General features: G+C 43.4%; 4 protein-coding genes across 5 annotated transcripts; 3 read left to right on the top strand and 1 right to left on the bottom strand.

Annotated features, from left to right (window-relative positions):
* Positions 1 to 1,091: 1,091 nt before the first annotated feature.
* Positions 1,092 to 20,500, top strand: LOC139461248 (uncharacterized). 2 transcript variants are annotated; one of them, XM_071242887.1, is made up of 17 exons: positions 1,092 to 1,165; positions 2,189 to 2,308; positions 5,445 to 5,648; positions 6,320 to 6,556; positions 7,736 to 7,899; positions 8,335 to 8,457; positions 10,408 to 10,522; positions 11,688 to 11,848; positions 12,317 to 12,418; positions 14,610 to 14,690; positions 15,870 to 15,993; positions 16,765 to 16,874; positions 17,310 to 17,486; positions 18,742 to 18,829; positions 19,741 to 19,824; positions 20,186 to 20,203; positions 20,254 to 20,500. In XM_071242887.1, the coding sequence occupies exons 2-15, from the start codon at positions 2,215 to 2,217 to the stop codon at positions 19,821 to 19,823; spliced, it is 1,863 nt and encodes a 620-aa protein (XP_071098988.1). In that variant the 5' UTR covers positions 1,092 to 1,165; positions 2,189 to 2,214; the 3' UTR covers position 19,824; positions 20,186 to 20,203; positions 20,254 to 20,500. The 2 variants fall into 2 exon arrangements, with proteins under 2 accessions (XP_071098988.1, XP_071098987.1); XM_071242886.1 differs by having other exon boundaries at positions 20,186 to 20,500.
* A 1,529-nt stretch (positions 20,501 to 22,029) lies between these two features.
* Positions 22,030 to 50,776, bottom strand: LOC139461246 (uncharacterized). The gene is made up of 15 exons (XM_071242884.1): positions 50,672 to 50,776; positions 47,109 to 47,318; positions 45,971 to 46,210; positions 44,900 to 45,063; positions 43,087 to 43,209; positions 42,021 to 42,129; positions 40,604 to 40,770; positions 34,880 to 34,981; positions 33,392 to 33,472; positions 29,651 to 29,774; positions 27,414 to 27,523; positions 26,753 to 26,929; positions 25,455 to 25,542; positions 23,508 to 23,591; positions 22,030 to 22,817 (listed from the first exon to the last, which is right to left on the bottom strand). The coding sequence occupies exons 1-14, from the start codon at positions 50,769 to 50,771 to the stop codon at positions 23,509 to 23,511; spliced, it is 1,878 nt and encodes a 625-aa protein (XP_071098985.1). The 5' UTR covers positions 50,772 to 50,776; the 3' UTR covers positions 22,030 to 22,817; position 23,508.
* Positions 50,777 to 60,289: 9,513 nt separating this feature from the next.
* On the top strand, positions 60,290 to 93,078 carry LOC139461247 (uncharacterized). Its single transcript, XM_071242885.1, has 15 exons — positions 60,290 to 60,401; positions 62,079 to 62,209; positions 63,032 to 63,238; positions 65,033 to 65,281; positions 67,548 to 67,708; positions 72,244 to 72,366; positions 73,492 to 73,603; positions 78,008 to 78,168; positions 79,510 to 79,614; positions 83,653 to 83,727; positions 84,571 to 84,694; positions 85,541 to 85,650; positions 87,783 to 87,968; positions 90,014 to 90,107; positions 90,613 to 93,078. Exons 1-15 carry the CDS (start codon positions 60,373 to 60,375, stop codon positions 90,756 to 90,758), a joined length of 2,013 nt encoding a protein of 670 aa, XP_071098986.1. The 5' UTR covers positions 60,290 to 60,372; the 3' UTR covers positions 90,759 to 93,078.
* A 4,011-nt stretch (positions 93,079 to 97,089) lies between these two features.
* LOC139460832 (uncharacterized) lies at positions 97,090 to 120,845 on the top strand. Its single transcript, XM_071242306.1, has 15 exons — positions 97,090 to 97,104; positions 98,640 to 98,749; positions 104,153 to 104,356; positions 105,653 to 105,904; positions 108,267 to 108,430; positions 109,293 to 109,415; positions 112,986 to 113,094; positions 113,297 to 113,451; positions 114,848 to 114,952; positions 115,778 to 115,852; positions 116,340 to 116,463; positions 118,038 to 118,147; positions 118,829 to 118,993; positions 119,486 to 119,582; positions 120,293 to 120,845. The coding sequence occupies exons 2-15, from the start codon at positions 98,647 to 98,649 to the stop codon at positions 120,382 to 120,384; spliced, it is 1,878 nt and encodes a 625-aa protein (XP_071098407.1). The 5' UTR covers positions 97,090 to 97,104; positions 98,640 to 98,646; the 3' UTR covers positions 120,385 to 120,845.
* The last annotated feature ends 2,014 nt before the right edge of the window (positions 120,846 to 122,859 follow it).

Consider the following 122,859-nt stretch of genomic DNA (forward strand, 5'->3'; position numbering starts at 1 on the left):
CTACAGTCTGTCCTGTACAGAACATTTCTACTCCAGGCCTACTACAGTCTGTACCGTACAGAGTATTTCTACTCCAGGTCTACTACAGTATGTACCGTACAGAGTATTTCTACTCCAGGCCTACTACAGTCTGTACTGTACAGAGTATTTCTACTCAAGGCCTACTACAGTATGTACTGTACAGAGTATTTTTACTCCAGGTCTACTACAGTATGTACCGTATAGAGTATTTCTACTCCAGGTCTACTACAGTATGTACTGTACAGAGTATTTCTACTCCAGGCCTACTACAGTATGTACTTTACAGAGTATTTCTACTCCAGGCCTACTACAGTATGTACGGTACAGAGTATTTCTACTCAAGGCCTACTACAGTATGTACTGTACAGAGTATTTTTACTCCAGGTCTACTACAGTTTGTACCGTACAGAGTATTTCTACTCCAGGCCTGCTACAGTCTGTACTGTACAGAGTATTTCTACTCCAGGCCTGCTACAGTCTGTACTGTACAGAGTATTTCAAATCCAGGCCTACTACAGTCTGAACTGTGCAGAATATTTCTACTCCAGGTCTACTACAGTCTGTCCTGTACAGAATATTTCTACTCCAGGTCTACTACATTCTGTACCGTACAGAGTATTTCTACTCCAGGTCTACTACAGTCTGTACTGTTCAGAGTATTTCTACTCCAGGTCTACTACAGTCTGTACTGCACAGAGTATTTCTACTCCAGGCTTACTACAGTCTGTACTGCACAGAGTATTTCTACTCCAGGCTTACTACAGTCTGTATTGTACTGAGTATTTCTACTCCAGGCCTACTACATTCTGAACTGTACAGAATATTTCTACTCCAGGCCTACTACATTCTGAACTGTACAGAGTATTTCTACTCCAGGCCTACTACAGTCTGAACTGTACAGAATATTTCTACTCCAGGCCTACTTAAGTCTGAACTGCACAGAAGGTGTGAGAGGTCTGTGACTAGGTCAGATACACGACGTTGTTGTACCGTGTAGGTGTTATCACCGACCTTAGATAGGAGCTGTATCTACCACCGCGCCACGGTGCAGAAGGTCGGCACATCATCAGTATCAGCCACTACGACTTTGACCCCTCCTCCAGACGCCCAGCCATTGATGTTCAGGGAGAGGACATCGTCTCAGGTTAGTGAATTAGCAATAACTTAATGCTCAGAAACGTTGAAGGCGTATTTTAAATCAAGATCGTTTATGTGCTGTCGTTTTTACCAATTTAAACTTAACGTACATATATATTATATGAATGTTGGGTCTGTATCACGTCTGTATCACGTGTGCATTACAGAGAATATCGACATGGCCAGGTGCATTAACGATAAGAACATGGAATTGTGGTATTATTTCTGCGTCAGTTTGGTTTTCATTGAGGTTATAGTGGTAGAGAGATGTAACATGTTCTAACCATAATGCCGGTCTCAATAAAGCTACCGTAAGTTGAATGCGGTAAGATGATCAAATTATGAAATAAAACCCCTCGATTTTGAATCGGATCCGAGGTAAAACAACACTGAAGGTGAATCATAGTGTGGTCATATTCAGGTTGTGTGAACCACAACGTTTCTGTCTTTTTTTGTAATGCATGTAACATGTTTTGCCGAAATGAATGAAACATATTTTATTGACATTTTGTATTAGAATAAAAACGATAATATCCTTTACGTAATCATAACCAGTCTCAGTTAAAAGCAGAGACAACTGTAAGGTACCGACTTTATCGGCATGTGTTCATGAATCACTATCTAATAGGGATAATACAAGGTGTTCGCGAAACGGTGAGTGTGTTCTGCCCAAAACACATGCGAAGGCAAGGCAAGTGTTCACCTAAACAAACACGGGAACATACTGATTCGGTCACATTTGGCACTGTCCTCCACGTCTACCATAAACATTTTGAAAGCTTTTTTGAGGCCTTGAATGGTGTAACCTTGATTAAACAGCGTTGGAGCAACAGATGTATGTCGGTCCTTAAAATCTGCGCCGTAAGAGCTTGCTCGATAGCACCGCAAACGTTGTGAGATGTGAATCATAGATTTGTCCTGAAATGCATGTATGGTTTACTGACAAAATGTAACATCTACTGACAACATGTAACATCTACTGACAACATGTAACATGCGTGGTCTACTGTGACAACTTGTTCTCCCCCAGGCCGTTCACCAGCAGCTGTAGCAAGGATGAGGAATCTCATTCTCTTCCCGCTTCTTCTCCATCTCACTACGGCAGTTATTGACAACACCGTCTGCTCAACACCAGGAACCCAGGCAAACAGTAAGTCTCCACGCACCTGTGAGTAGCTGTAGCAGTAAGTCTCCAGACACCTGGCAGTAGCTGTAACAGTAAGTCTCCAGACACCTGGCAGTAGCTGTAACAGTAAGTCTCCAGACACCTGGCAGTAGCTGTAACAGTAAGTCTCCATGCACCTGGCAGTAGCTGTAACAGTAAGTCTCAACGCACCTGGCAGTAGCTGTAACAGTAAGCCTCCATGCACCTGGCAGTAGCTGTAACAGTAAGTCTCCATGCACCTGGAAGTAGCTGTAACAGTAAGTATCCATGCACCTCTCTGTAGCTGTAACAGTAAGTCTCCAGGCACCTGTCAGTTGCTGTAACAGTAAGTCTGCACGCACCTGTCAGTATCTGTAACAATAAGTCTCCATGCACCTGTCAGCAGCTGTAACATTAAGTATCCATGCACTTGTCAGTATCAGTTACAGTAAGTCTGCACGCAACTGGCAGTAGCTATAACAGCAAGTCTCCACACACCTGTGAGTAGCTGTAACAGTAGGTCTCTACGTACCTGTCTGTAGCTGTAACAGTAAGTCTCCATGCATCTGGCAGTAGCTGTAACAGAAATTCTCCATGCACCTGGCAGTAGCTGTAACAGTAAGTCTGCCCGCACCTGTCAGTAGCTGTAACAGTAAGTCTCCATGAATCTGGCAGTAGCTGTAACAGCAAGTCTCCATGCATCTGGCAGTATCTGTAACAGTAAGTCTCCACGCACCTGGCAGCAGCTGTAACAGTAAGTCTGCCCGTACCTGTCAGTAGCTGTAACAGTAAGCCTCCATGCACCTGGCAGTAGCTGTAACAGCAAGTCTCCATGCATCTGGCAGTATTTGTAACAGTAAGTCTCGACGCACCTGTCAGTAGCTGTAACAGTAAGCCTCCATGCACCTGGCAGTAGCTGTAACAGTAAGTCTCCATGCACCTGGCAGTAGCTGTAACAGTAAGTCTCCATGCACCTGGCAATATCTGTAACAGTAAGCCTCCACACACCGGCCAGTAGCTGTAACAGTAAGTCTCAACGCACTAGTCTATTTCAATGACATTAAGCTTCCATGCACCTGGCAGTAGCTGTAACAGTAAGTCTCAACGCACCTGTCAGAAGCTGTAACAGTAAGTCTCCACGCACCTGTCAGTAGCTGTAACAGTAAGTCTCCATGCATCTGTCAGTAGCTGTAACAGTAAGTCTCCAGGGACCTGGCAGTAGCTGTAACAGTAAGTCTCCATGCACCTGGCAGTAGCTGTAACAGTAAGTCTCCATGCATCTGGCAGTATCTGTAACAGTAAGCCTCCACGCACCGGCCAGTAGCTGTAACAGTAAGTCTCAACGCACTAGTCTATTTCAATGACAGTAAGCCTCCATGCACCTGGCAGTAGCTGTAATAGTAAGTCTCCACGCACCTGGCAGTAGCTGTAACACTAAGTCACCACGCACCGGCCAGTAGCTGTAACAGTAAGTCTCAACGCACTAATCTATTTCAATGACAGTAAGCTTCCATGCACCTGGCAGTAGCTGTAACAGTAAGTCTCAACGCACTAGTCTATTTCAATGACAGTAAGCTTCCATGCACCTGGCAGCAGCTGTAACAGTAAGTCTCAACGCACTAGTCTATTTCAATGACAGTAAGCTTCCATGCACCTGGCAGTAGCTGTAACAGTAAGTCTCAACGCACTAGTCTATTTCAATGACAGTAAGCTTCCATGCACCTGGCAGTAGCTGTAACAGTAAGTCTCAACGCACTAGTCTATTTCAACGACAGTAAGCTTCCATGCACCTGGCAGTAGCTGTAACAGTAAGTCTCAACGCACTGGTCTATTTCAATGACAGTAAGCTTCCATGCACCTGGCAGTAGCTGTAACAGTAAGTCTCAACGCACTAGTCTATTTCAATGACAGTAAGCTTCCATGCATCTGGCAGTAGCTGTAACAGTAAGTCTCAACGCGCTAGTCTATTTCAATGACAGTAAGCTTCCATGCACCTGGCAGTAGCTGTAACAGTAAGTCTCAACGCACTGGTCTATTTCAATGACAGTAAGCTTCCATGCACCTGGCAGTAGCTGTAACAGTAAGTCTCAACGCACTGGTCTATTTCAATGACAGTAAGCTTCCATGCACTGATCAGTGGTTGTAACAGTAAGACATTTACGAAACCTTTGTTGTAAAAGCAATTGATAGTAATATTTCAGTGGCAATGCAATTTAAAATGTTTTACTATATTTCGTTCGCTACTCAAGCAGCCATTTGTACAGAGCATCGATACGTGCATTTGGCGCGTTGACGTTCGACCAACCCTGTAACCCAATGTCACTATGTGTTGATGTTATCCTGTCCATTGTCACACGTGCTTCCAGTGTTACTTCATCTACTCGTATGATAACAGGATCATAGATGTGGTTAGGGCTAGGGTTAGGGCTAGGGTTAGCGTTAGAGTTAGCGTTAGGGTTAGGGTTAGGATTAGGGTTAGGGTTAGGGTTAGGGTTAGGGTAAGAGCTAGGGTTCGGGCTAGGGCTAGGGTTAGGGCTAGGGTTAGGGCTAGGGTTAGGGCTAGGGCTAGGGTTAGGGCTAGGGCTAGGGACAGGGCTAGGATTAGGGTTAGGGCTAAGGAAAGGGCTAGGGCTAAGGAAAGGGCTAGGGTCAGGGCTAGGACAAAGGAAAGGGCTAGGGTCAGGGCTAGGGATAGGGCTAGGGCTAAGGAAAGGGCTAGGGTCAGGGCTAGGGCTAGGGCTAGGGCTAAGGAAAGGGCTAAGGTCAGGGCTAGGACTAAGGTAAGGGCTAGGGTCAGGGCTAGGACTAAGGAAAGGGCTAGGATCAGGGCTAGGACTAGGACAAAGGCTAGGGCTAGGGTCAGGGCTAGGGCTAGGGCTAGGGCTAGGGTCAGGGCCAGGGCTAGGGTCAGGGCTAGGGCTAGGGCTAGGGCTAGGGCTAGGGTCAGCGCTAGGGCTAGGGCCAGGACTAGGGCTAGGGCCAGGACTAGGGCTAGGGCTAGGATCAGGGCTAGGACTAGGACAAAGGCAAGGGCTAGGGTCAGGGTTAGGGCTAGGGCTAGGGTCAGGGCTAGGGCTAGGGCTAGGGCTAGGGCTAGGGCTAGGGCTATTGAACGGTTGTATCCCACTGCAGTTTTGTTTAGATATTCCCCGGCCAACTGTTCCCTCGACGTTCGAAGTACACGTAGAGTGCATCATCGTCAACAAGAACAGGTCCACTGAGGTGCATGAGTACTTCGCAGAGTCCGCCAAATACGCAGCGGTCCACCAGACCTTATTAGGAGGCCATTTTTACGGCTACTTCGACTACTCAGACAACGAGTTCCTGGGCATAGACCCAGATGCAAGTAAGTAACATTGCAGTGGATGAGGGTGTGAGTGATTTAGGTCCGACTCTACATTGTTTTGGGGTTATATAGCAGCATGGGGTGTCTTTTTGCTGGAAGTGATGTTCCGTCAGGTCGTTGACATGGGTCAAACCTAGGAGCAGGGACATGGTGGTAACAGAACACTCGGGAATAGAACACACACCAGCCTTCTCCTGGCACGGACAGGAGGGGGTGGGGTGGGAAGTGCAACTTTGTATAACGATTGAGATTCAATCTTTATGAGTGAGTGACATTTTACGCCGCTTTTAGCAATAGTCCTGCAATATCAGTAATGTTAGTAAGAGTGAATGTAGAAGTAGGAGAAAGAGCGAGAGTGAGTGTAATAGTGAGAGTGTGATATGTGTGATCATCAGAATGAGTGTGAGCGTAAGTGTGATAATGAGAGTGACTGTGAGTGTGATATTGTTGATGACCGTGAGCGTGAGAGTGAGAGTTAGTGTGAAAGTGTTAATGAGTGTGAGTGTTAGTGTGATTTTGTTTATGAGTGCGAGTGTTAGTGTGACAGTGAGAATGTGTCAATTAAGTTAAAGTGTTAAATAGTGCATGACTGAAACTAGATGGGAAATGTTTCGTTGAAGAACCAACAAACAAACAAAATAAGTGTGACATGTGACGACCTATTGTTCCAGAAACGTGTCAGGTGTCAGACCTGAGCACATCAGGTCAGAGGTTCCTGTTCGGTGTCAACGTCACCGGGGGCGGCGACAGGATCTACTCCGCCGCAGGCGCCCTCCACTTCGGCAGCGGCAGCGTGGAGGTGTACACTGGGAGGGACACGGTCCGGGGCATCAACGTGCAGACATGGTACTCATGTCAATACTGGGCTGGCATGGATGCCACCATGAACGTTACGTGGTACTTCTCAGGTTGGTGCTTTATTGGAAGGATTCGTAAGGAGGGGACCCGTGAAGATCCGGGGTAGAATAGGTCTTCAGTAACCCATGCTTGCCGTAAAAGGCGACTGTGCTTGTCGTAAGAGGCGACTAACGGGATCGGGTGGTCAGGCTCGCTGACTTGGTTGATGCAATTGCGTAGATCGATGCTCATGATATTAATCACTGGATTGTCTGGTCGAGACTCGATTATTTACTGACCGTCGTCATATAGCTGGAATATTGCTGAGTGCGGCGTTAAACAACAAACCAACCAACCAACCAACCAACGTAAGGAGGGCGCATCGAGGGCAAGCTCTGTCGATAGCATTGATACCAAGTTGGACTACTGGGCTTCCATAGATCTCTCAAAACTCTTTATTATTGGTCGGTTTCCACAACGCACCTTACCGGAAGAGGTATAATATTATGGGTATCCAGTCGAAGATTCGTAACATGAGATCAGTCCACAATTTGAACTATCGCTTTTGCAACCTTCTCAGCCGATTCTTCCACTTCCAGGAATGTATAAGGACGGAGAGGCGAAGGCTTTCTGTTGTAATACGGCAATATTCATCCCCATTGGATGTATTAACCATATATGATTATAGTATATTGCTGGGCAAAACAAAGTATACACTTGAAAATTGAATTCGACCATCATCGAAACGTTACCAGGCTGAAAACAGTCGCCGAATCACTGCAAACTTAACGTCCAAAACACAGCCATGATACCCGTATCAAATACATCACCATCAAATAACCATACCTGGTTTGGTTCATTCGTGTGAACCCCCCGAAGTCGGATATGTCGAATCCCCGATTGTGTAGAACTCACTGTCCGGTCCCGACAAACACTTAATATATGCATATTTGAACCTAAATAAGTAAATATGTCTAATTCTTTATCACTTATAATGGTGTAAATACGATAGGGCGTGAAGTATCAAAGTCGGGAAGCCGTTCATTAGAAATGTCGCACACGGATGAGTCGAACTAGTTCCCAGGACTTCGCGACATAGGTGTTTGACTGCATATATTCATATTGTGAAGCTTTTTTCTGGTTTCGCCTGTCGTGATTTTGCTGGAATGTTGCTAAAAGAGGCGTAAACCTATACTCACTCACCCACTGCAGTAAGTAAGGTTGTATGGAGTCTGGCCTTGTTCTTGCAGACCCTAACGAGTGGGACATGGCCCTCAATATCCCCAGCACCCCGGTCAGGGCGTGGGTCAAGGGGACGCGGGGGAACTCCGCAGACGGACCAGCGCACCCCTTTGAACACATCTACGACCTCATACACTTCAAGAACTACATCGACAAATCCGACGCTTTTGAAGTGAGTTTCTGAGTTTTGTGATTTTGAATGCATTACAATAACAACTCATGCCAGTATTATTGTCCATACGTATTACGAGAATGAAGAAGAATGCCTTTCTCCTTGACAATTCATAATCTGAGAAGCTAACTTTTGTATCTGAAGAAAATGCGCCTTTGGTTAACATTGTATGTCTCGTAAGGTAATACATTAGATCGAGTTGACAGACTGGGTGGACAGATTGAGCGGGCGCCATCGCCGCCCCATAGTGTCGAACGTTGCTCATGACGTAAATCACGGGCTTGCCTCTGGAGGCTCAATTATTTACAGGCCGTCGACATGGAGCTGGAGTATTGCTAACTCGACGTAAAACAAAAAACAATTGACACATTCAATGCAAAATCATTATAATCACGTCACCTGACAAGAAGTATTTTTTTATGCCCATTTCTACAGACACCGAGTTTAGTGTCATGTCCGGGCCGGAAGTTGACAAAGCCGTTTCCCGCCATCTCCACAGCATTTTCCTTCACTGCGGAAATCCTCGACACTGTACGGGCCGACGTCCGATTCATGCGGGTCTGTACACAGTATAATAGAAGTCTGGAAAAGTAACCCACACCAAATACTTCCTTTGATATCAACAAATACACAGGAAGGCTTTTCAAGGAAAGAAGTTGAATCCCAATGAAATATATGACCTGATGTTATGTGACCTGACGAAAAATGTGACCTTACGTAATTTGTGACCTGTTGAAATATTACCTGACGTAATATGAGATCATGCGTAATATGTTACCTGACGTAATATGTGACCTGACGTAATATGTGACCTGACGTAATATGTGACCTGACGTAATATGTGGCCTGACGTAATATTTGACCTGACGTGATATGTGACCGGACGTAATATGTGACCTGACGTAATATGTGGCCTGACGTAATATGTGACCTGACGTGATATGTGACCGGACGTAATATGTGACCTGACGTGATATGTTACGTGACGTAATATTTGACCTGACGTGATATATGACCTGACGTAATATGTGACCTGACGTAATATGTGACCGGACGTAATATGTGACCGGACGTAATATGTGACCTGACGTGATATGTGACTTGACGTAATATGAGACCTGACGTAATGTGTGACCTGACGTGATATGTTACCTGACGTGATATGTTACGTGACGTAATATGTTACCTGACGTAATATGTGACCTGACGTAATATGTGGCCTGACGTAATATGTGACCTGATGTAATATGTGACCTGACGTAATATGTGACCTGACGTGATATGTGACCTGACGTAATATATGACCTGACGTAATATGTTACCTGACGTGATATGTGACCTGACGTAATATGTGACCTGACGTGATATGTGACCTGACGTGATATGTGACCTGACGTAATATGTGACCTGACGTGATATGTTACCTGACGTGATATGTGACCTGACATGATATGTGACCTGATGTAATATGTGACCTGACGTGATATGTGACCTGACGTGATATGTGACCTGACGTAATATGTTACCTGACGTGATATGTGACCTGACGTGATATGTGACCTGACGTAATATGTGACCTGACGTAATATGTTACCTGACGTGATATGTTACGTGACGTAATATGTGACCTGACGTAATATGTTACCTGACGCGATATGTGACCTGACGTAATATGTGACCTGACGTAATATGTTACGTGACGTGATATGTTACGTAACGTAATATGTGACCTGACGTAATATGTTACCTGACGTGATATGTGACCTGACGTAATATGTGACCTGACGTGATATGTGACCTGACGTGATATGTTACGTGACGTGATATGTTACCTGACGTGATATGTTACCTGACGTAATATGTTACCTGACGCGTACGTGATGACGCATTGTACCCCAATCGCTGTATGTGGAAGGAGAGTGTTAAATCCCAGTTTCATTAAAAACAGATCTTAGTCCTCGCTATCCCTGAACAAAGATCTGAGGACATCCCATCACGGGTCACATCAGAACGACTTATCATCCAACCATTCAGAACGTCGCTTACCAGATCATGAAAGTGACAGGCGAAATGTGTTTTTCAATCTCTAAATATTTAGCAAAGGGTATTTCGAACGACAGTTACGGTTTTTATAATTATATCCATACAATCTAGGTCATCTATAAGCCATTCCAGAATGTTCTTTTTATCAGTTTTAAAATTTCATTGATCATCAAAGTTCGCGAAAGGTCGTTCTGATATGACCCGCAATGGAATGTCCTCAGATCTTTGAAAGCGATGATGATGATGATGATGATGTTGATGATGTTGGTGATGATGATGATGATGATGTGGTTGGTGATGATGATGATGATGATTATGATGATGATGGTGATGATGTTGGTGATGGTGATGATGATGATGATGATGATGATGATGATGATGATGATGATGATGATGATGATGATGATGTTGATGATGATGATGATGATGATGATGATGATGATGATGATGATGATGATGCCCCAGGAGTGGTATGACGACCAGATGAAGCTGGTGAAGTATGTGTACACTCCCTCCGTGTCCAGCAGCAACGGTCAGTTCGGATATCAGCCTCTAACAGAAATTCACGACTTCAATACCGGTACGTTCAACCGCTTCCCTACAATGTGTGTGAGTAAATGAATCTGTGTAGCCATATTCCGGTAATGTTACGGCGGGGTATCATCTGAGTCCTCGAAGTTACATGCGACGGTTCTTACCACTGCTCCTTGACGTGTTAACAGGGTTGGGATATCGCTTCTTTGAGCAGCAGTTTATTCATAATACTTATCACGACGTGTTAGCTTCATGTGGGACGAAGTGATGCTTGTCAACCTCTTCGATGAACCCCACCTGCAGTGGAATAGTGCTGACAAACCCAGACATATTATCAGCAGGTCCATTACCATAGGCTTATTAAAATCGTAACATCTTATTATTCGTGTTGCTTTTAACAGCCTATATTCTCCAAACAAAGATCTTTTTGTCAAATGGTAACTGGGGCGGTTGCGTAGCCTAGTGGTCAAACCATGGGCCTCGGTTCGATTCGCCGAAATATGCCTGGAATATTAGTTAAAGCGACGTAAAACAGGCTAGGCAGAACGTATCCCTTCTGCCTGACCACGCCCCTTGTGTTCCGTTAGGCATGATGTGACCCCTTCTGTCTGACCACGCCCCTTGTGTTCCGTTAGGCATGACGTATCCCCTTCTGTCTGACCACGCCCCTTGTGTTCTGCTAGGCATGGCGTATCCCCTTCTGTCTGACCACGCCCCTTGTGTTCTGCTAGGCATGGCGTATTCCCTTCTGTCTGACCACGCCCCTTGTGTTCTGCTAAGCATGACGTATCTCTTTCTGTCTGACCACACCCCTTGTGTTCTGCTAGGCATGACGTATCTTCTTCTGTCTGACCACACCCCTTGTGTTCTGCTAAGCATGACGTATCTCCTTCTGTCTGACAACATCCCTTGTTTTCTGCTAAGCATGACGTATCTCCTTCTGTCTGACCACACCCCTTGTGTTCTGCTAAGCATGACGTATCTCCTTCTTTCTGACCACACCCCTTGTGTTCTGCTAAGCATGGCGTATCTCCTTCTGTCTGACCACGCTCCTGGTGTTCTGCTAAGCATGACGTATCTCCTTCTGTCTGACCACACCCCTTGTGTTCTGCTAAGCATGACGTATCTCCGTCTCTCTGACCACGCCCCTTGTGTTCTGCTAAGCATGACGTATCTCAGTCTGTCTGACCACGCCCCTTGTGTTCTGTTAGGCATGGCGTATATAACTGACAACCAGCGAGGAAACTGTACGTGGCAGCTGATCGAGCAAAACAACTTTGACGACGTCGACACCGACCCCTTCAACGTGCGCATCAAGACGGCCAAGCAGTTCTTTCATATGGACGCATCGGGTGTAACATACGAGGGTGTTGTAAGTATTGTTTTGTAGTAGCTTGTTGGCTGTTTAACACCAGCTTTGTGACGGCGATCGAGTCTGGACCATACAAACCAGTGATTGACATCATGATAGTCGATCTTCGCAACTGGGATATGGTGACATGCAACAACCAAGTCAGCGAGCCAGGCCACCCTATTCCGTTAGTCGCCTCCTTCGACAAGCATTGGTTACTGAACACCAATTCTAAACCGGGTTTGCACGGCTGATAAATAGTTGGTCTTCGCACTGGATTAGATGAGGTGATGTCGGGTTAAACGTCGTTGTCAAGATCACTGCACTCATATGGCAAAGTACTAATCCCGCCAATGTCGGTTTTATTTCGTTATCCCGTTGACATACCATATTAGAGTTTAACATTGTTACCCAAACTCAAACCCATAATACTGGCCCTGACCTGACCAGTCCTTGTTTCATGTCCTTAAGATGTGCATTTCATTGTAGAAACTCTCCCGGGGCATCAGAACAGACACATATGTCGGTCGTCGAACTGATTTCCCTGCTGCAAACCCCCTGAACTCGACGTTCGAGTGGCATTTCCTCACGGTAGGTGTATAATGTTGGAGCCCCTGGAACAGCATGTTGTTTATACCACAGCGTCAAAGATTTACTGAATTGGAAACCAGTCATCATTGTGGGGAAACACAGGAACATAAACCCTTATCGATGTTACTCTCGCATTCGAAAACCCGGAACAGCCATAGAGAACAGATGTGCTGAGGGAGTTGGATCACAAGGTCACTCTAGCAGTTAGAACATGATTAGCCTCGAGGTCAAGATTGTACTGCCTTCAAACATGGGGTGCGTTGCAAAGCGCGAATCGCTTACAAGTCGCTTCGTTTTCAAACCAAAATGGCGGCTGACCTTGACAGCGGAACAAGAAATTCTTGACTGGATCAACGAGGAAATGAACAAAGGCAGCTAACACCCAATCACCCTCAGTCTGCTCTACTTCTTCAAAGTAGTCATAAATATATCAGCTCGTCATCGAGCCTCTAGATCTTCTATTACGTTCTTCATTACGTCAAGGCAACCAAGCGGTAGTTGCGCGCTATTTTGGGAGAATGCGTAAGCGCTTCGAACTGTAGCAGACCCCGGGATGAGCGATTAATTCGCTTACTCTAAGCGATTCGTGGCTTGCAACGCGCCCCCGGTTTTCATTACTCGCGTGGACTAAAAGTGAATTTCATCCTTGGCGTGCCCCGCCGTGACATATGTTTACTTTGTCAAAAGGGTAGGGGACAGTGTGAATCATCAAGACATGTCTTCTGATCTATATGGTATTGGCAAATGGAAATGATCCGATCATATCTGCTGGGGCGAAGGCGATAAGATCTAATGGGTTCTAATGATTGGTGTGATGAGATGGTGGCGCACTAGTTCGTTGAAAAGGTCAGGGGTCAAATTCCAAATTTAAAGTTTGTAGCCAACGTCATTGATATCGGACAAAACCACCTCTGTTGTCCAGACATACACGAATTCTTCGAGTCCTGCGTACGCGTCTGTCAGTGATAGTACTAAACTGTGGCTCTGCCATGGGCAACGTGGAGCGCAGTTTCGCCAAACATTGTGATAAAGCTCCGTACCATTACAGACCCACCCCTAAAACGATCATGCTGTACGACGTAAACGCCCATAAAGTGCTCATACGGCGTCACCAAACTCGTCTCTTTGAGAGTGTACCGCGAATCATCAGAAGAACTGGCATTGAAACGTCGATTATCCCAGTGCTGATGTTCCCTACTCAACTGACGCCTCTGATTCAAATGACGTGCAGTAAGTTGTGGTCTGTCACGTGGACGTCGAGCACGCAAATGTCATCTATGCAGATGATTTCGCACCGTCTTGGCATGTACTCTTACACCAGCTGCCTGCTGCTGCACCCTTATCTGAGTGGCAGTCTGCAACCGATGTCTTAATGCCACCCTTCTGACTAATCCGTCCTGGGCTGAAGTTGTTTGTCTTGGGCTTCCAGCGCATGATCAATGTTGTTGCTTCCTAATGATAAAATGTGCTTGTCTTGGAACGTTTGGTTCCAATAAAACAACATCTGCATGCTCACAACCGAGTCTGAGTGATAATGGTAAATCTGGCATACCACCCCTTGCACGTGCTGTCCAAGGTCACGTGCTTTATGATTGTCACAATGTTATGTTTGGGAGCTTGATTTCTTCGGAAATGTTCTTGCAACATAAATCACTTACTTTCATTGCCAGACATTGGTGTCTTTTCCTGTATTTTCACCTCAAAACAAAATACCCCCGATTTCTTTTACGATGTATACGATAAAAACGGCAAAATTAATAACTCCCTTTGTAATTTGTAAACTGCCGGGCCAAAGGAAGCATACACTTGAAAATTATAAGTGACCAAAATATTTAAAACGTTCTCAAAACGTAACGCGGCTGGAAACAGTCGCCGAAAAACTGCAAACTTGGATACGCCAAAACACAACCATGAAACCCGTAACAAATTCTTTGCCATCGAATACCAATTTCTTGTCTATTTAATTTGAAGCCACCATTAAAACTGGTGAAAACTCTTGCCCAGCAGTTTATATTTAAACTGGCCTCTTTCAATCAGTGTGGGTGAACGGCATTTCTACAAGAAACATTACTTGAACTTTTTATGAATGTGCCAGTCCGATTTTAAGATCTGGTTGAATTGAAGGATATATTTCTTCCTGTATATGTTTACCCGAGTAGACGCCACGTCTTGTATTGTGTCTACGTTGTAGAGTGACTACCAGACCATGCAGCAGAAGACCGCGATGTATACTGGCGGCGTGCCAGTGCAGCTCCGCTTATCCATGCCTTCGGTAGGTCAACCTACGTACCTACCTGTGCAGTCAATCTACGTATCTAAGTGCAGTAAATATGTGCAGTCAGTCTACGTATCGAAGTGCAGTAAATATATGTGCAGTCAATCTACGTATCTAAGTGCAGTAAATATATGTGCAGCCAATCTACGTATCGAAGTGCAGTAAATATATGTGCAGTCAATCTACGTATCTAAGTGCAGTAAATATATGTGCAGTCAATCTACGTATCTAAGTGCAGTAAATATATCTGCAGTCAATCTACGTATCTAAGTGCAGTAAATATATGTGCAGTCAATCTACGTATCTAAGTGCAGTAAATATATGTGCAGTCAATCTACGTATCTAAGTGCAGTAAATACATGTGCAGTCAATCTACGTATCTAAGTGCAGTAAATATATCTGCAGTCAATCTACGTATCTAAGGGCAGTAAATATATGTGCAGTCAATCTACGTATCTAAGTGCAGTAAATATATGTGCAGTCAATCTACGTATCTAAGTGCAGTAAATATATGTGCAGTCAATCTACGTATCTAAGTGCAGTAAATATATGTGCAGTCAATCTACGTATCTAAGTGCAGTAAATATATGTGCAGTCAATCTACGTATCTAAGTGCAGTAAATATATGTGCAGTCAATCTACGTATCTAAGTGCAGTAAATATATGTGCAGTCAATCTACGTATCTAAGTGCAGTAAATATATGTGCAGTCAATCTACGTATCTAAGTGCAGTAAATGTATGTGCAGTCAATCTACGTATCTAAGTGCAGAAAATATATGTAGGTCAATCTACGTACCTACGTGCAGAAAATATATGTAGGTCAATCTACGTACCTACGTATAGTAAACATATGTAGAGTCAATCTACGTATCTAAGTGCAGAAAATATATGTAGGTCAATCTACCTAATTGCTATAAATAAATGTACAGTCAATCTACGTATCTATATGTAGAGTCAATCTTCGTATCTATATGCGCAGACAATCAACGTATCTATAAGTACAGACAATCTACGAATCTATAAGTTTAGACAATGTGCGTATCCATAAGTTCAGACAATATGCGTATCTATACATCTATAAGAACAGATAATCAACGCATCTATAAGTTCAGACAATCTACGTGTCTGTATGCAATATATTGTATATAGATATACTTATTCATGCTTTGTTCCAGTACGACATCGACTACACGTACAACATCTACAACTACGTCCAATCGAAGGCCAACCTCCTCAACTGGGACATCAGTGCTTGTTACGGTAACCTGGATAGGAGGAAGTTCGACTTCACTGTCCCAGGTGAGGTGCTTCCTGTATGTGTACGCATGCGCACTGACGTCCTTGATGTGCGGGGCACATCTTAGTGCCGAAATTCGCTGTGTAGTATTGTGTCATTTGAACAGGTTTTCAGCAACCAGTGCTTGTCGTAATGGCGACTAACTTGGTTCAAATGTGCAGATCGATGCTCATGTTGTCAATAACTAGATTGTCTGGTCCAGATTCGATTGCTAGTATGTACAGACGGCCGTTTGTGCTGTACGTGAAACAGGAGAGTTATACTCATCATAAGGACTTTTATTTTGTATCTGTCGGTTCACAAAGTGTTGGTATAAAATACCATGTAGACGGTCGAAATGTTTTGTTTTTTAAAAACAACTAAAATATTTTCACCGTTACTAATGAAAAATGTTTTAACATTGCTGGTTGCCGAAAGACAATTGATTGTTTTGTTGACGTTAGAATAAATATTGTATACGTCTTATTCACCATTTCTGACGAACAGCGGTGATAAAATATAGTCAAAGTGCAAGTGCCCGTGACGTTATTAATTATTGCTAGGTATTTCAGTTCGACAGTAGTAGCGCAGCGATATCGCTTTGTGAAACGGGCCCACATTTGCACCGACTATGATCCTTGCTCTTTCAGCAGCATGGTCACTTTGCTTCACAGGGGAAACGCTCCGACCAGTTGATGTCATGGGCACTCCTTCCATGAATTACGCCGGGAATTGCTGTAGACTGCAGCCGTTGATTTATCCACTCACTCGTAACTGACTCACTTCCGTTCCAGGAACTTATGCCAACCATATTGACGACAACCGAGAACTATTCCGCTATTCCATCTTGCTGTCCCTGATGTCCTATCTCGCCGTATCCCCTCTCAGAATTGCACATCTCAAGGTCAGTATAACACACATGGGAGGCGTGGTTTAATGGTAGTTTTCAGAGTTTTCAGAGTTCAAATGACCTTTTCTTACAGGACACCGGCGTCTGACCAGACATAGATTGTCGGGCAAAGAAGCACATACCTGTGTTTGATAGTTACTAAAACAAGAAATAGTTTTTCGATGATGACGTAAGAGGCTCCTTCATGGATCGGGTAGTAAGGCTAGGTGATGACTGATAGTTCCTAAATAGGTTTGTGATCAAATTGGAATTTGTGTTTAGATTCACATATCATGATACCACGGATAGTCAGGAGTAGTAAAGTCCATATCTTGTGTTCCCCGCAACAATATTGCTGGATTATTGCTCAAGGTTGCGCCAAACCCACCTCCCTAACTCCTCCACGGATAAGTAATGCGTAAGACATGAAATAAACTCTCGTTATTCCAGCTTGTGTTTCAAACTGATGTGCACATTCGGTTTGAGCTGCTAGACACCGCGCCAATGATCGGCAACGTCAAAACCAACGTGACGGAGACTCCCCTGAAGCTGGCTGCTAACCTTCTCGTTGACGCCGTCAACACCAACAAGTTCGTCATCCCTCTCGACTACGACAAGCTGTCGGATGTGAGTATATTTCAAGACTGTCGTGGGGATTGCGGGCTAGACTTTGGGTCAGATCCCCAGTAATCTAAACTGCCATTGCAAAATATGATATACACCCATGCCTGATGGCTGCTCAGATGCGTCCCTTAGCACGCCAGAAACCTATGATTGTCGGTTCGAATCCCGATTCGCCCCGATTATGTTTCTAGGTTTGTCAGCACCATACCCGTGCTCGTGGGTTTCACCATAATGGTAAATGTCCTGCATCACTTTGGGCTTTCCTCCCACATTAAGCTGACACGCCGTGATATAACTGGAATACTGTTAAAAGCGGCGTTAAACCCAACTCACTCACTCACTAAGGTGAATGTTCAAGTGTATACATATATACAGTATATATATTCGGCTATTCGTGTAACTTGAGACTCTGGATATCCTTGTGGTTCTCAACTAACTAACACTACCGTGAACATCCGGGTTAGAAGAGGTTTTCAACAACTCATGCTTGACGTTAGAGGCGTCTAAAGAGCTCGCTGACTTGGTTGATACATGTCATCGTATCCCAATTACCTATATCGATGCTCATGATGTCCATCACTGGATTGTCAGGTCCAGATTCGATTATTTATAGCTCGCCGTCATAAAGCTGGTATACTGTTTGGTGCGGCGTTAAACAACAACAAAAGATATAGCTATTTACAATGCCCTCTGTTGCAAGTTCGATTCCCCACATTAGTACAATGTGTGAAGCCCTTTTTATCTGGCCATCACAGTGATGTGGCTGGAATCGTGCGTAGAACAAAACACACTCGCTCACTGTGCTGTGTTGGGGTTCAAACCGGATTTCTGATTGGCTGGAGAATACCTTCACCACTGTGCCAGACCTTTCAGCTGACGATTCACAAGGCAATGGTTTGATATACAGACATAGAGTCTCGGAACATTTTTACTCGCTGCTTTTAATCATGAGCAGAACGTCAACTCACTATGACGTCCACGTCGGCTTTTTGCGGGAATATTTTAAACAGGGTTAGCAAAGTTACAGAGTTGCATCCCTTTGCCATTCCAGGATCCTCTGGTCGAGGTTCGAATTATTATTATCCTTGTTTTGTCAGCAGCATCCCCATTTTTGAAGTAAACAGGTACGACCCGGATCTTAGTCTGTCTTCCCCAACCAAGCTGACACGACCTGATACAAAGGAAGCACTCTTCATATAGCCCATACCTAGTGATATAATACCCCGTTATTAACTGGGCGTGACCCTGTTCCTTGCAGGTCTCTAGTGTTGTGGCCACGCCCCATTCCATCCGAGAGTTCACCTATGAGGACGAGTTGGCTCCTCCCGTCGAGGGATATACCCCGGGTACGTACATGCTTCACCCCCTGCTGTGTAATCTGTGCTGCGCCATTGAGTGAACGTGGTAACTCACAGAGTAACTGTCCACACCATAAGCTCCTTACATGTAAAGGGAGATCATCAATTTGTCCAATGAATGAGCTGAAACAAGGTACCTGTTGTATGAGAAAGATACACAATAATACTATATGCGTGTACCAGGTAAATTTGATCCAGAGCATCCCGAAGTTTTGCAGCATACCTACCTATTGATGCAAGTACCTATACTTTCATAAAGCGCACATGTGTGACCCAGAAGATAAAACAAATTGTAATTTGCTTGTGGAATCAGGAATGAGAATATGGCACATTTCAGTTTAAATATTGATATCATATTATATAGAAAACAAACAAATCGTGAAAACAAAACTCGTGATTTGATTTACAACAATGATTTCCTGTGTGTGCATGCTACACTGTATCTGATTGTATGTGTCCGGTATGGGCAGGTTACACCATGTGTGATTGCATGTGTCCGGTATGGACAGGTTATACTGTATCTGATTGTATGTACCCGGTATGTGCAGGTTACACTGAATCTGATTGTATATGTCCGGTGTGCGCAGGTTACACTGTATCTGTTGTATATGTCCGGTATGGACAGGTTACATTGAATCTGATTGTATGTGTCCGGTATGGGCAGGTTACACCATATCTGATTGCATCTGTCCGGTATGTGCAGGTTACACTGAATCTGATTGTATATGTCCGGTATGCGCAGGTTACACTGTATCTGGTTGTATAAGTCCGGTATGCGCAGGTTACACTCTATCTGATTGTATGTGTCCGGTATGGACAGGTTACACTGGTAACTGATTGTATGTGTCCGGTATGGACAGGTTGCTCTGTATCTGATTGTATGTGTTCTACATATGCAGGTGCGATGGGCGGCCTGGCTATCGGAATGATAATACTTGGAGGAGGCGGAGGGGCGGGGCTATCCTATCTCTTCTTCAAGTGAGGTGAGAGCAACATGCTTTAGTGACAGTCCCTTTCAACAATTCCAAGTTGTGGCACGGATGCTCATCCATCGGTGGCGCCGCAATTCGTTGTGCAGAGTTGCGTCCCTTAAGCCAGCTAGAAACCTTGGCTTGCTCGAATCCCAGATTTGGTTTGTCAGCACCACAGTTGTTACCGTGTGTGACGTTCGTCACTATGCACCCACATCAAGCTGACATGCCGTGATATAACTGCCACAACTAATATGTGGAGTCTAATTCCGGTGTCAGTCGCCATGATATCCCTGTAAGCGACGTTAAACAATACTCACTCATGCTCGGGTCTTTTTAGTATTCAGTAATGATTTGGTTTCATTTATTTCAGAATATGGAGAAGTAAACGCGCTTCACAGACATGTCAGATTCTCTTCAGGTATTTCATCTTTCAAGCACCAACGTTTTCCACATTCCAAAGGTGCTAAAGTTTTCTACCATCTCACCCTAACACACAAGGTGCCCATATTTGAATGGGAGGACGGCAGGGTAGACCTTTCGAGAAGCTCGCGTTCATTGCGTGAATGTCTCCAATTAAGAAATGCAATAATATGTCAGTACATCGCTTCACGGTTCAAATTCTACCCTACTCAATACTCAGTATATGTATGTTAATATTGTAAAAGAATAAACATATTTTATTGGAGTTTTCTTCGTTTTTCTTCCCATACGGAAATAGTTTGGTGTCGGATGAAAATATTATTTCAGTTTTCAGACTCGCAAAGTCGAGTTTGTTAGATGGTAAGCTCGGAGGCTCAGCATCGCTATCTTTGTCAAGCTTTCTAACTCTTGCTTTGCCAAATGAAAACTCAATAGTTCATAATTGCTCTTGTGTTGCAGCTGATTTATGTAAAGGGAAAACTGAAATGGCAGATGATATATGAACCGGTACTGACAAGATGTCGACATTAGCCAATCAGAAGGCAACTCTCACGTGCTTTACGGGACTAATTGCAATTGGCGACTACGCTTCGAAACATATTTTGACAAATTCTCGATTAAAAATTTGTAACCTGAACAAAAGAACATTCTGGATTGGCTAATGGATGGTCTAAATTTTATGGATTCAGTCGTTAAGCCCGTAACTATCATTCGGAATACACCGTGTTAAACTTTTCGAGGCTGCATTATTGGAAATCAAATTCCGACTGCCCCTTTATGATCTGGTAAGCGACGCCCTGATTGGTTGGATGAAAGGTCGTTCTGACGTGACCCCTAATGGGATGTCCTCAGATCTTTGTTTAGCGGTAGCCAGAACCAAGATCTGATTTTAATGAGATTGACAGATTAAACCTAGAAACAATCGGGGGGAACCGGGATTCGAACGTACAAACATAGGTTTCCGGGGTGCCAAAGGGACGCAACTCTGCACGGCGAATCGTGGCTCCTAAGATGACTGGGTCACGCGTGCTACCAGATATCAAGAGAGGAGAGCGCCCCCTATAATCAGTTGATGCGCGGGTGTGGCACTGCCATCAGCAATATGATTACTCAGCCTACACCAGTGCACAACCGCGGAGTTTCCGTGTAGGAATAGAGGTCAAACGATGCGTGTCCCCAAACATAGTATTACCTTTTAATTTTCAAACCCAGTGGGATTTCCAGTTGCAATTGGTCTCCAGGTACGGATGCAGGAACAGACTCTCCATCAAGAGCAGTGCTGGCGAAACATCTCATTGAAATTAGATTCAAATCCGATTGAAATCGAATATATAACGTTTTGTGTTTGTTTGTTGCTTAACGCCGCACTCAGCAATATTCCAATTATAATTATGACGGTCGTCTGTAAATAATCGTGTCTGGACCAGACAATACAGTGATTGCTATCTTGAGCATCGACCCACGTATTTGAGATACGATGACTTGCATCCAACAAGTCAGAGAACCTGACCACCGATCCCGTTATCCGCATCTTACGACAAGCATAGTTGCTTTTTACTGCAAGCATGGGTTGCTGAGGACCTCTTCTACCCTGGATCTTCCCGGGTAGTTTCGGGGATTTAGTTGATTGTGTGTCATCGCAACGCAATTGCTTGGATCGATGCTCATGATGTAAATCATGGGATTGTCTGGTCCAGACACGATTGTTTATTTGTAAGCCGTCGTCCTATGGGTGGAATATTGAGTGTTGTGTTAAACAAACAAACATTAATACGAATAGATCTGAAAAGAGTGATATGCCAAACTTGCTTTTATTCAGACTTGCTGGAAAAGGACATTTGAGCCTGCTAAGACCTGATAACATGCAATGGTCTCAATGATGATGTTGTTCTCACACTGTACCAAATGATCCCTTGGGCTCCAGATTCACACGATTTTATTTCTAATACAATGAATAATATATAGACGTTACAGATACACACGAAGCGAAGGTAATGATATCTTTAACATGTAATGTCATTCTTAACATAATCGATGTTTCGACTTAATTACACTCAATGAAATGGTTTCCAAAACCAAGTATGAAAACAATGTTTGATTTAATCGCCAATTTGTCAAGTGACAGCCATGTTGTTCCACAGAAACGCCTACACATATGAAAACCCATGTTCACATACATTGTGGACGTAGCATATAGTTTGCTCTGCAAATAGTGCTATCTACGTGACCTCATTTGTATATTTATCGGATCGTGATACCAAGTTGATAATATGCCTTGCTCGCTTGATAACACTATCCATTATATGATAAACAGAAAGATCTCTGAACTTTGATGTACAGAATAGACACCGTAGGTTGCTATAGCTCCGGGAGTAGATACAGTGCAAGAGCTTGAGAGAGTGATGATGTGAACATGTGAAAATTGTTTATTATCCTCTGAAATCACACAGAAAGTTACGAGTACCCTGTTGATCAACTTTCGACACAGAAGGGAAAATGACATATGAGCGGTCCAACAGCTGGACATATGGAAGCGGTGCAGGGCCAACACAGGGATGGACACACTTGACTCCTTCCCCTACCTGTAAACAGACAATGGATGTCACATGAGTGAGTGAGTGAGTGAGTGAGTGAGTGTAGCCCGATCTGAACATTACTTCAGTTACATCACGTCAGCGTCACGTTACGTGTCAGCTTCATCTGGGAGGAACGTCTGGCGGGGGTCACACGTATAACACCTCCGGGTAAACAACAGTTGGGTGTGGTATTGTTTGTTTGATTGTGTGTTGATTTACGCCGCACTCAGCAATATTCCAGCTATATGACGGCGGTCTGTAAATAATCGAGTCTGGACCAGACAATCAAGTGATTGACATCATGAGCATCGATCTACGCCTTTGGTATACGATGACATGCATCAACCAAGTCAGCGAGTCTGACCACCGTTTAATCGCCTCTTACGACAAGCACAGTCGCCTCTCGCGGCAAGCATGGGTTGCTGAAGACCTTTTCTACCCCGGATCTTTACGGGTCTGGGTGTGTATATTGATAAACCAAAGAAGCTGGATCGGGGAGGGTAGCCTAGTGGTTAGAGCGTTCGCTAGTCACGCTGAGGACCACGGTTCGATTCCCCACAGGGGCACACTACGTGAAGCCCATTACAGGTGTTCCCAGCCGTGATATTGCTAGAATATTGCTAAAAGCAGTGTAAAGCCACACTCACTCACTCATGCGCTTTGGGCAAGTACGCCATGATTTCTGCTGAAGATTACCTTATTTGAAGAAAAAGTAGGACCCGGCTCCACCACAAAGCACCCCAAGTAGAACCATGGCAAACCCCAGTCCGCCCATAGCACCTGAGAACAAAAAGTCAGACGCGTATTGAAGTGAGGATTTGTTTGTTGTTTTTTGTTGCTTAACGCCTCAAACAGCAATGATATGACGGCGGTCCGTAAATAATCGAGTCTGGACCAGACACTCCAGTGATTAACGTCAACAGCACCGATCTGCGCCAAGTCAGCGAGACTGACGACCCGATCCCATTAGTCGCCTCTTACGACAAGCATGGGCCGCTGAAGTCAGTTCTATCCCGGATCTTCACGGTGATGGAGAAGTACCGAGCGAATTACTGTGGGTTGGAGTGATATAAGCTAACAAATGAATAAAATAAGAATGTTTTTTGGGATGGTGAAGTATTTGATACGGGTACCATAGCTGAACCTTAAGTTTGCATTGTTTCGTTGCCTGGTAACGTTTTGATAACGTTTGTAATCTTTTGGTCAAATCTTTTTTCAAGTGTACTTTCTTTTCCCCGTCAGTTTAAAACTTGGCTCAACTGTGACCAGAAACCCAAGATGGGGGTTATAACACAGACATATACAGACTGCAAGAATTGCATAACGGAAAATGATGTTTGCTCTTTATAACGAATGTACAAATTCGGCAATGACTGTAAGTAAAGTGTCCGGTATACACTGATGAAAACAAATAACGGAACGGAGAGTGAAATTGTGTTCGTTATTTCGAATGAATGTGAAACGTTGACGGTGAATATCGTTATCGTTTGTGTTTTTGGGGATTATATTGTTCGCAACAGATAACTGACCAAAAAGTTGCTTGGCATTTACGGGAACCGTTTTAACCAATGTGAGAAAGTGGTAACGTATCGATCGACAACATACAGTATGTGTGTTCCGATGTTCATATCACGTGACATGGAAAAGTAAATGTGATAAATCACGCTTACTGTTACTTTCTATTACTTGTTATTACTTATCATTACTTGTGATTACTTGTTATTACTTGCTATTACTTGCCATTACTTATTATTTGTTATTACTTGTCATTACTTGTTATTACTTGTTATTACTTATCATTACTTGTTATTACTTGTAATTACTTGTTATTACTTGCTATGACTTGTTATTACTTGTCGTTACTTGTTATTACTTGTTCTTACTTGCTAAGACTTGTTATTACTTGTTATTACTTGTTATTACTTATCATTACTTGTTATTACTTGTAATTACTTGTAATTACTTGTTATTACTTGCTATGACTTGTTATTACTTTTCATTACTTGTTATTACTTATTAATACTTGCTATGACTTGTTATTACTTGTCATTACTTGTTATTACTTATCATTACTTGTTATTACTTGTAATTACTTGTAATTACTTGTTATTACTTGCTATGACTTGTTATTACTTTTCATTACTTGTTATTACTTATTATTACTTGCTATGACTTGTTATTACTTGTTATTACTTGTTATTACTTGTAATTACTTGTTATTTCTTGCTATGACTTGTTATTACTTGTCATTACTTGTTATTACTTGTTCTTACTTGCTATGACTTGTTATTACTTGTTATTACTTGTTATTACTTATCATTACTTGTTATTACTTGTAATTACTTGTAATTACTTGTTATGACTTGTTATTACTTGTTATTACTTGTTATTACTTGTTATTACTTGTTATTACTTGCTATTACATGCTATTACTTGCTATTACTTCATATTACTTGCTTTTACTTGCTATCACTTGGTGTTACTTGTTATTACTGCCGCAAAGCGTGATGTTCCTCTACATGTTTACGTCAAAGTACAGTTTTACTGCATTAGATCGATTCCTAGTCTTCACATTTACAGTTCCGTCTATCAGCACAACAAACACTTGTCACGTGTGTACCCCAGGCGTGGGGGGTCCCCTACCGTCACTGTAGCCTCCGCCCTGGGGGTACAACTCATCCTCATACGTGTACTCGCGGATGGAGTTGGGGGTCACCACGATGTTGATTGGCTGAAATAAAGTAAATAGTCCTTCATCACTGAATTATTTGTTTATTTAACGGGGCACTCAGTAATATTACAATAAGATGACGGCGGTCTGTGAATAACGAGTCTGGACCAGACAATCCAGTGATTAACATCAAGAGCATCGATCCACGCAATTGGGATACGGTGACATGATCGAACAAGTCAGTAGGCCTGACCACCCGATCCCGTTAGTCGCCTCTTACGAGCACAGTCGCTTCTTACAGCAAGCATGGGTTGCTGAAGACCTGCTGAAGTTCACGCGTCCTAATGAACGATAACCTGCACTTACTGCATTTTAATTTCATTTTTTAAAATTTGAATGACGTTTATAGTGGCTACTTCCAACATATGATATATAACAAACGCTCAATCAAAACTATTTTATAGACTGGTAATTACAATTTGTGACTCCACACAGAGGCGTGTCATTCTTTGTTCACAGTGGCGGCGGCGGGGTGGCCTTGTGGTTAAAGCATTTACTCTTTATACAAAAGGTCCGTGTTCGATTCCCACATGGCTATCAATTGTGAAGACGTTTCCTAACGTTCCCCGCTTTGATTTTGAGTACTTCATGTTCCCTTAAACAAGCGAGCACCGGACCCCGGTGGTATGGTGTGAGGGTCGTGTGTGTGCACGTTCAACTCAGCTATCGAGTACCTTAGATGTCCCTGGTTGAGTGGAGTTTGGGTCGCGTCTTCCCCTCGAGGAGCGAGTACCTCACCTGTCCGCAACTGACTGAATTGTGGTTCAAGTGCTCCTCTCAACTAACGAGTACCTTACATGTCCCTGGTTGAGTGAATTGTGGTGCGAGTGTTCCTCTCAACTGCTGAATACTTTACATGTCCCTGGTTGAGTGAATTGTGGTTCGAGTGTTCCTCTCAACTAACGAGTACCTCACCTGTCCCTGGTTGAGTGAATTGTGGTTCGAGTGTTCCTCTCAACTAACGAGTACCTCACCTGTCCCTGGTTGAGTGAATTGTGGTTCGAGTGTTCCTCTCAACTAACGAGTACCTCACCTGTCCCTGGTTGAGTGAATTGTGGTTCGAGTGTTCCTCTCAACTAACGAGTACCTCACCTGTCCCTGGTTGAGTGAATTGTGGTTCAAGTGTTCCTCTCAACTAACGAGTACCTCACCTGTCCCTGGTTGAGTGAATTGTGGTTCAAGTGTTCCTCTCAACTAACGAGTACCTCACCTGTCCCTGGTTGAGTGGTGTGAAGGGGATGACAAACTGTCTGTTGTTGATGGCGTTCATGAAGGAAGCGACGGCAACGTCCAGAGACACCTCCTTCGACTCATTGTGGATGTTTCCCAACATCGGCGCGGTGTCCAGGAAATCGAACCGGATGTGGACGTCATCCTCGAACACAAGCTGCGGGAGAGGGAATAACTTTTAGTATCATACCTCCATGTCAGAGTGATGAGATCTGATTGGTCAAAGTGATCTTGATAAAATTATGAGTATCCCGCCTTGGAAGGGAATAAATTTCTCATGAAGGCGAGGCATGGCAGATGGTCTTCTAGACGGTATGGGGAAATGTGAATGTAACTAATTTATCCATAAACAATAATTGCCACATTAAAAGCGGCGCAAAACCATACTCACTCACTCACAGCCCTTACCTCTGTGAAGCGACCACTCAATATCAGAATCGTGTATATAGGGAGTAGCTCAGTGATACGGTTACCGGATCTTGTATCCAGGCACGTGCACGGACGGCAACCGGTAGATGATGACGCAATACACGACCATGACATACATTTACACTATTTCATAACTATTGGGTGCTATGTTTGATTGTGTCGGTGCTAATGATCATACTGTCCGGCTGATTAAGGGTACGACTTGTCTTTACCCTGAGCTGCGAGACTCTAAGTGGTGACGCTCCCGTGATGACGACTATTTCCTCCAGGACTGTATAGCTGAAGGTTGTTCTGTCGCGGTCAATAGTTCCAGCATAGGTACCTGTAAACAATGAACGGCGTTACACTCTGGTACACACAACATACAGAACACAATACACACACACACACAAACACACACGCACGCACGCACGCACGCACACGCACACACACACACTACACACACACAATTTATAGGTTAGCTTCAGGAGTACCTGCAAAATTTCTAACCTGAATTAATGACAAAGCATTCCTATATGAGACAAAGCATTCCTATATGAGACAAAGCATTCCTATATGAGACAAAGCATTCCTATATGAGACAAAGCATTCCTATATGAGACAAAGCATTCCTATATGAGACAAAGCATTCCTACATGAGTCAAAGCATTCCTACATGAGACAAAGCATTCCTATATGAGACAAAGCATTCCTACATGAGACAAAGCATTTCTACATGAGACAAAGCATTCCTACATCAGACAAGCATTTCTACATGAGACAAAGCATTCCTACATGAGACAAAGCATTCCTACATGTCACAAAGCATTCCTACATGAGACAAAGCATTCCTACATGAGACAAAGCATTTCTACTTGCGACAAAGCATTCCTACCTGAGATAAATCATTCCCACCCGAGATAAAATATTCCTACTTGAGACAAAGAATTCAGTTCAAAGGCTCAATTCAACTCTAAAATCCATCTAAAATGATACACTGAAAACTATCGATATTTATCTCAATAGTTGTTTGCAATATATATAGTTATCGCAATAGTTTCTTTCAATGTCAATAGTTATCCCAATAGTGATTTCCAGACCAATAGTCATCCCTATAAACGTGTGTCATAGAATGGTAAACCTTTTATTGAGAAAATGTCCTACAACGTGAAAAACTATTTCTGTTTGCTCCGTCATTATATTGGTTACACGCTGTGTCGTGGAAGCCGAACGGAGAGCCGGCAATACGGTCACTTTGATGTGTAATTACGTATTGTCATGTCGGTCATCACCATGGAGTGGCCAGTCAGGGTCTAGCTAGAATGCGATGTTTGATACCAGTTGGGTTTCTCAAATGGGTTTCTCACCCACAGGTACATGTGAGAAAAGGTATAATCTTCCTACTTGAGGTAAAATATCCCTACCTCAGAATAGTATTCCTACTGGAGATATAGAGGTTATCACGCATGCGTTTTCAGGATGGTAAATATCCTGTATTAGGAATAAACATTGTGTGTAGCGATCCTTGGCGAGCTAAATACATAGCGTTTATTCCTAATACATATTTACCATCGCCACACACGCAATCCCTTTAACATAAATGTCATTCTTTAATTCTGTCCTCCCAAACTCTCTTCACATCTCTCACAAACATAACCTAAAAGATGCAAGTTTTCCTGGAATGTGCGCATTAATATATATTACGTCAGAAGTTAAGTGACATGCCCGTCGGACAGTGAATATAGTTCCATCAATAAAGTTCCATCCGAAACCTGTTTCGTATACAGAAGTGTAACTACATACAGACAAAACAACTTTGCTTACACAAATTGTTTCTGGCAATCCTTCGGTCTGCCCGCTAGACTAACTTACCTTTATCAAAGGGAAGTTACTCTTACCCTAGTCTATGAGGCATCACGTTTGTTAAGAGCCTGTCTGTCCTGTCAAATGTCACGAAATGCAGTCAGATGTACACACAGCGACAAAAAGAAACAAGGTACAATTCGTACGTATTACGGCCAAATCCAACTGTTTTAATTTGGGACCGCAAAGGTCTTCAAACAAAGATATGGAAACTGATCCTGCTACAGGCTAGGCTGGTGTCCTCGCTAAACTATTTCGCAATTTATATCCCCAAAGTTGCCCAAACTTGTACAATTCCTTAGCTACGTCACAGTTAGACACTGATATTCAGTATATCAGACTAATCTTTAGATAATGATAGCAGTTATCCAAATATTTTCTTCAGATTCCCGATGGTTAATTCTGACTCGATCGCCGAGTGACATGGGCGAAGCCTTGTTTGTTTGCAAACACTGAAAAAAGTCCCCACTTGACCTCTGATATTTGCATCTCTGTCCGAATGTGACCCCAACGGATATCGTGTTTATCCGTTGGCTTTACCTTGCGGAGACACCTACCCAATATATGATAAAAAGTATTCCTAATACTTAAGATAAGGTTTTCCTGCCTGGGACTGTGAAGTCAAACCTCCTCCTGTTTAAGTTCACGTAGCAGGCGCTGATGTCCCAGTTGAGGAGGTCGGGGCGGTTTTGGGTGTAGTCGTAGATGTTGTAGTCGTAGTGGAGATTTAACTGTAACAAGGAGCCATCAATCATGATGTGAGACATAGGAAATGAATGAGTGAGTGAGTGAGTGAGATGGGTTTTACGCCGCTCTTAGTTTAAGCCCCTATTCCTAGACGCGCTTTTAGTAATGTTTAAGCCTCTATTCCTAGACGCGCTTTTAGTAATGTTTAAGCCTCTATTCCAGAAATAGACTCCTCACTTGGCGCCCATGTGGGATATCGAACCCGGTCCTTTGGCGTTTGGAGGGAGCGCTTTAGCCACTAAGCTACCCTACCACCACTTTATACACGAGGAATGTGCTGGGACCTTCGCAAACCGAGATGGGAAATCAACAAGACGTTGTCAACGTTATGGCCTGTAAAGGGGTTTTCACATTCTCCCGCGCTGAGGAATCGAACCACGGACCTTCTGATAAAATATTGAACGCCCTCTCCTCTTGACCCAAGAGGTTGCCCTGTCAGCAAGCTGACAAGGTAAGTATGACGTCTGTTGGATGACTTTACGCCCTTCATCTCCTCCTTGGTTTAGTGGTAGAGCGTCCGCCCGGTGTGTGGAAGGTCCGGGGTTCGATCCCCGGCCTCGTCGTACCAAAAGACGTTAAAAAGATGGTACTTGTTGTTATCCTGCCAGGCGCTTAGCATTTAACAAGGACTGATCGGCTAAATCCTAATTTAAACTGCGGCATGGTATCTCAGTGGCATCAGGCCGGATTGGCACACACACACACACACACGCACACACACACACGCACACACACACACACACACACACGTACATGCACGTCGCTGTATAAGTGCAATAATCTTGGATGATTGTACGTTCATCAAATTGTACAATCTGATCAAGTCTTTGATAAGCACTTTATAATTTGGAAGAACATTTACTGTTATGGGTAACAGCTTCTTTACAGCATAAGTGCCATGTATTCAGGTACAATCCGATATTTTGTGTGTGTTCTGTGTGTGTATTAGTCCGCACTATTGCCTGTTTTATAGTTTGTAACATAGTTTGATATAGTTTGATGCTCCATTTAGACACTGTATACTGACTCCGAGGCGACCAGTCTGTGTTTAATTCCCTTAATGCCGGGCACCAGGCAGGGTAACAAGAAGTACCATCTATTAACGCCTATTGATATGACGCGCGGCTGGAGATCGAACCGCCGAAGTTCCGCTCTACGGGCAGACGTTCTATCCACTTGACCACGGAGATGATCTCCGGGAAGACGCTCTATCTGCTTGATCAAAGACGTGGTCTCAGGGCAGAAGCTCTATATCCACTTGACCACGTACGTGGTCTCAGGGCAGATGCTCTATATCCACTTGACCACGTACGTGGTCTCAGGGCAAACGCTCTATATCCACTTGACCACGTACGTGGTCTCAGGGCAGACGCTATATCCAATTGACCACGGAGGTGGTCTCAGGGCAGACGCTATATCCAATTGACCACGGAGGTGGTCTCAGGGCAGATACTGTATCCACCAGATCACGTACGTGGTCTCAGGGCAGATGCTGTATCCATCAGATCACGTACATGGTCCCCGGGCAGATACTGTATCCACCAGATCACGTACGTGGTCCCCGGGCAGATACTTTATCGACCAGATCACGTACGTGGTCTCAGGGCAGATACTGTATCCACCAGATAACGTACTTGGTCTCCGGACAGATACTGTATCCACCAGATCACGTACTTGGTCCCCGGGCAGATACTGTATCCACCAGATCACGTACTTGGTCCCCGGGCAGATACTGTATCCACCAGATCACGTACTTGGTCCCCGGGCAGATACTGTATCCACCAGATCACGTACGTGGTCCCCGGGCAGATACTGTATCCACCAGATCACGTACTTGGTCTCCGGGCAGATACTGTATCCACCAGATCACGTACGTGGTCTCCGGGCAGATACTGTATCCACCAGATCACGTACGTGGTCCCCGGGCAGATACTGTATCCACCAGATAACGTACGTGGTCTCAGGGCAGCTACTGTATCCACCAGATCACGTACGTGGTCTCAGGGCAGATACTGTATCCACCAGATCACGTACTTGGTCCCCGGACAGATACTGTATCCACCAGATAACGTACTTGGTCCCCGGGCAGATACTGTATCCACCAGATCACGTACGTGGTCCCCGGGAAGATGCTGTATCCACCAGATCACGTACGTGGTCTCCGGGCAGATACTGTATCCACCAGATCACGTACGTGGTCCCCGGGCAGACGCTGTATCCACCAGATCACGTACTTGGTCCCCGGGCAGATACTGTATCCACCAGATCACGTACTTGGTCTCAGGGCAGATACTGTATCCACCAGATCACGTACTTGGTCTCAGGGCAGATACTGTATCCACCAGATCACGTACTTGGTCTCAGGGCAGATACTGTATCCACCAGATAACGTACTTGGTCTCAGGGCAGATACTGTATCCACCAGAACACGTACTTGGTCCCCGGGCAGATACTGTATCCACCAGATCACGTACTTGGTCCCCGGGCAGACGCTGTATCCACCAGATCACGTACTTGGTCCCCGGGCAGATACTGTATCCACCAGATCACGTACTTGGTCTCCGGGCAGATACTGTATCCACCAGATCACGTACTTGGTCCCCGGGCAGACACTGTATCCACCAGATCACGTACTTGGTCCCCGGGCAAATACTGTATCCACCAGATAACGTACTTGGTCTCCGGGCAGATACTGTATCCACCAGATCACGTACGTGGTCCCCGGGCAGATACTGTATCCACCAGATAACGTACTTGGTCTCCGGGCAGATACTGTATCCACCAGATCACGTACTTGGTCTCAGTTCAGATACTGTATCCACCAGATCACGTACGTGGTCCCCGGGCAGATACTGTATCCACCAGATCACGTACTTGGTCCCCGGGCAGACGCTGTATCGACCAGATCACGTACTTGGTGCCCGGGCAGACGTTGTATCGACCAGATCACGGAAGCGCACTCCGTAGCTGAGCGAAGGCGTGGGGGGATTTGCTGATATGGTCCATAACTCCAGTGTTCACACACACACAATATGTATATGTAGTATACTTCAAACTGCAGAATTTAAACCCATTCACGAACTCGCATCAATAAAATCTTAGGTACACCTTTGTTTACATATATACTTGACATAAACTGCGGGGTAAAAGGAAGTGTACGCTTGAAAATTAGAAATGACGAAAACATTACAAACGTTACTGGGCTGAAAACAGTCGCTGAAACACTGCAAACTTAACGTCCAAAACACAACTATGGTACCGGACCAAACACATCACCATCGGGTAACCAGGTTTTTTTGTTTCATTATTAGCCGCCATGATCGGGGGTTCTATAATTTCTTTTGCCGAAAAGTTCATAATTATTAACACTCAAAAAAAACTCACGCGGGCATGAATATATTCCTGGTCAAGTCACATCTCGAATTGCGACCCGTATTAGTACCAGGATCCGCTAATTGTAGTTCCCTATTTCGTATTCTCAGTGGTGCCCTGGGTCTATCAGCACCGTGCGCGTGGGAGTCACCAATATTTAAAAGCGGGTAATATTCAATTCAATCCAGCAGATCATGAGATGAACATTTTGAAATGGGAGATAACTCACAACAGCCATCGATACTGTCATCCGCAGCGGAACCCCGCCTTGAAACACGGCTTGCTTGTCCTCCACTGAAGAGTAGTTATCCTGTAAGCAGTAAACACAGTCAACACCTATGGTGAGGTGAGGTGAAATTGGGTTTAACGTCGCGTCCAAGATTATTGCACTTATATAGCGACGTGCATGTACGTGTGTGTGTTTGTGTGGCTGCTTGTACTAGTCCGGACTGATGCCGATTTATAGTGCTAGCACACTGAGATAACATGCCGCAGTGTAACATGAATACCCCACTCAGACACAGTACACTGACTCCGAGCCGACCAGTCCTTGTTTTAGCCCCTTCATGCCGAGCGCCAGACAGGGTAACAACAAGTACCATCTTTTAACGTCTTTTGGTATAACGCGGTCGGGGATCGCACCCCGGACCTTCCGCTCTCCGGGCGGACGCTCTACCACTAGACCACGGAGGCGGTCTCAACACTTATGGGACGGACCAGGTGGGGAGGTCGGGTATTTTTTCTTCACTGTAAGGGACTGAGATTGTTGTCTTCTTAAGAAATAGCTATATTTTGTTTGGGCAACTTTGGAAAGAATGTTAAAAGTGTTCTCACTGTTCACTAAAACATAATAACTGTATATATGTAGGTGATTATAATTTAACAAAAACAAACAAAAACACCCCAGCGAACTAACATCAGCACATAAAAATAGAAGACAACAGTGGCATTCTTCAGCGCCGTTTTACAACTCAAGCCTCGCACATTCTATTATCAGCCAATCAGGAAACAGTAACCCGTTAGTGGGCGTGACATTATATTCTTTCAGGTCTTGGAAACATAAACGCAAGAACATAGCTTCGTTAGCCAATAAAATACTTGCCGTTTATTTATATATAGAGGATATTTCATCGGTCTCGTTAAATTCTCCCCACCTCACATACAGGGACGGTTCACCAGCCATTGTATTTGCGACTTAAGAAAAAAGTTTCTTAAAAAATATTAATAAAAGTATCAAAAAATATTTACAGTCAAGAAAATTGAAAAAAAATAATATTCTTGAAAACTAGGAGACCGCTGTTGAAAGCGAAAGAATACACACTGGTCAATGACAAAAATTGCGCTTTGCAATACGAACATTGACGAGTTAGATGAGACATTTACAGTTTATAACGAAACATATTCGAGAGAATAACGAACGGCAAGGAGTGATATTTACTCCAAAAAGGACCATCTGTCATTATTTGGCCATGTCAGTGTGGAACTAACGTACAAAGGACGTCAACAGTTTGTGTACAGGCCTTTCACTTACGATAAAGGGAGACAATTTAAGGGGAGGTAACTCTTGCATGACAATAATTCCGTCAAAGTATTATGTTCACTGCAGTGAAATATCACTTTTCTTAACTTCAGAAAACTCAGTCTTTCACACTGAAGTAAAAAATAAAACGTATGAGTTGCAGCTACAACATACGCCAAGTACCACGTGATGACATACCGTCCTGAAGAACCACTGCCACGTGCTGTTGACTGGGTTTTCGTATGGATAATCGGTCCTCCGTCCCACCCATGTGTCTGCATCGATATTACGTGCGTTTTTCTACAACAGATACATGTTTGTGAACGACACATTGATTACGCTGACGTAGATGTAAGTTACACTGGTACAGTAACATCACCGAGACACTCCGGTGCCTGCATGTGTCACCATATACAGTCCTCATTTCACTTACAAAGTTGGGGGGCCGTGGCCAAATCGTCTTAGGCGCCGCAATTGGCTGTGCAGAGTTGCGTCCCTTGGGCACGCCAGACACCTTGGGCTATGGGTTCGAAACCCACACTCCTAAATCACTGAATAAATTATTCATCTAACTGAGTACACCAGTTACGTTTTTTTCTTGACTTGGGCAGTTACGCACCTACTCTTGCTGTAAATGGGGATACAGGGGGGATACCTCCGATTGTCAGACAGTGGATACGTACAGCTAGAGCTAGTGCTGTTGTCACACCCTAATGGATTAACTAAACACGTCTTTACGTGGGCGGAAACGTTTCCCGCTAATGATATAATTTAGAACTCACATTTTTCGGCAAAACTGGCAGAATCAAACATGCAGTACATATACTAAAGGCCGAAAGAAACGCAAAACATTGAAACATAAAGAGAAGTATGTGCGTTGAGAAGAGATGTTTCCAATATGTACGACTTAATGGCAAAACTAACAATCCGTCCAGTGTAACCACAGAGTGTGTTTATTATTATCACGATATTTACGTGACTCCTAAACTAAACACGCTAATCCTGCACAAGACAAATGGTGCATCTCGAGTCATGAATCTGTGACGTCGCATGTGGGCGTCCATGAGCGTCGGTTCACACAACATACCAGAATGTTCGCTTGTCTATCGAACGAATCTAATATATCTTGAATATGAGTAATTCTTCATATATTAACAAACATGCATGGTATTAACGTTTCTTTTGGGGGTGAGTATATTAAGCATCGCTGATTGAAATGCGAAAACTATTTCTATGCAAATACAAGATGGAAAATAATTTTCATGGTGTTGCAAGCAAACTTCGCACGTACAGGATTTTTAAAGGTTGTGTTTTTTTCGATCTCATTAAAATCAGATCTTAGTTCTCGCTACCGCAAAACGTTGACCGACCAATGGAATGACCAATCAGAAGGCAGCTTTCTCGTGCGTTACGACACTGTTTTCAAATTGGCATCAACCCTTCAAACATATTTTGACAAATTCTCGATTAAAAAATTGAAACCTGAACAAAAGAACATTCTGGAATCGCTAAGAGATGGTCTAGATTTTATGCATTCAGTCGTCAAACCCGTAACTATCGTTCGGAACACCCCATGTTAAAGTGACTCCTGTGAAATCTGTCAGGAACTGTGTGCCCGGAGTAACTCTTCTTACTGTGCAAAATTTAGTTGCGGTATTGGACCTTCAAGGATCGAAACAGACAGATATGTTAACTTAAATGTTGAAGACAGAGTGTGTTCGAACTGTCATGACCATTTTGGAGATGAAGAACACGTTTTATTTCAATGAACATTATATACATGTACACCATTTACGAGTGTAACAGCTAAAATGTCTATCTTTCCAAACATGAGAAACTTTTTAAGCATGAGTATATTTCAGTTCAATACTTCAACGCTGAAAGCATTTGGGTAAAACATACTTATATCTATATGTAAATTAGTTTTGTATCGTGTTCTTCTTGTGACTCATTCACTCACTACAACACCTTTAGATGTGGTCCACCCACTCACCGACCACCCCTTCATGTGACCCAATCACACACTCACTACACCTTTAGATGTGACCCACCCACTCACCCACCACACCTTCATGTGACCAAATCATACACTCACTACACCTTTAGATGTGGTCCACCCACTCACCAAACACACCTTTATGTGACCCACCCACTCACCCACCACCCCTTCATGTGACCCAATCACACACTCACAACACCTTCATGTGACCCACCCACTCACCCACCACGCCTTCATGTGACCCAATCACACACTCACTACAACACCTTTAGATGTGGTCCACCCATTCACCGACCACCCCTTCATGTGACCAAATCACACACTCACTACACCTTTAGATGTGGTCCACCCACTCACCAAACACACCTTTATGTGACCCACCCACTCACCCACCACCCCTTCATGTGACCCAATCACACACTCACAACACCTTCATGTGACCCACCCACTCACCCACCACGCCTTCATGTGACCCAATCACACACTCACTACACCTTTAGATGTGGTCCACCCATTCACCCACCACGCCTTCATGTGACCCAATCACACACTCACAACACCTTTAGATGTGGTCCACCCACTCACCCACCACGCCTTCATGTGACCCACCCACTCACCCACCACGCCTTCATATGACCCACCCACTCACCCACCATGCCTTCATGTGACCCAATCACACACTCACAACACCTTTAGATGTGGTCCACCCACTCACCCACCACCCCTTCATGTGACCCAATCACACACTGACAACACCTTTAGATGTGGTCCACCCACTCACCCACCATCCCTTCATGTGACCTAATCGCACACTCACAACACCTTTAGATGTGGTCCACTCACTCACCCAACACACCTTCATGTGACCCAATCACACACTCACAACACCTTTAGATGTGGTCCACCCACTCACCCAACACACCTTCATGTGACCAAATCACACACTCACTACACCTTTAGATGTGGTCCACCCACTCACCCACCACCCCTTCATGTGGCCCAATCACACACTCACCACGCCCTCCGGGGCAAGGGAGTCAAAGGAGTTAAAAGTCAGGTTTCCACCTTGTCAGCTTGGCGTGGACAGTTGCTTTCCAAATGTTTACATGTTTTAAATCAATTTGATTTGATGTAGAAATTAAGACCCATTTTATTGCATAAAAGATATTGATTATAGATTAGATCGTCTAGACTTGGCGCCGCCATTGTGTTTGAAGAAAATCAAGTGAAACGAGAGGTGGAATAAGTTTAAGCGATAGGAGGAACAAAGAAGGAACACAACTCGTAGCTGGCACTGGTAGCGCGACGATCAACCTACGAAATATCAGCCGTGCTGGAAACTGGACTTTTACATTCAGTTAACCCCCTTGCCTCGGGAAGAAGGGGACTCACTCGCTCACCACACCTTCATAAGTGACCCACTTACTCGTCACATCTTCATATTTGACTCATTAACTCACCACACCCTCAGATCTAACTGACTGACTCACTCATTCCACCAACATGCGATCCACTCACTCATTCACCACATTTTCAGATGTACCCAAACCATTCAATCACCAAATCTTCACATGTGAACAACTCACTCACTCGTATACCTTCAGACGTGACCGACTCAATCACCCAACACACCTTCAGGTCACTTACTCAACAAACCTTCAGGTGTGAATCCTTCAGTACCATACTACCATTTCATACGTGACCCATTCACAAGACATTCAGCCGTGACCCACTACTTCACTCACCACGCCTTCACACGTGACCCACTACTTCACTCACCACGCCTTCATATGTGACCCACTACTTCACTCACCACGCCTTCATATGTGACCAACTTACAAGACATTCAGCCGTGACCCACTACTTCACTCACCACGCCTTCTCACGTGACTCACTACTTCACTGACCACGCCTTCACACGTGACCCACTACTCCACTCACAACGCCTTTCTATGTGACCCACTTACAAGACATTCAGCCGTGACCAACTACTTCACTCACCACGCCTTCATATGTGACCCACTCACAAGACATTCAGCCGTGACCCACTACTTCACTCACCATGCCTTCATATGTGACCCACTCACAAGACATTCAGCCGCGACTCACTACTTCACTCACCATGCCTTCATATGTGACCCACTCACAAGACATTCAGCCGCGACTCACTACTTCACTCACCATGCCTTCATATGTGACCCACTCACAAGACATTCAGCCGCGACTCACTACTTCACTCACCACGCCTTCATATGTGACCCACTCACAAGACATTTAGCCGTGACCCACTACTTCACTCGCCATGCCTTCATATGTGACCCACTACTTCACTCACGACGCCTTCATATGTGACCCACTTACAAGACATTTAGCCGTGACCCACTACTTCACTCACCACGCCTTCACACGTGACCCACTACTTCACTCACCACGCCTTCATATGTGACCCACTCACAAGACATTTAGCCGTGACCCACTACTTCACTCGCCACGCCTTCATATGTGACCCACTCACAAGACATTCAGCCGTGACCCACTACTTCACTCACCATGCCTTCACATGTGGCCCACTACTTCACTCACCACACCTTCATATGTGACTCACTACTTCACTCGCCATGCCTTCACATGTGGCCCACTACTTCGCTCACCACGCCTTCATATGTGACCCACTCACAAGACATTCAGTCGTGACCCACTACTTCACTCACCATGCCCTAATATGAGACCCACTCACAAGACATTCAGCCGTCACCAAATACTTCACTCGCCACGCCTTCATATGTGACCTACTCACAAGACATTGAGCCGTGACCCACTACTTCACTCGCCACGACTTCATATGTGACCCACTCACAAGACATTCAGCCGAGACTCACTACTTCACTCACCACGCCTTCATATGTGACCCACTACTTCACTCACCATGCCTTCATATGTGACCCACTCACAAGACATTCAGCCGCGACTCACTACTTCACTCACCACGCCTTCATATGTGACACACTACTTCATTCACCACGCCTTCATATGTGACCCATTACTTCACTCACCATGCCTTCATATGTGACCCACTCACAAGACATTCAGCCGCGACTCACTACTTCACTCACCACGCCTTCATATGTGACACACTACTTCACTCACCACGCCTTCATATGTGACCCACTACTTCACTCACCATGCCTTCATATGTGACCCACTCACAAGACATTCAGCCGCGACTCACTACTTCACTCACCACGCCTTCATATGTGACACACTACTTCACTCACCACGCCTTCATATGTGACCCACTACTTCACTCACCATGCCTTCATATGTGACTCACTACTTCACTCACCACGCCTTCATATGTGACCCACTACTTCACTCACCATGCCTTCATATGTGACCCACTACTTCACTCACCACGCCTTCATATGTGACCCACTCACAAGACATTCAGCCGCGACTCACTACTTCACTCACCACGCCTTCATATGTGACACACTACTTCACTCACCACGCCTTCATATGTGACTCACTACTTCACTCACCATGCCTTCATATGTGACCCACTACTTCACTCACCATGCCTTCATATGTGACCCACTCACAAGACATTCAGCCGCGACTCACTACTTCACTCACCACGCCTTCATATGTGACACACTACTTCACTCACCACGCCTTCATATGTGACTCACTACTTCACTCACCACGCCTTCATATGTGACTCACTACTTCACTCACCACGCCTTCATATGTGACCCACTACTTCACTCACCACGCCTTCATATGTGACCCACTCACAAGACATTCAGCCGCGACTCACTACTTCACTCACCACGCCTTCATATGTGACCCACTACTTCACTCACCACGCCTTCATATGTGACCCACTCACAAGACATTCAGCCGCGACTCACTACTTCACTCACCACGCCTTCATACGTCACCGAGGGGGATGTGAAGTCCATATTGAAGAACTCATATCCCGTCCTCTGCCTGACGTCGTACGGTCCAGCCCTTTTGTCATCAAACCTCGACTGCTCTATCAACATCCACGTGCAGTTGCCCTGTTCGTTGTCCGTCACGTACGCCATGCCTTGTAACAATACATACTGCATCAGGATATAAATCAGGTACGCCATGCCTTGTAACAATACATACTGCATCAGGATATAAATCAGGTACGCCATGCCTTGTAACAATACATGCTGCATCAGGATATAAATCAGGTACGCCATGCCTTGTAACAATACATACTGCATCAGGATCTAAATCACGTATGCCATGCCTTGTAACAATACAAACTGCATCAGGATATAAAACAGGTACGCCATGCCTTGTAACAATACCCAAACCATCAGGATATAAATCACGTACGCCATGCCTTGTAACAATACAAACTGCATCAGGATATAAATCACGTACGCCATGCATTGTAACAATACATACTGCATCAGGATATAAATCACGTACGCCATGCCTTGTAACAATACATACTGCATCAGGATATAAATCACGTACGCCATGCCTTGTAACAATACAAACTGCATCAGGATATAAATCAGGTACGCCATGCCTTGTAACAATACCAAAACCATCAGGATATAAATCGCGTACGCCATGCCTTGTAACAATACATGCTGCATCAGGATATAAATCGCGTACGCCATGCCTTGTAACAATACATACTGCATCAGGATATAAATCACGTACGCCATGCATTGTAACAATACCCAAACCATCAGGATATAAATCACGTACGCTATGCCTTGTAACAATACAAACTGCATCAGGATATAAATCACGTGCGCCATGCCTTGTAACAATACATACTGCATTAGGATATTAATCACGTACGCCATGCATTGTAGCAATACAAACTGCATCAGGATATAAATCACGTACGCCATGCCTTGTAACAATACATACTACATCAGGATATAAATCACGTACGCCATGCCTTGTAACAATACATACTGCATCAGGATATAAACACGTACGCCATGCCTTGTAACAATACATACTGCATCAGGATATAAATCACGTACGCCATGCCTTATAACAATACATACTGCATCAGGATATAAATCACGTACGCCATGCCTTCTAACAATACACAAACAATCTGGATATAAATTATGTACGTCATGCCTTTGTTACAATATATACAGTATCAGGATATAAATCATGTTCGCCATGCCTTGTAACAATACACAAACCATCAGTATATATATCATGAACTCAATACCTCGTTGTAATACATATATCATCAGGTTATAAATTACTTGTAATTAAATGATGTGCGCAATGATTATTCAAGCAAAATAAAATCTTTCTAAACTGTACCAGTATTGAAATCGTGTATTTCCGTCAAAGGTCGGGTTCCGAACGAACTTGTTCCTGTTGCCGGCGTGTAGACGTACTTGGTGAGCTTGTAGGAGCTGTCGTACCACTCCTGAAGCACAACGACGCAGTGTACAATGACGTGCAATCTGTATATATGACGTGTATGACTTATCTAAATGACTTACAATATGTATCTGGCATACAGTGTGTTCATCACATCTGATGGATTACCTCCTTCAGCACAACCATATACAAAGTGTATATATCTCCACTACCACATACAAAGTGTATATATCTCCACAACCACATACAAAGTGTACATATCTCCAGAACCACATACAAAGTGTATATATATCCACAACCATATACAAAGTGTATATATCTCCACAACCACATATAAAGTGTATATATCTCCACTACCACATACAAAGTGTATATATCTCCACAACCACATACAAAGTGTATATATATCCACAACCACATACAAAGTGTATATATCTCCACAACCATACACAAAGTGTACATATCTCCACAACCACATACAAAGTGTACATATCTCCACTACCACATAAAAAGTGTACATATCTCCACTACCACATACAAAGTGTAAAAAAAACTCCACAACCACATACGAAGTGTAAATATCTTCACTACCACATACAAAGTGTATATAACTCCACTACAACATACAAAGTGTATATATCTCCACAACCACATACAAAGTGTATATAACTCCACAACCACATACGAAGTGTAAATATCTTCACTACCACATACAAAGTGTATATAACTCCACTACAACATACACAGTGTATATATCTCCACAACCACTTACAAAGTGTATATATCTCCACAACCACTCACAAAGTGTTTATCTGTTCACAACCAAATACGAAGTGTATGTATGTAAACGGTATATATATATATATATATATATATATATATATATATATATATATATATATATATATATATATATATATATATATACTGTAACCCTTAATATTTTAAAGAAAAACACCAATTGTGGTAGGCAAAAGAAAGAAAGACAGACAGTATACCTCACCTTCATAAAGGTGACGACTTTATCGACGCTGTCCACGATCTCGACAGTCATTTGGAACGCGGGGGCTATCGTCGGGAACGGCTTTGTGTCGACCCTTCCCGGACACGACACATCCGCCGGCGTCTAAACATTGAACACATCGACCTCGACTTAGTGACGTAGAATAGTATATCAAGGGCCCATCAGGATTCTAACCCCAGATCGTCAGATTCTGCCAACCCAGGGATGCAAGTCAGGGCGGTACATCAGATATCAAAAGCATCCATTTAGTGCGTTAGAATTATTAATAAAAACAGCTTTTTAAATAAATTTTTAAAATGTGTGCGACTTTGAAAGTCCGTTTTAATGCCAGGGATAATTTATGTCACTTTTGAACTCGATTAATAGAACGTAAACGGATTGGGCGACGTGATAGCCCGTGGAACGTCACTGAACAGACAGAAACTGACCCATGTCTGACACGTCATGAGTAACACAGTCACTACTTAATGTTTAATCCAAACACACTATCTACGCTGCTGGAAATTACAGAGGTACATATATTACACACAAAATAACAGGGTTAAGAATGAAACAAACAAGACATGGTTATTCTATGGCTATGTATTTGATATTAAATCATAGTTCTGCTTTGGACTTTAAGTTATCAGTGTTTAGACGACTGTTTTCAGCCTAGTAACTTTTCGAGAACATTTGTAATTTTTTGGTCAAATCCAATTTTATACTTTATGTTGCCGTGCAGTTTATGTATTGTATCAATTGACACTGCGACTTTGTATATGCACTCCATAAAGTTTCCATGGAACAAGCGTGAAAGCACTGAGTGTCATTGTGTCGTTAACTATGAGGGTATTTAAATTACATCATCTTTCTGTATATAAATGACAAAACTATCATCAGACCATCAAGACCGCCGAAGAGCGCAAGGTCGGGGTTCGATCCCCAGCCGCGTCATACCAAAAGATGTCAAAGATGGTATTTGTTGTTACCCTGCCTGGCGCTCGGCATTAAGGGGATAAAAGAAGGACTGGTCTACCGTGTCTGAGTGGGGTATTCATGTTAAACTGCGGCACTATATATCGGCGTCAGTCCGGACTATATAAGTGCAATAATCTTGTACGCGATTTCACCTCACATCACCTCAGACCAGCAAACTCGGTCTAATCGTTGACCGTTAATAGGTAGCATAATGTGTAGAATCGCTTAATGAATGCACTCCCCCTGAATGGAATAAATGCATTTGTGAAATGACATAAAATCTCGCTGTAAATGTCTAATAACCTAGTACACCTGTGAGAATTAAATCTGCTCGGCCAGTGCAGTTTATGTTAACTCCTAACAAGCAGAAGTATCACCTACTTTGGATCCCTAAACACGAACTGGTGTCCCTGTGAACGTCAGGTGAAATGACGTTTAACGTCGCGTTATTTCGCTTCACATAGTGACGTGCATCTACGCGTGTGTCTGGCTGCTTATACTAGCCGGTATTACGTACCAGCTCATAACATGGATACCCCACTCAGACATAATTTAGAATACGCCTAGTCTCTTTTTTTATCACATTAACGCCGAGCACCAGGCAGGGTAACAACATGTACCATATTTTAACGTGTTTTAGTGTGACGCGGTCAGTGATCTAACCACCGACTCGATCCACTACACCACGGAGGTGGTTCCCCTTGAAGATTTGGTTACAGGGAAAAGGATACCTCGCGATTATAAGAACCCAACATTAATAAATTAAATATTATGTAAATGCATTTACAATATTGATCGATCAGATTCTAACACCTGACAACTCCGCCACACCTACCTCAAATGCATATGATGTGTATATGTAGTTCTTGAAGTGTATGAAGTCGTAGATGTGTTCAAAGCTGTGGGCGGGACCTCCTGCCTGGGTCCCCACTTTCCCGACCACGTGAGCCCGGACTGGGACGTCAGGGAGGTTTAGGGCCATGTCCCAGGAGTCGGGATCTGGTTGGAGGGTAGAACATGTACACATTCAAGGGTTAACATGACTCCGTCTACCAAACTTACAGCTGGAGGGTTAAAGGGATGGTCGGCATACTCAACACATATTCGTCTGTAGGTCGTCAACTTCCACAAAGACCACACTGACGTGAATCAGATGCAGGCCAAAGGCAATCTGCCCATGTCTATTCCCGGTGGCTTATTATTCTTATCGACTAACGGGATCGGGTGGTCAGGCTCGCTCACTCGGTTGACGCATGTCATCGTTTCGGAATTGCGTATATCGATGCTTATAACGTCATTCACAGTTCTGTTTGGTGTGGCCGTCATGTAGTTGGAAAGTTTCTGACCGCATTGTTAAACAATAAATTCTAGAGTCGAAGATGTTGTCTGTTTGAGAAACCTAATGATGCTGTTGTTTTGCGGGATCTGTCTGCTACATCTCGGTTCGTCTCGAGACAAAGACTTTAATAACTCGAAGTATTGAAACAAACTGGCCGATTGTATTTGTGTCGACCCCACTCCATACAGACTGGTCACCTCTGCCTAAAATCACTTTAACCCTGATCGCAGTGCCGCCTCACAGAACTCGCGACCCGTGAAGATCCGGGGTAGAATAGATCTTCAGCAACCCATGCTTGCCGTGTAAAGGCGAGTATGCTTGTCGTGAGAGGCGACTAACGGGATCGGGTGGTCAGGTTCGCTGACTTGGTTTATGCATGTCATCGAATCCCAATAGCGTGGATTAATGCTTATGATGTCAATCACTGGATTGTCTGGCCCAGACTCGATTAGTCATATAGCTGCGATATTGCTGAGTGAGGCCTTAAACAACAAACAAACAAACAAAAAACAAATCACAGATCTGTCACGTAACGCAATGGATACCAATGACTTCATGGCTACTTACCTGAGAAGTACCACGTGACATTTATGGTGGCGTCCATGTTCTGCCAATACTGACACGAGTGCCATGTCTGGACGTTGATGCCTCGGACAGTGTCCGGCCCGATGTAGAGCTCCTGCACTCCATTCCCAGAGAAATGGAGGGCCCCCGCCGCCGTGTAGATGTGGCCGCCCTGACCGTTCTGCTGGAACCCGAACAGGAAGCGCTGACTGGCCCTCGATATGTCCGTCACGTAGCATGTCTCTGTACATCAACAAACAGCTGGCAATGAGTGAGTGAATATTGTTTTATGATGTAACCAGTAATCTTTTAACGTGTTTTGATGTGACGCGGTCAGTGATACAGCTACCGGCCTTCCGCCCTACGGAAGGACGCTCTGTCCACTACGCCACGGAGGCGGTTCCCTTTGAAGATTTGGTTACAGGGCAAGGGATACGCCCACGACTAAAATGAATGAGTGAGTATGGTTGTACGCTGCTTTTAGCAATATTCCAGCAATATCACGGCGGGGACACCAGAAATGGACTTCACACATTGTACCCACACACGATTATAAGCACCAAATATTAATGCACTATGAATGCCACCCTCGGGGCAGACGCTTTATCCATTTGAACACGGAGGGCATCTGAACTAAAATACACATAGCTGTGTCTATCCCCGGTACGTCTGGCCCATCTACACGCCGTCACTGTATTACTGCTTAGCAAAACGTTAAACAACAAACAAACTGAAAAGTATCAAAAGTGAAAAACATACCAGTGGTAATGTGGGGTGAAATGGGGTTTAACATCGCGTCCAAGATTATTGCACTTATATAGCGACGTGCATGTACGTGTGTGTGTGTGGCTGCTTGCACTTGTCCAGACTGATGCCGAATTTATAGTGGTTGTCCACTGAGATACCATGCCGAAGTTTAACATGAATATCCCACTCAGACATAGTATACTGACTCCGAGCCGACCAGTCCTTGATTTAGCCCCTTAATGCCGAGCGCCAGCAGGGTAACAACAAGTATCCTCTTTTGACATATTTTGGTATGACGCGGCCGGGGATCGAACCCCGACCTTCCGCTCCCTGGACAATGGAGGCGGTCACTTCTTTTAGGCATCTGTTGACATTAGAAAATATCATATCTCACTCGTATCGGGATATATCGTGAGGAACTCGTTGTTGTTGTAGTCGAAGTAGCCGTAGAAAGTCTTTCCCTGCTGCGTCTGTTGGATGACGCCCATGTTCCTGTTGTAGTCAAAGAACTCGTGCACTTCCACGGAGATGTTCTTGTCCACGATGATACACTCGATGTGGACCTCGAAAGTCGGCGGAAGCTGGTCAGGTATCCGCTGAGGGGCTAGACCGGTGGGAGAAGATATAAAGACAGGGAAATATATTTTACACTGAGGACCTAGACCGGTGGGTGATGATATAAAGACAGGGAAATATATTTTACACTGAGGACCTAGGCTAGTGGTTGAAAACAGGGAAATATATTTTACACTGAGGACCTAGACCGGTGGGTGAAGATATAAAGACAGGGAAATATATTTTACACTGAGGACCTAGGCTAGTGCGTGAAAACAGGGAAATATATTTTACACTGAGGACCTAGGCTAGTGAGTGAGTGAATATGGTTTTACGCCGCTTTTAGCAATATTCCAGCAATATCACGGCGGGGGACACCAGAAATGGGCTTCACACATGGTACCCATGTCGGGAATCGAACCCGTGTCTTCGGCGTAACGAGAGAACGCTTTAACCAGTAGGCTACCCGACCACCCCCCTAGGCTAGTGGTTGAAAACAGGGAAATATAGTTTACACTGAGGGCCTAGACTAATGCGTGAAAACAGGGAGATATATTTTATACTGAGGGCCTAGACTAGTGCGTGAAAACAGGGAAATATATTTTATACTGAGGGCCTAGACTAATGCGTGAAAACAGGGAAATATATTTTGCACTGAGGGCCTAGACTAATGCGTGAAAACAGGGAAATATATTTTGCACTGAGGGCCTAGACTAATGCGTGAAAACAGGGAAATATAGTTTGCACTGAGGGCCTAGACTAGTGCGTGAAAACAGGGAGATATATTTTATACTGAGGGCCACGACTAGTCCGTGAAAACAGGGAGATATAATTTACAACGAGGGCCTAGACTAGAGAGTGAAAACAGGGAGATATATTTTACACTGAGGGCCTAGACTAGTGGGTGAAAACAGGGAAATATAGTTTGCACTGAGGGCCTCGACTAGTGCATGAAAACAGGGAGTTATATTTTATACTGAGGGCCTAGACTAGTGCGTGAAAACAGGGAGATATAATTTACAATGAGGGCCTAGACTAGAGAGTGAAAACAGGGAGATATATTTTACACTGAGGGCCTAGACTAGTGGGTGAAAACAGGGAAATATAGTTTACACTGAGGGCCTAGACTAGAGAGTTAAAACAGGGAAATATAGTTTACACTGAGGGCTACGACTAGTGGGTGAAAACAGGGAAATATATTTTACACTGAGGGCCTAGACTAGAGGGTGAAAACAGGGAAATATATTTTCTACTGAGGGCCTAGAATAGAGGATGAAAACAGGGAAATATATTTTCACTGAGGGCCTAGACTATAGGGTGAAAACAGTGAAATATATTTTACACTGACGGCCAAGACTAGTGGGTGAAAACAGGGAAATACATTTTATACTGAGGGCCTAGACTAGTGGGTGAAAACAGGGAAATATATTTTGCACTGAGGGCCTAGACCAGTGCGTGAAAACTGGGAAATATATTTTATGCTTAGGGCCTAGACTAGTGCGTGAATACAGGGAAATATATTTACACTGAGGGCCTAGACTAGAGAGTGAAAACAGGGAAATATAGTTTACACTGAGGGCCTAGACTAGTGCGTGAAAAAAGGGAAATATATTTTACACTGAGGGCCTAGACTAGTGCGTGAAAACAGGGAGATATATTTTATGCTTAAGGCCTAGACTAGTGCGTGAATACAGGGATATATATTTACACTGAGGGCCTAGACTAGAGAGTGAAAACAGGGAAATATAGTTTACACTGAGGGCCTAGACTAGTGCGTGAAAACAGTGAAATAAAGTTTACAATGAGGGCCACGACTAGTGGGTGAAAACAGGGAGATATATTTTACCCTGAGGGCCACGACTAGTGGGTGAAAACAGGGAAATATATTTGACACTGAGGGCCTAGACTAGAGGGTGAAAACAGGGAAATATATTTTCACTGAGGGCCTAGACTATAGGGTGAAAACAGGGAAATATATTTTACACTGAGGGCCTAGACTTGAGGATGAAAACAGTAAACTATATTTTACACTGACGGCCAAGACTAGTGGGTGAAGACAGGGAAATATAGTTTACAGTGAGGGCCTAGACTAGTGGGTGAAAACAGGGAAATATATTTTACACTGATGGCCTAGACTAGTGCGTGAAAACAGGGAAATATATTTTGCACTGAGGGCCTAGACTAGTGCTTGAAAACAGGGAAATATGTTTTATGCTTAGGGCCCAGACTAGTGCGTGAAAACAGGGATATATATTTACACAGAGGGCGTAGACTAGAGGGTGAAAACAGGGAAATATAGTTTACACTGAGGGCCTAGACCAGTGCGTGAAAAAAGGGAAATATATTTTATACTGAGGGCCTTCACTATTGGGTGAAAACATAAAAACATAGTTTACACTGAGGGCCACGACTAGTGGGTGAAAACAGGGAAATATATTTTACACTGAGGACCTAGACTAGGTGGTGAATAAAAGGAAAATATATATTTCACTGAGAGCCTTGGCCATTCCTTCAAATTTAGATGTGATCTGTAGGGAATTAGATCTTGGGATTGAACAACAACCGGACGGTACCGGTTCTCTGTGGCTGTGTGAAGGTTCAGGATGAATAACAGTACGTGTTACTTTAGGTTTTCTATTACCTGGTAAATGATGACCTGGATAGCTAGATTGCTGATTGTACTGATTGAATCACGTTTAGACTTGACTGTACGATAACAGGTTGTGTAACATGCCAATCACTGATATATACTGAATACGATGTCTCGTTACTCTGAAGTATAGAGCGGCGTCAGTTTGGATTTGGGTCAAGTTCTTTCTTGTATTTTTAGGAACCAATTTATAAATTTCTGATATTTTTTCCGTAGAGAAATCTTTAATTTAAATAAGAACGAGTGAGTGTTGAATATCAGAGTGAATGAGTATGATTTTATGCTGCTTTTACATATATTCAGCAATATCACGCCGGGGACACCAGAAATAGGCTTCACATATTAAACCGAAGTTGGGAAATCGGGTCTTAGGCGTGACGAGCGAACGCTTTAACCACAAGGCTGCCCTTTTAATGTCAGAAAACGATATCTAAAGTACATATATGCATGTACTCTTATCCTGGAGAGTTCGCGTGATTATAAACTACATTATCTCTTGTGCGTCAGACAATGGACATACATGATTACATTACAGGTGTTCTACGCAGGGGATATATTAAATTTAATAATAATCCAAAAACACACCATAATGTGTCGGGGAGAATATATAACCTGTTTTCTGTATCAAAGTAATAATTGTGCTGTATTTTTCTGAAAACTAATTTGTACAAAAGTACGAGAAATTCATGGAACGATGTGACTTGGCCAGGGTTTAATTCCTATATGAGTGGTTGGACACGTCACCCTGTTACCTGATGGCGTTGGGCCCGTCATGGCGCATACCGAGCTGTCGTAATCTCCTCTAGCCGCCCCCAGCATCATCAACAGCAGCAGCAACAACGCCGTCTTCATCTCTTTACCTGACGCAGAACGACAACACTGTTGATAGGATCATTCTACTTATATACCTTATACAGTGTTTGTTTGATTGCTGTTTGATTTCAGAATGATAACTAGACTTATACGTGTCTTCAAGAATGATAACTACAATTATACGTGTCTTCCAGAATGATAGCCATAAATCTACATGCCTTTCAGAATGATAACTACAATTATATGCGTCTTGATAACTTTAATTATACCTGTCATTGAGAATGATAACTGCAATTACATGCGTCTTCCTGAATGATAACTACAATTATATGCGTCTTCCAGAATGATAACGACAATTATACCAGTCTTTCAGAATGATAACTACAATTATACGTGTCTTTCAGAATGATAGCTTCCATTATACGTGCCTTTCAGAATGATAACTACAATTATACGTGTCTTCCAGAATGATAAGTACAATTATACCAGTCTTTCAGAATGATAGCTTCCATTATACGTGTCTTTCAGAATGATAACTACAATTATACGTGTCTTTCAGAAAGATAGCTACAATTATACCAGTCTTTCAGAATGATAACTACAATTATACCAGTCTTTCAGAATGATAACTACTATTATACCAGTCTTTCAGAATGATAACTACAATTATACCAGTCTTTCAAAATTATAACTACAATTATACCAGTCTTTCAGAGTGATAGCTACTATTATACAAGTCTTTCAGAATGATAGCTACAATTATACCAGTCTTTCAGAATGATAACTACAATTATACCAGTCTTTCAGAGTGATAGCTACTATTATACAAGTCTTTCAGAATGATAACTACAATTATACCAGTCTTTCAGAGTGATAGCTACTATTATACAAGTCTTTCAGAATGATAGCTACAATTATACCAGTCTTTCAGAATGATAACTACAATTATACCAGTCTTTCAGAGTGATAGCTACTATTATACAAGTCTTTCAGAATGATAACTACAATTATACCAGTCTTTCAGAATGATAACTGCAATTATACGTGTCTTTCAGAATGATAACTGCAATTATACAGGTCTTTCAGAATAATAACTGCAATTATACCAGTCTTCCAGAATGATAACTACAATTATACAAGTCTTTCAGAATGATAACTACAATTATACCAGTCTTTCAGAATGATAACTACAATTATACCAGTCTTTCAGAATGATAACTACTATTATACGTGTCTTTCAGAATGATAACTACAATTATACGTGTCTTCCAGAATGATAACTACAATTATACGTGTCTTCCAGAATGATAACTACAATTATACCAATCTTTCAGAATGATAGCTACTATTATTCGTGTCTTTCAGGAGGATAACTGCAATTATACTAGCTTTTCAGAATAATAACATACAAAAAGACGCGTCTTCCAGAATGATAACTACAATTGTGTGTGTCATGGAAATTACGGTGGGACGGTGATGTCCGCACGTCTGCGGGACATGTCAGTGTCTTAATCACGAGGCTATCATACCGCCGAGTGGAAGAAAACACGCAAGTCGTCTTCCAGCGTTTATACAGAACAACACAATGTACATTCACATCTATAAAGTATGGTTTCGTTGGGAGTCATGTATTTTTCTGAAAAATTGTCAAATATAGACGAGCGGCCTACGATATGAGGCGACAATGCATGATTATGAGAGATAGCGTCCTGAATGACGATACCTACCTGGGCAACTGGCGGGAATCACAGTGAGAGGTGACAACGTATGTCAATAACACTCAGTGAAAACCTGGGTGTAATATCCACTTAATGAAGAAGACACACCTTATACGGCGAAGGATTGTTGATTTCAGTAGGCAGGTTGAGATCTAAGTTACATTTTTTTGCAGATGATAACATCATTGTTATCACCAGTATCAGCGGCCATGTATATCAGCGCCAACCTGCACGGAGCCTTGCTACCCTATGCAGCAACTATACGACCTGATAACTTTAGGTTAAAGTAAATACCACAGTTCAAGTTTAAGGAAGGGTTATTTCAAACCATTTAATGTTGAATTTCCATCCCTAGTTCACTATAAAATCTCGCACGCAAAAAGGAGTAAATATGAATCCAATATATTGTACGGTGAATATGTAAACTACATTCGGTAAAGAAATGACAATACTGTTTAACGGAACTAAGAAACAATTACACGACATTATTTGTGTCGCTGCTTCTAACATTACGATATCAACAACCTAGAGGGAGCGTGTTGTACACATGTAATGGACGAATTTTACAAAAATACTATTTGGAGCACTGCCGAAGTTCGACTTATGGGACAAATTATTAAAACAGTTGAACATCTTTTGCCGTGACAATCAAGTTATCTATTTTATCTTCGTATTAGTTTGTGCAGACCTGTGTTATCAATGCCTCTTATCTCCCCTGGTGGGCGGATTTCCACGGGTTGACCCACTGTCCACAGTGACACGGGTCCAAGTGGAGATAGGGGAAGAGTATCACAGTATCATCATCTGAGCCGGAGGACAATCAGTGACTGGTATTCCAATTGCCTCCCTCACACCACTCTCCGTGACACGTTAGTTTCATTCATCTGGTTCACATAATATACACCGACACATACACACACACATACAAAGACACATACACATACACATACACGCACACACATACACACATACACACATACACACATACACACATACACTCATACACATACACATACACACATACACACACACTCACATACACTCACACATACACATACACATACACATACACATACACATACACATACACATACACATACACACATACACATACACATACACATACACACATAAACACATACACATACACATCACACACACAAACCCATACACAAACATACAAACACATATACACATACAGACACACACATACACATAAACACAACTACATACATACACATACAAACACACATATATACATACACACATACACATACAAATATATACATACACACACATACACACATACACATACAAATGTATACATACACACACATACACACATACACATACAACGACACATGCACATACACACACACATACACATACACACACACATACACATACACTTACACATACACAAACACATACACACATGCACATACACATACATATGCACATGCACATACAAACATACACATACACACATATACATGCACATACACATACACACATACACATACACAAACACATACACACACATACACATACACATACACATACACAAACACATACACACATGCACATACACATACAAACATACACATACACATACACACACATACATGCACATACACATACACACATACACATACCCATACACATACACACACATACACATACATATACACATACACATACACATACACAAACACATACACACATGCACATACACATACACATGCAAATACACATACACATACACAAACACATACACACATAGACATACACATACACATACACATGCACATACACATACACATACACATACACATACACAAACACATACACACATGCACATGCACATACAAACATACACATACACATACAAACATACACATACACATACACATACACACACATACATATACAAATACACATACACAAACACATACACACATGCACATACACATACACATACGCATGCAAATACACATACACATACACAAACACACACACACATGCACATACACATACACATGCACATACACATACACATACACATACACAAACACATACACACATGCACATACACATACACATGCACATGCACATACAAACATACACATACACATACACATACACACACATACATGCACATACACATACAAACATACACATACACATACACATACACACACATACACATACACATACACATACACATACACATACATATACACATACACACATATACATGCACTTACACATACACATACATATACACATACAAATACACATACACACACATATACACATACATACACACATACACGTACACACACATACACATATACATATACATATACATATACATATGCATATACACATACATATACTCACACATACATATACACACATACATATACACAAACATATACACACACAAACATATACACACACAAACATATACACAAATATACACATACACACGTACATACACAGAGACACACATAGACTCGTGAAGATCCGGGTAGAGATTAGGTCTTCTGCAACCCATGCTTGCCATAAGAGGTGCCGATGCTTGTAAGAGGCGACTGTTGGATCCGTGGTCAGGCTGGCTGCCTTGGTTGGTGCATGTACTCGTATCCCAATTGCGTGGATCACTGGAATGTCTGGTCCAGACTCGATTATTTACAGTCATATAGCTGGAATATTGTTGAGTGCGGCGTTAAACAACAAAAAAGAAGACACAGAAATACGCATACTCGCGAACGACTACCATACGTTACGGTGAAACACATGCAATCATATGACTCACATGCGCAGACACGAAACATACTTTCATACAAAACACATATTCAAACGAAACACATACCTTCCTACCACACACTTACGCTCTCACGAAACACATAAGCACAAACGAAAACATACACTCATACGACATTCATACTCATACGACACACATACACTCATACGACACACATACACTCATACGACACACATACACTCATACGACACACATACACTCATACGACACATATACACTCATATATTTGTGTCGTATGAGTGTATCTATGTCGTATGAGTGTATGTGTTTCGTATGAGTGTATGTTCTTCGTATGAGTGTATGTGTGTCGTATGAGTGTATATGTGTCGTATGAGTGTATGTCTGTCGTATGAGTGTCGTATGAATATACGTGTGTCGTATGAGTGTATGAGTGTCGTATGAGCGTATGTGTGTCGTAGGAGTGTATGTGTTTCGTGTATGAGTGTCGTATGAGCGTATGTGTGCCGTAGGAGTGTATGTGTGTCGTATGAGTGTATGTGTGTCGTATGAGAGTGTGTGGGAAGCAATATCATACCATATACACAGAGACCAGAGACGATGTGGGGCAAGGCGGGTGTGGATAGCACTAAACCTATGCATGTCTGGACGTTGTTGCAAAGTATTTCTCCAATTCATATTTTCAGACTCACTAATAGCTCGTTGTACCATGCTCTTCCATACACTCTTAGATGGAAATTCCCCAGAGTTGATTAGTTTATCTAAGACGCCTGAGAATCCATACTTTTGAGCCACATTCAGTAGATCATGTGTTTTACGGATCTGGCACTGTGTGAGATCGTGGTGACATACTGGGATAGTCTGAGATAGAAAAAGTGCATGTGAGTGTCGTATGAGTGTATGTTTTTCGTATGAGTGTATGTGTGTCGTATGAGTGTATGTGTGTCGTTTGAGTGTCGTATGAGTGTATGTGTGTTGTATGAGTGTCGTATGGGTGTATGTGTGTCGTATGAGTGTATGTGTGTCGTTTGAGTGTCGTATGAGTGTATGTGTGTCGTATGACTGTCGTATGGGTGTATGTGTTTCGTATGAGTGTATGTGTGTCGTATGAGTGTATGTGTGTCGTATGAGTGTATGTGTTTCGTATGAGTGTATGTGTGTCGTACGAGTGTATGTGTGTCATATGGCTGTATGTGTGTCGTATGAGTGGATGTGTGTTGTATGAGTGTATGTGTGTCATATGAGTGTATGTGTGTCGTTTGAGTGTCGTATGAGCGTATGTGTGTCGTATGAATGTATGTGTGTCGTATGAGTGTATGTGTGTCGTATGAGCGTATTTGTGTAGTTTGAGTGTCGTATGAGTGTATGTGTGTCGTATGAGTGTCGTATGAGTGTATGTGTGTCGTATGAGTGTATGTGTGTCGTATGAGTGTCGTATGAGTGTATGTGTTTCGTTTGAGGGTATGTGTTTCGTATGAGTGTATGTGTGTCGTATGAGTGTATGTGTGTCGTATAAGTGTATGTGTGTAGTTTGAGTGTCGTATGAGTGAATCTGTGTCGTATGAGTGTCGTATGAGCGTATTTGTGTCGTATGAGTGTATGTATGTCGTGTGAGTGTATGTGTTTCGTATGAGTGTATGTTCTTCGTATGAGTGTATTTGTGTCGTATGAGTGTATATGTGTCGTATGAGTGTATGTCTGTCGTATGAGTGTCGTATGAATATACGTGTGTCGTATGAGTGTATGAGAGTCGTATGAGCGTATGTGTGTCGTAGGAGTGTATGTGTTTCGTGTATGAGTGTCGTATGAGTGTATGTGTGTCGTTTGAGTGAATGAGTGTCGTATGAGTGTATGTGTGTCGTATGAGTGTATGTGTGTCGTATGAGTGTGTGTATATGTCGTATGAGTGTATGTGTGTCGTATGAGTGTATGAGTGTATGTGTGTCATATGAGTGTCGTATGAGTGTATGAGTGTTGTATGAGTGTATGTGTGTCGTATGAGTGAATGAGTGTCATATCAGTGTATGTGTGTTGCATGAGTGTATGTATATGTCGTATGAGTGTATGTGTATCGTAAGGGTGTATGTTTGTCGTATGAATGTCGTATAAGTGTATGTGTGTCGTTTGAGTGTATGTGTGTCGTTTGAGTGTCGTATGAGTGTATGTGTGTCATATGAGTGTCGTATGAGTGTATGTGTGTCGAATGTGTGTATGTGTATCGTATGAGTGTATGCGTGTCGTATGAGTGTATGGGTGTCGTATGAATGTACGTGTGTCGTATGAGTGTATGTGTTTCATTCAAGTGTATGTGTTTCGTATGAGTGTATGTGTGTCGTATGAGTGTATGTGTGTCGTATGAATGTATGTGTGTCGTATGAGTGTATGTGTTTCATTCGAGTGTATGTGTTTCATATGAGTGTATGTTTGTCGTATGAGTGTATATGTGTCGTATGAGTGTATGTGTGTCGTATGGGCGTATGTGTGTCGTAAGAGTGTATAAGTGTCATATGAGTTTATGTGTGTCGTATGAGTGTATGTGTGTCATATGAGTGTATGTTTGTCGTATGAGTGTATGTTTGTCGGATGAGTGTATGTTTGTCGTATGAATGTCGTATAAGTGTATGTGTGTCGTTTGAGTGTATGTGTGTCGTTTGAGTGTCATATGAGTGTATGTGTGTCATATGAGTGTCGTATGAGTGTATGTGTGTCGAATGTGTGTATGTGTATCGTATGAGTGTATGCGTGTCGTATGAGTGTATGGGTGTCGTATGAATGTACGTGTGTCGTATGAGTGTATGTGTTTCATTCAAGTGTATGTGTTTCGTATGAGTGTATGTGTGTCGTATGAGTGTATGTGTGTCGTATGAATGTATGTGTGTCGTATGAGTGTATGTGTTTCATTCGAGTGTATGTGTTTCATATGAGTGTATGTTTGTCGTATGAGTGTATATGTGTCATATGAGTGTATGTGTGTCGTATGGGCGTATGTGTGTCGTATGAGTGTATAAGTGTCATATGAGTTTATGTGTGTCGTATGAGTGTATGTGTGTCATATGAGTGTATGTTTGTCGTATGAGTGTATGTTTGTCGGATGAGTGTATGTTTGTCGTATGAATGTCGTATAAGTGTATGTGTGTCGTTTGAGTGTATGTGTGTCGTTTGAGTGTCGTATGAGTGTATGTGTGTCATAAGAGTGTCGTATGAGTGTATGTGTGTCGAATGTGTGTATGTGTATCGTATGAGTGTATGCGTGTCGTATGACTGTATGGGTGTCGTATGAATGTACGTGTGTCGTATGAGTGTATGTGTTTCATTCAAGTGTATGTATTTCGTATGAGTGTATGTGTGTCGTATGAGTGTATGTGTGTCGTATGAATGTATGTGTGTCGTATGAGTGTATGTGTTTCATTCGAGTGTATGTGTTTCATATGAGTGTATGTTTGTCGTATGAGTGTATATGTGTCGTATGAGTGTATGTGTGTCGTATGGGCGTATGTGTGTCGTATGAGTGTATAAGTGTCATATACCCCGTATATGCTCTTGTAAAGCTCGGCATATTACCTGTAACGTATGGACTGTGTCTTATCTGTAACTGTGAATGTGATGACATTGTTAAGCACCAATTGCTTTACTGTGGTGGCCTAATAAAACAGAGAAATGTGCTTAGTGAGTCTCTATTTGACAATGTTAGCCTTGAAACATATCTCAGACTTGAGGACACGTCTAGTGATGCCGTCAAGATTCTGACATACCTCGGTGCTATTACAGATGTGGTCCAGGACATGACACTTGACAGCTGGGCAACATTCATGAGTATCGTGGCTAAACATGTCAGCTCATGGAACTTAACATCCATATTGTATTTGTGAAGCTATGTCACACATCATGAAAATAGAGTTTCACGCATCACTTCATTACTGCTTACCCAGCTCAATCTGTTGTATTTACATGTATTTTGTCATTGCCGCTCTCCAAATCATTGGGGGAAATAAAGAGTATTCATTCATTCATTCATACCACACACACATACACTCATACCACACGCATACACTCATACGACACACACATACACTCATATGACACACATACACTCATACGACATACATACACTTAAACGACACACATACACTCATACCACACACACATACACTCATACCACACACACATACACTCATACCACACACATACACTCATACGACACACATACACTCATACGACACACATACATTCATACGACACACATACACTCATACGAAACGCTTACACTCATACGAAACACATACGACATACATACACTCATACGACACACGTACACTCATACGACACTCAAACGACACACAGACACTCATACGACACTCAAACTACACAAATACACTTATACGACACACATACACTCATACGACATACATACAATCATACGACACACATACACTCATACGACACTCATACGACACACATACACTCATACGACACACATACACTCATACGACACACAGACCATTCATACGAAACCCATAAATTTCTACAACTCAGACCATTCATACGAAACACATACATTTCTACGACTCAGACCACTCATACGAAACACATACATTTTTACTACTCAGACCACTCATACGAAACACATACATTTCTACGACTCAGACCATTCATACGAAACACATACATTTCTACGACTCAGACAACTCATATGAAACACATACATTTCTACGACTCAGACCACTCATACGAAACACATACATTTTTACTACTCAGACCACTCATACGAAACACATACATTTCTACGACTCAGACCATTCATACGAAACACATACATTCATACGACTCAGACCACTCATATGAAACAGATACATTCATACAACTTATTTATGCACTCATGTACGGCTCACATACGCTGACATGTATTGCACTTATACATAGAGACAGTGTAACTGACTATCAGACCAGCCAGGTCTAGTTCTGGTGTGAGACAGTGTTACTGCCTATCAGACTAGCCAGGTCCAAATCAGGCGTTATCTGACTGCATCCATTTGCAGTGCAACGTACAGTCCCGACGTGTAGCCTGCTCTCGCCGTCACATGGTCATATCGGCGACCTTTAGACAATCACCATCTCAGGGGTGTGACGAACCAAGATGGCTAACAATAGGAGACATACCGCCAGGTAAGAAAGTGCACCTGTTTTACCTGTCAAGTATTGATTGCTGTGGTGAAGGAAAAACAGCAGTTTAAATGTGACAAATTAAGAACGGAGTATCCGTCTTGTGAATGTTGGGATGAGCATTAAGCAGCCATCGTCCACAGAGCAACGTATCTGATGCTTGGAGTCGTTTCAAAGCATTGCTTCTTACACAGATCCGTCGTCCAGATTCGCCCCGTGTATGTTTCCGAGTTTTCCAGAATACCTGTGTTCGAGGGTAGACGTGGTAACAGTGTAAGGCTTGCATCACTCTGGCGTTATCCAACACCAAGCTGACACGTCGTGACAAAACTGAAGTTTGTGTTCAAAGTAGCGTTAAGCCCATCTCACTCACTCACGATTACACACATCAACGTGCTTGGTGGGTGTGTTCTCACATAATACGTCGTTAAACACAAGTTGTAAAACACGTATACCTCACCATGTAAAATGTCCCTAAGAATTAATCGGACGGGTTTATGTTACCGTAAGTGAGTGAGTGAGTATGGTTTTACGCCGCTTTTAGCAATATTCCAGCAATATCACGGCGGGGGACACCAGAAATGGGATTCACACATTGTGCCCATGTCGGGAATCGAAACCGGGTCTTCGACGTGACGAGCGAACGCTTTAACCACTTGGCTACCCGACCACCCCGGTGTATGTTACAGGTCATGTCAATATTTATGTTACAGGCCGTTCTAAGAGTTCTGTCACAGGCAATTGTAAGTAAGCTTGTCCTAAGCTGAGCAGCCTTATATATCAGGTTTGTACACGACTTCTTGACTAAGTCACGTCGTACATCTATAGTCCAATCTGGAAATCAGTTAGTTTATGTCGGAAGTACTACAACACAGACCACGAGTCCAAACCTTGTACTGAAGATCTGTGGGCTTAACGACGTGCCGCCGATAATAACGGTATACAATTGCAAGGGCCCGGTTAGCCAAGGAACTGATAAGCGCTACGCGTCCATATGTCTTGATATCGTGACTCTATTCGTGACATTTTAGAAGCTGTAATATCAGTGGAAACAGAGCTGCTGTGTTCCAACAGATACATGGCCTGCCCATGGGATCCCCAATTGCTTCATTAATCTCTGAAATCTACATGATCCACTTTGAACGAACAGCCTTACCGTTAGCTTCCATTTTTTGGTACAGAAAAGTGCGTGAGTGAGTTGGATCTAACGAGGCTATTAATTCTTTCACGTATATCACGGGGGCACTGAGAGTTTTCAAGAGGGGCGATATACATTGAGTTTCTCTATAAGGTTTCCTTGTATGTGAGAAGTATGACCCCCAAAATCCTATATTTTCAGAACACATATACCCCCTCTGAAGACAACATCAGAACAAACAACAACAAAATATAAACTAAGCAAAAAACAAGAACAAGAGCCCGAAGCAAAACACGTATATGCACGCACACATATGCTCACGCGCGCGCACGCACGCACGCACGCACACACACACACACACACACATTATTGCTATCCACTCACAGAAGAGACACACAGACACAAACACACACAAACATACACATACATGCACAAACACACAAACACACACACAAACACACACATACAAACGCACAAACACACACACACACAAACACTCACACACATTATTGCTATCCACTCACAGAAGTGTTCTGTTCCAGGTCACTCACAATGAGATTCTCCATCATTGTCGTCGTGGCGATGTATGCAGCCGCTGTAGCTGCTGTGGATGAAGATAAAACTATTTGTGATCAAGAAGTTTTTGCAGCGATGGCACAAAAAGATCATCTAGGTGAACATTCGTTTTATTATCTACGGCTCTGGGAATCGGTCCCATGGAATATGGTTATGGCATGGATTGTTTCCGAAGGATCTGATTTGGCGAATGTGTGCCATCGTTTCCCAACAGCTCCTGACATCACTCAGAGGTTTATCTGGACCAATTATTAACAGACTGCCCTGACATAGATGAGATTTTGCTGAATGCCGTGTAGAGGTTTCATTTCTTCGTATTTTTCATTGAGCCTTTTTTCGAAATTAATGTTCAAGGAATTATATTTGAAGAAACATCATTTCGAAACTTCATGTCATAAAAATATGTAGCAATTGTCTAAAAATAAGACAGTACTTGAAAGAAATCAAAACACGTGTGACTGGGGGGAGTTTCTTTGAAAGATATCATTACGAGTTTCGCCCCTTTGCAAAGCATTTTGATGAGATACAGAAATGATCCGTAATAAAACTTGGTATCTTTTGTTTTCTCAATCTCAAATTTCGAAAAGGCATGCCATTCGGAAACCGCTTTAAGAGTATATCTCATGCTTGGTCAGTACTTGACTGAACAATTCAACTTGTTTTGCTTCACATTTTACTAGCCTCAGGTGACCTTACTTGACCCTTAGCTCTTCAGGCAGGCTGCCACCCTCCTACACAAAGCCATTTTAGTTTCCGTTACCTTGGAAGCAATCCTTTGATGACGTCACAGCATTACGTCACAATCACGACGTCACAGCATTACAGAGTGCACGTATGTTTATCTCCTTAAAGAATTATCTCACGCAGGTGAATAATTGCCCAGATTTGTGTCAGTGTGATGACGAACTTCATCTTGTAGGCCCCAAGAAGCCGACGTTGCCACCACAATACAGAGTGCGTATCGAGGGTAACATCATTGAATCCAACTACACCCAGGACATTCAAGAATATTTCGATTCCGTCAACAACTTGGGCGCGGCCCACGAGTGGATCCATGGCGTCGAAACGAAGATGCTGTTCCTGTATCCGACGGGGGAACTCATCACATTACAGTATGACGGTTCAGGTAATATTGTTATCAGTTATCTCCCTTGAGTCCTGTATACATCATGACAATACAGGAATAGTTATCTCCCTTTTGTCATGTATACATCATGGCAATACCGGAGTAGCTATCTCCCTTGAGCCTTGTATACATAATGACAATGCAGGAAGAGTTATCTCCTTTGAGTCCTGCATGCAACATGGCAATACAGGAATAGTTCTCTTACTTGAGTTTTCTATGCAACATGACAATACAGGAATAGTTATCTCCCTTGAGTCCTGTTTACAACTTGGCAATACAGGAATTAATATCTCCCTTGAGTCTTGTATACAACATGGCAATACATGAATAGTTATCTCCCTTGAGTCATGTATACAACATGGCAATATAGGAATAGTTATCTCTCTTGAGTCATGTATACAACATGGCAATACAGGAATAGTTGTCTCCTTTGAGTCCTGTTTACAACATGGCAATACAGGAATAGTTATCTCCCTTGAGCCCTGTATGCAACATGGCAATATAGGGAATAGTTATCTCCCTTGAGTCATGTATACACCATGGCAAAACAGGAATAGTTATCTCCCTTGACTCATGTATACAACATGGCAATATAGGGAGTAGTTCTCCCTTGAGTCCTGTATACAACATGGCAATACAGGAATAGTTATCTCCTTTGAGTCCTGCATGCAACATGGCAATACAGGAATAGTTATCTCCTTTGAGTCCTGCATGCAACATGGCAATACAGGAATAGTTCTCTTACTTGAGTTTTCTATGCAACATGGCAATACAGGAATAGTTGTCTCCTTTGAGTCCTGTTTACAACATGGCAATACAGGAATAGTTATCTCCCTTGAGCCCTGTATGCAACATGGCAATATAGGGAATAGTTATCTCCCTTGAGTCATGTATACAACATGGCAATACAGGAAGAGTTATCTCCCTTGAGTCCTGTATACAACATGGCAATACAGGAATAGTTATCTCCCTTGAGTCTTGTATACAACATGGCAATACCCGAATAGTTAATACCCTTGAGTCTTGTATACAACATGGTGATACATGAATAGTTATCTCTCTTGAGTCCTGTGTACAACTTGGCAATACAGGAATTAATATCTCCCTTGAGTCTTGTATACAACATAGCAATACAGGAATAGTTATCTCCCTTGAGTCATGTATACAACATGGCAATACAGGAATAGTTGTCTCCTTTGAGTCCTGTTTACAACATGGCAATACAGGAATAGTTATCTCCCTTGAGCCCTGTATGCAACATGGCAATATAGGGAGTAGTTATCTCCCTTGAGTCATGTATGCATCGTGGCAATATAGGGAATAGTTATCTCCCTTGAGTCATGTATACAACATGGCAATACAGGAAGAGTTATCTCCCTTGAGTCCTGTATACAACATGGCAATACAGGAATAGTTATCTCCCTTGAGTCTTGTATACAACATGGCAATACCGGAATAGTTATTTCCCTTGAGTCTTGTATACAACATGGTGATACAGGAATAGTTATCTCTCTTGAGTCCTGTTTACAACTTGGCAATACAGGAATTAATATCTCCCTTGAGTCTTGTATACAACATGGCAATACATGAATAGTTGTCTCCCTTGAGTCATGTATACAACATGGCAATACATGAATAGTTATCTCCCTTGACTCATGTATACAGCATGGCAATACAGGAATAGTTATCTCCCTTGAGTCCTGTATACAACATGGCAATACAGGAATAGTCATCTCCCTTGAGTCCTGTATACAACATAGTCATACATCTGTGTTCACCTTCATCTACCTGCAGGTGCCCCTCCGAGATGCCACGTGGACATTCTCGACAAGAGCTCCGCAAAAAACGTATTTGGCCTGATCCAGTACAGTAATGGATCGGACCACATCTTTTCCGCTAATCAGGCATTGCGGTTTGCTGGAGGTATCCCGGAAGTGTATATAGGTCGCGGGGAAGCGCGAGACGGGATCGTGGTGGATGTCTGGCAGTCCTGTATCTACTGGGAACCTACCAATACAACGCTCAAGCTGACCTGGTTATTTAGTAAGTTTCCAAAGTATAATTCATCCTTATCAGACACACAATGCCTGGTGATTTCTTGCGTATGAAGACCGCCTGAGTGGTGAAGTGGACACAGTGTCTGCACGGAGAGCGGTATACTACAACTAAAAACAGTGTCTGAATGGGGTATTCATGTTAAATTGTGGCATGACATCTCAGTGGGCTAGCACTATCAATCGGCATTTGTCAGGGTAAGTACAAGCAGACATACACACACGCATACGCAACGCTTTACACACGCACACACACACACACACACACACACACACACACGATACTATAGGTGCAATAATCTTGAACGCGACATGCCCAGTTTACAACCACATCTTGGGTACACTACAGGATAAAGAGCTCGCTCCATTGGAGACGCACAGACGAGGGGAGGAAGAAAAGTTATGTGTGTTTGTTTGTTTGCTTGTTGTTTAACGCCGCACTCAGCAATATGACGGCGGTCTGTAAATGATCGAGTCTGGGCAGGAAAATCAAGTGATTGAGATCATGAGTATCGATCAACGCAATTGGGATACGGGGACATGCACCAACCAAGTCAGCAAGTCTGACCACCCGATCCCGTTTGTAGCCTCTTTCGACAACCCTGGGTTGCTGAAGACCTATTCTACCCCGGATCGCTAGGGTAGGAATACGGACTGATCACAGCATACCTCCTTCTATCATCCCGTGACATTGTTGATATTGTTAATCAGACGTTGGCGCTACCTCCTTCTATCATTGCCTGACATTGTTGCTCTGGTTACTCAGACGTTGGCGCTACCTCCTTCTATCATCCCTTGATATTGTTGCTATTGTTAATCAGACGTTGGCGCTACCTCCTTCTATCATCACGTGACATTGTTGCTATGGTTAATCAGACAATTGGCGCTGCCTCCTTCTATCATCACGTGATATTGTTGCTCTGGTTACTCAGACGTTGGCGCTACCTCCTTCTATCATCCCTTGATATTGTTGCTATTGTTAATCAGACGTTGGCGCTAGCTCCTTCTATCATCACGTGACATTGTTGCTATGGTTAATCAGACAATTGGCGCTGCCTCCTTCTATCATCACGTGATATTGTTGCTATGGTTAATCAGACGTTGGTGCTACCTCCTTCTATCAATGCGTGACATTGTTGCTATGGTTAATCAGACAATTGGCGCTACCTCCTTCTATCATCACGTGATATTGTTGCTATTGTTAATCAGACAATTGGCGCTGCCTCCTTCTATCATCACGTGATATTGTTGCTATGGTTAATCAGACAATTGGCGCTGCCTCCTTCTATCATCACGTGACATTGTTGCTATGGTTAATCAGACAATTGGCGCTACCTCCTTCTATCAATGCGTGACATTGTTGCTATGGTTAATCAGACCCTGCGCTACCTCCTTCTATCAATGCGTGACATTGTTGCTATGGTTAATCAGACAATTGGCGCTACCTCCTTCTATCAATGCGTGACATTGTTGCTATGGTTAATCAGACGTTGGCGCTGCCTCCTTCTATCAATGCGTGACATTGTTGCTATGGTTAATCAGACAATTGGCGCTACCTCCTTCTATCAATGCGTGACATTGTTGCTATGGTTAATCAGATCCTGCGCTACCTCCTTCTATCAATGCGTGATATTGTTGCTATGGTTAATCAGACCCTGCGCTACCTCCTTCTATCATTGCGTGACATGGTTGCTATTGTTAATCAGACAATTGGCGCTACCTCCTTCTATCAATGCGTGACATTGTTGCTATAGTTAATCAGACCCTGCGCTACCTCCTTCTATCAATGCCTGACATTGTTGATAATGTTAATCAGACGTTGGCGCTACCTCCTTCTATCATTGCCTGACATTGATGCTATAGTTAATCAGACAATTGGCGCTACCTCCTTCTATCAATGCGTGATATTGTTGCTATGGTTAATCAGACCCTGCGCTACCTCCTTCTATCAATGCGTGACATTGTTGATATTGTTAATCAGACGTTGGCGCTACCTCCTTCTATCATTGCCTGACATTGTTGCTATGGTTAATCAGACGTTGGCGCTACCTTCTTCTATCAATGCCTGACATTGTTGATATGGTTAATCAGACGTTGGCGCTACCTCCTTCTATCATTGCCTGACATTGATGCTATAGTTAATCATACAATTGGCGCTACCTCCTTCTATCATCGCGTGACGTTGTTGCTATGGTTAATCAGACGTTGGCGCTACCTCCTTCTATCATTGCCTGACATTGTTGCTATGGTTACAGGTGCCAACAATACGTGGACGACAGCTGAGAATGTAGTTGCCCCAGAGCAGGTGAACGTGACGGGAATTATCCACGTCAACAGCTCTTACTCTATCCCCGTCCTGAGGGAGTACGTGTTTACAGACTTTCAACCAGTTGACGGCCCAGTCGCGGATTTTGAGGTAAGTGGTTCTATAAGCATTTCAACACGTGTAGACACGTGGTCGTATGTATATTCGTATTATTACGAAGGGCGCGGTTCCAACCCATAGACAGATCTGTTTTGACAAGTAGTGTGACGTGAACAGATTCAAAGGCAAAGGTTTTTTACGTTCAAATTAATAACATCGTATTTTTGTTACACTGTTACGAACAATACTGTAAGGCGCCATCATTTATGTACATGCATGGCATCACACTCCATCCTCAAACACATATGTTGAATAAAGCGTTACTTTTACAGATTTCAAAATTATCACATTTTCGTGTCACTTTAAAATTAATTATCGAATAAACTGTAATCATATTTGTGCACTTCCCTCTTACAGCGTTGATTCGCGCTGGGTAGTGTGAACATCTCTGTGTAATTCCCCGCACTTCCGTTGTTGTTTTCTAGTGAGTGAGTGACTGAGTGAGTATCGTTTTACGCCGCTTTTGGCAATATTCCAGCAATATCACGGCGGGGAACACCAGAAATGGGCTTTACACATTGTATCCCTGTCGGGAATCGAGCCCTGGTCTTCGGCGTGACGAGCGAACGCTCTAACCACTTGGTCTCCCGACCGCCCGGTTTTCTAATGATAAAAGACAAACGGTAGACCTTTCCACACTTACGTTGTGGTGTTGTTTTCCAGGGGTACGTTGTGTTGTTGTGTTCGTCGGGTACCTTGTATTGTTGTGCGTTGTTCTGTCCCTCGTGTACGTTGTGTTGTTCTGTCCCTCGTGTACGTTGTGTCCCTCGTGTACGTTGTGTTGTTATGTTCCACGTGTATATTGTGTTGTTGTGTCCCTCGTGTTCGTTGTGTTGTTCTGTCCAACGTGTACGTTGTGTTGTTCTGTCCAACGTGTACGTTGTGTTGTTCTGTCCCTCGTGTACGTTGTGTTGTTATGTTCCACGTGTACGTTGTGTTGTGGTGTCCCTCGTGTACGTTGTGTTGTTGTGCCCCCCGTGTTCGTTGTGTTGTTGTGTCCCACGTGTACGTTGTGTTTTGGTTCACGTGTACGTTGTGTTGTTATGTTCCCCACGTACGTTGTGTTGTTGTGTCCCTCGTGTTCGTTGTGTTGTTCTGTCCCTCGTGTACGTTGTGTTGTTCTGTCCCACGTGTACGTTGTGTTGTTCTGTCCCTCGTGTACGTTGTGTTGTTATGTTCCACGTGTACGTTGTGTTGTTGTGTCCCTCGTGTACGTTGTGTTGTTGTGTCCCACGTGTACGTTGTGTTGTTGTGTTCCTCCTGTACGTTGTGTTGTTGTGTCCCCCGTGTTCGTTGTGTTGTTGTGTCCCTCGTGTACGTTGTGTCGTTGTGTTCCTCTTGTACGTTGTGTTGTTGTGTCCCCCGTGTTCGTTGTGTTGTTGTGTCCCTCGTGTACGTTGTGTTTTGGTTCACGTGTACGTTGTGTTGTTATGTTCCCCACGTACGTTGTGTTGTTGTGTCCCTCGTGTTCGTTGTGTTGTTCTGTCCCTCGTGTACGTTGTGTTGTTCTGTCCCACGTGTACGTTGTGTTGTTCTGTCCCTCGTGTACGTTGTGTTGTTATGTTCCACGTGTACGTTGTGTTGTTGTGTCCCTCGTGTACGTTGTGTTGTTGTGTCCCCCGTGTTCGTTGTGTTGTTGTGTCCCACGTGTACGTTGTGTTTTGGTTCACGTGTACGTTGTGTTGTTATGTTCCCCACGTACGTTGTGTTGTTGTGTTCCTCGTGTACGTTGTGTTGTTGTGTCCCCCGTGTTCGTTGTGTTGTTGTGTCCCTCGTGTTCGTTGTGTTGTTGTGTTCCTCCTGTACGTTGTGTTGTTGTGTCCCCCGTGTTCGTTGTGTTGTTGTGTCCCACGTGTACGTTGTGTTGTTCTGTCCCTCGTGTACGTTGTGTTGTTGTGTCCAACGTGTACGTTGTGTTGTTGTGTTCCTCGTGTACGTTGTGTTGTTATGTCCCACGTGTATGTTGTGTTGTTATGTTCCCCACGTATGTTGTGTTGTTGTGTCCCAAGTGTACGTTGTGTTGTTATGTTCCTCGTGTACGTTGTGTTGTTGTGTTCCACGTGTACGTTGTGTTGTTGTGTTCCTCGTGTACGTTGTGTTGTAGTGCCTACGTGTACGTTGTGTTGTGTCCCACGTGTACGTTGTGTTGTTGTGTTCCTCGTGTACGTTGTGTTGTTGTGTCCCTCGTGTACGTTGTGTTCTTCGTTTACGTTGTGTTGTTGTGTTCCACGGGTACGTTGTGTTGTTGTGTTCCTCGTGTACGATGTGTTGTTGTGTCCCACGTGTACGTTGTGTTGTTGTGTTCTTCGTATACGTTGTGTTGTTATGTCCCTCGTGTACGTTGTGTTTTTGTGTTCCTCGTGTACGTTGTGTTGTTGTGTCCCTCGTGTACGTTGTGGTCTGTCCCTCGTGTACGTTGTGTTGTTGTGTTCCTCGTGTACGTTGTGTTGTTGTGTTCTTCGTGTACATTGTGTTGTGGTGTTCGTCGTGTACGTTGTGTTGTTGTGGTCCACGTGTACGTTGTGTTGTTGTGTTCCTCGTGTACGTTGTGTTGTTGTGTTCCTCGTGTACGTTGTGTTGTTGTGTTCCACGTGGACGTTGTGTTGTTGTGTTCCTCGTATACGTTGTGTTGTTGTGTTCCTCGTGTACGTTGTGTTGTTGTGTTCCTCGTGTACGTTGTGTTGTTGTGTTCCTCGTGTACGTTGTGTTGTTGTGTTCCTCGTATACGTTGTGTTGTTGTGTTCCTCGTGTACGTTGTGTTGTTATGTTCCTCGTGTACGTTGTGTTGTTGTGTGTTGTTCTGTCCCTCGTGTACGTTGTGTTGTTGTGGTCCACGTGTACGTTGTGTTGTTTTGTTCCACGTGTACGTTGTGTTGTTGTGTTCCTCGTGTACGTTGTGTTGTTGTGTTCCTCGTGTACGTTGTGTTGTTGTGTTCCTCGTATACGTTGTGTTGTTGTGTTCCACGTGTACGTTGTGTTGTTCTGTCCCTCGTGTACGTTGTGTTGTTCTGTCCCACGTGTACGTTGTGTTGTTCTGTCATTCGTGTACGTTGTGTTGTTATGTTCCACGTGTACGTTGTGTTGTTGTGTCCCTCGTGTACGTTGTGTTGTTGTGTCCCCCGTGTTCGTTGTGTTGTTGTGTCCCACGTGTACGTTGTGTTTTGGTTCACGTGTACGTTGTGTTGTTATGTTCCCCACGTACGTTGTGTTGTTGTGTTCCTCGTGTACGTTGTGTTGTTGTGTCCCCCGTGTTCGTTGTGTTGTTGTGTCCCTCGTGTTCGTTGTGTTGTTGTGTTCCTCCTGTACGTTGTGTTGTTGTGTCCCCCGTGTTCGTTGTGTTGTTGTGTCCCACGTGTACGTTGTGTTGTTGTGTTCCTCGTGTACGTTGTGTTGTTGTGTTCCTCGTATACGTTGTGTTGTTGTGTTCGTCGTGTACGTTGTGTTGTTGTGTTCCTCGTGTACGTTGTGTTGTTGTGTGTTGTTCTGTCCCTCGTGTACGTTGTGTTGTTGTGGTCCACGTGTACGTTGTGTTGTTGTGTTCCACGTGTACGTTGTGTTGTGTCCCTCGTGTACGTTGTGTTGTTGTGTTCCTCGTGTACGTTGTGTTGTTGTGTTCCACGTGTACGTTGTGTTGTGGTGTTCCTCGTGTACGTTGTGTTGTTGTGTTCCACGGGTACGTTGTGTTGTGGTGTTTGTCGTGTACGTTGTGTTGTTGTGTTCCTCGTGTACGTTGTGTTGTTATGTTCCTCGTATACGTTGTGTTGTTGTGTTCCTCGTGTACGTTGTGTTGTGGTGTTCGTCGTGTACGTTGTGTTGTTGTGTGTTGTTCTGTCCCTCCTGTACGTTGTGTTGTTATGTTCCACGTGTATATTGTGTTGTTGTGTCCCTCGTGTACGTTGTGTTGTTGTGTCCCACGTGTACGTTGTGTTGTTGTGTCCAACGTGTACGTTGTGTTGTTTTGTCCAACGTGTACGTTTTGTACGTGTTTTGGTTCACGTGTACGTTGTGTTGTTATGTACCCCACGTACGTTGTGTTGTTGTGTTCCTCGTGTACGTTGTGTTACTGTGGTCCATCTGTACATTGTGTTGTTGTGTTCCACATGTATATTCTGTTGTTGCGTTCCTCGTATTTGTTGTGTTGTTGTGTTCTTCATGTACGTTGTGTTATTGTGGTCCATCTGTATATTGTTTTGTTGTGTTCCTCGTGTTCATTGTGTTGTTGTGTTCGGTTCGGTTCCTCGTGTTGCTCGTGTATATTGTGTTGTGGTGTCCCTCGAGTATTTTGTGTTGTGGTTTCCTCTTGTACGTTGTGTTGTTGTGTTCCACGTGTATAGTGTGTTGTTGTGTCAAATGTGTACGTTGTGTTGTTGTGTTCAACGCGTTCTTCGTATTTTCATTTTCGACTTGTACGCTGCGTTGTTGTGTTCCACGTGTATATTGTGCTGCTGTGTTCAACGGGCACGCTGTGTCGTTGTTTTCCAGGCGTACGTTGTGTTGTTATTTTACAAGTGTACGTTGTGTTGCAGACTCCTCCCGGCACGTACTGCCAGAACCGAGTGTCGACCCGACCTATGCCCAACGTCACCAACACATTCACATTCACAGCGGAAATATTTGAACCAATGAACTTCTACCTCAACTGGATAAAGGTTGTCTTATTACATCGCCTACAGTGGATACATGAATTAGATCCTGTTTCAGTTTTGTGTTCAAGAGTATATGCCATAATAACGGTAATTGTATTTTTCAGGGCATTATCAATTGCAGAAGCATGTGGTCATCCATTAACTGCCCGATGAAGGAGTGCAGTTGAACAGACCGAGGGTTTCTGCGAATGATAATCCCCTGAAAAATACCGTTACCGTTATTATGGCTTAAATGGAAAGAATTTGTAACTCATCCCAAAATGAAGAAAACAACAAACAGCAGCATAAGTTTAGCGTCTGCCTGGAAAACCTCACCGGAGGTCATTGATTAAAACTAGCAATATGATAGAATAGAAAAGGATGACGTCAAAAACAAGACACTTGACGCCAATGACGTCACATAACAGTAGACAAGACAGCAGCCCGTCATTAGTAAAATTACGGGATACTATCAATTTTCAGTTACCCGCAGATTTCTGATAACATGCTTGCGCTTTTATGATAATTCTATCCATTTTAGCTATAACGTCGGTTTAACGCTACAGACATCGATAAAGTGATGTTATTCTGCCACATGAATGTTTAAACAACGTAAGACGCCTCCGTGATTTAGTTGACAGCGCATGTGTCTGGTAAGCGGCAGGTACGGTGTTCGATCCACTGCCGCGTCATAACCAACAAAATAGTACTTGATGATACCCTGCCTTGCGTTCGCCATTAAGTGGATGAAAGAAGCACTGGTTGGCTCGGAGTAAAGATGCTCTGCTTGAGTGTGGCACTGCGAGACCGACATTATCCCGGATTAGTACAAGCAACCACACACACACACACATACACACACACACACACACACACACACACACACACACACACACACACACACACACACACACACACACACACACACACACACACACACACACACACACACACACACACACACACACACACACACACACAGACACGCACGCACGCACGCACGCACGCACGCACGCACGCACAAACAGAGAGAGAGACACACACACGCACGCACGCACTCACACATGCACACACACACATACATACGCAAACACACAATTGTTTTGGGAATGTCTTCAAGAGGGTAATGTGTACATGTGCTGTTGCCAGGAGTATTACGACTGGGACCTGAACCTCGTTCGCTACGACTACAGCGTCGACCCAGGCACCCCCAGCCCCTACGGCAATGGCAAACTGATAAGGGTGCACGACTTCAACACAGGTCGGTAGCAGTTGTTTAACGTCAAGCCTGCTACGTTCCTACCCTAACGTCATACATCCTACCTACCTACTCTAACGTCAAGCCTTCTACGTACCTACCCTAACGTCATACATCCTACCTACCTACTCTAACGTCATACATCCTACCTACCTACTCTAACGTCATACATCCTACCTACCTACTCTAACGTCAAGCCTCCTACCTACCTACCCTAACGTCATAAATCCTACCTACCTACTCTAACGTCAAGCCTCCTACCTACCTACCCTAACGTCATACATCCTACCTACCTACTGTAACGTCAAGCCTCCTACGTACCTACCCTAACGTCATACATCCTACCTACCTACTCTAACGTCAAGCCTCCTACCTACCTACCCAAACGTCATACATCCTACCTACCTACTCTAACGTCAAGCCTCCTACCTACCTACCCTAACGTCATACATCCTACCTACCTACCCTAACGTCAAGCCTCCTACGTACCTACCCTAACGTCATACATCCTACCTACCTACTCTAACGTCAAGCCTCCTACGTACCTACCCTAACGTCATACATCCTACCTACCTACTCTAACGTCAAGCCTCCTACGTACCTACCCTAACGTCATACATCCTACCTACCTACTCTAACGTCATACATCCTACCTACCTACCCTAACGTCATACATCCTACCTACCTACTCTAAGGTCATACATCCTACGTACCTACCCTAACGTCATACATCCTACCTATCTACTCTAACGTCATACATCCTACCTACCTACCCTAACGTCATACATCCTACCTACCTACTCTAAGGTCATACATCCTACCTACCTACTCTAACGTCATACATCCTACCTACCTACTCTAACGTCAAGCCTCCTACCTACCTAACTTAACGTCATATATCCTACCTACCTACACTAACGTCAAGCCTCCTACGTACCTACCCTAACGTCATACATCCTACCTACCTACTCTAACGTCAAGCCTCCTACCTACCTACCCTAACGTCATACATCCTACCTACGTACTCTAACGTCAAGCCTCCTTCGTACCTACCCTAACGTCATACATCCTACCTACCTACTCTAACGTCATACATCCTACCTATCTACTCTAACGTCAAGCCTCCTACGTACCTACCCAAACGTCATACAACCTTACCTACCTACTCTAACGTCAAGCCTCCTACGTACCTACCCTAACGTCATACATCCTACCTACCTACTCTAACGTCAAGCCTCCTACGTACCTACCCTAACGTCATACATCCTACCTACCTACTCTAACGTCAAGCCTCCTACGTACCTACCCTAACGTCATACATCCTACCTACCTACTCTAACGTCATACATCCTACCTACCTTACCTAACGTCATACATCCTACCTACCTACTCTAACGTCAAGCCTCCTACGTACCTACCCTAACGTCATACATCCTACCTACCTACTCTAACGTCATACATCCTACCTACCTTACCTAACGTCATACATCCTACCTACCTACTCTAACGTCAAGCCTCCTACTTATCTTAGCTAACGTCATACATCCTACCTACCTACTCTAACGTCAAGTCTCCTACCTACCTGCACTCACGTCAAGTCTTTTGCCTACTCTAACGTCAACCCCATACCTACCTACTCTAACGTCAAGCCCCCTATCTACATAACCTTACGCCAAGCCCACTATCTACCTAACCTTACGTCAAGTCTCCTACCTACACACACGTCAAGCCTACTATCTACCCACCCTAACGTCGAGCTCACGATCTACCTACACCCACGCCAAGCCTACTATCTACCCACCCTAACGTCAAGCCCTCTATCTACCTAAACTAACGTGAAGCCCACTACCTACCTACACTCACGTCAAGCCTACTACCTACCTACACCAACGTCAAGCCCACGATCTACCTACACTCACGTCAAGCCTACTATCTACCCACCCTAACGTCAAGCCCACTATCTACCTACACTAACGTCAAGCCCAATATCTACCGACACACACGTCAAGCCCACTATCTACCTACATACACGTCAAGCCCACTATCTACCTACCCTAACGTCAAGCCCACGATCTACCTACCCTAACGTCAAGCCTACTATCTACACACCCTAACGTCAAGCCCACTATCTACCTACCCTCACGTCAAGCCTACGATCTACCTACCCTAACGTCAAGCCCACGATCTACCTACACTCACGTCAAGCCTACTATCTACCCACCCTAACGTCAAGCCCACTATCTACCTACCCTCACGTCAAGCCTACTATCTACACACCGTAACGTCAAGCCCACTATCTACCTACACTCACGTCAAGCCTACTATCTACCCACCCTAACGTCAAGCCCACGATCTACCTACACTCACGTCAAGCCTACTATCTACCCACCCTAACGTCAAGCCCACTATCTACCTACACACACGTCAAACCTACGATCTACCCACCCTAACGTGAAGCCCACTATCTACCTACACACACGTCAAGCCTACGATCTACCTACCCTAACGTCAAGCCCACGATCTACCTACACTCACGTCAAGCCTACTATCTACCCACCCTAACGTCAAGCCCACTATCTACCTACACACACGTCAAACCTACGATCTACCCACCCTAACGTGAAGCCCACTATCTACCTACACACACGTCAAACCTACGATCTACCCACCCTAACGTGAAGCCCACTATCTACCTACACTCACGTCAAGCCTACGATCTACCTATCCTAACGTCAAGCTCACGATCTACCTATCCTAACGTCAAGCCCACAATCTACCTACACTTACGTCAAGCCCACTGTCTACCTGCACTAACGTCAAGTTCACGATCTACATACACACGCGTCAAGCCCACTATCTACATAACCTTATGTCAAACCCACTATCTACCTAACCTTACGTCAAGTTTCCTGCCTACGTCACGCCTACTTTTTACCCACCCTAACGTCAAGCTAACGATCTACCTACACACACGTCAAGCCCACTGTCTACCTGCACTCACGTCAAGTTCACGATCTACCTACCCTAACGTCAAGCTCACGATCTACCTACACACACGTCAAGCCCAATATCTACCTACACACACGTCAAGCCCACTATCTACCTACCCTAACGTCAAGCTCACGATCTACCTACACACACGTCAAGCCCAATATCTACCTACACACACGTCAAGCCCACTATCTACCTACCCTAACGTCAAGCTCACGATCTACCTACACTAACGTCAAGCCCACTATCTACCTACCCTAACGTCAAGCCTACGATCTACCTACACCCATGTCAAGCCCACTATCTACCTACCCTAACGTCAAGCCCACGATCTACTCACTCACACGTCAAGCCCACTATCAACCTAACCTTACGTTAAGCCCACTTCCTACCTAACCTAACGTCGTCTCCTACCTACACTCATGTCAAGCCCACTATTTACCTGACTTGACGTCAAGCCCACTATCTGCCTAACCTTACGTCAAACCCACTTTCTACCTAACCTAACCTAACGTTGTCTCCTACCTACTCTATCGTCAACCCCCTACCTACCCTAACGTCAAGCCTTCTACCTACCTACCCTAACGTCAAGCCTTCTACCTACCCACCCTATCGTCAAGCCTTCTACCTACCCACCCTATCGTCAAGCCTTCTACCTACCCACCCTAACGTCAAGCCTTCTACCTACCAACCCTTACGCCAAGCCTTTTACCTACCCACCCTTACGTCAAGCCTTCTACCTACCAACCCTAACGTTAAGCCTTCTACCTACCTACCCTAACGTCAAGCCTTCTACCTACCCACCCTATCGTCAAGCCTTCTACCTACCCATCCTATCGTCAAGCCTTCTACCTACCCACCCTATCGTCAAGCCTTCTACCTACCCAACCTATCGTCAAGCCTTCTACCTACCAACCCTAACGTCAAGCCTTCTACCTACCCACCCTATCGTCAAGCCTTTTACCTACCAACCCTAACGTCAAGCCTTCTACCTACCCACCCTATCGTCAAGCCTTCTACCTACCCACCCTAACGTCAAGCCTTCTACCTACCCACCCTAACGTCAAGCCTCCTACCTACCTAACGCCAAGCCTCCTGATAAATGCTTTAAGCATTCGCTTGACACGCCGAAGGCCCAGGTTCGATTCCCTAATGGGTGAATATTGCTAAAAGGGGCATAAAACCATACTCACTCACTAGTAGGGACGAAGGAGGCCCAATCATGAAAGACGACGTGTGACGTCATGATCGGTCCTACATGCAGCTCGGATATTCCGACTATCTAGACAATTTGTACCTCGTGAAACATGGTTGTTCGTTCTCTCGCCATGGCTCGGCATTATTTCACGAGAGTCCGATAATCGGTAATTCTTCATGAGTAGATGATTAAATATATTGTCCCTTCCTCGTGTCTAGGCGTGGCTTACGTCATGGACGCCATGGTTGGCAACTGCTCCGTGACGCCCATCAATGCCACAGGCTTCGACGCCAAGTCCCTGGACGCCGGGAAAGTTCGGATCAGGACAGACAAGGAGTTCTTCTACTTCAGCAATGTCCCTTATGAATATGCTGGGCAGGTATGAGTACATGTGTGCTTGACAACTACAGTCCTCGGACAATGGGACGGGCTGCATTAGTAATATTTGTAATATGTTGAGGTAGTCATGTGACTAATGCGTGTCCTCGACACGCCTAAGACCTTGATGGGAAATCCCGAACAGTGTGAATTGTATTGCTATCCTTCACAGTGATCTTGTTGGAATATTGCAAAGAGCGACGTAGATTCTATTCATTCAGTTAAACTACATGTAAAATATATATCAATCTGTCTCATACAGCCGTTTTAACACTTTTTCTATCAGAAACGTCCACAGCTGGGGTGAATACTTCACGTCACTTACACTCGCTATACTGCCGGTCACAGAAGGTTATGGGTGCTACTACTGAAACCAAAAAGAAATGGTTATTTGATAGAGGAATATAGGCGATATTCCATGCCTCATACCACAAAAAATGGTTATTTGATAGAGGAATATAGGCGATATTCCATGCCTCATACCACAAAAGAAATGGTTATTTGATAGAGGAATATAGGCGATATTCCATGCCTCATACCACAAAAAAATGGTTATTTGATAGAGGAATATAGGCGATATTTCATGCCTCATACCACAAAAAGACAGCCTAGTAACGTTAATTACGATTGTAGTATTTCGGTCAAATCCAATTTCCATGCGTCTACTTTCTATTCCCCGGCAGTGAATCTGAGGAAGACAGCCATAACGGAGTGCCTTGGTGGATAAATGCCAAGAGTAATAGCAATACAAAATGGATTGGCATGCGTCTCGTTTTTGATAATCCAACACTCAAACATACATCTATTTAAAGGGCTCATTAATAACTGATTACAGTAAACTACGGTTATAACGAACTCAAAGGGACCACTGATACAACAGTAGTTCGTTATATCCGTCAGTTCGCTATAAGCGTATACAGCATACTGTATACAATCAAATGGGAGGGACAAAATAATATTTTCGTTATATCCGTCAGTTCGTTATAAGCGTGCTCGTTATAAACGTAGTTTACCGTATATGAATTTGCAATCTTAATCCTTATTGGCCCATCGCTGAATTGTTAATATGGACGCCACCGAGCTTCTCCAAAATGTTGGAAGACCAAAAGTAACACCTGAACTAGTTATGGCACAAAGGATAACTAATTACGCCCTTTCTGCAATAAACACCTGTGTACAAACTAGCACGTAGGGTTTTTGTGTAGAAGAAAGCAACTGCTTGAAATAGCATGATAATGTAAGCCTCCATTGGAGATTTTGCAGCGCTTGGTTTATAGCTTGATAGCAACCCTTGAGGCAAGTATGCAGGTCCCGGTGTGACGTCATCAGAATCTGTTGACAGCGAGTGGTACGTGGCATCAACTGTGACGTGTGGACCGCCCGGAGAGTCGGCTACCCCGCTGGTTACCCCAACGCCATCAGTATCTGGGAGTGGTACTTCGCCAGCGTATGTACCTCACACTTTTTGCATAGCCTATGCTACTCAAAAAAGTTTAAACAACACCCGCAATTGGACGGCTGTGCGTTGCTATACCCACCAACCATGACAGATTAACTTTAGTTACATGATCAAAACTTTAACTTTTGAGTGGTTTATACAGAATGTAATTTACGAGTGACGAGGAATGACGGATTAACTGTCCCGAGTGAAATTACAGTTGAAAGAAAGTTGTAAGGACTTTGATGATTAGTTTCAAGAGTGACAAATAAGCCCTCATTCCTCGTCACGAGAAGTGTATTGTTTTAGTTTGCCCATCGTCAAGTTTTAAATAAGAAGCCAAAAGACAAATACTCCGGAGATGTCCATACAATGAAAAAAAGTCCCTATCATTACCAAGTCGCTGTTGTATGCTATACTTCTTCCGCTTGTGTCTGTTATACTCCGGAGATGCCCATACAATGAAACAAAGTCCCTATCATTACCAAGTCGCTGTTGTATGCTATACTTCTTCCGCTTGTGTCTGTTATACTCCGGAGATGCCCATACAATGAAACAAAGTCCCTATCATTACCAGGTCGCTGTTGTATGCTATACTTCCCCCGCTTGTGTCTGTTATACTCCGGAGATGCCCATACAATGAAACAAAGTCCCTATCATTACCAAGTCACTGTTGTATGCTATACTTCTTCCGCTTGTGTCTGTTATACTCCGGAAATGCCCATACAATGAAACAAAGTCCCTATCACTACCAAGTCGCTGTTGTATGCTATACTTCTTCCGCTTGTGTCTGTTATACTCCGGAGATGCCCATACAATGAAACAAAGTCCCTAGCATTACCAAGTCGCTGTTGTATGCTATACTTCTTCCGCTTGTGTCTGTTATACTCCGGAGATGCCCATACAATGAAACAAAGTCCCTAGCATTACCAAGTCGCTGTTGTATGCTATACTTCTTCCGCTTGTGTCTGTTATACTCCGGAGATGCCCATACAATGAAACAAAGTCCCCATCTTTACCAGGTCGCTGTTGTATGTTATACTTCTTCCGCTTGTGTCTGTTATACTCCGGAGATGCCCATACAATGAAACAAAGTCCCTAGCGTTACCAAGTCGCTGTTGTATGCTATACTTCCCCCGCTTGTGTCTGTTATACTCCGGAGATGCCCATACAATGAAGCAAAGTCCCCATTCTTACCAGGTCGCTGTTGTATGCTATACTTCTTCCGCTTGTGTCTGTTATACTCCGGAAATGCCCATACAATGAAACAAAGTCCCTAGCATTACCAAGTCGCTGTTGTATGCTATACTTCTTCCGCTTGTGTCTGTTATACTCCGGAAATGCCCATAAAATGAAACAAAGTCCCTATCATTACCAAGTCGCTGTTGTATGCTATACTTCTTCCGCTTGTGTCTGTTATACTCCGGAGATGCCCATACAATGAAACAAAGTCCCTATCATAACAAGGTCGCTGTTGTATGCTATACTTCTTCCGCTTGTGTCTGTTATACTCCGGAAATGCCCATACAATGAAACAAAGTCCCTATCATTACCAGGTCGCTGTTGTATGCTATACTTCTTCCGCTTGTGTCTGTTATACTCCGGAGATGCCCATACAATGAAACAAAGTCCCTATCACTACCAAGTCGCTGTTGTATGCTATACTTCTTCCGCTTGTGTCTGTTATACTCCGGAAATGCCCATACAATGAAACAAAGTCCCCATCATTACCAGGTCGCTGTTGTATGCTATACTTCTTCCGCTTGTGTCTGTTATACTCCGGAAATGCCCATACAATGAAACAAGGTCCCTATCATTACCAAGTCGCTGTTGTATGCTATACTTCTTCCGCTTGTGTCTGTTATACTCCGGAGATGCCCATACAATGAAACAAAGTCCCTATCATTACCAAGTCACTGTTGTATGCTATACTTCTTCCGCTTGTGTCTGTTATACTCCGGAGATGCCCATACAATGAAACAAAGTCCCTATCATTACCAAGTCGCTGTTGTATGCTATACTTCTTCCGCTTGTGTCTGTTATACTCCGGAGATGCCCATACAATGAAACAAAGTCCCTATCATTACCAGGTCGCTGTTGTATGCTATACTTCCCCCGCTTGTGTCTGTTATACTCCGGAGATGCCCATACAATGAAACAAAGTCCCTATCATTACCAAGTCACTGTTGTATGCTATACTTCTTCCGCTTGTGTCTGTTATACTCCGGAAATGCCCATACAATGAAACAAAGTCCCTATCATTACCAAGTCGCTGTTGTATGCTATACTTCTTCCGCTTGTGTCTGTTATACTCCGGAGATGCCCATACAATGAAACAAAGTCCCTATCATTACCAGGTCGCTGTTGTATGCTATACTTCCCCCGCTTGTGTCTGTTATACTCCGGAGATGCCCATACAATGAAACAAAGTCCCTATCATTACCAAGTCGCTGTTGTATGCTATACTTCTTCCGCTTGTGTCTGTTATACTCCGGAGATGCCCATACAATGAAACAAAGTCCCTATCATTACCAAGTCGCTGTTGTATGCTATACTTCTTCCGCTTGTGTCTGTTATACTCCGGAAATGCCCATACAATGAAACAAAGTCCCTAGCATTACCAGGTCGCTGTTGTATGCTATACTTCCCCCGCTTGTGTCTGTTATACTCCGGAGATGCCCATACAATGAAACAAAGTCCCTAGCATTACCAGGTCGCTGTTGTTTGCTATACTTCCCCCGCTTGTGTCTGTTATACTCCGGAGATGCCCATACAATGAAAAAAAAAGTCCCTATCACTACCAAGTCGCTGTTGTATGCTATACTTCTTCCGCTTGTGTCTGTTATACTCCGGAAATGCCCATACAATGAAACAAAGTCCCCATCATTACCAGGTCGCTGTTGTATGCTATACTTCTTCCGCTTGTGTCTGTTATACTCCGGAAATGCCCATACAATGAAACAAAGTCCCTATCACTACCAAGTCGCTGTTGTATGCTATACTTCTTCCGCTTGTGTCTGTTATACTCCGGAGATGCCCATACAATGAAACAAAGTCCCTATCATTACCAAGTCGCTGTTGTATGCTATACTTCTTCCGCTTGTGTCTGTTATACTCCGGAGATGCCCATACAATGAAACAAAGTCCCCATCACTACCAAGTCGCTGTTGTATGCTATACTTCCCCCGCTTGTGTCTGTTATACTCCGGAGATGCCCATACAATGAAACAAAGTCCCTATCATAACCAGGTCGCTGTTGTATGCTATACTTCTTCCGCTTGTGTCTGTTATACTCCGGAGATGCCCATACAATGAAACAAAGTCCCTATCATTACCAAGTCGCTGTTGTATGCTATACTTCTTCCGCTTGTGTCTGTTATACTCCGGAGATGCCCATACAATGAAACACAGTCCCTATCATTACCAAGTCGCTGTTGTATGCTATACTTCTTCCGCTTGTGTCTGTTATACTCCGGAGATGCCCATACAATGAAACAAAGTCCCTATCATTACCAAGTCGCTGTTGTATGCTATACTTCCTCCGCCTGTGTCTGTTATACTCCGAAGATGCCCATACAATGAAACAAAGTCCCCATCATTACCAAGTCGCTGTTGTATGCTATACTTTGCCGTACTTAACCCATCGTCATCATGTTCTGGTTTTGTTCCACATCGGCCCAGGCGGAAGAATACATGACAAACTTTACAGGCAATAAAAGTCTTTATCACAATGCTGGGAATCACATGCATACCTTAAACAAAACACTGGTATTTCACATTTCAAAATTGTTATTGTCTTTAATTTTGAACATTTTCTGTTTACGTTTAACAAAGAAATGAGCAGTTATTGCATTCCTTTCAAAATCTCAAACAGATATTTTTATAGACGTTTCAAGTTCAATCAGAAAGTTGTTCTTATTTCCGTCAAAACTCGCATTTATCGAAGTCTGAATGCATATTTCAGACGCTCTAAGCCAGTCAGAATTGCGTAGATTTGTGTTACAAATTCCTTTGCTACTTATTGCATGATGCTGTGTGTTGTACCAGAGCGAATGGATGGAGAACACGGGGATATCCAACTACTTCTACCTTCCCGTCATGCTGCAGGTGACGTCACAGGCGGTAAGACAGCTGGGGCTTCACGCTACACAATTGTCAGTGAGTGAGTGAGTGAGTTGGGTTTAACGCCATATTGAACAGTATTTCAGTTAAGCCATGGCGTGTCAGATTAATATTTACACCCATAAGCGTGGTCTTGGTGCTGTTACATTACATTACAGCTGTCGTAAGTCAATATTAAATTATGGGAGATACGACACTAAGCGATACGACTTTCGTGTGTCCATGTTAAAGTGTGGGAGATACGATCGCCCCAGCGACTGTCCTCAATATTAAGGTGGGGGAGATACGATTGTCTTAGCGATATGACTTGCGTGAGTCAATATTAAAGTATGGGAGTGACTAATGTCTTAGCACTAGCGTTGCCTTAAATGTATGTTAAAGTTTGTCAGCTACGTTCGTCCTAGCACTAAAGCCGTCCAAGGTCTAGTACCGTCTTACTTCTGTGACTGTCCTTAGCGGGAAGATCGCTTTGTGGAAAGGCCACTGGGATTCAACAGGAGACGAAATGTTTCAGCTAATGTAGGAATTATGTCAGCTGTCGGAATGTATTTGATAATATTAGTGATTTCGTTATATAAAAATGCTGTCAGATTATTTGTATATTATGTTTATATACATAGATTGATATCAGTAGTCTTATTATATGCAGATTATGCCTATTCTAGATTACAAAAAGATTCTGTCCATACATGTTTTCATTAAATCTCACACTGGACCTCACACTGAGCATCATGAGCCAGACACAGAGTCTCACAATTACTCTGAAATTATACATGCAATTGATAGTCACATTGATCTTCACTGTGAACAAGCTATGAACATCCTTCTTACAATCCCGCACAGCCTGTGATGAACGTCATCTACAACATCTACGACTACAGCGAGGGCAACCCTAACATCTGGCAGACTGACATCTCCGCTTGCTTCAACTACACCAACAGAAAGGCCTTCCAGTTGGCCTTCCCAGGTGAGCCCCATTGTCAGACACCATTGACACCTCCCAGCACCACCTGTATGTCCAGGTGAGCCCCATTGCCAGACACCATTGACACCTCCCACCACCACCTGTATGTCCAGGTGAGCCCCATTACCAGACACCATTGACACTCCCACCACCGCCTGCATGTCTAGGTGAGCCTCATTACCAGACACCATTGACACCTCCCACCACCACCTGTATGTCCAGGTGAGCCCCATTACCAGACACCACTGACACCTCCCACCACCACCTGTATGTCCAGGTGAGCCCCATTACCAGACACCACTGACACCTCCCACCACCACCTGTATGTCCAGGTGAGCCCCATTACCAGACACCATTGACACCTCCCACCACCGCCTGTATGTCCAGGTGAGCCTCATTACCAGACACCATTGACACCTCCCAGCACCACCTGTATGTCCAGCAGAGCCTCATTACCAGACACCATTGACACCTCCCACCACCGCCTGTATGTCCGGGTAAGCCTCATTACCAGACACCATTGACACCTCCCACCACCACCTGTATGTCCAGGTGAGCCCCATTGCCAGACACCATTACCAGACACCTCCCACCACCACCTGTATGTCCAGGTGAGCCTCATTACCAGACACCATTGACACCTCCCACCACCACCTGTATGTCCAGGTGAGCCCCATTACCAGACACCATTGACACCTCCCACCACCACCTGTATGTCCAGGTGAGCCCCATTACCAGACACCATTGACACCTCCCTCCTCCACCTGTGTGTCCAGGTGAGCCCCAGCCCAAACACCATGTCAACGCCGAGTGTGTATGTCTCACATTGTCCCCGTTATTCTTCTACAGGAACCTACAGTAAGGATGTGGCCGCCAACCTTAGCAAGTTCAAATTTGCCGTCGTTTCGACCATAGTTGCGCTGGGCGGCATCTCACCCCTCAGGATAAGCAACACACAGGTAATGGGGGCAGTACACAGGTAGTCCAGGCGACTCACAGGTAGTGGGGTCAGTAGACAGGTAGTGGGGTCAGTACACAGGTAGTGGGGTCAGTACACAGGTAGCGGGGTCAGTACACTGGTAGTGGGGTCAGTACACAGGTAGTGGAGGCAGTACACAGGGAGTGGGGTCAGTACACAGGTAGTGGGGTCAGTACACAGGTAGTGGGGTCAGTACACAGGGAGTAGAGGCAGTACACAGGTAGTGGGGTCAGTACACAGGTAGTGGGGTCAGTACACAGGGAGTGGGGTCAGTACACAGGTAGTGGAGGCAGTACACAGGGAGTGGGGTCAGTACACAGGTAGTGGAGTCAGTACACAGGGAGTGGGGTCAGTACACAGGTAGTGGGGTCAGTACACAGGGAGTGGGGTCAGTACACAGGTAGTGGAGGCAGTACACAGGGAGTGGGGTCAGTACACAGGGAGTGGAGGCAGTACACAGATAGTGGGGTCAGTACACAGGTAGTAGGGTCAGTACACAGGTAGTGGGGTCAGTACACAGGCAGTGGAGGCAGTACACAGGTAGTGGGGTCAATACACAGGTAGTGGGGTCAGTACACAGGTAGTGGGGTCAGTACACAGGTAGTGGAGGCAGTACACAGGTAGTGGAGGCAGTACACAGGTAGTGTGTCTGTACACAGGTAGTGGGGTCTGTACACAGGTAGTGGGGTCTGTACATAGGTAGTGGGGTCAGTACACAGGTAGTGGGGTCTGTAAATAGGTAGTGGGGTCAGTACACAGGTAGTGGGGTCTGTAAATAGGTAGTGGGGTCTGTACACAGATAGTGGGGTCAGTACACAGGTAGTGGGGTCAGTACACAGGTAGTGGGGTCTGTACACAGGTAGTGGGTCTGTACACAGGTAGTAGGGTTAGTACACATGTAGATGGGTCTGTACATACATGTAGGTAGTGGGGTCAGTACACAGGTAGTGGGGTCTGTACACAGGTAGTGGGTTCTGTACACAGGTAGTGGGGTCTGTACACAGGTAGTAGGGTCAGTACACAGGTAGTAGGGTCAATACACAGGTAGTGGGTCTGTGCACAGGTAGTGGGGTCTGTACACAGGTAGTGGGGTCTGTACACAGGTAGTGGGGTCTGTACACAGGTAGTGGGGTCTGTACACAGGTAGTGGGGTCTGTACACAGGTAGTGGGGTCTGTACACAGGTAGTGGGGTCTGTGCACAGGTAGTGGGGTCTGTACACAGGTAGTGGGGTCTGTACACAGGTAGTGGGGTCTGTACACAGGTAGTGGGGTCTCTACACAGTGGGGTCAGTACACAGGTAGTGGAGTCTGTTAACAGGTAGTGGGGTCAGTACACAGGTAGTGAGGTCAGTATACAGGTAGTGGGGTCTGTACACAGGTAGTGGGGTCTGTACACAGGTAGTTGGGTCTGTACACAGGTAGTAGGGTCTGTACACAGGTAGTAGGTCAGTACACAGTGGGGTCTCTACACAGATAGTGGGGTCTGTACACAGGTAGTAGGGTCAGTACACAGGTAGTGGGGTCTGTTAACAGGTAGTGGGATCAGTACATAGGTAGTGGGATCAGTACATAGGTAGTGGGATCAGTACATAGATAGTGGGGTCAGTACACATGTATTCAAGGTGACACACAGTTATTCGAGGCGCCACTCAGGTAGTGGGGTCAGTACACAGGTAGTGGGTTCTGTACACAGATAGTGGGTCTGTACACAGATAGTGGGTCTGTACACAGGTAGTGGGGTTAGTACACATGTAGATGGGTCTGTACATACATGTAGGTAGTGGGGTCAGTACACAGGTAGTGGGGTCTGTACACAGGTAGTGGGTTCTGTACACAGGTAGTGGGGTCTGTACACAGGTAGTAGGGTCAGTACACAGGTAGTGGGGTCTGTTAACAGGTAGTGGGATCAGTACATAGGTAGTGGGATCAGTACATAGGTAGTGGGATCAGTACATAGATAGTGGGGTCAGTACACATGTATTCAAGGTGACACACAGTTATTCGAGGCGCCACTCAGGTAGTGGGGACATCACAAAGATAGTGGGATCAACACACAGTGGGGACAACAGACATGTTTTAGTTGTGGAGTGTAGACTGTATCTCGCCTGTAGGTGGACTTCAGTTCCGGTGACGTCCTGGTGAGCTTCACCATCCTGGACAAGGCCCCTATTGCAGGGGACGCCAATACAGGCTTCAACGACATTCCCCTCGCCGACGCAGTCAACTCCATCACAAACAGCGTCAACACTGGCCAGTTTAAGATCTTCCTCGACCACGCATCGTTTCCGTCTGCCCCGGTACGTGTATCATGTCGATGCTGTCAAGTGTTCCAACAACACAATGATCAAACACATATCTTTGGTAAAGTGGGTGCGTGGAAATTTGTAATTTGGCAAGTAATCTGTCACGGCCGACGGGTGTTCTTCTTCTTTTGAGTAGTATAGTTTTGTCTTTCATCACGTCCACATCATTTGTTCCCACGCTTCTAGTTACCATGGGGACCGCCTCACCTCACCTCTCGTTACCATGGCAGTAGAAGCACATGGTAATGATTCCAACCTCTGATTGGTTGAGTATGTTCTATCGTCAACGAAAGTATATATACTGAACCACAAAAGAAACGTCATCCCAAGTAACATTGCATGAAACATTCTCATATAAATATCTGGGTAATTTTTTGTAAAAGTTTCTAAAATTTAACATTACCTTCTCCGGAAAAATGAAATTTGATGATAAAAAACCCCAAAGCAGATGACAATAAAACCGATCATCCAAACGCATCACGGCAACGACCATAGAAACCCGATGCAGGTGAGTTCCGTGTATATTGAAATGGACATGCGTTCCCCCATTTCTTGCCCTATAAAAATCCACCCAGGTCGGATAACATTCATTCGTTATTGAATGGCTACCACATACCAAGATTGACAATTATCAGCGACACCAAGGCCTAGGATGATTGCAAGCTGGACAAACCGCCCGGCAAGGAGCCAATGCTTTTCAAGTCCACGTAAGGACCATATACAGGCTCCAGCAACGGTAACAGACCACCAACACTACAGATGACCGACCACGTAGTTGAAGACCATGGGTCACCACCCGACGTTAGAATCGTCAGATGGTGCATCAGCATCTTCAAGATCGCTTGGTTACTGCTGAAACGTTTCGACAGACCATGGGGACACACAAGCGACACGTAAGTGCGGACACCGTGCGTAGACGATTGACAAGCAAACACCTCCACTGACACAGGCCACACCGAGGACCCATTCTGAAACCACGTCATCGCCGGGGCCATCTTCAGTGGGCAACACAGTACCAGCATTGGCGCCACTAGCAGTGGAGAAGAGTTACTGTATCTCAACAGCAGATGGCAGAGAGAGTCTGTCGACGCCGTGGGGAACGTTATTCGGATGATTGTGTTGTTGAGAGAGACTCGTGGGGTGGTCCGAGCATCATGATGTGGGGTGGAATTGGTCTTGCACAGAGGGTCAGCCCTGGGGTCTTCCAGAACATCGGTTCGGGAGAAGCAATGGCGTCACAGCAGCTCGGTACATTGATCAATTCTTGAGACCACACGCGACACCTCATTTGGCACGTCGCCGCAACCACGAGTTTCAGAATGATAACGCCCGTGCCCATGCTGGGAGAGCACCAAGAAACTCCCTCCAGCAGAATGGCATCAGAACCATGCAGTAGCCTGCCTTCAGTCCCGATTTAAACCCATTGAGCGCCTGTGGGATGAGGTTCAAAAACGGCTGAATGACGTCCGTCCAAGGCCGAAAACTGCAGCTGAACTGCGTCAGGCGTTCCTGGGAGTATGGGCTCAAGTGCCTGTGGCCTTAATCAATGCAACCGCCTCATCCATTCAATGTATCGACGTTGCATGGTCGTCATCAATGCACATGGCGGACACACGAGAAAATGACTTGTGATGCCATTTTCTCAGAGACTAGTGTTGTGTTTCACTTTAAAAACATTTGACACTTAATTTCAACCTTGATGATCAGTTTTGCCAAGTTTCATCTTTTTGATAAGTTGCAAAGTATGTTCACAGTGTTTGGAGAAATAAGGTTTCTCATATAACCTATCCATGATGACGTTTCTTTTGCGGTTCAGAAAACATTAGAATCAATTGAAGACATAAATTGCATAAGTTGAGTGTATTGATGCTTTTAAGTTTATTTAAGGGAGTTTTGGTAAGTACGGAATATTGTTTTCACAGGGCCGGCCCCCGACCTTCTCCGACATCCTCTCCCCCTCCCCTCCCCCTAGCCCACTCCCACCGTACGTTACTTGCTCCGAATGTTCCCCCAGCTTACACAATCCTCTACATTCACAGGGCACACTGACAGCGAAGAAGTACTCGGCCAACTCATGGGACGTTGTTGTCAACGAATATTTCGGGACTCCTTCAAAACAGGGCTACAGTGCAGGTACGGGCAGAAAATCAGTGTCCTCGGGCTATACTAGCAATAGGCCGGTTACCCCGCAACCTGTGCCGGTCACAAGGCCCACTTACTGGTCCGGGGTCCGGTGACTTGCTGGTTGTGTGCCTTTGTACCCCGACGGCGAGGATCGTTACTCACAACATATCAATCATATAATGTCCGGTCCACACTCGATTATTTACAGGTCACAGTCATTGATATATGGTCTAGTGGTAGAGCGTCTGCCCGGAGAGCGGAAGGTCCGGGGTTCGATCCCCGGCCGCTTCATACCAAAAGACGTTAAAAGATGGTACTTGTTGTTACCCTACCTGGTCGGCTCGGAATCAGACACACAGGTGCAGGCACGCGACGTTACTCTATCTCCGAGGATGCGGACCCAGACACATGTTACTGTATCTACTACAGACACGTCCTCATACTTCCACAAAGACAACAAGGTTTTCCGTACACGGCCACGTGGTCTTATATGTTGTGTCTGTTCTCATTCCAGGTGCAATGGCCGGACTTGGTGTTGCCATGGTGATTATTGGACTCTGTATAGGCTTTGGTATCCTATTCGGCATATACAAGATAAGAGGTGGTTCCTTCACCAACAGCTTCTCGCCGAAAACATTTACAGAGAAGGAGATGGAGTGATCGATCCTCGGGCTTCTGTCGAACAGTTTACTTTGTGTTAGGAATAGAAACAGTAGGCGTCCACCGTCGGCCACATGTACATCCAGGCACACATACATGGGTTAGGGTGTGTTCCATTTCATGCGGGGACGTTAAACATATCTCATAATGGTATAGGTAATAAAACTTAATACTTAATATTTATTTCAGACAGAAAGACCTAAATGTTATGGGTTTTTTGTGAGATCCATAGATTGATTCAACCAAATATATGTATTCTCTCTTGCATATAAGGATCACATCCCTAATGTTAAACGATGTTCGGGGTAATGTAGATACCTTGACGTCTCTGTCTCAGTGGGCGACGTGTTTATGTACTATATTAAAAAAAAATACAATTTATAAACAATAACTAGTATACGTATTGTTATATACTCAACGGCAAAGGTAACCGAGATCATAATATTATGCATAGCCATCATTCCAAGAAGTCCCTGTCTCCAAATATCAGACGCTGCAGGTTTGTAGGAATTTCCGAATGCATGTACTATTTATCTCATCAATAAAGAAAATCAAACAATTCGTATTCTGTCAGTCAATGTTCGTGTGTATCATTTAAACAAGTGGTGAAATAACTGGTTACATTCCGGCATGGTTAGTTAAGTGGAAACATTGTAGGTGTGGCTTTCGTGTTATGCGTATTTCGACATATCAAGCTGCCTGGCCAGTTTCACAACGTGATTCATGTGTGCACAGTTTCACAACTGATATAGCTGCAAAACTACGTCTTATGTATCGCCATCATTATGTGATCACGGTTACTTTCACCTTTCATAATACAGTAAACTACAGTTATAACGAACTCAAATGGACCACTAATTTAAGTTCGTTATAACCGTTGTTCGTTATAAGCATACACACAACATCTATAGAGCAAATGGCGGGGACCAAAACCTAAGTTCTTAATATGTCATTTGTTATAAGCGTGTAGATAGATTGACCATGCTTGACTCGCCTACGCGTGGTGGCGGTGTGCCTGCTGCATTCATCACCGTGATAGAGCATCCATTACATTAGAGGTGTGGCATGTTAGAGGTGTATGTAGAGCTTATCATGTTCAACTGTCTCTCTGATCTTAGTATTAATCTTAGTCCTCATCGTAATCGTAAGCGACTAATTAGCAGGTACAGCATTGTCAAAGGCTTCGTCGTCATCTTGTGGATAGAAATCAAGACACAATGTCCATTGTTCCTAATGCCACTCTTCTATGGTTGTAAAAAATATGATTTAAAAAAAAATCTTCTACATATTTTACCAATTTTCTTGATGATTTTGATGATATATATACGTCACTGTATGTGATATGTCGTTAAATGTTTTCTGCTTTTCTACTTTGAACGGTTTCCAGACAAACAGTATTCATCAGTAATTATGTTACTGTAAGTGTTTTTATTTTTCAAAAAAGGAGATTCAGGATCACTACTCTTTTTATTACCACTTCAAAAAAGGCCATTCAGGATCACTACTCGTTTTATTACCGCTTCAAAAAGGCCATTCAGGATGACTAATCGTTTTATTACAGCTTCAAAAAGACCATTCAGGATCACTACAGCACACATATCCGGCATAACGGTATTTATCATCTAATGGCCGGTGTTATCGGTGCGATAAGCTAGTTTGATAAACTTGGTGTCACGATCCGATAAATATGCAAATGAGGACATCAAGGAGGAATTATTTCTGATAAGTCATTCATCGATGCGATGTCCCTTGCTCAATGGTGTATTGACTAGCGTTTACTTCGGACAACCGTTCCTTAATGTTTAGATGTTTTCGTCAACAAAATTGACAGCAAATTACGTGGTACTATGAACAATATAACTGTATCGTCGTAATGATCACCTTGTGAAGTTTATTCAGTGAAAATATTTCTTTAATTTTGATTATCAAGATCTTGATCAAGAATGATTTAATATGATGTATCCGTGTCATAGTGTGACAAAAAAGTAGTAACAAATATGTAAAAGGCGAGCTGTATGCACATTTCGTAGTTCCGAACATATGTTATTTACGTTACGGAAACACCGCTACCGCATATATCCACACGTATGTAATAAACATGATAGGACATGCGTCCTATGGTTATGATACTCATAATATATCTAAATATACCGCTTTAAAATTGTAAATTGTTTCTGTTGTTTCTTATTGTTGGACAAGTGGTGGTCTTAGCTGCATATTCCGGTAGCGATATTAGGTTCATTTTTCTTCGATATATGATTTTGTTCAATTACCATACATGTTTTTTCAATCGTTTTGAAATAAACTTGTGCTTTGAAAATGGGCGTTGTGAGTTCTTTGTCATTGTGGTATTTAGGCGGTATGATAACCAAGTGGCGAAAGTGTATGCTCGTCACACATAAGGGCTGGGTTCGATTCCCGAAAATGATATATATTTATGGTAATCTCCACCATGATAAAACCTTACTAATTTACTCACTCATTGTGGTTTGGTTCACGGAGGCCGTATATAACAGCGTGTCAGCCAGATATGACAGGAAGCCCAAAGATATGCTACTGGTGCTGACAAACCAAGAATCATTATCAGGGCAAATCTGGGATTCGAACCCTCGATCATAGATTTCTGGCACACCTAAGGGACTCAACCCTGCAGAACAAATTGCGGCGCCTTACACGACTTTGCCAACCGTGCCTGCCTCCCAAGTCGCTTTGAACAGTATTTCAGTTATATCACGGCGTGCGATATTCATAAAAGATTAATTGGATTCTGGTACGAGAAAGGGAGGCAATTCTACATGGTGCTGTGCAAGCTATAGAAGCTGGTGCAATGGACTCGTGGATGATGGTTTTGTATGAACATTATAAAATTTTCTTTCGACAAACTGACTGCATGGCATTGTGTTTGGGTTACAGCACATGTTGGAATACGTGGGAAAGATATCGCAGATTTTTTAACCAAATCTGGATAACAAAATTATGTTGATGTATTAGGATATTCGACCAAGCGCTGAAGATTTTGAAACTGTTTACTCAAAGTCTATTTTAAAAAGTTGTCAGCAAGTGGGGGATGTTGGCATGACCCGCCGAAATAAGTACAAACTTTGGCCATCTTTAAAATCTGGTCATAAATGTTGCCGTCGTAGAAGGCGTGATGAGGTCTTTCTGACCCGGCTCCGCCTGTGGACTGAATGCCTACAGAAGTATCACCGATACGCGATCTCTTCTATAAGTAAAATGTGGCCATTGCAAGTTGGAGACGCCTGAAAATGTGGAACACTACCTAATTAAAAGCTCTGGGCGTAATAATATAAGAGAAAAACTCACAAGTACTGTGCTTGAAGTCGGCGACATTTACTATAGCTACAGTTTGGGACTCAGCATCATATATGACTCCGTGTTAGATTTTGTCTCTTCATGGTGAAAAATATGATGTAATTTAGCTTAAACAGCTAAACATCGCTTAGTTCTATGATTGTGAATCATTTTAACATTTAATTCTCTCTCTTCTACTTGTTTTATCGAACGAGTATTTAATGTTTCAGAAATGAAAGTGTCTGTCAAGTAGCAGAGGTTATTCTTCTGTCTTTTATTTTTCCCATCATTAATGTTCATGCATCGAAATGATAATAATTTATGCTGACGTCTCATTGATGTTTTCTAAACGATTTGGCGATGGCTTTTTTGCACTATAATACTTTATGATTCTTATTAAGTTAAGCCAATGTATTGGGCGCAAATACGCCTTCTGTGGGCCCGCGTCGCAATTACACTAAAACACCACCGGCAACAACGAGTCTGCAAGGACAAAGGGACACAACTCTGTATGGTCGATTCGGGCCACAGGACGCCGTGGTTAGTCACGAAAAAAGCCCGAAGGTGATGTTGCCCACTAGATAATCCAAGAGGGCAGAATGTCTCTCTGTCGTGTAATCTAAATGTTAAATTGATCCCCGTCACATGTGGAGACTCACTGCTTAAAACAACCAAGGCACAGAAGGATGACAGCAGCACCACGCATCAGCTGCCACACAGAGTCACAATCAGGGTGTTCATTCAAATTTATAAATAGATAATTGCAAATCAAGGTGAATAGTTGGTAAATAACAATACATTAATACATGATTAACTAAAAAGCAAATTAGTAAGGAATTAAAAGTAGCTGTGACCACAGTCGTATGTAAAGTTTTGAAGGAGCTTTGAATGATTTTTGTGATGTTTTCTTTGATAATTTCTTTATTTTTCTAATCCAATAATTTTTCTAATAAGATAAAAAAAATGTCTAATTTGTTCATTTCTAACATTCAGTAAGCTCCTTTCTGTATAAATTGTAATGTAGGTGGATATTTATTATTTCTAAAGGTGAAAATTATTCATTTTTAGAGCAATAACCATACGTTTTATAGGACTTTTATTTTTCGATAATTAATCCAAAAGATTGGGACATGGTTATCAAACTTGGCCTGTGCGGGATTTCAGTTATATTGTCTTAAAGAAAAGTTACATGTGATGCAGTGACGTTTCGGAATTGTGTATGGAGACTGGATATGTTTAAAACTAGATAGATGTTCATTTAAAGCTATCAGCCTTAATATTTAAGAAAAACATCATACTTTTCTTTTTCATGTCTTAAGCAGAATCTTTTTTCACAATCGGTTTCCTGGGACAAGTTTATTTATTTCGAAAACATCCTTGCCCAAGAGCACATGTTTGGGCTAACAAATCTGGAAACACAATACCTTTTGATCAGAGCCCAAGATCATAGATTCCTGGCACGCCTAAGGGACGTAACCCTCACAAATGGTTAATAATTGATCAGCAGTAAGTTTTAAGTTTATAATGTGTTTCAAAACTGTCGATAGTGTAGGGCGGTTTCGATGTTAAAACACGTTAAAAGTAACTTGCTGTTACCCTGCGTAGTGCTTTGCATGAAGGGGGAAGAAACGACTGGTCGGCTCGGAGTCAATACACTGTGTCTGAGTAGGGTATCCATGTTAAATTGCGGCATAGTATCTCAGTAGAACTATAAACCGATATTAGTCCGGACTACTACAAGCAAGCACTCACGTACATGCACGCACGTGGCTATATAAGTGCAATTCCTCTGAACATTTCAACTCACCTTCGACAAACCTAGAAACATAATCAGGGAGAACTAGGATTCGAACCAACAATCATAGGTTTCTGGCGTGCCGAAGGGACGCAATTCTGCACAGCGAATCGCGGCGCCTAAGACGACTGGGCCACCCGTGCCCCTTCTTAACATACGATAGTGATAGACAATGTACATAAACTACCTGGCAATACAAAGTGTACACTCCTGTATGATAGTGGCTCAATATTAAACAAAAGAAGAAATGGTAGTTTGAGTGAGTGAGTGAGTGAGTGGGTGAGTGAGTGAGTATGGTTTTACGCCGCCTTTAGCAATATTCCAGCAATATCACGGCGGGGGACACCAGAAATAGGCTTCACACGTTGTACCCATGTCGGGAATCGAACCGGGTCTTCGGCGTGACGAGCGAACGCTTTTACAACTAGGCAACCGACCGCCCCTTGTTGGAAGGATGAATACGGGAATTATATTCGTGTTAGGGGCCTAAAATGTGCAATGGCCGACCGACTGTTTTCAGCCTGGTAAACGTTTTGATAATGTTTGTATTTTACCGGTCAGTTTTCGAATAGCCTCCATTTTCCTTTCAGGTAACACTGTTTTTATCAAACTAAAAGTAAATCACATAATATAGAGTGGCACCTCATTAGTCCGAGCCTCGTTAATCCGGAAACCCCTCATTCCGGACGGTAGGTTTTGGGAACGTATAAACAGCATTAAAGGGATAATACGAGGGTTTGTTTGTTAGTTTGCTTGTGTGTTTAAGGTCGCACTCAGCAATATTCCAGCAATATGGCTACAGCCTGTAAATAATCAAGTCTTGACCAGACAATCCAATGGTTGATATGGTGGGCACCAATCCACTCCGTCGGGTAGGATGACACGCTATCAACCGAGCCTTGCCACCCGATCCATTTGGTTTACGGCCAGCACGGGTTGCTATGGATCTATGCTAACCCGGAATCTCTACGGGGAGAAGGTACCCAGGTTAATTATCTGGGGATTTGTTAATCCACACAATTCTTCAGGACAGGCACAGTCCGGGTTGACGAGGGTCCTGTCTTCCACCAGACCGCTTCAGTACCTTCTCGTCCTGGCTGTACGTATCTTTGCGACGATTGCAGAGGTTCAGCACACGCGTGATAACGAGATCAGTGTTATCAGTCGTACCAAGGCAATGTACAGCCATCTATTGTCAATCTCACACTGACCTACTTATCTGGACTGTCCGATCAACAGGTACGTTACCTTAACGCGATGTTAATTTCAGTACAAAACGAATTATGGTTGCTATTCCATACATATTATGAAGCTTATATACCATCATAAGTAACGTAATTTAATCCTTAACGTTGGATGTTTTCACGTATTGTGTTTAGAGGCAAGTATATGTGTGTTCAAAAATGTGTGTGTGTGTGTGTGTGTGTGTGTGACACCAGGTAGACACGTTCAAGTCGATTGTGAGTCTGTGGTCCATATATTATATATTTTTCAATGAGCTTTCATATCTAACTTAATGAGGTGAAATGGGGTTTAACGTCGCGTCCAAGATTATTGCACTTATATAGCGACGTGCATGTACGTGTGTGGCTGCTTGTGCTAGTCCGGACTGATGCCGATTAATAGTGCTAGTTCACTGAACTACCATGCCACAGTTTAACATGAATACCCCACTCAGACACAGTATACTGACCGAGCCGACCAGTCCTTGTTTTAGCCTCTTAATGCCGAGCGCTAGATAGGGTAACAACAAGTACCATCTTTTAACGTCTTTTGGTGTGACGCGGCCGGGGATCGAACCCCGGACCTTCCGCTCTCCGGGCGGACGCTCTACCACTAGACCACGGAGGGGGTCGAATGTGGACCGATGGCTGACCATGGAGCAAGTGTTGGTCTTAGACGTTTACCAATTGGCGAAACCACACATTCGGGTATCTGGAACAGGTAAACCAAGGGTAACATGTGGGGTTCGAACCAACGATCAGTGGATCACAACCCTACAGCGCGAACCCCTTCCACCTACTGTAACGCGGTATATTTGCCATGAGATAAGGGGCCTTATGGGTGAAGAGTCAAATTTTCTTATATTTTAAAACTACGGAAACATAGGATAAAAAAATGCAATTCCTAACCTGCAATTCGTATATATTACAGAGATACATAGCATCAAACAATTGGACTCATTTTCTGCAAAGTCCTGTTTTCAGTCTCCAACTGTTTATGTAATGATTGTAGTTTTGAGATGTGAGCTCTGTTTTATTGTGTGTAGACCTGATGCTGAAATGTTTTGCAAAAATGGTTTGATTACATTACGAACTAACGAGAGAAAAATAAGATATCTTTGTACATTCCGCACACAGGGCGATTCACACAGGAAAAAATAGACGTCAAATGTCTTTCTTTATGACGTCACAGCAACATTGTTTCCTGGAGTCCATTAGGTCTCTTTCTCCTGGTGGGTCACATATATAGGATAGGATGTAGATATATAATATAGCCAACTTAATGTGGGAAGAAAGCCCGATGTGTTGCAGGAAACCTACGAGCACGGGCAAGGTGCTGACAAACCTAGAAACACAATTGGGGCGAACTGGGATTCGAACCCACAATCATAGGTTTCTGGCTTGCCCAAGGGACGCACCTCTGCACAGCGAATCGCGGCGCCTTAGACGAATGGGCCACCCGTGCCCCACTCTGGAATGAAAAATACGTTTCGTACAGTGGTTCCCCGATCATCATGTTGAATATGTACAGACAATTCGTTAATTGTTCAGTTGTAGAATGTTGAGTCTCCTGATCGTGTGTCTACTCTGTGTGCCGGCTGTGTCCGTACTACATGGGAGGGATAACGGCGTGTGTACTGTGCCACAGAACACCAACACAGGTGAGTGTGAGTGTGGGTATATATGTGTGAGCGTGTGTGTATATGTGCGTGTGTGTATATGTGTGAGTGAATGTGAGTGTGCGTATATGTGTGAGCCTGTGTGTATATGTGCGTGTGTGTATGTGAGTGTGTGTGCGTGTGTGTATGTGAGTGTGTGTGTATATGTGTGTATGTGTGTATGTCAGTGTATATGTGTGTGAGCATAGGTCATAGAGAGTGTCTGAGTGTGAGCGTCAGTGTATATATGTGAGTGTGTGTATATGTGTGTCAGCGTGTGTATATGTGAGTGTGTGTGTATGTGTATGAGTGTATGTGAGTGTGTGTGTTCGTGTGTGTATGTATGTGTGCGTGCGTACGTGCGTGTGTGTGCGCGTGCGTGCGTGTGTATGCATGCGCGCGTATATTGGTGTACATGTGAGTGTGTTTATATGTGTGTGAAGGCGTGTGTATGTGTGTGAATATGTGTGTGTGAGCATAGTCCATAGAGAGTGTGTGAGTGTGTGAATGTGAATGTGAATGTCAGTGTGAGTGTGTGTAAATGTGAGCGTGTGTGTGTTTGTGTATGTGAGTGTATATGTGTGTGTGAGCATAGGTCATGGCGAGTGTGTGGGAGAGTGTATGTATATGCGTGTTAGCGTGTGTGTATGTGAGCGTGTGTGTGTATGTGTGTATGTGAGTGTATATGTGTGTGTGAGCATAGGTCATGGCGAGTGTGTGGGAGAGTGTATGTATATGCGTGTTAGCGAGTGTGTATGTGAGCGTGTGTGTGTATGTGTGTATGTGAGTGTATATATGTGTGTGAGCATAGGTCATGGCGAGTGTGTGGGAGAGTGTATGTATATGCGTGTTAGCGTGTGTGTATGTGAGCGTGTGTGTGTATGTGTGTATGTGAGTGTATATATGTGTGTGAGCATAGGTCATGGCGAGTGTGTGTGAGAGTGTAGCCCAGTGTGTGTGCCGCTTGTTGTTCCAGGTGAGAGCAGCCCCTGTGTGTGTGTGGCTCAATGTGCGCCATGTGAGGTAGATGCATCCCATCGATCCCAATTACGTGAATCGATGAACATGATTTTAATCACTGGATTGTCTGGTCCACACTCGATTATTTACAGGCCGTCGTCATATAGCTGGAATATTGCTAAATGCGGCGTCAAACAACAAACAAACATTTGAGGGTAGCTCATTGTAAGTGTATGTACTGCATGTGAGAGTTCAGACCTTGTAGTTTAGTGTCTGTGTAGCCCATTGTGTGTGTGTGTGTGTGTGTGTGTGTGTCTGCGTGAGTGTAGATCATGGTGTGTCTGAGTGTATCCCATTGTGTGTCTGAGTGTATCCCATTGTGTGTCTGAGTGTCTGAGTGTATCCCATTGTGTGTCTGAATGTATCCCATTGTGTGTCTGAGTGTATCCTATTGTGTGTCTGAGTGTATCCCATTGTGTGTCTGAGTGTCTGAGTGTATCCCATTGTGTGTCTGAATGTATCCCATTGTGTGTCTGAGTGTATCCTATTGTGTGTCTGAGTGTATCCCATTGTGTCTGAGTGTATCCCATTGTGTCTGAGTGTATCCCATTGTGTGTTTGAATGTATCCCATTGTGTGTCTGAGTGTATCCCATTGTGTGTCTGAATGTATCCCATTGCGTCTGAGTGTATCCCATTGTGTATCTGGGTATATCCCATTGTGTATCTGAGTATATCCCATTGTGTGTCAGAGTGAGTGTATCTGTGTTCATCCTATTGTATGTGTAACACATTGCGCAAGTGTTGGTCTTAGACGTTTACCAATTGGCGAAACCACACATTCGGGTATCTGGAACAGATAAACCAAGGGTAACACGTGGAGTTCGAACCAACGATCAGTGGATCACAACCCTACAGCGCGAACCCCTTCCACCTACTGTAACGCGGTATATTTGCCATGAGATAAGGGGCCTTATGGTTGAAGAGTCAAATTTTCTTATATTTTAAAACTACGGAAACATAGGATAAAAAAATGCAATTCCTAACCTGCAATTCGTATATATTACAGAGATACATAGCATCAAACAATTGGACTCATTTTCTGCAAAGTCCTGTTTTCAGTCTCCAACTGTGTGTCTGAATGTATCCCATTGTGTGTCTGAGTGTATCCCATTGTGTGTCTGAGTGTCTGAGTGTATCCCATTGTGTGTCTGAATGTATCCCATTGTGTGTCTGAGTGTATCCTATTGTGTGTCTGAGTGTATCCCATTGTGTCTGAGTGTATCCCATTGTGTCTGAGTGTATCCCATTGTGTGTTTGAATGTATCCCATTGTGTGTCTGAGTGTATCCCATTGTGTGTCTGAATGTATCCCATTGCATCTGAGTGTATCCCATTGTGTATCTGGGTATATCCCATTGTGTGTCTGAGTGTATCCTATTGTGTGTCTGAGTGTATCCCATTGTGTCTGAGTGTATCCCATTGTGTCTGAGTGTATCCCATTGTGTGTCTGAATGTATCCCATTGTGTGTCTGAGTGTATCCCATTGTTTGTCTGAATGTATCCCATTGCGTCTGAGTGTATCCCATTGTGTATCTGGGTATATCCCATTGTGTGTCAGAGTGAGTGTATCTGTGTTCATCCTATTGTATGTGTAACACATTGCGCAAGTGTTGGTCTTAGACGTTTACCAATTGGCGAAACCACACATTCGGGTATCTGGAACAGGTAAACCAAGGGTAACACGTGGAGTTCGAACCAACCATAAGTGGATCACAACCCTACAGCGCGAACCCCTTCCACCTACTGTAACGCGGTATATTTGCCATGAGATAAGGGGCCTTATGGGTGAAGAGTCAAATTTTCTTATATTTTAAAACTACGGAAACATAGGATAAAAAAATGCAATTCCTAACCTGCAATTCGTATATATTACAGAGATACATAGCATCAAACAATTGGACTCATTTTCTGCAAAGTCCTGTTTTCAGTCTCCAACTGTGTGTCTGAATGTATCCCATTGTGTGTCTGAGTGTATCCTATTGTGTGTCTGAGTGTATCCCATTGTGTGTCTGAGTGTCTGAGTGTATCCCATTGTGTGTCTGAATGTATCCCATTGTGTGTCTGAGTGTATCCTATTGTGTGTCTGAGTGTATCCCATTGTGTCTGAGTGTATCCCATTGTGTCTGAGTGTATCCCATTGTGTGTTTGAATGTATCCCATTGTGTGTCTGAGTGTATCCCATTGTGTGTCTGAATGTATCCCATTGCGTCTGAGTGTATCCCATTGTGTATCTGGGTATATCCCATTGTGTATCTGAGTATATCCCATTGTGTGTCAGAGTGAGTGTATCTGTGTTCATCCTATTGTATGTGTAACACATTGTACTTACTTACTTACTTACTTACTTACTTTGGAGATTAAACGTGCGCTTTCCGACTGATGTGTATTTCGCACACAGGCCCGGCCAGGCCATTTAATGTGTTTCCGAAAATGGGCGAAAGTGGTCTGTGCAACCCAAGAGGGGGGTTTAGGGGTTGAATTGCTTATATAGAATTGGGGAATTTTGAGATTTGGAATAGATGCCGATGGGGTTGGGGAGGAGAACTGAGGGAGCTGGGTATGGTGGATGTTTGTTTGTTTATGTCATTTTGATTTGGTAGGTTATTGTGTTTTAAGTTGCATTTTATTAGTTCCGTTTTTATTAAGAATACGCCTAATGCCTTGAAGTTTTCTAGTTTATTTTGTGGGTTTAGTATTTCTTCTAGAGTGAGAGCTTTGTTTAGATTGAGGGAGGTTTGTAATGCGAGTCGATGTGTTCGGTAGTGTGTGCAGTGGATGAGTGCGTGTTCTGGGGTTTCTGGTTGTTTGCAGTGTGGGCAGTTACCTGTAGTGTGTTTTTAAAAATTTTTTTAGGTGGTTATTTAGGTTGGTGTGTCCTGTTTGGAGTTTAGTGATTACTCTGTCGATTTTTTTTGATGGATGGAGAATTTTTGCTGAGCACTTTTTTTATTTGGCTATTTGAGTTTAGATATAGGTTATGCCATTTTTGTGATTTTTTGCTTGTTTACACTTTTAATTTCTGATTTTGAGATGGGTAAGTTTAAGCTTATTTCTGGGATTTTGAGGGATAGTTTAGCTGCTTTATCGGCGTTTTCATTACCGTATATTCCTATGTGGGCGGGTATCCACAAGAAGGTTATTTGTTTGCCTGCCTTAGTTAGGTCGTTGGAGCTTTTAAGTATTTGATTTATTATTTTAGGTCGGTTTTTGGTATTTTTGTTTTGGAGGGCTTGCAGTCCACTTAGGGAGTCGGTAAGTATTAGGATTTTTTTGTTTGTTTTTTTTTCTCTTGATTATGGAGGGCTGAGGCCATGCCCATTAGTTCTGCCGTGAATATTGATTGGTTGTTTGGGAGTCGGAGGGATTGTGTGTAACACATTGTATGTAACGAAGATAATTTATGGATGGCAACTTCTTATTATGGGGAGCACAACGTTTCGGAATATATGCCTACTCCTTCATCAGGAGAATGAATGCATAATGTATATGTAAATGTAAGGACAACACAATTAATAAGATAACAAAATGTGGAAACTAACAAAGGGAAGAAACAAACAAGGGAAGCCAACAGATGATTGGCGGTGATAGGTGATTAGCAACAAACAATAGAAGCCAACAGTATACAGTAATAGCGCTGATAGTATGGAAGACAGTACTTATTAATATAATTTATCATTAATAAGTATCATAGATAAGTAATAGATAATGGACACTTGGTAAACCGGAGGCCGAGGGTAATTAGAACTGATGGGTGAAAGAATGGACACAGCAATGAGCATTTGACATTATTAAATTCTCTTCGTTATGTGTATCACTTCTCAATGACTTTCAAAGACATTGTATGCAGCCCAGTGTGTGTCTGAGTGAAGCCCATTGTTTACCAGATACTCCACACAGAAGAAGCTGCATTTAATGTCAGGTATAACATCACAGCGAACTTAAGCTCTAAAGATACTTTCCCCCTTCTGTGTGTGAGTTTGTTGTGAGTCAGGTGAATGTGTCCCTTTGGGTGTGTTGCGTGTAACTGGTGCCTATGGGGTTATGCCCATTCTGTGACATTGTTGTCACATTGATATTGCTTATTTGGCCTATATACGAAAATGTTAAGACACAAGTACTTACTGCAGTGGTTGTTATCTCATTTAACGCTATAAGATTGTTTTCATTACTGCTCTGCAAGGATCTTCTAATGCAAAATCAACTGGCTTTGTACGTACATCATATTTTTACGAAGTGAATTGTGACTTTGACTTTGTATGTTATAAATATGTTATGTAACCCCGTTGTTTAGGGGCCTAAGCCCTTTTATACAATAAAGAGTTGAGTCATAACGTCACTTCACGGTGTATCAGTTTTATTGATGTAAGTCTATATATACCTGCCCAGGCCCGACTCGCCCTAAGCTTCCGTCCGTCTACTCCGTGCACACTGAGTGCAACATCTTGAACAACGACTACACCATCGACACTCAGGAATGGTACGACGGCAGTAACAACAGGGCCCTGCTGTCACAGACGTCCGATGGCCAGAGGGCTCTGGGCTACTACGACTATAACCACAATGAGCTGCTTGTCGTCAACCCCCAGCCTGGTAAGGGGAGAGACATGACGGGCGATGGAAGGGGTTTGAGAAACACTACACAGAAACAGTATACACAAACACTACACACAAACACTTCACAGAAACACTGTATAGAAGCACTATACAGAAGCACTATACAGAAGCACTATACAGAAGCACTATACAGAAACACTATACAGAAACGCTTTACAGAAACACTTTACAGAAACACTATACACAAACACTATACAGAGACACTTTACAGAAACACTATACAGAAACACTATACACAAACACTATACACAAACACTTCACAGAAACAATATAAAGAAACACTACACAGAAACACTATGCAGAAACACTATACAGAAACACTAAACAGAAACACTATACAGAAACACTAAACAGAAACACTATACAGAAACACTAAACAGAAACACTACACAGAAACACTGTACAGAAACAATTTCATAGAAACACTACACACAAACACTACACAGAAACACCATACAGAAACACTACACAGAAACACGATAGAGAAACACTGTACAGAAACACTATACAGAAACACTATACAGAAACACAATATAGAAACACTAAACAGAAACGCTTTACAGAAACACTATATAGAAACACTATATAGAAACACTAAACAGAAACGCTTTACAGAAACACTTTACAGAAACACTATACAGAAACACTTTACAGAAACAGTAAACAGAAACACTAAACAGAAACACTGTACAGAAACACTATGCTGAAACACGATACAGAAACACAATACAGAAACACTACACAGAAACGCTATACACAAACACTATACAGAAACACTATACAGAAACACTATACACAAACACTAAAAAGAAACACTACACAGAAACACTATACACAAACACTATATAGAAACACTACACAGAAACACGATACAGAAACAGTGTACAGAAACCCCATACAGAAACACTAAACAAAAACACTATACAGAAACACTGTACAGAAACACTAAACAGAAACACTATACAGAAACACTAAACAAAAACACTAAACAGAAAAACTACACAGAAACACTATACACAAACACTATACAGAAACACTACACAGAAACCCCATACAGAAACGCTATACAGAAGCACAATGACGTCGGGTCACCTGATGACAATTCGTTAATATTCGAACGTTTCCGGAATACGAGTGGGTTTAAACGTTTTTGTCACTAACATTGCCTTGAGGATGTCTTTCTTCGAGATACTCGATGTAATATGCTTTATACATTCTTTCACCCCATGTTTGTAGTTTACTGTACCTCTCCTTCATCACTTTGTTCCCCAGCTTCCGGATACCCAACGTGCAAAGTCCAGAATCTCGCCACATCCGACAACAACTTCTTGTTTGGGTTGCAGAGGTTCCGAAATGGATCGGATGGAACATATCCAGCAGGTAGCGCTTTTGAGTTTGGCGGGAATATCCCCGAGCAGTACCTGGGTCACGTGACGGTGAGGGGCATCCAGACTGACGCGTGGAAGTCCTGTGTGTACTGGAAGTCACTGGACGCCACCATGAACGTCACGTGGTACTACGCAGGTCAGTGGAGGCGATTCAATGGTCAATTAAATGTACAATGCCTACACGAAAATACGAATACAATGTACAAAACAATTTTTCTCTTTATATCTCAGATTCAGACAAACTTATCCAGTATGACGGCCACATGGCCAAAAGAACAAATACTTAACATATCTCAAACTTCCTGAGTGAGTGAGTGGGTGAGTGAGATAGTGAGTGAGTGAGTGAGTGAGTGAGTGAGTGAGTGAGTAAAAGAGAGGCTATGCCTCTGTCATATTGTGACTTGAACAAATTATGCATTTATATTATACTGAAAATCTGCCGTCAAAGGACAGTATAACAACTAGAAATATTTGAAAAATGAAAATATTAAAAGGTTTCGACTATTAAACACAGTGAACGAAAAGAAATCCGATATTGATTATCAGTTTGGGCACCATATACTAGGGACCGTAGGGACTGACAGTACATCTGCTTCCTACAAGGTTCCACAGGAGGATTAAGGCTGCACCTTTACTCGGGATGACCAGTGTAGAATTTTGGAAGTAGATCAACTTCGGCTATGTAAAAGTTCGGAGTGAAGAGATAGTCATTCTTAAAATCTATTACTGTTGGTGAGTTATTTCAAACCAAGTGGTACATGTGTATAACTTCAGAATAACTAAAAAACTCTACTAATATATTATTTGAGAAATATATTAGTTCTGCGTTTTGCCAGTATTTCGATAACCTGCTACCCCATACAATGGAACCTGTCACGTTGATTTCCAAGAAATGAATTAGTTGCCGCCAAGCAGTGTCATATGCAACAGGTTGCGATGAAATAAAACATGGATCTATGCGGTATTATATATTTTATTAATTTTTTTTAGACTATTATTTGTCAAGAATATAAATAATTAACCTTGAATTTAAGTAATAAGTTTAATGTTTGTCACTACCTATGACCCCTTTTCGGAACGTTCCAAGATAGCTGGCCTCTCTGCCGATGTGTAAGTACGCGTTCCAAGACAGCGGACCTCTTTGGAGATGTGTAAGTACGCGTTCCAAGATAGCGGACCTCTTTGCCGATGTGTAAGTACGCGTTCCAAGATAGCGGACCTCTTTGCCGATGTGTAATAACGCGTTCCAGGATAGCAGACCTCTTTGCCGATGTGTAAGTACGCGTTCCAAGATAGCTGACCTCTTTGCCGATATTTAAGTACGCGTTCCAAGATAGCTGACCTCTTTGCCGATGTGTAAGTACCAAGATAGCTGACCTCTTTGCCGATGTGTAAGTACGCGTTCCAAGATAGCGGACCTCTTTGCCGATGTGTAATAACGCGTACCAAGATAGCTGACCTCTTTGCCGATGTGTAAGTACGCGTTCCAAGATAGCTGACCTCTTTGCCGATGTGTAAGTACGCGTTCCAAGACAGCGGACCTCTTTGCCGATATTTAAGTACGCGTTCCAAGATAGCGGACCTCTTTGCCGATGTATAAGTACGCGGTCCAAGATAGCGAACCTCTTTGCCGATGTGTAAGTACGCGGTCCAAGATAGCTGACCTCTTTGCCGATGTGTAACCACGTGTTCCAAGATAGCTGACCTCTTTGCCGATGTATAAGTACGCGGTCCAAGATAGCAAACCTCTTTGCCGATTTGTAAGTACGCGTTCCAAGATAGCAGACCTCTTTGCCGATGTCTAAGTACGCGTTCCAAGATAGCTGACCTCTTTGCCGATGTGTAAGTACGCGTTCCAGGATAGCAGACCTCTTTGCCGATGTATAAGTACGCGTTCCAAGATAGCGAACCTCTTTGCCGATGTGAAAGTACGCGTTCCAAGATAGCGAACCTCTCTGCCGATGTGTAAGTACGCATTCAAAGATAGCTGACCTCTTTGCCGATGTATAAGTACGCGGTCCAAGACAGCGGACCTCTTTGCCGATGTATAAGTACGCGGTCCAAGATAGCGGACCTCTTTGCCGATGTATAAGTACGCGGTCCAAGACACCGGACCTCTTTGCCGATGTGTAAGTACGCGGTCCAAGATAGCTGGCCTCTTTGCCGATGTGTAGGCACGCGTTCCATGAGAGCGCCATTTCTAAAGCGCCCTGTCGTTCTGGTAGATAAACTCTCTGTGTTTTCAATTGTGAGGTAGTTTCTGTATGTTAGCTGCATGTTTTATACATTAAAAACCGCTAACGCGCTCGCTTAACAAATACAATTCAGATGCATTTAATTTACAGTTAGACTACCTCATATTTCTATTCCTAAACACAGAAGGTTTATCTCCTTATTTTATAAGAAAGTTAAAGTAGCATCCAATAAAAAACTGTTTGTGTGATTTTTAAACGTAACACTAACGGATCAAAGGCTGAACAGCAAATTTATTCCATAAGCTCAGAACAACTGGCAGACGGCATCGAACACCCAACAGGTTCCGGTGCGATGTCACGTGACCGGAAGACGCTACACAGATGCGACAACATCTTATAACTTCGACCACATATACGAATTCTCGGATTATCTCCCCTACATTGACCTTGGTCCAACAGTTTTCGAGGTAAAGCTGTCCCCATCATTACAACGTGTGGTGTCCACTCTCATTGCAGCATTCGCCTGCCAGGCCCTGATACATACAGACAGACACATACACACACACACAAACATACACGTATATGCATTTACCCTGTAATGCTGTATCAATGAGTGAGTGAGTATGGTTTTACGCCGCTTTTAGCAATATTCTGGCGGGGGACACAGAAATGGGCTTCACACTTTGTACCCATGTCGGGAATCGAACCCGGGTCTTCGGCGTGACGAGCGAACGCGCTCACCACTAGGCTACCCGATCGCCCCGCTGTATCAATAAGTTTCGTTAAGACTACCAACACAAGATGATAAACTTTATATCAGAAGCAATAAAGGAAAATGAAAAAAAAGTATATAATTGTATTATGAACAGCTGTACATTTCCCATTTGTCATGATATCAAAGAAACATTAATAATAATGTATTCCATTATCCGAGATGTAGCAACCAGAATAGTCATTTCTTGACGCCGGCAGACACCACAACATTCAAAGTGTGAAATAAGATGCACATTCTGTAACCTAATCAGTATCGATGTATCGTTTCACCTTCAAATGTCCATCATCAGTAAACGTTCAAAAGCAAAACATACATAATCAGACCTGCCGTCCAACAATGTCCTCGCAATGTGGCATCCACAAATTATCAACATTTAATATCTGTCATGTCATATTTCAAGAATGACTTCAAGAGCAGAAGTGGACTCAAATGAAACATCTGAATCTATTTGTAAACGAACCTACACTGTATTGTATACACTTTATGTAGTTGAGCATATGGCCTTCGGGCAATAAGATCTGAAATGAACTTAACTTGTATTACCTCCTTGACAGGTGCCCGACAACACGATCTGTCCGGGGCGGAATAACACGAAGCCCTTCCCTAAGTACAGTAGTTACTTCAAGATGAAGTCGGAGATGGTCGTGTCAACATCCAACCTCGTCAGCTTTGTATGGGTAAGAGTGTACAGACGCGGGCCCAGGGAGGGTGTGTGGGTGCGCACGCTATGTATGTTAAAGTTTGGTTTACACGACCAACAAAAGCAATGCTCCTACTACTTATATGCAAGTTGTATGGTAAATGCACCATGCCCTCCCAAAAAACAACTACCCACCCCTGAAAGAACCTTTCCCCAAGAACTGTATCCACGTTCGGAATATTCAAATATTCTTTTCACAATATAACGTCATGATGATGTGAAGGTGTGACTGACACGTCATGCAAATGCCATCTACAGTCCGTACATCCTGAGAGACTGAAATGTCCTGGTGACCAACGAAAGAATAATTATTCATCAGTGGTCTGAAACAGACGAAGTAAAAGAGGTTTGGCGACCGTAAAATTGTCTTAATCGATGTATCGAGGTTATAAATTTTACGTTAATGACGACGTTTCTCTGTATTTATCATAATGACATACGTTAATGACGACGTCTCTCTGTATTTATCATGATGACTTACGTTAATGACGACGTTTCTCTGTATTTATCATAATGACATACGTTAATGACGACGTTTCTCTGTATTTATCATAATGACATACGTTAATGACGACGTTTCTCTGTATTTATCATAATGACATACGTTAATGACGACGTTTTTCTGTATTTATCATAATGACATACGTTAATGACGACGTTTCTCTGTATTTATCATAATGACATACGTTAATGACGACGTTTCTCTGTATTTATCATAATGACATATGCTAATGACGACGTTTCTCTATATTTATCATAATGACATACGTTAATGACGACGTTTCTCTGTATTTACCATAATGACATACGTTAATGACGATGTTTCTCTGTATCTATCATAATGACATACGTTAATGACGATGTTTCTCTGTATCTATCATAATGACATACGTTAATGACGATGTTTCTCTGTATTTATCATAATGACAAACGTTAATGACGATGTTTCTCTGTATTTATCATAATGACATACGTTAATGACGATGTTTCTCTGTATTTATCATACTGACATACGTTAATGACGACGTTTCTCTGTATTTATCATAATGACATATGCTAATGACGACGTTTCTCTCTATTTATCATAATGACATACGTTAATGACGACGTTTCTCTGTATCTATCATAATGACATACGTTAATGACGATGTTTCTCTGTATTTATCATAATGGCAAACGTTAATGATGATGTTTCTCTGTATCTATCATAATGGCATACGTTAATGACGATGTGTCTCTGTATTTATCATAATGACATACGTTAATGACGATGTTTCTCTGTATCTATCATACTGACATACGTTAATGACGACGTTTCTCTGTATTTATCATAATGATATACGTTAATGACGATGATTCTCTTTATCTATCATAATGACATACGTTAATGACGATGTTTCTCTGTATTTATCTTAATGACATATGTTAAGAACGATGTTTCTCTGTATTTATCTTAATGACATACGTTAATGAAGACGTTTCTCTGTATTTATCATATAATGGGTAGGTTTCTCGGCAGGATAAAGCCAACGGATAAAAACGATATCCGTTGGGGTCATATGCGGATAGAGATGCAAATATCAAAGGTCAAGTAGGGACTACTTTCAGTGTTTATAAACAAACATGGAGTCGCACTTGTCATTCGGTGATCGAGTCAGAATTAACCATCGTGAATCTGGATAAACTACAGGGATAATTGATACAATTATTAAAAAAAACAGTCTTATATACTGAAAGTCAGTGTCGAACTGCGACGTAACTAAGGAATTTTATAAGTTTGGGCAACTTTGGAGATATAAATTTCGAAACAATTTTGCGAGGGCACTAGGCCTAGCCAAGCGGGATCAGAAGCCATATCTGTGCTTGTAGACCTCTGCGGCTTGAAACCTTTTCCACAAATAAAAATAGTTGGGTTTAGGCGAAATATGTATGAATTGTTACCTTGTTTCGTTTTGGCGCTGTGTATACATCTGACTATATTTCTTAACGTTATGACAGAACAGGCCGACTGTGAACAATCACTGGCCGTGATGTCTCATAGACTAGGGTTAGAGTAGCTTCCCTTTGACAAAGGGCAGTTACTCTAGCGGACAGACCGATGGATTGTTGCGAAAGGCAAGTTAAAACAATTGTTGTTTTGCGTATATGTTGCTTCGCCACTGTATAAGAAACAGATTTCAGTTTGAACTATATTGGCTACTATCACTGTCCGACTGACACATCACCTACCCTGTGACGTAATAAATATTAATGCGCGCATTCCAGGAAAACTCGCAATGTTTAGGTAATGTTTGTGAGTGAGGGGAAGCGATTTTCAAGCACAGAATTGAAGAATGACATTATATGATAAAGAGGTTATCACGCTTGTGTGTTTAGGGATGGTAAATATCCTGTATTAGGAATAAACACTATGTATTTAGCTCGCCAAGGCTCGCTAAATACAATGTTTATTCCTAATGCAGGATATTTACCATCCCCAAACACACTCGCGTGATAACCTCTATTTATCATAATGACATACGTTAATGACGATGCTTCTCTGTATTTATCATTATGACATTCGCTAATGACGACGTTTCTCTGTATCTATCATAATGACATACGTTAATCACGACATTTCTCTGTATTTATCATAATGACATACGTAAATGACAATGCTTCTCTGTATTTATCATAATGACATACATTAATGACGATGTTTCTCTGTATCTATCATAATGACACACGTCCAAAGGAGACTCTTGCTGATGGGTTTCACCAAAGTGTAAAGACGTTTTCTCCCGAGACTTTCCTCTCCACTACCCAAGGAAAGCTGAGATGCCCTACACGAAGCGCCCCTAGTACGCCTCGACACGACCGAGACAACTCTCTGACATTCCCTGACACGTTTATCACACGCCCCAGACACGCCCCAGACAACACCCTGGCACGTCCCTGACACGTCCCTGACATTCCCTGACACGTTTATGACTCACCCCTGATACGCCCCGACACGCCCCAGGCATTACATGATACGTTTATGGCACGCCCCGACACGAAACTGACACCTCCCTGACAAGTTTATGGGACGCCCCTGACACGCCCTGACACGCCCCAGAAACCTCCCTGACATTCCGTGGCACCTTTATGACACGCCTCTGTTACGCACTTGATACGCCCCGACACGCCCCGGCGCGCGTACCTCCCTGACTATCCCTGACACGTTTTTGGCACGCCCCTGACACGCCCTGGATTCGCCACGACACGCCCAAGACAACTCCCTGACATTCCGTGGGACTTTTTTGACACGCCCCTGTTACGCAATTGATACGCCCCGACACGCCCCGGGTACCTCCCTGACTTTCCCTGACATATTTATGACACGCCCCGGATACTCCCCGACACGCCCCAGAAACCTCCCTGACATTCCGTGGCACCTTTATGGCACGCCCCTGTTACGCACTTGATACGCCCCGACACGCTCCAGGTACCTCCCTGATTTTGCCTTATACGCCCCTCACACTTGTCAATATTTGCCGTGTTAAACCCATTCGCTCACTGATTCAAGGAATGGTACGACTTCTCCACGAAGATGTCCAAGTTTCAGTACCGACCGGCGCCCACAGCAGCCGTCTACAGCACCCACATGGTGTCCGAGATACACGACTACAACACAGGTAACCCTTCTTGCAAGGTGAAATGCAGCTAAACAGCTTCAGTGGCATGGGAGTGATTTGATTGTGACGTCATAGTAGCGATGACGCCACAATGGCCTGCAAAGCATTGCAAAGCAAAGATGTCACTCGATCTCCTTGCGCTCTGATAAGGTTACCTTGCTTGAGACAATACGCTCTGAACTGTTATGACGTCTTGTTACAGGTACATCCTATGTGATTGACTCTGTGGGCGGCAACTGTACTGTCAGCGCCATCGATGGTTTGGACGCCGTCAACGTGGACCCAACTCACGTCAAGATGGTGTCAACACAATACTATAAGAACTCCATATCTGGAACTCTAGCTTACGATGGGGTGGTGTGTATTTGGGCTTTTGTTTCCCACAGGAGAAGTACCCGTAAACATCCGGGGTAGAATAAGTCTTCAGCAACCCATGCTTGCCGTAAAAGGCGACTATGCTTGTCGTAAGAGGCGAGAAAAAGGATCGGGTCGCTGACTTGATTGATGCATGTCATCGATCCCAATTGCGTAGATCAATGCTCCTGAAGTCAATGTCTGGTTGTCTTACGCCACAATTAGTAATATTTCTGCTATATGACGGCGGTCTGTAAATAATCGAGTCTGGACTAGATAATGATTGACATCATGATCCACGATCCACGCAATTGGGATACGATGACGTGCATCAACCAAGTCAGGGAGCATGACCACCCGATCCCGTTTGTCGCCTCTGGTGACAAAAAGTGGTGACGTCATCCGTATCACTATGGTTCCGTATCTGACTTTACATTAATATACCAGCTACTGATTTGTTAAGGAGCGGGCAATTACGAGGGGGTGTCATAGGACAGCGAAAGAGGGGGTGTGGTCGTACACATGTATCACAAAGGGGGTGGGGGGACTGGTCATGTATTATAGGTAGAGAGGTGTCATGAATTAATGTTACATGCTTTGGTCTTTATCATGGAGGCGGGGTCAGTGAAATATGAACCCCAAGACCAGTCACCCACAACTGCTACTCAACCCCACCCCCTTTAATAAATTACCAGTCCCTAAGTATTGTTGAGTTTCCGAAATGAGCCAATGTTTATGCGGAATGCTTTGGGTAAAGGGAAGTAACTCGGTTCGTTTGCGTCATTTGCGGTTCGTTTTGCTAACTCGGTTAAACTGCGGACAAATAGGCTGGACTAGTATGAATTAATGTCACCAGGATAAATTTGTTGTGTTTGTTTGTTTGTTTGTTTGTTTATTGGTTAACGCCCCACGGCGGTCTGTAAATAATCGAGTCTGGACCGGACAATCCAGTGATTGACATCATGCTCATCTGTCCACGCAATTGGGATACGATGACACGCATCAACCTGGTCAGCAAGCCTGACCACCCGATCCCGTTCGTCGCCTCTTACGACAAGCATAGTCGCTTTGTACGGCAAGCATGGGTGGCTGAAGACCTGTTCTACCCCGGATCATCACTGGTTGTGAGTCGATCCCTAAGGGTACATGGTGTGATCTACACTGGTGTGAGCCAGGTGGCACGGGGTACATATATCAATATATATATAGATATATATATACAATATCGAAATATTGAAAAACAGACTCCACGTCCCTTATGGGCCACCGTATTATACAAATGGCGACAGCTTGTTCCGAAAGGGGACACCTGGGAATTGTAAAAGCGTCCTACAGTGACGTTACGTGTATCATCCTGAAAACAGGTCACCCTGAAGAATGTACATACTCGCTGTTACAGAGGTCAGTGCGTGGTATTGACTGCGACGTATGGGTGGAGGAACGGAACGACTGGCCGGCCCGGGGGTCAGGCGTTAACTCAACGTGGGAGTTTCTGTACGCCACGGTAAGCACCAACCCAACGTCGTGAATCTTCATATTTGATGCGATATCTCACTTGATGTTGGCGGACGAACAGGCTGCGATTTTAGCATGGAAATGGCAGCATGTTATTTTAATTTTAAATAACAATAACAACGATTAACGTGGGAGCGATATAGCTATTGGTGCCGCGTAGTTTAAACAACGGGTGTTTGTGTTAAGACACTGAATGGGACGAAGTTAATCCTTGTGGCACCAGGCTTCACTTCTCTCACTATGTATGATTCTGAACAAAACTGATCTCAGGATAGGGTAACTGTGCGAGATCACTCTCTCGTAGACAAAAAAGCACATGAATTTTTACTTTTGTTTATTATAGAATTAAGCTCCACACGCTACAGGTCCAGGCTAAATCACATTCTATTCTTACAACATCTCAAAGATCCGCACACATGTATCCCCTCCTAGAGCCCATTTCTGATGTCACCCGCCGTGATATTGCTGGAATATTGATAAAAACGGCGTAAAACAATACTCACTCACAATCCCCTCGTAGGAACATAACTTCATATCGCGTTTGCAGTCTTTAAGTTCTCAATACGATCGAAAACAACATTTTATATGTATTATTCTTCTCGCCAAAAACATAGAGTTTTTGTGTTCACAAAAAAATACGTTTATTCTATCGAACGTGAGATCAGGCCTATGGCCATGATAACGTTACTTTAAGAACGTGAATTTCAACATTTCAACTTCATTTTAAGTTCTTAAAATAATATGAAAGCAGTCATGATTCATAGAATGCTCAGCCGAAAAATGCATTGAGTAGTTTCTAATGATCCCGTTTCAGCCACTTTGGTTGTTTCAACATGGCTTCGGAAACAACTCTATACTTCCGGTCCAGCTGTCAATCGCCGCGGCATCGGTAATGTTTCGTCAATAAGTGTGTGTGTGTGTGTGTGTGTGTTTGCGTGTGTGGTGTGTTTGCGTGTGTGTGGTGTGTCTGTGAGTGTTTGGCGTGTGTGTGTGGTTTGTCTCTGTGTGTGTAGTGCGTGTCAATGGTGCATGCGTGTGTGTGTGTTGAGTGTGTGTGTTGAGTGTGTTTGTGTGTGGTTGCAAAATTATATGTTTGTAGTTCATTTTTTTCTGGAACCCACTGGTACTGATATGGTTCTGACAAACCTGGAAAGATAATTCGGGAGAAGCAGGATCGAAACACACTATTTTTATTTTCTGCAGAGCTAATTGCTACCCCTCAATCCGTGCCCCCTCCCCCCTCCCCCCTCCCCCCTCGGTTAAAGCTGCAGGCTACATGAATACAACGATCTTCGCCAGCCAAGGTAAATCACATCCTCATTTCATAGCAGGAACGTGTTTAGGGGTTTAATTTCATCCAGTTACTCCTCCAACAGGTGAATTTCTACACCACCTTCAACATCTACGAGTACGACGACGACGAGCCGTCTCTCCTTGACTTTGACATCACACCCTGCTTCGGCCCCACCCACAAGAAGGACATGAAGTTTATTTTACCAGGTACCTTTGACCGTGTACAACTCCAGTAGTGGTACCCCCCTCCCTCAACTCACAAGCTTCCGTTTATCAACTCAACCACTCTGGGAAAAAAAAAATTTAAAAAAAAATGAATTTGAATTTTAAAAATACACAACTTACACAACCTTCAAATAAAGCCCAATTTCACTGATATAAATGCTGCATCGTTGATAGATTTTTAAAAGAAACAAGCCATCGTGGTGAACTAAAAAGGTTCTGATATCGGTTGGTAAATGGAAGAAAGATGACAGGGACGTTTTAATCTCATTCGCGGAAATAACTAATTGAAATAAACGGTGACAAAAACAAAGTGTCTCTTTCAGGACATCCCACTTATCAAACGGCTATTCACAGGAATGTCTGAGCTTGGTCATCCGTTACATTGTGGTAGTTGTTGTTGATGTCCATGGACTTGTAGCAACGTAGTAGCAGTTGTGGTAGTAGTTGTTGCAACTGTTGTTGTGGTAGTTGTCGTAGATGTAGAAGTAGATGTTGCAATAGAAGATGTGCTCACATCATTTTCATTATCAGTAGTAGTAGTAGTAGTACAAGTAGTGTTAGTAGTAGTAGTAGTAGTAGGACTTATAGTAGTAGCAGTAGTAATAGTTGTAGCAGTAGTGGTGGTGGTTGTAGTAAATATATCAGCTCTATGAGAGTGGTGGTGGTGGTAGTGGTGGTTGTAGTAAATATATCAGCTCTAGGAGAGTGGTAGTGGTAGTAGTGGTGGTTGTAGTAAATAAATCAGCTCTAGGAGAGTGGTTGTGCCAGTAGTGGTGGTTGTAGTAAATATATCAGCTCTAGGAGAGTGGTAGTGGTAGTGGTGGTGGTTGTAGTAAATATATCAGCTCTAGGGGTGGTAGTGGTAGTAGTGGTGGTTGTAGTAAATATATCAGCTCTAGGAGAGTGGTAGTGGTAGTAGTGGTGGTTGTAGTAAATAAATCAGCTCTAGGAGAGTGGTTGTGCCAGTAGTGGTGGTTGTAGTAAATATATCAGCTCTAGGAGAGTGGTAGTGGTAGTGGTGGTGGTTGTAGTAAATATATCAGCTCTAGGGGTGGTAGTGGTAGTAGTGGTGGTTGTAGTAAATATATCAGCTCTAGGGGTGGTAGTGGTAGTGGTGGTGGTTGTAGTAAATATATAAGCTCTAGGAGAGTGGTGGTGGTAGTAGTGGTGGTTGTAGTAAATATATCAGCTCTAGGAGAGTGGTAGTGGTAGTGGTGGTGGTTGTAGTAAATATATCAGCTCTAGGAGAGTGGTAATGGTAGTAGCGGTGGTTGTAGTAAATATATCAGCTCTAGGAGAGTGGTAGTGGTAGTGGTGGTGGTTGTAGTAAATATATAAGCTCTAGGAGAGTGGTGGTGGTAGTAGTGGTGGTTGTAGTAAATATATCCGCTCTAGGAGTGTTGTAATGGTAGTAGTGGTGGTTGTAGTAAATATATAAGCTCTAGGAGTGTTGTAGTGGTAGTAGTTGTGGTTGTAGTAAATATATAAGCTCTAGGAGTGTGGTAGTGGTAGTGGTAGTCATCCATTGTTTAATATCCATCCTGTCTCTCTTTCAGCTCAGTATAGTAAGCTCGTGGCAGATGAACTGACGATGTTCCGTTATTTCATCTTGGTGACAGTGGCAGGCTACACCACTATCTCTCCCATCAGAATAACAAACATCCAGGTACTGTCCAACCAAAGTCATCCCTATTGGTGTACTAATCACCTAGATACTCTCAAACCCCGGTCTTCCCTATAAGAGTGACACTCAGCTACTCTCCAAATCCCGGGTTCTCTATTAATGTAACAAACATTATGTACTCTCCAACCCCCGTCTTCCCTAATAGTGTGATAATCATCCAGGTACTCACCAACCCCCGTCGTCTCTATTAGGGTAACATTCAGCAACTCTCCAAATCCCGGGTTCTCCATAGGTGTAACAAACATTCAGGTATTCTCCAACCCCCGTCGTCCCTATTTGTGTAAAAAACTCTCCAACTCCCGTCTTCCATATTCGTGTAAGAAACTCTCCAACCCCGGTCTTCCCTATTCGTGTAAGGAACGTTCTAACCCCCGTCTTCCCTATTCGTGTAAGGAACTTTCCAACCCCCGTCTTCCCTATTCGTGTAAGGAACTTTCCAACCCCCGTCTTCCCTATTCGTGTAAGAAACATTATGTACTCTCCAAACTCCGTCATCCCCATCAGACTAACAAACGTAATTGTACTCTCTAACCTCAGTCTCTCACCTTCAGTAAACAAACATTTAGTTACTCTCCAGCCATCTTTATTCAAGTTTGTGTAACACAATCAATATGGATTTTGGTTTGAGAGTGCCGTGATGGAATGATGTGACTACGGTTACAGGTGGATTTTCTGGACAGCAAGGATGTCCTGGTGTCGTTCCGACTGCTGGACAAGGCCCCCCTCCCCGGCGATGTCGCTAACCCCGTGTCTCAGCTGCCATTGAAGGACGCAGTGGACATTCTCAAATACGGCATCAACTCCGGAAACTTCACCATCAACATCAACGTAAGAATTTCCCAGACAAGGAAATACTGGTTTGTCCTAATCATACAGGACCTACATGGGTACAATGTGTGAAGCCCATTTCTGGTGGCCTCCGCCGTGATATTGCTGGAATATTGCTAAAAGCAGCGTAAAACCATACTCACTCACTCACTCATACTGGACTTGATACAGACTGCCTCACGCTCGGCATTATGAACGAGAGAGTATTTCTTACTTGTTGTTGCTGAGACTGTCTTCCTTAGTGAGTGAGTGAGTGAGTATTGTTTTACGCCGCCTTTAACAGTTTTCCGGTAATATCACGGCGGGGACACCAGACATGGGCTTCACACATTGTATCCATGTCGGGAATCGAACCCTGGTCTTTGGCTTGACGAGCCAACATCTTAACCACTACACTACCCGACCACCCCCTGTCTTCTGTAAAGTGGATGTATTGTTACGCTATGATTGTTGAGGAGAGACAATATTAATAATGATGCACGTCTCTGGCAGGGAGTTATAATGAAGCCACGCCCCTACTCTGTGAGTGCTAAGGACACGGTGATAGTGGAGCATCCCTGGAAGAACGTCAAGCTGGAGTATACGGGAGGTGAGATATAAGCTGTAAACAGAACTGTTATCTACCGACGTCACATACAACAAACAGACGCTTTTTACAGGTAGCTGCCATATAGCTGGATCATTGCTGAGTGCGGCGATAAACAACAACCGAAGCAGACGGCTTTACAGCCCATCGTCATATAGCTTGATTATTGCTGAGTGCGGCGATAAACAACAAACAAACAGACGGCTTTACAGACCACCGTCATATAGCTGGAATATTGCTGAGTGCTGCGATAAACAACAAACGAACAGACGGCTGTACAAGCCACCGTCATATAGCTGGAATATTGCTGAGTGCTGCGATAAAAAAAACCGAACAGACGGCTGTACAAGCCACCGTCATATAGCTGGAATATTGCTGAGTGCTGCGATAAACAACAAACAGATGGCTTTACAGCCCACCGTCATATAGCTTTGTTATTGCTGAGTGCGGCGATAAACAACAAATAAACAGACGGCTGTACAAGCCACCGTCATACAGCTTGAATATTGCTGAGTGCGGCGATAAACAACAAACAGACGGCTTTTCAGCCCACCGTCATATAGCTGGATCGTTGCTGAGTGCGGTGATAAACAACAAACAAACAGACGGCTTTACAGCCCACCGTCATATAGCTTGATCATTGCTGAGTGCGGCGATAAATAATATACAAAAATAACGTGAACATCAAAGGCCATACATATGACTGTTCACAGGGAGCGTGGTCGGCCTGGGGATAGGGATGCTGGTGGCGTCGTCTGTCGCCGGCTTCATCATCTACATGGTCATCAGGAAGAGACGGTCATGATGCGGCAGCTGTGTGCGGTGAACTGTAGCAATAAATGCATCGGGTGTCCACACTTCCTGGGACGAACAAGGAAGACACTGGTGATGGCCTGACGGCGCCCACATAAAACTTTTGTTTGAAAGTAGACATATCATTGTTGTTTTCATTACCACCAGAGACGTATATAATGTAAATATTCTCTTGAATAGATTCTGTTTAACGCATGAAGGACATGTATGGTTATTTGAATATTCTGCAAGTCAACAGAAAGTATACACTTATGTTGGAGGATGGTTAAAAATTAAACAAAAAAATGGTTGTTCTATGGTGTTCCATGTGATACGGGTATAAATGTTGTCTTGGATCTCAAGTCTGCAGTGTTTCGGTGACTGTTTTCAGCCCAGTAACGTTATGGTAATTGTTCTATCAAATCCTGTTTTCAAGCGTATACTTTCTTTTGCCCGTCAGTTTAGATGCAATGTATCATCGTGTAACATTATTCTTTATAAATGATACTTTTAATCAAAATTAGAGGGTTGTTCTTTAGAAGAACCTGCGTCCGTGCGGAATGGAGATGCATATCATTTTGTTTGTTTGTTGTTTAACGCCTCGTTCTGCAATATTCCAGCTATATGACGGCGGTCTATAAATAGCGTAGTCTGGACCAGACAATCCAGTAACTGATATTATGAGCATCGATCCATGCATTTGGGATACGATGACATGCACCAACCAAGTAAGCGAGTCTGACCACCCGATCCCGTTCGTCGCCTCTTACGACAAGCATAGTCGCCTTTTAGGGCAAGCATGGGTTGCTGAAGACCTATTCTACCCCGGAGTGATGCATCTCAGCGCGTATAGATCTGATACCTTCAACCTTCACCCTTACATCGTATGCGATGGTTGGTGTTTCCAAGTGAACATGCAATGACAGTTGGAAACTAATGTCGTAGGCCCCGCCGGATGGGATGATCTCCATACATTGGGGAGCAATGGCAAATTGTACGTTTTCACAAGGGATTGTTATGAACACTAAACCTGACTTCATGAGGACAGGGTGTCGGTACGACATTCCAGCCAAGTTTCTCCATATCCATCCAAGCACAAGCGGGGTCATGCTTTGGCTGTCAAGGCAGAGGCAGAGTAGTTCAGGCTTAGGAGGCCAGTTTTTCACTCAACTTGGAACAAATTGCAACAGAATTTATTACACCACAATGCATTTCTACAAGGTCCCGAAAACAACATATTAAAACTCCAAAGCAATCCCAGTTTGGGAAATATGTCGTATTTGCATAATCCAATATGGCCACCAATTATCAATATATCTTCCATATTACAGATGAGGTTCAATGTTTTGATGAAAAAAGCACGTGTTGTATTGCGAAATAGCCACATTATGTTTCTAAAAAGATGTTCACAACTAATGAACGTTTTCGACTATTGACAAATCTACACAAAATCAAGATGGCCGCTAATTTCACGATTTCCCAAATGTATGTTCACACTGTCGAATCGTTTAATTCTAAAATAAAACATTAAACAATTTAATTTCATTAGACAGTGTGCTGGGACTTATTTGCGTATAAGTTGGCACACTAACTCACTGAAGTATAGTTAACACTTTTAGATAGAAACTCCGTCACCAGAGCCCCTGGTGGCCCAAAAGTCCAAGATGGCCGCCAAGAGTTTGATGGCTAGACGTTGAATATCAATACACTTTTGGTCTCTGATGACATATTTGAGTGATTTGAACTTCTACATTGGGTTAAACAGACCCAAGGATGTATGTAGAATACTCAATCATTTGCATAAAACTGTATTGTCAGCCCCAATATCAACTACCAGATAATGGAGTGGAAAGGGTTCAGTGTGAATACATTAGAGCGGGGATGGCACATGATAGATGGACGTTGCTTACCAATACAGTCAGATCAGACTGCAGCACCTTCTGCACTCCTTGATATCATCTGCTGTAATTGAAAAAAAAGGTGCACTTGCCGGAAATATGGTTTCACGTGTAGTGCTGTGTATCAAAATTCTTTAAATTCTTTAAAGTTATATTACTGGGTAATTGTAGACCGAATCACCGGTAGATTCCGATAAACATGTGTACAGCTGATTGCTACTTCCGGCTTAGTTTACGAGACAAGACACACGGTAATCTTAATCACTGCACACAGAGACCATAGATCTATCTATCTATCTATCTATCTATCTATCTATCTATCTATCTATCTATATGGTCTCTGCTGCATATAAAACAATGGCAATTAGAACAGGAAATACAATTTTGTATTTTTGCAGATTTGTCAATGGTCGAAAATGTTCAGTAGTTGTGAATATCTTCTTAAAACATAATGTGGCTATTTCGCAATACAATACATGCTTTTTTTCATCAACACATTGAACTTCATCTGAAATATGGAAGATATATTGATAATTGGTGGCCATATTGGATTATGCAAATACGACATATTTCCCACACTAGGATTGCTT

This window comes from Haliotis cracherodii, unplaced genomic scaffold, assembly GCF_022045235.1.
Source record: "Haliotis cracherodii isolate W230 unplaced genomic scaffold, xgHalCrac1.p SCAF_14, whole genome shotgun sequence".
NCBI lineage: Eukaryota > Metazoa > Mollusca > Gastropoda > Lepetellida > Haliotidae > Haliotis > Haliotis cracherodii.

Excerpts from the sequence above, each read along its gene's own strand:
- LOC139461247 (XM_071242885.1), top strand. The coding sequence starts at position 60,373 with ATGGCTAACAATAGGAGACATACCGCCAG. Across the intron at positions 83,728-84,570 it reads TGCAGGTGACGTCACAGGCG|CCTGTGATGAACGTCATCTA; the intron begins GTAAGACAGCTG and ends AATCCCGCACAG. Across the intron at positions 84,695-85,540 it reads CTTCCAGTTGGCCTTCCCAG|GAACCTACAGTAAGGATGTG; the intron begins GTGAGCCCCATT and ends ATTCTTCTACAG.
- LOC139460832 (XM_071242306.1), top strand. The coding sequence starts at position 98,647 with ATGTTGAGTCTCCTGATCGTGTGTCTACTCTGTGTGCCGGCTGTGTCC. Across the intron at positions 105,905-108,266 it reads CGTCACGTGGTACTACGCAG|CTCAGAACAACTGGCAGACG; the intron begins GTCAGTGGAGGC and ends TTATTCCATAAG. Across the intron at positions 108,431-109,292 it reads TTGGTCCAACAGTTTTCGAG|GTGCCCGACAACACGATCTG; the intron begins GTAAAGCTGTCC and ends CCTCCTTGACAG.
- LOC139461246 (XM_071242884.1), bottom strand. The coding sequence starts at position 50,771 with ATGAAGACGGCGTTGTTGCTGCTGCTGTTGATGATGCTGGGGGCGGCT. Across the intron at positions 25,543-26,752 it reads CACCACTCAACCAGGGACAG|CCAATCAACATCGTGGTGAC; the intron begins GTGAGGTACTCG and ends ACTTTATTTCAG. Across the intron at positions 23,592-25,454 it reads GGGCGGAGGCTACAGTGACG|GTGCTATGGGCGGACTGGGG; the intron begins GTAGGGGACCCC and ends TTTTGTTCTCAG.
- LOC139461248 (XM_071242886.1), top strand. The coding sequence starts at position 2,215 with ATGAGGAATCTCATTCTCTTCCCGCTTCTTCTCCATCTCACTACGGCA. Across the intron at positions 11,849-12,316 it reads GTGTAACATACGAGGGTGTT|AAACTCTCCCGGGGCATCAG; the intron begins GTAAGTATTGTT and ends ATTTCATTGTAG. Across the intron at positions 12,419-14,609 it reads TCGAGTGGCATTTCCTCACG|AGTGACTACCAGACCATGCA; the intron begins GTAGGTGTATAA and ends TCTACGTTGTAG.